Source organism: Callithrix jacchus, chromosome 7, assembly GCF_049354715.1.
Source record: "Callithrix jacchus isolate 240 chromosome 7, calJac240_pri, whole genome shotgun sequence".
Taxonomy (NCBI): Eukaryota; Metazoa; Chordata; class Mammalia; order Primates; family Cebidae; genus Callithrix; species Callithrix jacchus.
In genome coordinates, this window is record NC_133508.1 from 153,692,030 (window position 1) to 153,836,208 (window position 144,179).

Here is a 144,179-nt window from a genome sequence, read left to right on the forward strand (position 1 = left end):
CTTTAATTAAATGGCAAATTCCTCTGGGACCCTTAAGTTATGGTGTGATTAACCAAATTTGATTTCCAAGTCATTTACGAGCATAGAGTGTAGGATGCTACCAGAGATGAGGGCGGGGCAGATACTGGTTCAGTGATTTAACTCACATTATAGATGACCCCTTCCTCAGCAGAAATGCTACCAAGAGAACCAGAGAGGCCTGGGCCAAGCAGGTCTTCCTTGAGAGGAGATTATTTGTTAATTGATTTGGTTAGAAGGGCTTTACATTTCTGGGTTTCAAGTCCAGCACCAATTTAGAAAGTTCAGAGATGAAACCACCTGTCTTTATGTAATAGTCATAGCTGTTTGTGCAGCAATGTGGCCAGGGATCTTTTTTGTTCTTTCTGATTAGTTAATACTGTACTTTATAACCAGGAGGGACAGTTTTGCCAACCAGCCTCTGCTCAGGGTCACCATATGTATATGACAAGGCCTGAGTGAATTACTGCATAAACTGGGTGGTGAGCTCTTTTGAGACATTTGAAAGCATGTAAATGAATGAATGACTCTACCAGGAACCATCCGTACAAGTCCATTTGCTTACATTCGTAAGGTTTATTCTATGAAGCTGCTTCTCATTACGAGGTCAGTAACAGAGTTAGTGTCTCTAATGGAATACTGTACCTGTCATCCAAGTTATTTCGTTCCCTTTTGGGTCCTCCAGTATAACCCCCCATCCCAATGAACCGTAAAATGTTTTCTTTTACACATTACATTTTTTATACCGTAAACCTGGAAAATAAATTGAAATCTCAAATCGTATCTTATTTTTTTTCTTCATGTGATTATTTCAATCTAAAAAGTTGCTTACTTTTTCAGGGACATTTTTCACTCTTGCATAATTTTGAGACCTTCGAAATTTCAAGACAACCTGTCATGTTTCTATGGAAACCGAGACAATTATGATAGATTGGGAAAGTACAACTACCATCGTAACAAAAACTACTGGTTGTCAATCGTTCTAGCGTGAAGAAAATGTTTTAAATAACTGAAAATGAAATCCTTAGGATCTAAAACATGGAGGTCTTTTGAGTAAAATATCTCCATCTTTTGAGCAAAACATCAAAAGAGATCTTTTGAGTAAACCAGCAAGTGGAAAGGTAGTTGAGTCAAATAAGAAGGAAGAAAAGTAACAGGCCTTGGGTTGATGTGGGAGGTGAACATCGGATTGTTTTTCTAAGTGGCTTGGCAATTCAAGTTAAATTATCAACTGATTTTAGATAGGTCTATTTAAAGGAAACTTGATTATTTGGCAAAGAAATATGAAGCTTGTTTTCTGCTTAACGCAGCATAGAATTTTGACAGCACACAATCAAATGCTTACCTATTGCATGGACAGAGATTAGAGAAAGCAATTGACTAGAAGATATTCATTGAATAGATTACTGATAAGCTATTTCTTTGGGCCATTAAGCAAAATGTGCACAGTGTATATCTGCATAACTAAACCCTGGTAATACACCTTGTGTGCTATCGTTGGGATATTTGTTCCCATCAAATTCCATGTTGAAATTTAATGCCCAGCTCAGCAGTGTTGGGAGGTAGGGTCTAATGGGAGGTTTTTGGGTCATGGATGGATCCTTCATGAATAGATGAATGCCCTCTCTGGAGGAGGCGGGGTGTGAGTACTCGCTCTGTTAGTTCCCTGGAGAGCTGGTTGTTAGAAAGAGCCTGGCACCTCCTCTCTCTCTCTCATGCTTTCTCTCTCACCGTGTGATCTCTGGACACACTGGTTTCCCTTTACCTGCTGCCATGAGTGGAGGAAGGCCAGGCTTTCACCTGATGGCCACTCTTGCAGCCAGCAGCATTGTGAGCCAAGTGAATAGTTTTTCTTCATAAATAACCCAGTCTCAGTTATCCCTTTCTATCAATAAAAATAGACTAAACCACTCTGTAAGCTCTGTTACCCAATAGTGTTAGGGAATTATAAGTATTCTGGTTAATCAATTATTCATGCATCAACTCAATAAATGAGTATCTACTTTGTGATGGGCCAAGTTCTAAGTGCTAGGGATACCAAGATACATTTCTTGCCTCTAAGGAGCCTGCAATTTAGTGAAAATTGCAGGCTCCTTAAATAATAAGTGTCATGGTCCAGGGATGGACAAAGCGCAGAGGGGACGAGGCACCCTCAGGTCACCTAGACAATTGGATAAATGGTGCTATCACCCACCCAAACTAGGACTCCATGAAGAGGAGAAGGATATATTTAGGGAGAAGGCAATGAGTTCAGGTTTTGTTGTATTGAGTCTGAAGCGCTTTACAACATCAAGTCAAGATGTCCGGAGGCAGTTGAATGAATGGGTCTAAAAATGAGGTGAGGGGTCAAGGTTAGAGACTCGTATTTGGAGGTCATTAGCACATGGATAGTATTGATGGGCATGATGACATCACCTTGGAAGAGTGTGTAGAGTAGAGATGCTAGGAAACACCATCCTTTAAAGAGCAGGCAGAGGAAGCGGGGCTAGGAAGGAAGATATCAGGAGGTAGGACTGGAGCCAGATGAGAATGAGCAGAGTTAGAAACATCGAAATAGCATTTTCAACAATGTCTGAATGTTTTCAAAATATGAGTTTATTGACAGGATTAGGTAGTATCCCACAAAAGGATTGCTCTATTTTCAAAAAATTTGCACAGTGTCTTACGCATGTGCTAAAAGATTGAGAAAATAAATTAGAAAATCATACTGCACACTTAACACTAAAACTACCAAGCACAAGTTAACTTTTAGACAGCTCGGAAGGCACTTCGGGATTTCTTTCTCCGCGCCTCAGGGCATAATTACGAACTCCAATTATTGTTGCCCTGACCAACTGTGTGAGTCCTGATAAGTGGGCAGTTAATTGACTGCTGGATAAAGCAACCTTTCATCTAAATGGGAAGGCTCACTAGCAGCTACAGAGAAGGGGTATTCAGATCCCAGCGTAGGCTAGGAAGCCAGCTGACCCAATCAGAGACACGAACCCATCAGAAAAATGTGAAACCTTTCATCTTTCTAGTTTTCCCCCACCCTCCCCTCCTGCTGATGAATATGTGAGACTTGACAACTAGAAGGAAGTTGCACAGAGCAACTCAACCTCCCATTCCTGTTTCCTAACATACTAGAAATGACGGTGACCTGTATACGTTTCTGTATCCAAGTTCATAATGATATAAATGACCATCACTTGAAATAAGTTTAACAGAGCCACGAGAATATGATTTATAAGTTTGCTTCCAAGGCTGCGGCTTCCCTAAGAAGAACTGCCTTGGCTAGAGGAGGGGTCTCTCTGATTTTCCAGGTATGGAGGGAACGAAATCATCAATCATGTATCTTCCCTGGGCTCTGATTAGAAGGTCACTCGATGCTTGTGAGTTAGCAAGTTGTCAATTCTGTTACTGTCATAGTCAAAGACAAGTAAACCTGTGTTAGGGAATTATTCATCCCAGACTGCCATGTTCGGGCACTGCCATGACCCCTGATGGTCCAGCAAAGAACAAGATCTGCTCCATGACAGTCAAGACAGTCAACGTGGAGATCACTTCCCTCCTTTCCCTGCCAAGTGGGATTGCTGCATTTGAAAAGGCATTAGCTGAATGATACTGTTCCTGATGTGAAGGGAGAGGGAAAAGAGATGATGGAAAAGGGAAAGGAGCTGGCTGGGTGTGGGGCGGCTGCTTGCCGCCGCCCGTGCTGTCTGTGGTAGTGGGTAGCTGTGGCTTTGCTTCCATCAGAATTGTCTGGAGTTGGGCTACTCATCATTATCATCATCACTGTCATCCTCTTCATCAGAATTATCGTCATCATCATCGTCATCATCTTCACCCTCATCTTCATTGTCATCATCTTCAGTGTTGATCTTTCCGGAAAGCACATCTTCAATCCAGTCCTCCAGCTCCTCAGCAGTTGGAAGGTCGTCATCATCTGGAATCTCCATCCAGACACTGTCGGCCTGCGGTGAGGGACAAAATGAATGAGTGAGTGAATGCATGAAGGCTGAGCCAGACCAGGGGTATCTGTGCTGAGTAGCTATGCTGAGTGCCCCAGTGTCTCTTACACCTGTCAGGAATGTGCACATTGTTAAATGGAAATGCCAACCTGCAAGACGGAATGTGTAGTATACTGCTGTGTAGCATAAAAGGAAATGTGTATCCCCTTACCCAATGGAATATATATATATATATATATGAATGACACTAGGGATTGGGTCGGGGAGTAAGAAATACTTTTTATTTTCACCTTCTATTTTACTGTTCTGTTTTAAAATGTTTTCACTTGAGCATATTTTAAAAGTTATATATTATTCTTATTCATTTTAAAGTAGTTTACAAAATAAATGAATGTAGATTTTGTAAGCTAAATGAACATCTACCAACAGGGCAAAACGACATTGCTAACTGGCCTCCATTCTTAAGGATTCTACGTCAATTAATTATGGCTCTAATGATCTTCTGTGAGCATCCCTTTCTGTCCACTCTTTGCCTGCTTGTACCTGTCCCAGCTTCGGTTTTATGATGGTGGAGTTGAATCAGATGTCTGATTCATCTAAGACTTCTTCACGCTCTGCCAGTCCACCTCACGAGCCTGTCCCACCCTCAGCTCAGCAGCGCCTGAATCATGAGGAGAAGCCCCTTGCTGGTATATGCTTTTCTTCCTTCCCTTCTGCAGGCCTGGTCTCCTGGCTATGGTGTAGTTGCCTGCCTGGGATTCTGGGCCGCGATGGCCCCATCACCCATGGCGCAATGACGGCTTCTGGTGTGGGTTCCCTTCTGTAAAGAGACCTTGTCGTTTGTTGTTTGGCTTTGGGGGTAAATTCTGGAGAGTTTACTTGAGGGTAAAGTTCCAAATCGTGATTCAGGAAAGGCTGGCCGATAGACCAGCAATTTTCAAGAAAATTGCTCACGGAAGACAGCCATGGAACCACAGATTGAAACTGGCTCGGAGACCAGGCATGGAACACACTAGCAGGTTTCCTTGGGCAGGACCCCTGCCCTCTTCTGAAAAGTCTGGACTCCTATAGATGCTCCCACAATCTAGGCTGTGTAGCAGAAGACAGGGCAGGCCGGGGGTGCCTGGGCAGGCCTTCAGAGGGGGTACTTACATCTGTCACATTCACCACCCCAATCTGTGGCCTGAATAGGTCAATCTTGAAAGTCTTCTCCCAGTAGGCAACGAGCTGCAGCAACAAAAATCAGATAAGACAGCAGGCAGAGGGCGTTCTCCTCGAAGGCCGCTCTCTGTGGCTGGACCCACCCGCCGTCCCATTGCAGTAACTGGGTCACCATTTGTTAAAGGTCTTCAAAACAGCTGTGGGCACTTAGCAAATTGGAGACTTGGGCTCAGACTTCAAGCACTTCAAACAAGCATTAAATAAAAGATGACACAGCATAAATTATGCAACATGTACGTGTCTACAGCTGTAAGAAAGAATATTACACAGGTGGTCTAATGTTGCTTTCCAAATTACCTGTGGCTCTTTTATAGTTCATAGAGCCATTTCCTCCACCTCTTTTTTTAATGTCCCATTTTAAAAATCCCTTATCTTGTGCCACCGTGCTACATGAGATGGCTGGGAAAGCCGTGATGGGTCGTAAGTAAGAAGTCTTCTTCATTCAACCAGGCTTGGACTCCATGTGGATAAATCTCTGACTGGGGCAAAAATAAAGGAGCAAGGGGCCACAGTTTGTGTGTTTTTGTTTGTTTGTTTGTTTGTTTTTGAGACGGAGTTTTGCTCTTCTTACCCAGGCTGGAGTGCAATGGCGCCATCTCGGCTCACCGCAACCTCCGCCTCCTGGGTTCAGGCAATTCTCCTGCCTCAGCCTCCCGAGTAGCTGGGATTACAGGCACGCGCCACCATGCCCAGCTAATTTTTTTGTATTTTTAGTAGAGACGGGGTTTCACTACGTTGACCAGGATGGTCTCGATCTCTTGACCTTGTGATCCACCCTCCCCAGCCTCCCAAAGTGCTGGGATTACAGGCATGAGCCACCGCGCCTGGCCCCTGTTTTTTTTTTTTTTAATGGAGATGATTCAGTGGTAGAAAATCACCAAGCAAATATATGGCCTAACAGGGACTGGGCATATTCAAGAAACTGGAAATAAGAAGACTCTGAAGATTTCTTCTTTGCAAACACCAAGGCAAACATATAGAACTGGCCGGAAGAGAGGAAGAGAGGCCGGGCGCGGCTCATGCCTGTTGTCCCAGCACTTCGGGAGGCCAAAGTGGGCAAACTGCTGGAGCCCAGGAGTTTGCAGCCAGCCTGGGCAACATAGTGAGACCTTATCTCTATAGGAAAATTTAAAAATTAGTTGGACATGATGGTGTGCGCCTACAGTCCCAACTACTCAGGAGGCTGAAGCAGGAGGACTGCTTGAGCCTTGGAGGTTGAGGCTGCAGTAAGTTGAGACTATGCCACTGCACCCCAGCCTGGGTGACAGAGTAAGACCCTGTCAAAAAAAAAAAAGAACTAGCCAGGAGAACTGCAAACCGTCTGCAAGCTTGTGTAACAAAACGGGCAAAGTAGAAACGCAACCAGGCAGAAGCCGGATCCACAAAGCTGTACCGTATGCAGTCGTAAGTGGCCATTTACTCAGTGCTACGACATTGGTCTCAAGTATCATGGAGGCCTCTGCCTTTGATTCATCCCTCCTCTACATAGGACTGATTTTCAGGACTCTTGAGATCCCTCTCCGTTTTCTCTATTTAATCATAGTATCCGTCATTCGGCAGACAAAGTCATCATTCATAACCTCATGACCAACTTCTACTGATACCGCAGTAAGCTTTTACCTAAAGCAGTTGGTAGGCCAAGCTTTAGCATCGTGCAGACCTCGGCTGGAATAGCACATCTATCACTCTCTAGCGTTCCCCTCCCCAGCTATCACTCTCTCCACCTGGTGACAGGGATTATGACAGCACCTGCTTCACAGGGTGGTTGAGAGGATTCGCTGTGAAGAGGCATGTAAAGTATTACTATGGTTCCAGGCATACAGGAGCGTACACCAGCTATGCTCATCATCTGAGATTATTATGTATTCCATGATTGTGTTTAGCATCCGAGGGGATGAAATAGGCAGGAGCACTTGAAGAAACCCAGTGGCAGCCCCCATCCAGTGTGGGAGGGAGCAGTGGGTTCAATTCATGTACTGTACAAATTGTGCTCATTCTTTTTGAAAGCCAAGTATAATCAAAGCATCTGGGTGTCCACAAAGCTTTTGGGTGTTCGTTGATCACGGACACTGGCAAGAGTGTGGACTTGAAGTTTCCCGCATATTCATCGTGGGCTTACACACTACGCTAGGTCCTAGGAGAACGCAATGAACATGACACGCATGTTCTGTTTCTCTCCACCACGTTCCGAACTCGAGGCAAAATGTTCATCTCTGATTTTTATTACTTAGTCACTCAGGTGGCCTCAGAATGATGGTCCCACCCAGAAAATAAAAGTAGTTCTGGGGACAGGGAGCTCTGGAGCTGCTGAGGAAGAAGTTGACCCTGCTTCACTTGGGTGGGCCCCCAAGGGTCAAGGGTCTTCAACTCTTGGTCTCCAGGGAGTGAGAACACTAAGCCTAACCCTTTCAGTGTCAGCACCAGGCCCCAAGTTCAATACTGCCCCAAGGGCTAAGACCTCCCACACCGGATGGGGGTCGCCACTGGGTTTCTTCAAGTGTTCCTGCCTATTTCACCTCCTCGGATGCTAAATGCAATCATGAGGCTGTGACAGCGACAGCGGATGGGGTGCTGGCTGGAGCCACTCACCAGAGGAAAGTCGTCGGGGTCGATCCACAGGATGCTCAGGTCGGGGTTGTCAGTGTTGTCCCGGGCAACCTGTTTCAGGATCTCCAGGAATTCGTAGCCATCTGAAGCAGGATTCAAGAGAGTTGAGTAACCCCTGCACATACACAGCTTCTAACGTTGAGAGCAGAGAGTGCGGTTTTTCCACGAGGACTTCTTAGGCCATTAGCCGCTTACCCTCAATTACAGGATTACTCTATAGAGCGAGTCAGATGAGAGCTCCAGGCACAAAGCAGCTTATACAAAGGAAACAATAAAAAATTTGAACAAAGGATTAAAAGTTCACAGAGAACTGGCCGGTTTTTAACTGGAAGCCAAACTTCATTTGTGAAAACTGCCCAGCCTTGGGTCAGAAAGTCAGTCCCAGGACAGAGAAACTCCTGCCTGTCCTCACTGATCCTCTGCCACCTCTTGAAACAGATACTTTGCTGTCCCTCAGAGTCCCCAGTAACACTTGCTCTAGGGACCAAGAATGTTTAACCCTGGACCCTTAGTTATCTACCACCTGGAATTCCTAAAACCTTGCAACCAAGCGAGCTTCTGATTTACAGTTGGTTTCCCAGCTCTGAGAGAGTAGACAGGCTTCCCTCCCCACCTCCCTCCCCTTTTCCTTGTATGCTGTACCCTCCCACTGTTCAGTCAGCAGCAGTCATTGGCCCAGGGGCGGGATGATTCATAAGCAAAGCAGAGAGGAGCTTTATCAGCTTCAAGAGCACGAACTTTTTAGCTTTAAAAGTTTAAATCTTGAAGGACTGGGAGCTTACAGTTTTTGCCATAAACAAAAATTATAGGAGAATGTTTAGTAAGAGATAACAGCTTCTCAGCTGTTAGCACCACTCCCCAACCCCAACGAGAAACTGAAAAGATAGCTCAGATTTTGGAAGGTCCCTCAGAATAATAAAGTGTGCCCATGTGTGCACGTGTTTGCATTCGTGCGTGCGCATGTGCAGAAACACAAGCCATGTGTGCATGTGTGTCCATGTAAAGAATCTCCATTGTTTCAGGGAATCCCGAGAGTGTGGAAGACCCATGATGTGTTTCAGAATTAAACTCAGGCAAATGAAAAGATTCTAGAATCCCTTGGAGAACCCCCTAGTACAGGAGCACTAGGGCAGAAAGCCTGCCTGAAGGCCCCATGAAATTGTCATTCTAAGGAACTTGGACACGCCAGGAGGGAGGCAGATCAGAAACAGTCCTATAGTTGGGATGGAGGGGACCAGTGGTAACCTGCTTGGAGCAAGAGTCAGAGGTCAGGCAGAATGAGAGACTTCTTTGTAGATGCCAGCATGGACAGATGATGGTGACCCGTACCAGATGTACACCCTACTCAGCTATGCCTGGGAATCAGAAGCCCCTGGACCCCTCCGGATGGTGGGGTTGGGGTGGAGGGCCATTAATTCCCAGACCCAGCTTCTCCCATTCAGTGGTATACACTCAAAATTGAAATTTAGGTTCAGTTCTAAATAATAAAGTTACATTTCTTGCATAGCTGAATTTGTGGCTTGAAATTTATACCTTGAATACAAGCAACTCACCAGCTGCTTGGGAATTCTATGTGGTAACTGTGTTTGCTTTGCAAAGCTTTTCTGCTTTTGCCTGGAGTCTCAGCAAACTTGAGCTCCTCCCCATGGCCTCTGTTTAGCAAGCCTCTCCTCTCTCCAGGAATGCTAGCTTTTGTTTGGTTATTTTGGACTCTTGGTAAATTTTTTTCTACACTTCCTTATCTCTAATGCATTCCAGGCAAAATGCATACTATTCTTAGCAACTCTGCTTTGAGTTTTTGAGTTGGTGTAGTCACTGTTGCCAGCTCACACTGAAGATTCAGGCTGAGCCCCACCTTAGGCCTTATTGCCTGGGAAGCACAGCGACCTCTAGTGGAAAAGGAGTTTCTTTTTTCTTTTTCTTTTTTTTTTTTTTGAGGGTCTCTGTTGCCCAGGCTAGAGTGCGTGGTGGGATCATAGCAGCTCACTTCAGCCTCCACCTCCCAGGCTCAAGTGATCCTCCTGTGTCAGCCTCACCAGTGGCTAAAACTACAGGTGTATGCCACTATGCCCAGCTGTTTTTTAAAAAAATTTTTATTGTTTTATTTTTGTAGAGACAGAGGGCTCATATTTTTGCCCAGGTTGGTTTTGAACTCCTGGGCTCAAGAGATCCTCCTGCCTCAGCTTTCCAAGTGCAGGATTACAGGCATGAATCACTGTGCTAGGCCATAGAAGGGGTCTTTATGGCCGGTAGCCACTTCCTGCAGAGAGGCAGAGTGTACCTAGGTGATCTTTTCATCTACGCTCATAACCAGATTGCAAGTGAAAGTATGACAGACAGCGGAGACTGACAGGCCCTAAGCTTTAGACTTCATATCTGTCATTGCGGAGCTGGGGGTGGAGGTGGGGTGGGGGTTCTACCCCTGCTGCCTGTAGGTGGAACAGAAGGTCCTGCCCCTCCAGTGTCTCACTGGCTGCCGTGTGTGGACCATGTGTCCATCACAAGAGAGGGAAATACGGTGCCAGCTCGGTTATCTGTAGAGACAGGAATCATAATACACAGACCACAGGAGGAATTTCTCCAAAACAACTTCAGTTACTGTTTTTAGCTGCAGAACGTAAGGAAATAATAATCAGTGAGGTGACACTGCCAGTACTTTAAAAGATGAGAGAGAATCAAATGTAAAAGGGATGTGACAAATCTGAAATTCACAAAGAAGTTGAAATGCGGCAACACAGACCCAAATGAAAGCAGAAAGTAAGCTTGAGGTGCAAGAGACTGCTTCACATAAAGGAAAGCAGAGACCAGGCAGGCACAAGCGTTGGGCAGGGGCAGGTCTGTGACCCAGAACGACAAGCTGAATACACAACGGAGGCCTGTTGTTTTCTTATGGGAAAAACTCACTTAACATTGGATTCATCGAAAGGAATGTGGTACACAAGAACCTACATACTACATTCCTATTTGACATTCTAGTGCAGGTTAAGAGATGAAAACAAAAACTGAACTGTGCTAGAAAAATCAACTGGATTGTAGTTTTTACGTAACTACGTAATGTAATTGAACTCAGGTCTTAAGCCTGCACGTCTGGAGCCACTTCCACTGTCCCCTACCCTCTGAGTGAAGTCACAAGTGTGGCTCAACGCCCATTTTTAAGAAAATGAAAGGGTTTCGGTTTTTTTTGTTTTTCTTTTTGTTTGTTTTTTGAGACTGGGTCTCACTTTGTCACCCAGGCTACAGTGCAGTGGTGCAATCTAGGCTCACCGCAACCTCCACCTCCTGGGTTCAAGCAATTCTCCCCCTCAGCCTCCTGAGTAGCTGAGATTACAAGTGCCCACCACCACGCCCAGCTAATTTTTGTATTTTTAGTACAGACGGGGTTTCACCACCTCAGCCAGGCTGGTCTTGAACTCCTGATCTCATGATATACCTGCCTCGGCCTCCCAAAGTGCTGAGCTGCCTTGCCTGGCCAAAAGGTTTTAGGGAGGAGAATATTCTTTGTGTCTATGGAGAAGCAAAGCAATCTCAAAAACCATTCACAGAATAAATTAATAAATAAGGTTGACATTAAAGCTGAAAAAGTTTTCTCTAGATCCAAGGGCAGGTTTCTGATGTTCAGGGTGATGAATTCTGTAACCGGCAATGTCTATGTCCCTGAATATTTTCAATAACAGAACAGAGCCCATTCTTCAGGGGGTCAGCCCAGCATGACCCTTAAACACACAGGCTCTGGGGTCAAATGACCTCGGCCAACGTCCTGGTCGTACACTTAGAGTGTGACTTAGAGCAAGTTATTTAATGTCTGTCTCCTCATCTGTAAAACGGGGATGATGACAGTGACAGTATCTACGTCATCGGGTGGCTGTGACTTAAATGAATCAGTGTCTCTGAAGCACTTCGTGCCTGGAATATAGCAAGCTTTAGCCATTACTCTACTTAAATTACCTGCCCTTCTATGTTCGAAGGCAAGGAAGCTGGCCGGAGCCCCCTAAGCCTGGCCATTCCTCCGTTCATTTAGCACATCCGTATTAAGTTCAGTGATCTGGGACCCGGGAGTGGGTTAGAAGCAGTCTTGCATCCATGTGGTAGAGAACACGCTTGCAGAAAATCACATCACAAGACAGTATGACGTGGGGCAGATCCTATCGGGTCCTATTGCCGATTCTGTGACTAAAGACTTCAGGGATGGCTGTACCAGCTGGTGTGACCACAAGCACCCTCCCCTTAATAACTGGGTCAGGGAAAGTTCAATTCCTTTGCTTTTAAGGCATTAGCCTGTGTGGCTATTCCTGATAGGAGGCTTACAAGCCTTAACACGCTCTCCCCCTCAGACCCCAGACTTGAGCGCAGACCCGTTAGAATGGATTCTCATTGATCTGGGAAAGTGAGTTAAAGCAGCTAACCTAGTCTCACATGTATTCGGTAGCTAAAATTGTAAGTTACAATTCCGTTTTTTCCCAAGAGAGCTTCTGTTTTCTTTGTAAAACTGGCAGGTCCGCTTGAAAAGGGAAAAATTCCCTGGATCCTCCCTTTTTGACCAGGAAGGCAGATCTCACCTCAGCCTCCCAAAGTGCTGGGATGACAGGCATAAGCCACCGCGCCCAGCCACATTTCACTTTTGTAATTAGATGTTAAGCAAGAACGAGTCCACTGTTAAAATTATATGGATGAATGAGTTCGAAATGATTAAACGTTTCTTTTATCAGGGGTAGACACGGCTTGGAGGCCTTTCAAGATTGCGGTCATGTATGTTTCAGAAGGAATATAGCCTATACTTCAAAAGACTGTATAGAGAGAAAGGGGGAAATACTATTCAGAGATGTGTAGGCTAACAGTTACTAGACATAGCAAGCAGAAGACTGTTCCCTGCAGTTATCAGATAAGCGTCAGTCCTCAAAACCAGAAGACACCCCACCCCTGCAACACAGACATTCCAAATCTCCAGGTAGGTGAATAGCCCCCCGCCCACTCAGAACATTGGTCTCTTGAATATTTCCAGGACGGAGACCCTTTGAACTTGCTAAAGGCTGCTTGATCGTTCTAACAGCCGAGAAGCTTATCTTGGCATCCAACTGAAATCTCCCCTTTTTCACATGATGTTTACTCCATTTCTTCCTTTACGGACACACGACGTTGTTCCTTTTTGTTTAGTTTTGAGATGGGGCCTCACTCTGGGGCGCAGGCTGAAATGCAGTGGTATAATCATGGCTCACTGCAGCCTTGACTTCCCAGGCTCAAGTGATTCTCCCATCTCAGCCTCCTAAGTAGCTGGGACCAGAGGTGCATGCCACCATGCATTTAATTTTTTAAAGTATTATTTGTAAAGATGAGATCTCTCTGTGTTGTTCAGGCTGGTCTCGAACTCCTGGGTTCAAGCAGTCTTCCCACCTCAGCCTCCCAAAGTGCTGGGATTACAGGCGTGAGCCACCACTCCCAGCCAGGACACAGGACATTGTTCTTCATATGCAGAAAGTCTATAATCATGCTGCTCCAACCTTTATTTTATGAGTGTCTATTGAACACTTACTGGGTACTGAGTACTTTTGCATTTGATTTTTATGACTAGTCTTGATGGAGGTTAGGAAAATTTTATCATGTCCATTTTAAAGAGGATGGAATTAAGACCCCAGGAGAGCCAATGACTTCCCCAGCTTCACACATGAGCAAATGGTAGGGCTGGGAGTTGAACTCAGATCTTAAGTCTGCCCATCTAGAGCCAATTCCACTGTCTCCTATGCTCTGAGGTCTCCGCACTCCCACCAATGTTGCTGCCATCTTCCTTTCTTGAGTCTGTGCTTGAGATGTTTAAGTCCAGTGTGAAAGCTTCAACATCAGGGAAGCAGGGGCTGGGACACTAAGGAAACTGTCCATGGCGCAGCCCGGGGCTGGCTGGCTGGCCTCTGCCTACCCATGGAGGGGTCCCTTCCCCACCTTCAAACCATGTTGCCAAGCCCTCGCCTCCCAGCAGCTGCAGTGCAATGGGTTGGCTAACTCAGAGATGGCTCTGAGTGGGGTTGGCGTCCCAGAGATGGACGTAAATAAAGACACCTGGCACAGTGAGAACTGCAGTTCCTCTCCTGCCCTTCAGACTTTGAGTCCTGAGAGACCATGACACGTTGAGCCAAGAGGTTTCCCACGGCAAGCCAGCGGCCCCTGGGAATCACATCTTTGTGGGAGGAGAAACTGGTGATTATCCTCTCCTGTTTCCCTGGCGGAGACTGATGGGAATGAGCCTTCATCAAGCCCTAAGGGACCTGTCCCAGCCAAGCACAGCCATGTCAGGACACAAGGCCACATTCGGCAGAGCTCATGTGTCTCTGATCAAGCAGTGTCCCGGGAGTCAACAGGCTCACAGCACACAGCAACCGGGAGTGGACGGGCACGCAGCATGCAGCATCCAGGAGTGGACGGGCCCACAGCACGCAGCCTGCCCTGCCCTAGTCTCTGTCCTCATGGCCCCACTCCTGAAGGAGTTGGCTGTGCTCACTCCACAAAGGCACTGAAAGGAACCCTTCCGGACTCCATGCCATGGGAAGTTCTGGGCCTCAGGGTCTCTGCTCCTGGGAGGAGCAGCCTGGGCTTAGGAAGGCCAAGTCCTTCACGCGGGGTCCTGCCCTTGCTTGTGTGGCAGGTGGACAGATAAACAGCCAGGGCTGCAGCCATACAATCCAAAGGTTGTGTCTAAAGAGGGCACTGGGTCTGGAGTTTAAAGACCTTGCACAGGTCACTTAACCTCTCCCCTTTCATTTCCTCCTCTGAAAGTGAAGAGAACAGCTGCCACATGACCTCTCAGGCATGTTGAAAATAACAAGATGGTATCAGCATGTGGACTGGGTGAAGTGTATGGGGAGGCACATGCAGGAGGACCTCATAAAGACTCTCTGTCTCCTTCCTTCCCCTCCTCCACCCCCATCGAACTCTTACTCATTTTAAGTTTTTTTCTTTCCACTACTTTCATCCTTCATTGATGGGAAGGGTTTTTTTTCTTTTTTCCATCAGGTAGGTATAATCTGAGTGCCCATAACAGCTTAAGCCCAGAGCCAGCGACTGAGACACAAGGGTGTGTGTAGGACAGGTCATCTCTCAGAAAGGCTTGTTGGTTTCTAGGCCACGGCTCACTCAGTAAGTATAGAATTCTCAAAAAGCAGCCCAGCGTCTGAACTGGACCCTTTGGGAAACCTCAGAGGGACAGACAAGGCCAGGAGCTGTCTTCTGACAAGATGGAATTGCCAAGAAGACACGTGTGAGAGTCAGACATCCATGTAGGAAAGGGGACATTGTCCAGGCCCCGCAGCTGGGAGACGCACTTGAGGCATGTGAATATGCTACCACTCCTTACCTTAGCCCTCTTTCTCCGCCTGTCGCCCCAGGAGCCCAGAATTGGTGAACAAGTCAAATGATATGGCGTCATGATGAAGCTGAAGCTGGTGGTGACAGAGCCCAGACTTAGGGCTAGGATGCTGGGTTTGAATCCTAGTTCTATCACTGATTAGCCAATGAGCTGGGGAGATTATTTAATTTCATTGTCCCTGCATTTTCTCGTCTGTACACCAGGGAAGATGATGAAAACAGCACCTAACACTATGGGTTGTTGGGAAGGTTAAATGCATTGGTATTTGTTAAGTGCTTGGAATAATGTTCAACACATGCTAAGAACCAGGCCAGGTGCAGTGGCTCACGCCCATAATCCCAGCACTTTGGGAGGCCGAGGCAGGCAGATCACCTAAGATCAGAGTTCAAGACCAGCCTGGCGAACACAGTGAAATCCCTTCTCTACTAAAAATACAAAAATTAGCCAGGTGTGGGGGTGAGCGCCTATAATCCCAGCTGCTTGGGAGGCTGAGGCAGGAGAATCGCTTGAACCCAGGAGATGGAGGTTGCAGTGAGCCAAGATGGTGCCACTGCACTCCAACCTGGGCAACAGAGGGAGACTCTGTCTCAACAAAAAAAAAAGAAAGAAAAAAGAACGGAGTGTTAAATTTGATAAACCAAATTTAAAATCAAAAGCTCAAAGTAGCACTTAGTGGTCCTAGTTGAGACAATTAGTCTCAAAAAGATTTTTACAAGAACCTGAAGCAGTGGAAGCTTGGGTGGAACAGGGCTTGGAGACCTTCCTTCCGGGGCCCGTCACTAGTTCTGTTCCACCTGCGCAGACGGCAGCCTGTCCTTGCATTCCCAGCTTGTTAGCGCTAATATTCCAGTGCCCTTTGAGGCTATCCTTCCAGCACGCACTCATGTGGAAACGCCGCTGTGCAAACCTTTCCTCATACGTCATAGAGAAGATGTCAGCCTGACACAGACATATCTAGGGGTGGTGAGGAAGAGTGGTTCGTTTTCAGACCTGTCAGAAAAGCAGCTCTGGGGGGCACTTTGACTGCAGGAGCTGGAAGAAGACTAGCAGCACCACCAGGCAATGGACAAAAACACAGGGCTGGGAAATGTTGTTCCCAGCCAGGCCTGCCTGAGAGCATGGGATGAGTACAGCAGGAGAGATCAAGGGCTTAGGCTCTAGGATCAGGAGAGCAGACCCTGCCTCCTGGCAGGTGGGGGTGGGAGCAGGGCTTTGCTGCCTGCCCTCAGCTTTCTACACCGGGTGAACTCAAGCTCATGGCCGTGAAGGTCATGTCAGAAGTACTTGGAGAAGACAGTGGTTGGCGCATCTAGATCACTGGGATGTGTGGTTGTTGCTGCTGCATAATCTTAGATCCCAAACCCCGACAGACAGTGGGAGAAGGCTGGACTTTTCTTCCCTAACGAGGCTCTCAAGCTTCCAGGTGGTTTCACTGGAAAGGCTCTTCTCACCTCCCCCTGCTCACCTGCCTGCGTCCCCTTGTCCAGCACAGTGCAGCAGCATTGCACGTGCTCAGAGCCTGCGCTGGCTGGGGCATTGTTTGGAGCTGGTGTGACAGGGTGGACTGTGCACAGAGGAGGCCCTCAGGGAAATCTAAGCTTCATTTTCACTATGCCTATAGTCCTGTGATCTCAAGCATGCCACTGCACTGCCCTGGGTCTCTGTTTTCTTGTCTTTCAAATGTTGGAAGTGGAGAAAGTGGCGAAGGGCAATAGAGAGGTAGGAAGGGGAGCCGAATGCTCACTTAGCACAAAGCTCTGCTACAGACTTACATGCCACTCAGAGTTGCTACCCTGACAACTTCATATAACTCCATGGCAGGGCCTCGTGGTTAAGGGTGTGGGCTGGGAAGCCAGGCATCCTCAGCATCGTTCCAATTTTATGCTTCCCAGCGAGGTAAGCTCTCTCAGCCTCAGCTTCCTCAGTTGTAAAATGGGAATAAAATACTACCTTCCTTATGAAGTTCTTGTGTACATATAAGTACACATTAAGTGACAATGTGTACTTATATGTACACAACATCTTCCTCATAGTCACGATGTATTTAGACGTCAAGACAACCTGCTTGAATTTGAATCTCGGCTTAGATACAGTGAGTGATTTGGGCAAGTTATTTAACCTTTAAAGCTCTCGGTCTTCACCTGACACTACAATAATAATCATCGTGCACATATGACGGAGTGGCTTTAGGTGCTAAATGAGGTCATCTACATAAAGCTCCTAGCAAGGTTCCTCAACCTTGTTAGCTCCTTAAGAACTGGATTATTTCCCTGGATGTAGAATCTTCTTCTTTGGGGCGGTGGGGATAGGTGTTTGGTTGGGGCAAAAGGCCATGTCTAACTTGTTAGCAAGAGCAAAGGCATGCAGGGGGATTGTCTTTCAGGAATGAAATTCCTAGTCCCACAGTCAGGCCCTTCGCCCCAGGTTACACATCAGTATCTGTGAGTAAATCACTGATTAACTACAAATTCAGAGTCAGGGACTTTCGCAGACAAGCCTTTCCCTTTCCCAGCCCTGAGCGGCAAGGCCCTCGCTCACGGAAGATGCCTCTAGAGCTCCTACCCTTCCTCCCACCCTCGCCTCAGTGCATGCTTACAGCTTCCCAGTACAAGCCCCAGCTTGGGTTCTACCGGGGAAAGGCACAGCTTCGGGCCCAAGGATATTTGTGCAGGGAGGAGGTGGAAGCAGTTTCTGGAGCTTGATTCATTCAGCAGCAATCTCGGTCAAACAGGTTCCTGCAACTTCAGGGAGGCCTCTTTGTTCCATTGTTCCAAAGAGCCAGACAGGCTTCCCACAATCCTGGACAGGGGCAAGTGAGGCGAGGAAGGAGCCCCGGGAGTCTGGCCAGCAGGCTGCTGCCTATGGCAAATGCATCTCTGTTCACATAACACCAGGGATCCAATTCTGTTTGATTCTAGCTTGTAAACCTTAGGCAATCGGCTTCCTTTGCTATTTGCTCCTCTGGGGCAGAGTGGTGACCAGAACCTGTGGGAAACCCACTGAAACCACACTGGCTTTTCTTGAGCGGGTGGAGACAAGGGCTAGATCTTGTTGAAAAGTGGAAAAGCCAGGAGAGTGCTCAGATCATTTGTAACACAGATTCGGTTTTCATACAATGGAATATTACTCACCCCTTAAAAGGAATGATATGTGCCATATCATTGCTACACCATGAACACATCATGCTAAGTGAAAGACGCCACACACAAAAGGCTATAGGTTAAATGAATCCATTTATATGAAATGCAGGTAATTCCTGCTTGCAGAGGTGGGTAAGAGGGGAATGGGAATGACTGCTAATGGCCGTTTTCCAAAATGTTCCAGAATTAGATACTGATTATGTTTGTACAGCTTTGCGAATGTACTAAAAACCACTGAACTCTTCACTTTAAAAGGGCTACTATCATGGTATATGAATTATACCATGATTTTAAATATTATATGATTAAAAATGTGGGTTTCACACTGTAAGAAGCTATGGAGGCTATTAGTGTATTGCCAAAAAAGGGAAGGAAAAGCTGGTCTGAGAGTGAGGAGTCTGGGGCTCCGTCTTGGTTGGTCATCCAACTCTAATCATCTGCCAGACGAATGTTTATGGAGCACCTACCATGTGTCCAGACACCGTGCAGTAATAGCTATGCATTAACGAACAAGGACATCTGCTCTCCCTCACGATCTGCCACTCACCGAGTTCTCTTGGGCAGTTGCTTTAACTTCCCCAAGCCTCTGCTTCTTGAACATCCACCGGAAGTCATCCCTAGATCTCTCCCTATGAGTATACAAGAGACTGAGGTCCCCGGCAAACACCGTGGAAGTCTACATTCCCTTGTGTTCTCCCGTTACATTCTGGGTTCTCCCAGGGCTTCCGGGATGCACTTTAGAATGTCTGTTTCCACTTTCTCTTGGGGACACGGTCTCACAGAGCACTGCCATAGGGAACCAGCACTTTGCTAGCTGCAAGATTCATTTTCCTGCTCTTCACTCTCCACTAGGGCTGAGAAAAGTGAAACTTTCCTGTGCTTCACTCTCCTCTAGGGCTGAGAAAAGTGAAACCAGAGAAAAGTTGTCCAAGTTCCAAAAACAAAGTTACTCATCTATTTACAGGATCGTCTTGCACTTTTAAAGTACGCTGCTTATTTTCCCCAGTTCTCATTATTTTTAGGGGGTTATTTTCTATTTGATTTCCTAAGCACGGACAATATTTGATGGATCAAAGTATACATTTACCCTATTTTAAGGTAAAATTGTGATTGACATGGCAAAATTGGTAAATAAGCTTTTAATGTGGACAGAATTTTACACATGCACACACACACATGCACACCCCCTGCCCCCCATAAAGCTGGTATGTTTTAACATCCTCCCCAGTGCCCAGTGTACCTTCCTGTGTTTGGGCTGCAAAGCAGAATGTTTGAGAGCATCTCCAGACACATTTTATAAACACAACTGGGGAAATAAAATCCTGCTAGGCTTCCCACACAATCAGCAACAATCATGAAGCTGGCTTGTCCTCTGGCCCACTTCTAGTCACTGCTTACTACCCCAGGATAATGTGGCCCTTGTCATAACACTCATCCCTTTTCTGTCCTATAGCTAAAATTTAAGACATGGTGTGATGATAAATGACATGCTTTGGATCCGTGTCCCTCACCCAAATCTCCTGTTGAAATGTAATTCCCAGTGCTGGAGGTGGGTCTGGTGGTAGGTGATTGGCTGGTGGGGGCAGTCACTCGTGGTTCAACACCTGCCTCGCTTGGTGCTGCCATCACGATAGTGAGTTTTCACCAGATCTGATTATATAAAAGTATGTGGCACCTCCCCATCACCTTGGTCCTGTTCGTACTTTGCCTTTCACCTTGAGTAAAGACCTCCCCAGAAGCAGATGCTGCCCTGTTTTCTGTACAGCCTGAAGAACTGTGAGCCGATTAAGCTTCTTTTCTTTATAAATTATCCAGTCTCCAGTATTTCTTTATAGCAATGTGAGAATAGATTAATACAATAAGATTTTCATTTGAGTTTCTCTTTTAAGTTCTTCATACCAGTAAGACTGCTGATGCCAGCTGGTCTAAAAGGCCAAGCAAGGAGCTGACTTACGGAAGAATGGACTTTCCACATCCTCATGATTTCATCCCTCTTACCCTGATTAATCGATGACCACAGCTTTCCAGGCCCCCACCTTCCATGATCCTCTTAAAAATCCTTTGCCTAGAACCCCTCAGAGACTTGGATCTGAGGTTTGAGAATCCCCCCTTGGCAGCCTTGAGATTATTCAACTCTTTCTCTGCTGCAAATCCCACTGACTCAGTGTGTTGGTCCATTGCTGTGCAGCGGATGTAGGACTCTGGTAGTCTATAACATTCTGATTTGTTCACACCTTTTCTTCTCTTAGCTGTGAGCACAACTGAAAACAAACTCACACTTAATGAGTGACCACCAGGGGGTGCCCAATATCTTACAGTTGCATTGTGGATGGGAAGTGAGAGAAGAGAAAGGTGAGGGCTGACAAAGGTGAGAAATCAGTTCTTGCTAAACGTGTAAAAGGGCAAAGTGAAGGTTTCCTACCTGGGTCACTCTTCTCTGCAAAAGCCACAATGTGGATCCCATTCAAATCATCTTCCTGTAGGAGAAAAGAATCAAAAGTTACACTTCCAGCTGGAGGGATACAAAAGGCTGAGCCAGGGACAGGGACTCAGAAGCTGGAATGGAAATAGGAGAGGTGGCAAGAGGCGTGGAGGGGGAGACGAACACAGAGGCAAAGAGGAGTACAGTGGAGCTCACATTAAGGAAGGAATGCACAGGGTTTTGATCAAAGATTCAGATAAATGAGTTTGCCAGGCAGGAAAATACCAACCACACGCAAGACATTAGCACTAAATGAGTCTCACTCCTGTGGTCTGGTGGTTCCAGCAGAGCAGCAGTAAAAGGCAAAATGAGAAAGAACATGAGTCTGGTTTATCAGGAGATCTGAGGGCAACGGTGGCTCCAGAGGCAGCCCAGTAAATGCAGCCATCAGTCTCTGTTTTAATAATTTACCGCTGGCAGGTAGAGTCAGTGATGTACCAGGTTACGGAGGCGTTCTAATGCTGCAGACAGATACTGAAACTATTCCCAAATGGATGGCAGACAGGAATCACGGAGGTCAGTTAGGATGTGGGCTGGCGTTGTTCACACGAGAATTGCACACAAGGGTTGTGCTTCCCTGTTAGGGTCCTGCCTGCAGAACCCATGCGTGTGGGGAACACTTTGCTGACTGTGACCTCTAGGTGACTTCCTTGAAGTCCTTGCCAAGTCAGTATAGGCCTCCAGTGCATTGCTGACGCTGCAGGAAGAGTCTGGAATTTGAGTGTAGGGAAGGTTGAGGGCGTGTGGCTGTGGGGGCAGGGGCAGGAGAAGAACCTAGAGAGAGTATTTTAAGTCTATGGGGCAAACGAGGGGCATTTCATGATTCCACACCCAGGACAGCAAGGTCTTGTTTCTCCTTTGCGATGATTATTCCTGAAGGAAGAGGAGCTAGAGCTTGGAAGGGGCTCTGCTATCAGAAATGTGATTCTTAGGAGACTTGGAGAGGAGTACGTGTGAGAAAGAGGCACCTGTGGACGAAGCTGAGTGCATGCTGATGATGAGACACCGAGAGAGGTATGCTTTGGGTGCCCTGGATGTCACATCAGAATCACCCTATGGAAAAACCTCCAGGCGTCTCAACCTTCCCATGATCTCTGTTTCCATTTCAATTGATTTTAATGCTGGTGCAATCCTATCTAAATGCTAATTTTTTCCCTTTGAGTTTGGAATGGACAAAACCTCCACAAATTCTAAGAAAGATTAAATGGAAAATATTATTATTAAAAACAAGAGAGTGGGCACTGCCTTGGTCAGATTTCTCTGGGGAATTTAATTTTACAGACAAATGCATGTGTGTGCCCATGTGTGCCGGCTTATTACTCAAATCCGACAGCAACCAGAAGGGGAGTCTGAGGTTTCACTGTTTTACATTTGCTATTATCTCCAGACAGCATATCCCGATCAGTTCTCATTAGGCTAGCCTGTGTCTCTGTCTCCTGCCAGCAGAAGGAAATGAGTGCCGTTAACTCTGTGAAACTGACTCCATTTCTGTGTGCCCTTCTAGAACGCATTTGGAAATTGGCTTTAGAATTAAGAATCCATATTTGTTTTCTAGGAGGCTGTTCATAATACGGCTGTCACTCCCCAGATCCAAGGTGGTTCCTGGAGGGAGCACTGTCACCAAGGGAAAGAGTCTATCTCTTTGTGGATCACAAATATTCAGCGCACAGACCTGTGTATTCCACATCCACAAGGAATTAGGCCAGCGCTAGGTCCAGGCATTTTCAAGTACTAAAGTCACAGAGCAAGAATCCAAGGGCAACCTGGCAAGTCGGAGCTACTCAGTGAGAACTCAGCTTGCACAGGGGAGGGAGAGCGGCGCAGGCTTGAGGACTGAGAACGCCCCAGGGCCTCTCTGAATCCCACAGCCTCTGCTACTGAGATCTCTCATTTGGTCTTTAGGTCACATTGTCTTGGAAATTCTCTTTCTCACTGAAGAAAAGGATTACGGCTTAAAATAACAATGATGATTAAGATGACAACAGTGTCTGCCATTTGCCACTTTTTCTGTACTTAGTAAGTACATTATCTCAAAATCTCATAAGAAAGTCTTATTGATGCTTAAAGAATCAAAGTGACTTACCTCCGGCCACAGAACTAATAGTGACAGAAGGGGTATTCGAGCCAGTTCTGTCTGGCCCCACAGCCCACTGTCTAGGTCCATTCTGGCTGCTGTAACAACGTATCAAAAGCTGGGTAGCTTATAAACAACAGAAATGTATTTCTCACTGTTATGGAAGCTGAGAAATCAAGACACCGGCAGATTTGGTGTCTGGCGAGGGCTGCTTTCTGGCTCAGAAACGGTGCTTTCATGCTGTGTCCTCACGGTGGAAGGGACCAGCTAACTCTCCGGTCACTAATCTCAACATGAGGGTTGAGCCCTCAAGACCTAATTGCTTCCCAAAGGCCCACCTCCTGACACCATTACCTTGGAGACTATGATTCCCGTGTATGAATTTTGGGGGGACCACAGAAATTCAGACCATAGCACCTGTCCTCTTTTTGTCCCACCACCGCCAGCAGGACAGCCTCCATGAATTGACTGCCCCCTGCAGGATTTGCAGAAGACGTTGCAAACCTGAGTCAATGGCTCTTAAGTTGAAAGAGGCTGGGAAGAGACCTTCATATAAAAACTGGAGATTTGGGAACAACTTCGGTGAACCCCTTCCTGTGGATTCCCCAGCACTGTGTACACCCCTCTGTCACAGCAGTGAGCACACTGGACGGACTTTGTGTGTCTTGAGACTGTTCCATCTACTCAATCTGAGCTCCTAAGGACAGGACAGCGATGTTCATTTTCATGACCTCATTGCTTAGCACAGAGGTTCTTTTTAATACTTAGAGACTCAAAGGAGTATGGCAATAAAAACTTAACTCACGAAGAAAATTTGAAAATATTAGGTACACAGAGAAGAAACTATACTCATCAATTACCTACCAACCGCATATATTACCACTTAATATTTTACCCAGTTTCCTTCCAGGCTCTGTTGAATGTTTGTTCTCATGTTGAATGAAGAGATGCAAAGAAAAAAAATGCAGTTAAAATTAGCAGGCTCCCTATTTAAGGTGCAGTGGGGTGACCTAGATGCTAGTTTGGGGGTGTCTGACCCCATCTTGAAAGTACTTTGCTGTTGCAATAGAGGGAGGCTTTTTTTTTAATTGCATTTTAGGTTTTGGGGTACATGTGAAGAACATGCAAGATAGTTGCATAGGTACACACGTGGCAGTGTGATTTGCTGCCTTCCTGAGGGAGGCTTCTTTTAGAAGAAATTACTGACTCTCCTTCCCTGTGGGCAGTTCCCCAGGACTCTAGCTGGCTGGATGGAGGGTGGAGCCTCCAAGGTGAATGACAGATCAGCACTGGGTCTCTTTTTGCCCTGCCTCACCTTGACATTCTTCGAATATTTAAAATAAATAGCTTTCCAATGTACACAAAGCAAATGTTAGCAGGCACCAGTTTCTTTAGTAATCATATGTGATGGGTTTTCTATGGCCTGCATCTTTAAAACCCTGCCCAATTGGAGAGAGAGAAAGAACAAGAGTTGTTTTAGCTCTAGCTAGCTTTCCCATCTAATTTAAATATTTTGCAATGTCTGGGGAAGTGGATGTTGAAGGTACTTTTCTTTTTCTTTCTTTCTTTTTTTTTTTTTTTTTGAGACAGGGTTTTACTCTTTTGCCCAGATTGGAGTGCAGTGGCACATCTTAGCTCACTGTAGACTTTGCCTCCCAGACTCAAGGGATCCACCTGCCTCAGCCTCCCAAGGGGCTGGGGCTGTAGACACACACCACTACACCCAGCTAATTTTGCATTTTTTGCAGAGACAGGGTTTTCCTATGTTGCCCAGGCTGGTCCCAAATTCCTTGACTCAAGCGATTCACCCACCTCAGCCTCCCAAAGTGCTGAAACTACAGACACGAGCCACCTTGCCTGGCCAAAGAGAAAGACTTTAAAGTTCATTAACTGGTCACTTTCCACAACCACATCTGTGGTTTAAGTTGCTGTGGCCACGTGGCCCACAGAGATGCCACTTAGAGCAGTGCCCTGCTAGGGGGCACAGGTAGAAGAAGGGGTGTGGAAAGTGGCTCCTCAGAGGTCCCTTGGATGGACTGATTCCTGTCTCTCCCTTTCGAGGAAACAAAGATGACACTGGAAGGTCCTGTCCTGCCTTCCCTCTCTAGATGGAGACTTGAATGAGGGGCTGACTAGGTCCGGTTAGGGCTCCTGGGGTAAGTGATGGGGCTGTTCCAGAATGGGGAGGGAAGGGATAAACCATTTCAGTTGCCCTTCTCTCTACCTGGGTAAATTCATTGTGCTGCTTTTTCCCCCAAGTAGAGAACAATTCAATATACAATAATGTGGAGAATATGAGCCATCACCATTATTTTATATTATAGCAAAAGACTGTCATCTATCTTCTTCATTAAATGAAAAGAAAGCAGAGAATGAGTTGCAATGAAACCTAACAGTGAACTTCCGTTCCGAACACCTGCCTCTGATATGCCAAGAGGGAGTATTTCTGCAGCCGTGTGGGATGTGTGAGGACACAGGCTCACCATCTACAGAATACTGTGGTCTCAGGTGTGATACTGCTATTGCAGGAAGGAAAGTCCTGGGAGAAGGGTCCACAGTGTTATACTCCCTCCTTTCCTGGAACCTAGATAATGACACTTGCCCCTTAGGAATAAAGACAATATAAAGAAAAACACTGAAGATAAAGCCACAGCAGAAGATAGCATCAGTAATGACCTCAACTTGAAGTGGTAGTTTGTATCATGAAAGACAAATACCAGTACCCTGTTCCAGACTCAAGGTGATAGAAGTATGAGAGGCCAGGCGTGGCGGCTCATGCCTGTAATACCTCCTGCCTTTGGAGGCCGAGGCGGGAGGGTCACCTGAGGTCAGGAGTTCGAGACCGACCTGGTCAATGTGGTGAAACCCTGTCTCTACTAAAAACACAAAAATTAGCCAGGCGTGGTGGCTCATGCCTGTAATACCTCCTGCCTTTGGAGGCCGAGGCGGGAGGGTCACCTGAGGTCAGGAGTTCGAGACCAACCTGGTCAATGTGGTGAAACCCTGTCTCTACTAAAAACACAAAAATTAGCCAGGCGTGGTGGCTCATGCCTGTAATACCTCCTGCCTTTGGAGGCCGAGGCGGGAGGGTCACCTGAGGTCAGGAGTTCGAGACCGACCTGGTCAACGTGGTGAAACCCTGTCTCTACTAAAAACACAAAAATTAGCCAGGTGTGGTGGCTCGTGCCGGTAATACCTCCTGCCTTTGGAGGCCAAGGCGGGAGGGTCACCTGAGGTCAGGAGTTCGAGACCGACCTGGTCAATGTGGTGAAACCCTGTCTCTACTAAAAACACAAAAATTAGCCAGGCGTGGTGGCTCATGCCTGTAATACCTCCTGCCTTTGGAGGCCGAGGCGGGAGGGTCACCTGAGGTCAGGAGTTCGAGACCAACCTGGTCAATGTGGTGAAACCCTGTCTCTACTAAAAACACAAAAATTAGCCAGGCGTGGTGGCTCATGCCTGTAATACCTCCTGCCTTTGGAGGCCGAGGCGGGAGGGTCACCTGAGGTCAGGAGTTCGAGACCGACCTGGTCAATGTGGTGAAACCCTGTCTCTACTAAAAACACAAAAATTAGCCAGGTGTGGTGGCTCGTGCCGGTAATACCTCCTGCCTTTGGAGGCCGAGGTGGGAGGATCACCTGAGGTCAGGAGTTCGAGACCCACCTGGTCAATGTGGTGAAACCCTGTCTCTACTAAAAACACAAAAATTAGCCAGGCGTGGTGGCTCATGCCGGTAATACCTCCTGCCTTTGGAGACCGAGGCGGGAGGGTCACCTGAGGTCAGGAGTTCGAGACCGACCTGGTCAATGTGGTGAAACCCTGTCTCTACTAAAAACACAAAAATTAGCCAGGTGTGGTGGCTCGTGCCGGTAATACCTCCTGCCTTTGGAGGCCGAGGTGGGAGGATCACCTGAGGTCAGGAGTTTCAGATCAGCCCGGTCAACATGGTGAAATCCTCTCTACTAAAAACACAAAAATCAGCCAGGCGTGGTGGTGTGCACCTGTAATCCCAGCTACTTGGGAGGCTGAGGGAGGAGAATTGCTTGAACTTGGGAGGCAGAGGTTGCAATAAGCCAAGATGGTGCCATTGCACTCCAGCCTGGATGACAGAGGAAGAATCCGTCTCAAAAATAATAACATATAAAAGAAAAAGAGACATAAGGAAATTCACAAAAGTGTGAGATCCTGGATTGGATCCTGAGCCAAGAAGAAGAGAAGTTTTTGTTTTGCTGTAAAGGACCCCGGTGGGACAACCGGCCAACTTGAGTAATGGTAGTAAACTTATTGTGTCGGTGCAAATTTCCTGATTTTGATAATTCTCTCTGTCTATCTATATCTGTCTATCATCTATCTATCTATGTGTCTATGTAGATAGAGGGAATGCATGGTAAGATGTTAGCATTTGGTGAAAAGAGAATGAGGTTCTTTGCACTGTGTTTGTATGTCTGAAATTATTTAGAGTAAAAAGTAAAAACAATGTTTAAAAGAAATATTTTAAAGCACTATGATATCCTTTTGCTATTACTATTTTAAAATATATTATAAGAATCTCCTTTTTTTTTTGTTTTTTTGAGACAGGGTTTCACTCTGTTGCCCAGGCTGGAGTGCAGAGGGGCAATCACAGCTCACTGCATCCGCTGCCTCCTGAGTCAAAGTGATTCTCATGTCACCCTCCTCAGTCGCTGGGACTACAGGCGCCTGCCACCACACCCAGCTAATTTTTGTATTTTTTGGTAGGAATCGGGTTTCACCGTGTTGGCCAGGCTGGTCTCGAACTCCTAATGTCAAGTGATCTGCCCACCTTGGCCTCCCAAAGTACTGGGATTACAGGCATGAGTCACCATGTGAATCATGGGAGGCAGAGGTTGCAATAAGCCAAGATGGCGCCATTGCACTCCAGCCTGGAGTGCTGGTGACTCATGCCGCACAATAAGAACATTTTAATATATCTGAAAGGCTTAAATGTTAGGAAAGTTTGTTTCTATTGTGCTGAGTTGTTATTAAATAGTCCACTCCTCTGGACTGGGTTATTTACCCTACTGTATCTTGTGAAATGTTTGCTCTACCTTCAAACATCCAAGTAAGTTACAGACCAGTAAAATAGTGTCAAGTTACTCCCTAGTTTTGTTCATCCATCTCTTCAAAGAATTAAATAGACAAATACTTCGGTGTTAATTCCTTTCTCTTCCTCCCCATCCCTCACCCCAAATGGCCCCTTGTGGGCACATGGTCACCCTGGGGAGGCACTCTGCAGAGAACATGAGGTTTGGCTCCATATGGCCTACATTTAAGTTCCAAGAACTAATGCTTATTAGTTATGTGTCCTCTAGTGACTAATCTATATGAGCATCAGTTTCTCGATATGTAAAATGGGGCTAAAATAATACTTGGTTTTGTTTGTTTGTTTGTGGGACAGAGTCTTGCTGTGTTGCCCAGGCTGGAGTGCAGTGGCAATGATCATAGCTCAAGGAAGCCTCAAGCTCCTGGGCTCAAACAATCCTCCCACCTCAACTTCCCAAGTAGCTGGGATGACACGGGGGCTGCCCCACTCTGCCTGGCTGATGAATAATACTTGTTCTACATCACTTTCTAGAGCTATTGGAAAATCCAAGTAAAAGGACACATGAAATGCTTTGAAAAATGCTCCACAGCCTTTGTTACTTAAGAAATTCTGTACAAAGCTGAGGTGTGGGTGGGGGCTTTATCTCCATGGCCCTCTTTCTAACACTATTTGAGCTGCCTGACATATTGTCCGTGACACAGACCTAGAGGACAAGTTGGCTCAGCTGTTTGCCAGTGCCTTCAGCTGATATTTAAAAAAAAAAAAACAGCGACCGGGCTCGGTAGCTCAAGCCTGTAATCCCAGCACTTTGGGAGGCTGAGGCAGGTGGATCACGAGGTCAAGAGATCGAGACCATCCTGGTCAACATGGTGAAACCCCGTCTCTACTAAAAATACAAAAATTAGCTGGGCATGGTGGTGCGTGCCTGTAATCCCAGCTACTCAGGAGGCTGAGGCAGGAGAATTGCCTGAACCCAGGAGGCGGAGGTTGCAGTGAGCCGAGATCGCGCCATTGCACTCCAGCCTGGGTAACAAGAGCGAAACTCCGTCTCAAAACAAAAACAAAAACAGCTACCTTATTCTGAATTCTTCATATCATTCATCCTTATAAAAAGTCCCAATTGTAGATGAGGAAATTCAGACAGCTCAGAAAGGCCACATGACTTGATGTAGGACACAAAGCTACTAGTTGGCAGATTCTGGACTTGAACCCAAGTGTCTATGACTTTATAGCCTGAATTCCTTCCACTGTGTTACTCTGTGGTTCTGGTGGTCAATGAACAGACGTTATAGCACTTTGGAAAATAAACTCAGAGCAATTTTGCCTAGTGAGTAGTACCAAAGAGGCTTAGCTGATCCATGGAGAACTGTGTTTTAATTGAGCATGACATTGTCCTTGTTTTGTTTTGTATTATTTTTTGAAACAGGGTCTCACTGTGCTGCCCAGGCTGGAGTACAGCATCACAGTCATGGCTCACCGCAGCCTTGACCTCCTAGGTTCAAGCAATCCTCCTGCCTCGGCCTCCCAAGTAGCTAGAACTTCACGCACATGCCCTATGCTCGCCTATTTTTTGTAGAGACAGGGTTTTGCTATATTGCCCAGGCTGCTCTCAGACTCCTGAACTCAGGTGATCCCTGGCCTCAGCCTCCCAAAGTGCTGGGATTACAGGTGTGAGCCATCGTACCTGGACTATCCATGTTTCAGATACTCATCTAGAGATCCACCTCAGCCAAATAAAACTTGGTTTGTTTGGGGACTTAATCTAAGAAGCACTCCTCTTGGGGACTATACTCATCTCTACAAGGCAAAGAGAGTTTGCCACTTTCTTACCCATGTTTCAAACATTTCTTCTGGGCGCAGGCGACGTAGAGTGGGTCTGAAAAAAAATAAAAAGAAGGTGCTTCCTTGAGTAGGGATCCCTGTGGCAGATGCTGCAGCCACAGCATGGTGAAATGTAAAATGAGATGCTGGTTCTTTGGCAAGGCGTGGAGAGCCCTAAAAGCCCACTTGTCCCCTAAGGAAACAGATCTGCTCTGCTCTGCTGTGTCAGACAGTGATCTGGGCCAGAGCCACTCAGCGTTTTCATAGACCCACTGATCCAAGGACTATGAGGTCCGTTACAAACAGTGGGTCAGAGGGCACAGGGTCAGCTCATTCCCAGGGCAAGATGCCACAGATGGACACCACTCTGGAGAGCCCACAGCAGGCCAGAATAGGCAACCTGAGGGGAAAAACAGGAAATCTCGGATTTTGTAGGTCAAAACTGCCTTTTTTTAAATCATCTGGGGGATCCATCAAGAGTCCTTTAGGGATGTTTGGGGGAGCAGATAGGATCTACATTTTGCTCATAGTTTCGTTTCTTTCAAAATACTGGCAAATAGTGCTGGGCACATTAATATTTGTCCCTCCAAGTGCTGCCTTTCGAAGTAACTAGGACTGTCCGGGTGAGGGGAATCACAGTACTCCAGGTCTAGGGAACGCACTCGTGCACATGTTGGCGAGGGTGGACGGGCAAGCCAGTGAGCCTACCGCCATGTTCCATATTCCCATATCATTACTCCCTCAAGAGCAGGGGTCAAAAACCTGCAGCTGATGGGACAAATCCAGCTAGGGCCTCCTGTTTTCCTCAATAAACTTTTACTGGGATACGGCCACACCCAGCTGTTTATACATGATCCGTGCGCTTTCACGCCACAGCTGCAGAGTTAAGTAGTTGCAACAGACGCCATCTGGCTCACAGAACCTGAAATATTTACTGTTTTGTTCTTTACAGAAAAAGTTTGCTGATCCATGCTAGAGCTACCCTAAGTGGTAACAAGCATGCCTCTCCCAGAAGTTCTATGCGTAGAGCGCTCATCTTTGGCTACATTACTTAACGACTGAGTCCAATGCCTTGACCTGCAAAGTTGGGATAATAATAATTACTCCATAAGGTTGGAGATTAGATGAAATAGTTTCCCTAAAGCACTCTGCATGGTTATTGGTATATAGGAACTTTCACTAAATTGCTATCATTCCTAGCATAGAATTTTATTTATATCCTGCCCTGGCTTTGAGGGGATTTGCTGACTGAGGGATTTATCAAACCCTGCTTGCAGGTAGAGACTTACATTCAGAAGTAATAATGTCCCTGGTAGTCACCACTGATCAACAATGCCATACTACTGAGTTATGTCCTGCCGGGGTACTAACTAGGTTGTTGCTCTCGGTGGGTCGGAAATGTTAGCACAGAGAGGTTCTTCTCCATTCCCCAGCCCCCAGCCCCCCAGCCCCTGCATGCCATCTCAGGCACCTTTGGTGTTCCTTCACAAACTCCACAAGCTCCTCTTCCGTGTAAGGTTTGTTGGGGATGGCAATGGGCTCATCCATAAATGGCTCGTAGAAGTCAACCTCATTCATCTTCAAGGATAATTTCTTTGCAACCTGTAACCATTAGAAATAAGACAAAGTTTATGCGAATGCTAGTCTAGAATAGAAACGTGTTGTCCATCTAAGATAAGTGTGTATGTTCTCTGGCAAAGACATTTTAAAAAGATGTACAGTTTTAACTTCAACGTGGAAGTGTTACCAACTCCATCACCTAAGGCCTGGCTAGACTAATCTTCTTTTGTGATCAAATAAGGAAAGATAGGAAGGAAAAAGACTTACCTAGCAAATGAGGGTCAGGCGGGGGCAGGGAGCAGCTGGGATGAGAAGTGGGAAATTTAATTTTACAATCATCATCACTCCACTGCATTTGGCAGGGCTGGATGGGAGGAAAATGCCAATGGAGCATGTTCTCTATCCTGGGTTGTATGGATTGAATAGAACCAGCATTGATAGAACAGGCACTTGATGAAGATCCTTAAAGCATGTCAGTGCTCAGAATCAGAACCCAACCCATCAGCCTGCCCTTGATCTGCTCGTAACCGTAATTGGTATTTAGGTTGAAGTGCTGGCCCTAGAGTTAAATCTCTCAGTACCCAGCTTGCTTTGTGGTTTGTCAGCTGCTGCGAGCTGCCTAGTGTGTCAGAGGTCATGAGGTAACTGACCATCTTGCTTTGCTGTGGGTGGAAGGACTTGCTGGGAGGCAGGACTTTCAGTACTGAAACTTGGGAAGACCCCAGCAAGCCAGGATAATTTTGCTCATCCTACAACAGATAAAGAGCTCGGAGAGCCAGCCCATAGCCTGGAAGACATTTTCTCTCTGGATCAAAGCGGCCACATGCTCGGTGTGTTGTCAAGGCAGAATGGTTGCTGTTTGCCTGCACGGCTGCTGAACTCAGGACCTCTGTGAAATGATTTGAGAGGCCTGGAATGTGCAGCGCTCTATAGAAAACCACATGCCGTTCTTTTCTAGTTCAGAGCCATGGTTCAAGGAAGCACAGGGATGAACAGTGGTTCCTTTGAAGCTGAAGAGGAATTGCCTAAGAGCCGACGCTCTGTGGTGGTAACCCGTGGTGACGTGACCCGGGGTGGCTGCCACTAACTGGGGAAGGGGAGGAGCCAGGTATTGCATAAGCTCTTCCACAAGGAGGTCCATACTGAGGAAACACTGACATCCATATGGTTTTTGTCATCGGTTGCTCTTAATTCCGGGTCACTATATTCCAAAAGACATTTCATATAGTACTTATGAGGAAGAAATTCCAGCATCCTACTCAGAGATAAAGAAAACAGGTCATGTTGACAGCCATAGTCAGTCAAAGGAGATTTTATTGTCAGGTTGATTTAAAGAGAGGGAGACATGGAGGTTTTTTTTTAACTGTTTTTCCCTCTTCTCTAGGACAGGGGGTGATACAGATGATGTGGTGATGAGGCAGGGAGCCAAGGAGGGGGAAAGAGCAAACATACAACCAGTGTCTGAGTTCACACACAGTTCTTTGCAAAGCTGCACCTATGGAGGAATGGGCTAGAAAGTGAGGTTGAATTCTGGTTTTCTGAGTTCACTTACTAGATATTCTAGGAACCAGAAGACTGTTTCTATGAAAGGAGAAGCAATCAGAATGAAAACAGTAATAATGGCAAACACATGGAGTGCTGCTCATGCGCCGGGCACTGCTGCCAGGTGTTTTAGGTTTATTCTTTAATTCTCACTTTGATTGTATACGGCAGGAATGATTATCTCACTTATTTTACAAATGATGAAACGAAGGCACAATCTGGATAAGAAATGCGTCAGGATCATAGATCTGGAGGGAGCAGAGCCAGAAGTCAAACCCACCTGGTGGTGGGGGCAGTCTCTGGTCCCTGAATGCCAGTGTCTGGGTCCACGTTCTGACTGCAAGTGTAGAAATTGTTGTGTCCTTAATTTAAGTCTTGGAAATGTCGAGTAAAATTTCCAAGGGATCTCTTCACTTCTCTCTAACACCATCGTGGAGTGCTCTCATGTTGTATCTCTGAGAATCCCTTTCTTTCATTCTTTTTTTTATAACTTGATTTATTTTTATTTTTTTGAGACTGAGTTTTGCTCTTGTTGCTCAGGCTGGAACACAATGGCATGGTCTCGGCTCACTGCAACCTCCACCTCCCGGGTTCAAGCCTCCTGAGTAGCTGGGATTACAGGAGTGGGCCACCACGCCCGCCCTGCCCCCGCTGTCATTATTATTTCTGTCTTGGACAGTAAGGACTGAAGGGGATTTGATGAGTTGAAGCATTTATTCATTCATTTATTCAGTAAGTATTTACTGGGGCCTACTGAATCCAAGGCAGTATTTTAGGAGACCAGGGTCATGGGTATTAGCATTAATAAGAATAAATGATTCAATTAAGAACCAAACAGGTCCATAAAAATTAATTCTTTCATGCTTTTGTTAACTAGTTGGAAGAGATTTTGACAAAGATAAGGAAAGTACAGAGTACAATGCCGATTTTCTGACATTTGTGTGAATTTTGATACGGATCACTTTTCCTCAAGTTGGCAAGGCGTTTTAGCTGTCGCGAATGAAACCAACACAAACTGTTAGGTTCGTGCAAAAGCTATTGAGGTTTTTGCCAAAAGTAGTGGTTTTTGCCTTACTTTTGCATCAACCTAGTAAATTTAGGTCTTCCCAACATCTACCTGCTCCGCTAACTTTGTTTAGAGAGTCTCAGTTCCCTTTGGCTCCAGTGTGATTAAAAAAAGAGAGTGACTTTTTGTCTTATTGTTCTCTCAGACAGAGAGAGGAACAGGCCAGGGGGAGGCACGTGGGATAGTGAGAACTGATATTTTCAGGCTGTGAGGGACAGCAGAGTGGACGCCAACCTTGGCCCTCCGACACTTTCCTGCTCCAACTGCATCTTCAGAGAGATTGGACCTTCATGTGGCTTGAAGTAGGATTAGTATCAACAGATCATTGCTGGTCCCAAACCTGTACACCCTTTACAATTCCTTGGGAGGCTTTTGAAAATGCAGATTCCGAGACACCATCACAACCCTAAAAAAATTAAACTTTTCAGGGCTGGGGTCCAGAGATGAGTGGTTTTTAAAGCTTGTTCAAGGTTACTGCTATGGGCTAGTTGGGAACCGACTGTCAGATTTACATCAGCAGCTGTGACATGTCACTCGCTTCACAGTCCTGCAACCCATATGATGCGTCTATTGGTTTGTTTACTTATTTACTTTCTTTCTTTCTTTTCTTTCCCAGACTAAACTTTAAATTCTAAAGGGCAAGAATCTGCTTTACTTAAGATTGTGCCCCTGGCACTGAGAAGAGTGTCTGGCACATAAAGGGCACGCAAGAAATACTTGTTGAGTGAATGAATGACTGAATTAATTAACTAAAGACATTTCCAGTAGAATGTTTTCCCAGCTTTGAGAAAAGTGAACTCGTAACCCCATCTCATGTTCCTCAGTAGATTCTTCTCCTGGATTTCCTGGTGTTTTCAGTGGCTGCATGGTTTTTGCTGTCCTGAAGCCAAGACTTCCTATCTTAAGTTAGTTTGAAGCTTTCTGTCATCATCTCATCAATGGCCAGGTCTTCCTGTCACATCCACTTTGCTAGTGCCAGTTGTTTTTTGCATTTTTGTGACTTCATTAGTGCTTCCTTGTCCCCTGCCTTTCCTGGTTTCAGACCTCAACAAAGCACCTCCAGGTCCCTCTGAGATTCCCTGGAGTGTGTTGTTCAAACAGATCCTTTTAACCACTTCGTGACATTTATTGCTTTCCTCCTCTTCCGCTCCAGCATTCCCTGCTGGACACCACTGAGGCTCTACCAGGTGCAGTCATGGCTTCTGGACCCCCCCATCTCCCCTTGGACACCTCTTCCACCCCAGCTGATGGGTGCAAGTTCTTAAGCACCAAATGGCATCAGAGTCCTCTCGGTGCTCTCCCCTCCATGTGTCTTTGTCTTTTTAAATGTTCTGAAATCCCACAAGGGTACGTGAACACTGGCACTTATGACACAGTGTCTTACAGAGTTTTAGTAAAGCATCTTTCCGACTTTTTAATCATAGCTGACCTCACCTTCTTCATGGGCCACTGGCATGAAACTATACAGGTGTTCTAGGAGGCACTTCTAAAAACAGATAGCACCCTGAGCTCAGCGTTGAACCACCCCTCTAAAAACTAAGGCTTTGTTGCTTGGCCAAATTAATTGGCCTGCCTCTCTCTTCCTTTCAGCTGGATTCTTACCCAGGAGCCATTTAGCCACACCTAGTCCATCAGAACCAAATGTCAGTAATGGACTCAGTTTAGGCGTCTCTGTTCCTCCCTTTCTCTGCTAATAGTCTATCCGAGCCTCCCACCTCCTGGGCCTAGATGACTGACATCTTATAACAGTGGGGCTCATAGCTGGCTAACTGTTAACTGAATGCTTCCTGTGTGCCAAACACCAGCTAGGCAATTTGCATATATTGCTTCTTTCTCTGGAGTACAGTGGGATGGAGCATTGACTTGGAAGTCAGGCTGGTCTGAGATTATAGCAAGCTTCTCAATCCAGTTACTCCATGACCATGAATAAACCACTTACTCTCTCAGGGCCTCGGTTTTATCCTCTGTAGAATGAGAATACTAATTCCTCCCTCTAGGAGTGTTGAGAGGATGAAGTGAGAAAATCCATGTTAACTTCTTAGCACAGACTCTCGCACACGATTTTTAAAATGTATTATTTTTTATATTTTTATGTTTGTTTGTTTGTTTTTTGAGACGGAGTTTCGCTGTTGTTACCCGGGCTGGAGTGCAATGGCGCGATCTCGGCTCACCGCAACCTCCGCCTCCTGGGTTCAGGCAATTCTCCTGCCTTAGCCTCCTGAGTAGCTGGGATTATAGGCATGTGCCACCGTGCCCAGCTAATTTTTTGTATTTTTAGTAGAGACGGGGTTTCACCATGTTGACCAGGATGGTCTTGATCTCTTAACCTCATGATCCACCTGCCTCGGCCTCCCAAAGTGCTGGGATTACAAGCATGAGCCACCATGCCCGGCCAAAAAATTTATTATTTTTTATATTTTATTTTTTGAGAGAGGATCTCACTCCATTGCCCAGGATGGAGTGCAAAGGAATGATCATGGCTCACTGCAGCTTCAACCTCCTGGGCTCAGGTGATCCTCCCACCTCAGCCTCCCGAGTAGCTGGGACCTACAAGTGTGCACTACCACACCCAGCTAATTTTTGTATTTTTTGTAGAGATGGGTCTCACTGTGTTGCCCAGGCTGTTGTCCAACTCCAAGACTCAAGTAATCCACCCGCCTCCGCCTCCCAAAGTATTGGGGTTCCAGGCAGGAGCAATAATGCCTGGTTCATCATAGATACTTAATACATGATAGTTATTTTCTTTAAATACCCTTGCTCAAGATTCCTCCCAACTGTAATCCCACTAATTAGGATAAACATTCTTCAAGTTGAGATTATATTGCTTGTATTATAGACCTGTCTTCTGGATCCTAGGCTTAAAGACAGGGCCACATCCATAGAAGTGGTTCATCATAGGCACAAACTGAAAGCAGTCTCCTCCCACCATGCCCCTTCCCTGCTCCAGCTCACCGGCATCGTCCTGTTCTTCACAGGACACTTGCTTGACCTCATCACGGATGACTTCCCATCCTGCTCCCCATCCTGACCCAGTGGAAGGGGAAGTATGCAACCCCAGGAAGGGAGAGGATGCCCCATTAGGAAAAAGGAAGCATGGCTCAGTGGGCTGGCACGCTCTGTGCCCACACATTTCCCATCTCAGTGCATGAGAAGATGTGGGTGGGCCATCACTTCCATCACTTTTCCTTGGGAGGTTTTAGAAATACTCTTTCATCCTCTGAATTAGTCATCTTTCTACTCATCTTTCATCCAATAGTGATTTAGTGACATAATTCTTAACCCTTTAGAGAAAGAGGCAAGGGAGAAGGGTAAACATCGCTAAAAGAAAAAAAAGAGTGGTGGGAAGTTCAAACTTTAATCCTTCATTCCTACAACACTGTTCAAGTTGGGGTTTCGTAGGTACTCACCCCTTTGTCAAAGGTGGCAAAGAATTTGATGTAAGGCTGGAAGTGTTCAGCGGCTTCTTCAAAAGCCTTGTAGTCTGAGGGGAAAACAGAGGTGAAGAGAGAGACATTTTCAAGATGCACACTGAAGGGTCTTCTTTTTGAACGAGGCACAGAGTAGAAAGCCAATCGATCCTGACTGGATAATAATTTATTAGCTATTATTTAGAAAGGTAATGACTTAATACTATTTAAACCCATAGTTCCCCCCAAGGAGTTGGAATTGCCTGGCATTCAAATGCCCAAGAGAAGACCCACCCCTTCACCACACTTTTATGAAGTGCATAGATAGAAGGCAGGAAACAGGGAACCCACAGGACAAGAAACAGAAAAAGACACGTAAAACCCCAAACCAAAATAAAAAGGGCTTTCACTCTAACTCACTGCTACTTATAATCACGCCCTCTAGAGAGCATGCAGTTTGCCAGAATAAATGAGGCCTAAGCACGAAAGAAGTTTATCTCCCTGTAGAAAGTAACCTCCATCACAAATGACATTACAGGAGTCTTTTAAACTTCTTAGAGGAAGCACCCCTGTTGCTGAATTCTAGTTTTCTTTCCCTTTTTTCATTTTAAAGTTTTCTTCTTTATTCTCATGCCTCAAGAGGATTTCCTAAACTTAAGCCCTTGACTGACTACGGTCTCAAACTTGAGTCCATACCGGCCGAGGCAGGCATGGGATCAGGTGAGTGTGGAGTGCTGTACCTTGGCACACCTGGGGAGTTACGTAGGAAAGAGATTTGCACTCAAGCTTTAGATGTGAGGGTGGTGGCTGTTCTGAATCACTTCTATAATCCTGAGAGTCAACGAGCCTGTGATTTATTCTTAGCAAGATTCACTTCTTCCCTGGAATATTCCATTTCCCTTAACTAGCAGAAGTATAAGCCTTAGTTACAGTTCTGAGGCCGTGCAGAATGTATTAAGATTCTATCAATTATTTTTTAGAATAATGCGAGTTCAGGGGATACCAAAAGGAATAAGGAAAAGATACTGAACTTAAAAAGCTCTCAGCCTAGAGAGGGCTGTGGATCCTCAAACGGTCACAGTGCAGCGTGACAGTTGTGACAACAGAGGTGAGAGAGGTTGGAAAGTCATAAGAGCACTTGTCCATAATGATACACACTCACCCTAACTCATCCTCATAAAAGCAAGTGGGTAGTCAGAAATATCCTGTAACCTGATAGCTGGGGTCGAGAATTGCGTCCAGGTGAGAAGACGGCTGGGAGCATTTGAAGAATGAATGGAGAGAAGGTAGGGAAGTAGAATGGCTAAAGCAACACCTAAGCTGTCTGTGTCTAAAGCAGCAGTGGGCTCTATCGAAATCCTCTGTCCCCCTCTTTTCCAATCCCCATGTCCCTGATGAATTTCTCCTCCCTTCCGTGATCTCCCAGTCTGACGTGTCAGGGGCCTCCCTTCCTGTCTTGAAGAGCTGTTTTGCATCACTTTAAGGCAAGGAATGAAGCAAGGTGACCCCCAGATGGGTGATTCAAAATGTGGCTTGACCTTTAGCCTCAGCCAAACAGCAGCTGTTTTCTAGAAGGCTCCTCTTGTCTTCTGCTGTGTTGGAGCTCAGGTCATCTCTAGGCTTTCCCTGCCTCCCCGTCCTGTTTAGATGCTGGCCAGCCTGTTCCTGGTCCCTTCCAGTCAGACTCCCCTCCCACTTTCTGTGATGACTCTTGGCTTCTGGAATAGACTCCTGAACATTCAGTTCCTAGCCTCCAGCTTACTCAACATTTATCTTTGCATTTCCTCACCTCTCTTCCCCCTCTCTCTCAGGGTTGTCTATTCTGGGTATTAGTATAGCAAATTTTAGTAACAGCGTATGTTTGATGGCACCAGTTAGAAATCCTGATAGGACATGCTTGGAATAATATCATCTGTCTTACAAAGAAGAATCAAACCAAGGTGTTGGGATGAAACATTCAAAGAAGTAAATGAACATGCCAAAATATATTCTGAAAGCTCTGCCCAAGTTAAGTGCACGTAGTTAAGTGTATAAACTTTATAGTGTATGAACTCTGAAGTCAGATTTTCAAAGTACTGTCCCAGTTCATGTATTGATAGTGCAGCTACAATGACAAGAAAGTGTAAAGGCTTCACATCAAGTTCTTTCTGAAAATCCTGAGATTCAAATAATATTTATTCAGAGAAAAGCTCTGTCATATCAAGGTTCGCCTGTGAATCTGCATTCCACAAAAAGGGTGCTATTTTCAAAAGTGACTCTAATAACATCGAAACCTGCACAACTCCTTCTCTTTATGGCTTTTGGTGAAGAAATGAGTTCAGGAGACCTCTCCATGCTCTTTCACCCTGAAGTGGGTTCACTCAGCAACAAGTCTACAGACTTCATCAGCCAAAAAGTCGATTTTGAAATATGCTGTGAATTATACTTACTTTGAAAGTATTTCGAGAGATCATTAGTGGCTTCAAAAAAGGCTAGACCTTGCGAAACACCCACCTGAATGTACTTAATTGAAAATTACAAGGACCAGGTGAAATATATAATGTACTAACAAAGTTTACACATTTAAAAACAAAAATCCCACCTTAAAAAGAGGTTAAAGTGACTCACTTGCAATTTGATTATTTAAATTTTAAGAACAATTATTAAGATGAGTAGAGCAATATCTGTGTATTCCTAAGGAAAAGCTTCATTATTTTGAAATACTATGATATAAAAAAATTTAATTAGGATTTGTAACCCTTTCACATTCATTCAAATTATTATAAAGAATACAAACATTATATTTGTCAATGAAAGAAAAGGAATAGCTGTCAGATTGAATTAAGTGCCCTAAAGGACACTTTAGAGGTGGAATTCTCTGCATTATGTCCGATGGCAGAAAAAGAATGCTCGTCAGTCTAAGAAACAGCAGGCCAGACGTAGTGACTCACGCCCGTAATCCCAGTAGTTTGGCAGACTGAGGCGGGTGAATCATCTGAGGTCAGGAGATCGAGACCAGCCTGGCCAACATGGTAAAACCCCATCTCTACTAAAAATGCAAAAAAATTAGCTGGGCGTGGTGGCAGGTGACTGTAGTCCCAGCTACCCAGGAGGCTGAGGCAGGAAATTCACATTAACCAGGGAGGCAGAGGTTACAGTGAGCTGAGACTGCGCCACTGCACTACAGCGTTGGCAACAAGAGTGAAACTCAGTCTCAAAAAAAAAAAAAAAGAAATGAAAAGAAAAAGCAATGGATATTATCCTCCCTTTTGTCACCATCCACATATACAAGTGAAGTCTCTTGTCGATGGTGATCATTAAGAATTTGAAGAGATCGTCATTTAAAATCTGGATAAGGAATTTCATGTTGTTATTTAAACATAAAAGCTAATATCTAAAAGCTATATTCTAGGCTGGACATGGTGGCTAATGCCTGTAATCTCAGCACTTTCGGAGATTAAGGCGGGTGGATCACTTGAGGTCAGGAGTTCAAGTCCAAGCCTGACCAAGCTGGTGAAATTCCATCTCTACTAAAAATACTAAAATTAGCCAGGCGTTTTGGCGGGCACCTATAATCCTCAGGAAGCTGAGTCAGGAGAATAACTTAATCCCAGGAGGCACAGGTTGCAGTGAGCTGAGATCATGCCACTGCACTCTAGCCTGGGCAACAGAGAAAAACTAGATCTCAAAAAACAGCTATATTCTTGAAGTAAGCATAACATTCTCATTCAAATTTTTTTTTAATTGGAAAAATTTTACAATGCAATGTGTAATATATTTCATGATATTTTCTTATTGTACACTGCAAAGTTAATTTTTTCACGAAGCCCAATTCCTTCATGTTTACTTCCATTTTATACTCTACAAGCATTATCGCATTTTATATGTGCAATGACCTAAGTTTACAAAGTCTTGAAAATATAGCCCAGTAGTTAAGTGTATAAACCCTAAAGTCACATTCCGAGGATCTCAGTCTTGGCTCCACTATTTACTAGCTGTGTGATAATGGGCAGGTGAATTGCACCTTTCAGTTCCATCCTTCCATCATCAGTAACAAGCAGATGATAATGATAACCACCTCACAGGCTTGCTGTGAGAATGAAATTAAGGCATCCATAGAAGCTCCTAGCATAGGCCCTGGCATATGAAATGTGTTAATTAGTATTATTATGATTGTTCATCCAGGTGGGAAAGAAAGGTACTGGGAGGTGTGCTCTCTATCCTAACCTTGGCTTTGCCTCCCATTTATCTGCCATCCTGAGCTACATGGATGAAGAGGATAGAGAAATGTAAAGATGGAAACAAATTGAGGTGGAGGAACTGAAAAAGAAGGGGCAGGAGAAGCACCCCAGAGCAGTCAGCACTGATACGCAAATGTACAAACTAAAATAAAGTCGCTTGAAGACGAACTGGGGCAAATCTTCCTGGCTAGCTACCTCCCTCTAGCATATTCATTTTAAGCACTGTAAACGGAGGTTTGAAGGAAGCAAATGAGGACAGGGTTAAGTTGGGGCGTGGGAGACAGCAAAGGAATGGGTTGTTGAAGAGGTGACTAAGGATACTAGCAGGCAGACTGGTTAAAGAAATGGGCTTGGAAACAACTTCAGAATATTTTGGGGTTCCCAGAAATAGTCATAAGCAGCCCACGCTTGCACTTCCTACTTGTATGAATGCTACCAGAGTTCTGTTCACCCCCTCTAAGGCTTTTTCTCTCTCCAAGGCTGAGACACTGGAAAAAAAAAAAAAAAAGCCTACTTCATTGGACCCACGCTGCCAAAGCAGTTTTTAAATATGTACAGTACTTAAGTCTAACTCCTCCTGGTCCCTTCTTCCTGATCTTCCTGACTCACCCCCACCACCCTCTCATCTCTATATGGGCTGTGCTGTGCTGATGCTATCATAAGTCCTTGTGTCCACCCGAAACCTGGTCACAAAGCTTTCCAAGGGATATGCCCAAGGGTGTGGCTGCACTACGGCAGGCAGCCTTGGTGGTCAGCTACAGCCTTGGCCAGCGATTTTTCACACTCTGTAGCAGCTACTAAACCCATCCCTACCCCAATTTTCCACTCATGCTTTCCAATTGACTGCGAAGTTCTCCATCTGGTGACCAGAGGAGCTGCCAATGCCAGGGAGATAGCCCGTTGCTTGTCCCATTGTCGGGGAGAATCCGACTGAGGGGTGGGTGGGCAGGAAAAGTGAAGAAGGGCTTTTCTCCCTTCTGTAGACCACTCAGCCTGCTTTAAAGCCAGAGAACCTGGCCCCACCTTAATATTCTTTCAGCTTTCCTGACTGTTTTGTATAACTTTTGCACATGTGCTCCACAGTGTTAGGCTCAGGAGGGAATTCTACCCAGCAAAAGAGGTGCTGAAGACCCATCCCTTTTGAGGTACCTTATTGGAAATCTAGCCTTTAGACTGATAGGTTGGGGTTGGCAGACAACTTACATTCTGAGTCCTCACTCTTGAAAAAGCCAATGAGTTTGATCTGGTCCTCAATGCGTTCGAAGGCTTGGACTTCCAGTTTGCTGCTGATGATCTCCACTGGGTCTTCAATTAGCTGAAATGCCACACACACACACACACACACACACACACACACACAAAAATATGTTCAAACAAGAGATTTCCTTCTCCACTGGGAAAATAGAGTGTGTTGGAGGGAAGTCGTAGCAGACTTTGTGGGTGGTGCCTCAAATACCTATTCTGCTCTCCCCACAAACCCCCAGTGAGCATACGGCAGTACCTTCTGAGGACTAGACCTTAGCTCAAAGAATGAGATGATTGGTGGGGGCAACCTATTCCTTCTGCCAGTTTTAAAAACCAGTTTTTAATTGTAAATTGATAAATTATACTTGTATTTATTGGATATAAAGTGTTGCTATGATCTATAAATACAAGGTGAAATAATTAAATCAAGCTAATTAACTTATCCGTCATTTTTTGTGGTGAGAGCATTTGAAATTTACTCTTTTAGTAATTTTGAAATGTGTAATACATATTATTTGTTATATTCACCATGCTCTACAATATATCTCAAAGAATGAATCGTATTCCTCCTGTCTAACTGAGGCTTTGCACTCTTTTACCATCATCTCTCCATTTCCCAGCCCCCATCCAGTCTCTGCTTCTGTGATTCCACATATCATAGGTGAGAACATGTGCTATTAGTCTTTCCGTGCCTCGGTTATTTCAATTAGCATAATGTTCTCCAATTCCACCTGTATAGTTCCAAATGACATTTCTTCCTTTTTTTCAAGAAATGTCATTTGGAATATTATTCGTTTGTGTATATACTACACGTTCTTTATCCATTCATCTGCTGGATATTTAGGTGGATCTCATAACTTCCCTTGCCAGTTATTGATTGAGGAATAGGCAAGTAACTAGCCCAATAAGGACAGATTTGCTGAAGGCTTTGGGAGAAGCTCTTTACACTTAAAAGGGCAATGGGAAGCCAAATTTGTTTTTTCTGTCATGGAACATGAATGAGGAAATGTGATGTGCTGGTTCCTGCTCTGGCCATCTTATAGCTCACATTGAGAATCGTCAGCTTGAGGACACAGGCAACATACTGAAAACAGAGTTATCTGTGATTTACAGAGAAAAATGGAGCCAGTGTCTGGATTTGATGAAGGGTAAAGTCTGCCCTAATGGAGGCTTCTATTTATCTGAGTCAGTCGCCTTGTTTACTGTTTGACGTGGTCAGTCTTATTTCCAAAAGCCTCCTCCTAGCTGATCAGGCTGGGGCAGCACCATGTTGTCCCAGAGTTGTCACCCCCTCAACTGTTTTAGGGCTTGTGGGTGTGGGTCAATGAGATGGCCAAGCACAATGGGTCATGAGATGGCACGGTTTTGGTAAGACGTAGCTTCCAACTCACTTCTGACCTTCCCTCTGGTTTTTGACACTGTAGAGAAAGAACTATAGACCACCGAGTTCTAGCTGATAGATAAGGAATGGTCGGCACGGATGTTCAACAGCAGGTCCTTTATCTATGCAAGAACATGTGTTCAAAGCATTGGACTTCACAGCAGTTACTGAAAGTGTGAGTTTATCTATGGTTGAAATATTTTTATAATGCTTGTTCCTCTGTTTCTCTGAGCATATGGATATGAGTGTGTGGTAAGTTCATGGCTGAAAATGAGTGTGATATCGGGAGGCTCATTAGCTCTGCCACTTCTCTGTGTTGCTCTGAGGGTAGTTAACTCAGGGTGACCTGGCTGATTGATACTCCTGTCCCCCCTCTCTGGTTATCCCCCTCTCTCCCCACATTTCCCAGCTCCTCTTCAGCAGTAGTGGAGCAAAGCCAAGGAAATTTTAATATGTATCACTGGTAAGAGAATTAGCATATTACTACTATATGGTCCCCAGCAGTTTCTAGGGTGACTTAAAGATCAGCTTCCCAGTAGACAGTGCAATAATATAGGTGCTCCTTAGTTTTTTTGTGAATCCTGAAAATCCTGTCACAGACGAGGTCAGGTTCTCTGGCTTTTCTGTTCTTTGAGGTTCTATCTCCATATATTGGAGCAGAGACAGCTCCATGCAGGGTCACTGTGCATAAATGCTTACATCCAAGAGGAACTCCACCAAGACATCAGCTGCAAACTCGCCATCAAACTCTATTGTGCGATCACCCTTAAGAATATACAGGCTTCCTTCTTCGTCAAAACCTGTGAGAAACAAAGAGGCCCACAGAGAGGGTCATCCTGATGTAGGACGAGACATTGCATTGGCTGAGGTCTGGCTCAGGGTTTCTGGGTGACAGTGGGTTCAGGATTCGTGGAACCAGCATTAACCCAAGAATCAATTCCCCTAAAATAACACTTTTGAAGAGCTCCTGAAGTGGACATTTAATTGGAAATAGTCAAGAAAAATTCCACCTGGATTTCAACTTAAAAGTCTATTCTCCACCCCACCACTGCTTTAGTTTTCCAAAACTACAGCTGATCTCGTGTCATTCTCCTTATCAAAGAGTTTTAGTGGCCACCGCCCACCTGGCTCCTTAGCCTTGCATTAAAGTCCCTCCAAAATCTGGTTCCAATTCTGTCCCTTTCATTCTCCCTTGGGTAGACCCATGCTCCTTTGAGAACTGCTCTCTTGTCCCTTGTGCAACTCCCTGTGCTTCCTTCCCACTTGCTTATATGAAAGGGTGGGTGGCAGGAAAGTCACAGAGCATTATTCTCCAGACTTATGTTTTCCTTGTTCCCCAGCTTGGAATGACCTCCGTCTTGATTAGCTTCTTCAGGTCTCAGATTAGGATTCATTTTTCTTAAGAAAGGTCACCTCAGTCTCACTGAGCCCATACCGTTATTGATCTTTCCTTAACTCAATTTACAGGCCTTCACTATCACAGTGAGTTCTCTGAGGGTGGGATCATTGTCACTGGTATCTCAGTGCCTCGTACGGCGCCTGGGTGTATTAGCACCCTGCTAATGCGTGCGGCCAGGATGGACAGCTTGCTTCCCGTTCCGGTTGAATCCCACACATCTTCTTTACCCGGTTGGCTAGTAGGTATGACAAGGACAGGCTCAGCATCTTCTTATTTTTCTGCCTTGTGGCACACCCTTGGTCTGATGTTGTGTACCATAACAAATGCTTGTTGGAAAACTGTATTTTTCTCCCCAGGAATGTTAAATAGCCAAAGCTGGCGTTTGGTCCAACTGCATGGCATCCTTAATTCTTTAGACTGTTTTAAAACTATTAGCTGGAGAATGTTTTCTCCCAATGAACTCTTCTGCAGAACTTCCAGGGACAGGAAGGCTGGACTGCTGCCTGTTGCGTCCAAAGCCATAGATGATGTATAAGGAGCCCCTGGCACATGGGGGGAAATGGTGGGGGCACCATTTGTAAATCAAAAGGAGCAACATGCCAGGTATTCTTTTTTGTTTGTTTGGTTTTTGCTTTTTGAGACATGGTTTCCCTCTGTCACCCAGGTTGGATTGCTGGGCCATGATCACAGCTCCTGCCTCAGCCTCTTGAGGAGCTGAGACTACAGGCATGTGCTACCATGCTGGCTAATTTTTTTTTTTTTTTAAGAGACAAGGTCTGGCTATGTTGCCCAGGTTGGTCTCAACGCGCTGGGATTACAGGCATGGGACATCGTGTCCGGTTCTGCCAGATTTTCTTGATGTCAGTGATGGCTGATCTCAAAAGGTGCCCTAGGGAGCATTAGCCAGTATCCTGCTGTCAGATTTTGTCTTGGGCAAAACCACAGTTAGAAGGCTGCTGCAGTTGTTCAGGCACAATCTGACAGAGGCCAAAATAAGGCAAAGGGAAGAGGAATGAAGATGAAGAAGCAGGTTCACAAAATACCTCCGCTGTCCTGTAAACCAGGGACTAAACAGCAAGAAGGAACCTGCCCCAACTCTTTCAAGCTGAGCTTGGAGAAAAGTTTGTTTCAATGTATCAAGCCCCTCATATTCTTTGCCAGTCTATTTTTATGTATACTTGCTCAACTTGTCCACCCAAAATGTTTTGATCACTGGGACACTAGCTTTTTATGTAACTAAATTTGCTGGAAATTCTCCCAAACTTAGCTTCTCATGAAGCAATAGGAAGGCAGAAGAGGAATCAAGAGACTGTTGGGGGAGGAGGCAGAATTCATTAAATTGTTTTTAACTCTAGGGAAAGAATTTAACATATTTTGCTCCCATATTCGAGGGAGAAAAATATCCCTTAATATGTCTTTAGGGAAAGAGGCATCCCAGGCTTTATTTATTTATGTATTTATTTTGGGGCAGAGTCTCACTTTGTTGCCCAGGCTGGAGTGCAGTGGCAGAATCATGCAGGTGGAAGTGACTGCAATCTTGACCTCCCTGGCTCAAGCCATCCTCTCATCCCAAGTAGCTGACACTACAGGCACATGCCACGATGCCTGGTGAATTTTTAAATTTTTTGTAAAGATGAGGTTTCACTGAGTTGCCCAAGCTGGTCTCAAACTCCTGGGCTCAAGCAGTCCTCTGCCCTTGTCCTCCCAAAGTGCCCAGACATTCTTAATAACTCATTATAATTTTATAGTCATGAATTCTTTCTTACGTCTAACCTAAATAGTCTCCTATAATTTAAATCTTTTTTGAAAATGACTGGTCTTCTTGAAAATAAAACAGGAAACAGTTGTCTGTAATTTTGCAGGATAATGGACTTTCATGTACCTGAAGGCCTGTATTGGACCACCACTAACTTTTTTTTTTTCCTGTACTTACTACTCCAAATCTGATTAACCTTTCTTCAAAGGTCCTGTTTTATAACCTGCTGTTTTTTTTAAACAGCCATTCTTCACTGATCATGCAGAAAAAGCCAAATGGGCAGTACATGTGTGTCAGTGTGTGAAAATCAGGGGAACAGGCCAGGAGTGGTGGCTCACACCTGTAATCCCAGCATTTTGCGAGGCCAAGGCAGGCAGATCATTCAAGGTTAGGAGTTCAAGACCCACCTGGCCAACATGATGAAACCCTGTCTCTACTAAAAATACAAAAAAATGAGCCAAGTGTGGTGGCATGTGACTGTAATCTCAGCTACTTGAGAGGCTGAGGCACAAGAATCATTTGATTCCAGGAGGCAGAGGTTGCAATGAGCCAAGATCACACCACTGCACTCCAGCCTGGGTGACAGAGTAAGAAGAGACCCTGACTCAAAAAAAAAAAAAAAAAAAAAAAAGAAAAGAAAAGAAAAAGAAAGAAGGAAGGAAGGAAGGAAAAAAAGAAAAGAGAAAAGAAAGGAAAAGAAAACCGGAGGAGCTACCAACATTCTCTCTCTTTGAGATCGCGAGGCTGTGAATCTTGAAGTGCACTGCACTTAAGTGTGACGTATTGACACAGGAGAGCACAACTTCCATTATGTGGTCGCTTAACTAATCCTCACCTCTGTCCTCCCTCTCGTCCTCAGTGATAAAGCCCAGCTGGGCGTTAGCCTTACATTTAAAAAGCACCGTTACCCTGGCATTATTACCATGAATACTATGTTTTGTTGGCTGCTTCAGTCGCAAGGCAACGAAATAATCTGTGATGAAAGAAGAGGGTTTTTTAACTCTCTGAGAGAGATGACCACAGTGGTGAGACAAGAGAAGCTGGCCTTTCAGCTTGCTGTGGAAGCTGCAAGCAAAAGCTTGACTCTTGAGCGTGTTTCTCCAGGAAGAAGTCTTCTTCATTGTACTGATACAACAATCGCTTACATGACTCATGTGAAACCATGCAATTCAGGCCTGTGTTTACCTTTATAAAACCCTTCTCCGGCCAAAGACGAAGGCATGCAGGATCATGTAACATATCTTTAAAGACAGTTCGCTCATGCAAGAGTCATTGCAACTGCACTATTCTTTTTGCAAGACACATTCGTTTCTTTCCCACATAGTGTAAGAGATACTGTATCTGAAAAGTCACACTCACCCAGTTTCTTGGCAAGCTTGGCTTCTTTCTTGGCATCCACCATCACAAAGCCTATAGCTTTATGTTCAAGGACCTGGGCCACAAGCTGAAGGAACAAATGGAAAGATAAATGCGCTAAGGGCAGAAAGATGGTAGGAAATACTACAGGATTACTATCCTCATACATCAACGGAAGGGTTTTTCTCTATACTTTCTACTACTGTGTGACCAAGTCAACCGCAGCAAAGGAAATGTATTCGTGTCCCCTAAGGAGGATGATTTAGGAGAATGCTGAGAATCAAGAGGAAGCATCTGAGGAGCAGGCCTAAGACAGAACATTTGGAAGAATATATCCACTATTACACACCATTTTCTGCCCTCGGAGTAGAAAAAATCTGGATCAGGAGAGAGAAGAATCAGGAAGCATGGATGATTGATAAGAGACCCTGAGCCCTTCTCTAGCTGCCAAATGTACCTGGAATAGAGTGGGAACACAAGAGGACTTAAGAATAAAGGAGTCTTATGTCCTCAATATCCAAGCATCCCCTCACTTCCCCGACTCCTGGGCTTGTGAAGTAGGAATGCTCACTGGGTGAGTAGACCTGAGATGTCCTCTCAAGGTTTCCTGCAGCACAGTAAGACTGGTAGAGTATCGGGGGTCAGGGGTTCAGCTCCAAAGGCCAGGAGGATGCAGCACTGTCTTGGACGGACAGATAGATGAAAACTACTCTGGGTAGACACCAGCATAGATGGTGACACCCAGCACAAGGCTGGCATTATGTCAAGCTTCCTGAAACGTAGATATGAGCAAGTTGGGTGTACTTGCTACTTCAGGACTGATAGCTAATTCTTGCCATCTGTTTGAGCAGGGGCTTGAAACGGAAACAGAATGGAGATGCTACTAGACAGATCATGAAATATTAATATTGCTTTTTTTTTAAGTTAAACTTTAAAAAATGATAATTGCAGATTAATGTGTAATTGTGAGAAATGATACAGAGAGCTATCTTGCACATTGCATCTAGTTTCCCTCAATAGTAACATCTTGCAAAACAGAGGTACAACGTCACAAATTGGATATTGACATTGATACAGTTAAGATACAAAACATTTCCATCGCCACAAGGATCCCTCTGTTGTCCTTCATGGTCAGACCCACTGGTTTGTGTCCCCATCCCCTCTTTAACCCTGGGCAACCACTAATTTGTTCTCCATTCCTATAATTTTTGTCATTTCAAGAATGTTACATAAATGGAATCATAGAGTATGTAACCTTTTGAGACTGACTTTTTTCGCTCAGTTTAATTATGTAGAGATTCATCAGGTTGTTACATGTATCACTACATCATTTCTTTTTTATTGCTTTTTTATTTTATGGGATTCTATGGCATGAGTGTACCATAGTCGGTTGAATCATTCACTCATTGAAGGGTGTCTGGGTTGTTCCCAGTTATTGGTTAGTATGAATAGAGCTGCTATAAACCTTGTGTACAGGTTTTTGAGTCTTAGTTTCCCTGAGATAAATGTCTAGTAGTATAATTACTGGGTTGTATGGTAGTCACATGTTTAGTTTTTAAAGAAGCTGCAAAACTATTTTTCAGAGTAGCTGTATTATTTCACCTTCCCATGAGCAAGGTATGAATGATCTAGTTTTTCCACATCTTTATCAGGACTTGGTAACATAAGCATTTTTCATTTCAGTCATTCTGACAGGTATGTAGTACTATCTCATTGTGGTTTTAATTTGCATTTTCCTAATGGCTAACAATGTTGAGCATTTTTAAATGTGCGTATTTGCCATATGTATGTTCTCTTCTATGAAATGCCTGTTCACATCTTTTGCTCATTTTTTAACTGGATTGCTTTTTGGTTGTTGAATTTTGAGAGTTTTTTTTTTAATAGCAGTCCTTTTTCAGATATATGGTTTATAAGTATTTTCTTTCACTCCATAGTTGTGTCATTTCATCTTCTTTTTTTATTTGACAAGTAACAATTGTACATATTCATAGGGTACAGAGTGATGTTGTGATCCATGTAATGTATAGTGATCAGATCAGGTTAATTAGCATGCCTATCACCTCAAACATTTATCATTTTTCGTGTGTTGCAAACATTCAATATCATAATCTTTTCATCTTTTTTTAAACATTTGAAAAATTATTTTATTACTTTTCTTGGCTGATAAAATTAATACACATTCATAACATATCATTTTTTTCTTTATTTATTTTTTTAATTGTATTTAGGCTCTGGGGTACATGTGCACATCCTGCATCCTGCAGGATTGTTGCATAGGTAGATACATGCCATGGTGGATTGCTGTCTCCATCCACCCCCGCCACCTGTCACCTGCAACAGGCATTTCTCCCGGTGTTATCCCTCCCCATCCTCCCAGTCCCCTTCACTCTCCCTCCACATCCCCTGCCCTCCCCTCCATTTCCTAACCTAGCCCTGTGAGTGTTGTTCCCTTCCCCGTGCCCAAGTGTTCTCATTGTTCATCACCCGCCTACAAGTGAAGACATTTAGTATCTGCTTTTCTGTTCTTGTGTCAGTTTGCTGAGAATGATAGTTTCTAGATTCATCCATGTCTCTACAAAGGACACAAACTCGTCGTTTTTTTATGGCTGCATAGTATTCCATGGTGCATATGTACCACATTTTCCTTGTCCAGTCTATCATCGATGGGCATTGGGGTTGCTTCCAGGTCTTTGCTATCATAAACAGCATCACAATGACCATAAATGTGCATGTGTCCTTATAGTAGAATGATTTATAATCCTTTGGGTATATACCCAGTAATGGGATTGCTAGGTCAAATGGAATTTCTATTTTTAGGTCCTTTAGACAGGAATTGCCACACTGTCTTCCACAATGGTTGAACTAATTTACACTCCCACCAACAGCGTAAAAGTGTTCCTATTTCTCCACATCCTCTCCAGCATCTGTTGTCTCCAGATTTTTTAATGATCGCCATTCTAACTGGCATGAGATGGTATCTCGATGTGGTTTTGATTTTCATTTCTGTAATGATCAGTGTTGATGAGCATCTTTACATATGTTTGTTGGCCGCATATTTGTCTTCTTTTGAAAAGTGTCTGTTCATGTCCTTCACCCACTTTTGAATGGGCTTGTTTGGTTTTTTTTTTTGTAAATCTGCTTTAGTTCTTTGTATATTCTGGATGTTAGCCCTTTGTCTGATGGGTAGATTGCAAAATTTTTTTCCCATTCTGTTGGTTGCCAGTTTACTCTAATGATTGTTTCTTTTGCTGTGCAGAACCTTAAGTTTAACTAGATTGCACTTGTCTATTTTGGATTTTGTTGCCATTGCTTTTGGTGGTTTAGTCATAAAGTCCTTGTCTGTACTTATGTCCTGAATGGTGTAGCCTAGGTTTTCTTCTAGGGTTTTTATGGTGTTAGTTCTTATGTTTAAATCTTATAATCCATTTAGAGTTAATTTTTGTATAAGATGTAAGGAAGGGGTCCAGTTTCAGCTTCCTGCATATGGCTAGCCAGTTTTCCCAACATTTATTCAACAGGGAATCCTTTCCCCATTGCTTGTTTTTGTCAGGTTTGTCAATGATCAAATGGTTGTAGATGTATGGCTTTGCTTTTGAAGCCTCTGTTCTGTTCCATTGGTCTGTATCTCTGTTGTGGTACCAGTACCATGCTGTTTTGATTACTGTAGCCTTGTAGTATAGTTTGAAGTCAGGTAACATGATGCCTCCAGCTTTGTTCTTTTTGCTTAGGATTGTCTTGGCTATGTGGGCTCTTTTTTGGTTCCATATGAAGTTTAAGATGGGTTTTTCCAGTTCTGTGAAGAAGGTCAATGGTAGCTTGATGGGAACAGCATCGAATCTATAAATTACTTTGGGTAGTATGGCCATTTTCACAATATTGATTCTTCCTAACCATGAGCATGGAATGTTTTTCCATCTGTTTGTGTCCTCTCTTATTTCCTTGATCAGTGGTTTGTAGCTCTCCTTGAAGAGGTCCTTTACATCCTTTGTTAGTTGCATTCCTAGGTATTTTATTCTCTTTGTAGCAATTGTAAATGGGAGTTTGCTAATGATTTGGCTCTCTGTTTGTCTGTTATTGATGTATAGGAATGCTTGTCATTTCTGCACATTGATTTTGTATCCTGAGACTTTGCTAAAGTTGCTTATCAGATTAAGGAAGTTTTGGGCTGGGACGATGGGGTCTTCTAAATATATGATATTGTCATCTGCAAATAGGGACAATTTGACTTCTTTACCTAATTGAATGTGTTTTATTTCTTCTTCTTGCCTGATTGCTCTGGCTAGAACTTCCAGTACCATATTGAATAGGAGTGGTGAGAGTCTACTGCCAGTTTTTAAAGGGAATGCTTCTAGTCTTTTCCCATTCAGTATGATATTGACTGTGGGTTTCTTGTAAATAGCTTTTATTGTTTTGAGATACGTTCCATCAATACCTAGTTTACTGAGAGATTTTAGCATAAAGAGCTGTTGAATTTTGTCAAAAGCCTTCTCTGCATCTATTGAGATAATCAAGTGGTTTTTGCCTTTGCTTCTGTTTATGTGGTGAATTACGTTTATAGACTTGCATATGTTGAACCAGCCTTGCATTCCTGGGATGAAGCCTACTTGATCATGGTGGATAAGCTTTTTGATGTGCTGTTGGATTTGGTTTGCCAGTATTTTACTGAAGATTTTTGCATCAATGTTCATCATAGATATCGGCCTGTAGTTTTCTTTCTCAGTTGTGTCTCTGCCGGATTTTGTATCAGGATGATGTTGGTCTCATAGAAAGAGTTAGGGAGGATTCCCTTTTTTTGTATTGTTTGGAATAGTTTCAACAGGAATGGTACCAGCTCCTCTATGTATGGCTGGTAGTTAGCTGTGAACCCATCTGGGCCTGGACTTTTTTTTGGTTGGTAGGCTATTAATTGCTGCCTTGACTTCAGACCTTGTTATTGGTCTATTCAGGGTTTCAACTTCTTCTTGGCTTAGTCTTGGGAGTGTGCACATGTCCAGGAATTATCATTTCTTCCACATTTACTGGTTCATGCTCATAGAGTTGTTTGTAGTAATCTCTGATGGTAGTTTGTATTTCCAAGGAATTGGTGGTGATCTCCCCTTTATTGTTTTTTATTGCATCTATTCAATTATTCCCTCTTTTCATTAGTCTAGCTAGCAGTCTATTTTGTTGATCTTTTAAAAAATATGGATTTATTAATTTTTTGAAGGTTTTTTTTGTGTGTGTCTATCTCCTTCAGTTCTGCTCTGATCTTAGTTATTTCTTGTTTTCTGCTTGCTTTTGAGTTTTTTTGATCTTGCTCCTCTAGATCTTTCCATTTTCACGATAGGATGTCGATTTCAGATCTTTCCTTGTTTCTCACGTGGGCATTTATTGCTATACATTTCCCTCTAGACACTGCTTTAAATGTGTCCCATAGGAGCTGGTACGTCCTCTCTCCATTCTCACTGGTTTTGAAGAACAGTTTTATTTCTGCCTCTATTTCATTGTGTATCCACTCGTCATTTAGGAGCAAGTTGTTCAGTTTCCATGTGATCGTGCGGTTTTGAGTGCTTTTCTTAATCCTGAGTTCTAATTTGATTGTGCTGTGGTCTGAGAGACTGTTATAATTTCTGTTCTTTTGCATTTGCTGTGAAGTGATTTACTTCCAATTATGTGGTCAATTTTGGAGTAAATGCAACGTGGTGCTGAGAAGACTGTGTATTCTGTGCATTTGGGGTGGAGTGTCCTGTAAATGTCTATTAGGTTCACTTTGTCTAAATCTGCATTCAAGTCCTGGATATCCTTGTTGACTTTCTGTCTCATTGATCTGTCCAATATTGTCAGTGGAGTGTTAAAGTCTCCCCTATTATTGTGCAGGAGTCTAAGTCTCTTTGTAAGTCATTAAGAACTTGCTTTATGTATCTGGGTGCTCCTGCACTGGGTGCATTAGGATCGTTAGCTCTTCTTGTTGCATTGATCCTTTTACCATTATGTAATGTCCCTTTGTCTCTTTTGATCTTTGTTGGTTTAAAGTCCATTTTATCAGAGACCAGGATTGATATCCCTGCTTTTTTTTCTCTCCATTTGCTTGGTAAATCTTCTTCCATCCCTTTATTTTGAGTCGATGTGAGTCTTTGTATGTGAGATGGGTCTCCTGAATACAGCACACTGATGACTTTATATCCAGTGTGCCAATCCGTCTTTTGATTGGAACATTTAGGCCATTTACATTCAAGGTTAATATTGTTATGTTTGAATTTGATCCAGTCATTTTGTTACTGGCTGGTTGTTTTGCCTGTTAGTTGATGTGGCTTCTTCATCGCGTCGTTGTTCTTTACCACTTGGTACATTTCTGCAGTGGCTGGTACTGGTTGTTCCTTTTCCTGTTTAGTACTTCCTTCAGTAGCTCTTGTAAGGCAGGCTTTGCAGCAACGAAATCTCTTCGCAACTGGCTGTCCATAAAGGATTTTATTTCTCCTTCACTTATGCAGCTTAGTTTGGCCAGATATGAAATTCTGGGTTGAAAGTTCTTTCCTGTAAGGATGTTGAATATTGGCCCCCACTCCCTTCTAGCTTGCAGGGTTTCTGCAGAGAGATCCGCTGTGAGTCTGATGGCCTTTCCCTTGTGGGTGACTTGACCTTTCTCTCCAGCTGCCCTTAGGATTCTTTCCTTCATTTCAATGCTGGTGAATCTGACCATTATGTGCCCTGGGGCTGCTCTTCTTGAGGAATATCTTTGTGGTGTTCTCTGTATTTCCTGGATTTGAATGTTGGCCTGCCTTGTTAGGTTGGGAATGTTCTCTTGGATGATATCTTGAAGAGTGTTTTCCAGCTTGGATTCATTCTCCCCATCACATTGAGGTATGCTGATCAAGCGTAGATTAGGTCTTTTCACATAATCCCATAGTTCCTGGAAGCTTTGTTCATCTGTTTTCACTCTTTTTTCTCTAATCTTGCCTTCTCATTTTATTTCATTGATTTGATCTTCTATCTCTGATATCCTTTCTTCCACTTGATCGATTCAGCTGTTGAAACTTGTGTATGCCTCGTGCTGTGTTTTTCAGCCCCATCAAGTCGTTTATGTTCTTCTCTAAGCTGGTTATTCTAGTTAGCATTTCGTCTAACCTTTTTTCAAGGTTCTTAGTTTCTTTGCATTGGGTTAGAACGTGGTCTTTTAACTCAGAGAAGTTTGTCATTACCCACCTTCTGAAGCCTACTTCTGTCAATTCGTCAAATTCATTCTCTGTCTTTATTTGTTCCCTTGATGGTGAGGAGTTGTGATCCCTGGGAGAAGAAGAAGTGTTCTGTTCTTTGATGGTTTCATCCTTTTTGCGCTGTTCTTTTTCCCATCTTCGTGGATTTATCTCCCTTTGATCTTTGAAGTTGGTGATTTCAGGAGGAGTTTCCGAGTGGATGTTTTTTTGTTGAGGTTGGAGCTGTATCTTTTTTGGCCTGTAGAGGGCATTGCTGGGCTCTCTCCAGTTCATTCAGGTTGTTGGGTGGGTGGTCCTTCCCTGGAGTTTGTTTGCAGGTGCGATTGGCCCCGCCTTTTCTATGGCATGTCTCCCAGAGCTCGATCTTCCTGGTTGGGGTCAAACTGGTGTATTTGCTGCCAAGCTCTCTAGCGAGGCCTTCAGTTTAAGTTCTGTGGAGGTGGGGCCTGCCAGGCCTTATGGTCTGTTCCCCTGCTTTCAACTCTGCCTCTTTCTGTGGGATGGTCTGTCCTGCTGGCGTTGGTCCAAATTTCCACCCAGGTCCATAGGACAACTTGCTGTGCCCGGCCAGAGCTGCTGCTGAGATTTGCATCGACAACCCATGATGCCCCATGGTCTGGCAGGGCTCTCGTGGACCGTGGTTTGTAGGAGGGATGGTAGGCACAGGATCCAAATCAGAGCACCAAGGGGGTGAAGTCCCCTGACCTTCTAAGCTGGCTGTACATTTCAGGTGGGCATGCACCACCCCCCATCTTGATTTGCCCCCTTGGGCAGCTCTCCCCCTGTGGCTTCTTCCCTAGGCTATTTTCAGTGCCCTATCAGTCCCATCAAAATGAACCCGGCACCTCATTTGGAATCATGGAGTCCTCTAGCCCTGTGCATCTCATTTGCTGGGAGCTGCATTCTGGTGTTGCCTTCTTGAGGCCATCTTGGTGCCCTCTCCTCTTTTCATCTTCTTAATAGGATCTTTCAAAGAACAAAAGTTTTCAATTTCGATGAAGTCCAGTTGATCATATTTTTTGTTCATGAATTATACTTTTGATGTTAAGTCCAAGAACTCTTTGCCTAGCCTCAGATCCGAATTCTTCTCCTGTTTTTTCTAAAAGTTTTATAGGTTTTCATTTTACATTCAAGTTCCTGATTCACTTTGAGTGAATCCAATTTAAGACAGGCTGAGGTTCCTTTTTCTATCTTTGCCAACAGATGCTCAATTGTTCTGATTTTTTTTGTAAAAAGGCTCTCTTTCATCCACTCGATTGGTTTTGTACCTTTGTCAAAAATCGGTTGACATATTCATGTGGTTCTATTTGTGGTTTCTCAATTCTGTTCCATTGCTCTGTGTGTCTGTCCCTGTGCCAACACCACAAAGTCTTGATTGCAGTAGCAAGGATCAAGTATACTGAGAGCAGGTAGACTATCTCTTTTCACTTTCTTCTTCTTTTTTGAAATTGCTTTAACTCTAATAGCCCTTTAGCATTTTTGTATAAACTTCAGAATAATTGCGTTTATACATACAAAAAATCTTACTAGAATTTTGGTAGGAATTGCATTAAATCTGTATATCAACTAGGGGAGACTGACATATTTACTATGTTGAGCCTTCCAATTCATGAATATGGTATGTCTCTCCATTTATTTGATCTTCTTTGGTTTCTTTCATCAGCACTGCATAGTTTTCAGCCTACAAGTCTTGCACACGTTTTGTTAGATTTATATCTAATCAGTCAAATTATTTCAGCTACTGTAAATGGTATTTTTTCGTTTTCATGTCCATGTGTTTGTTTCAAGTACATAAACAATTAATTTGTTAATGCTTGCTAATGTTACTGCTAAACTCACTTACTATTTCTAAGAGGTTTTTGTTTTGTTTTCTAGATTCCTTGGGGTTTTTCCAGGTAGAGAATTTCATCATCTGCAAATAATTTCTTCGTTTTAAATCTGCATGCCGTTTTCTTTCCTTATGTTTCCTTACTGCACTGATGAGAACTTCTAGCACTATTTTGAATAAGAGTGGTAAGAATGTCTTGTTTTCTTAAATTTTGTGTTTGTTTGTTTCCCAATCTTAGAGATTTGTTCATTTTTCCTCTCAGTTCTATCAGTTTTTGTTTGCATATTTCACAGTTCTACTGTTTGGTCCAGACCCATTAGGATTTATTGTCTTCTTGATGGTTTGACCCTGGTCCTGTTTGTCTCTACAACTCATGCTATAAATCCCTCTACTTTCTGTTCTATGTTTGTTTCTTTCGTATCTTCTTCATTTCTATGTCTTCCTTTCGTTTCTCCCATGTGTGTGTCTTCGCCTTTGGAGTTCCTCTTCTGAACATCTTGAGGGTTTCCTTTGCATATTCATTCTTCCCTCCAAGACCTTTTCATCTGTTCCCAGCCACTTTCTTTCTCTCTGGCTCCTAACCATGCCCCTTTCTCTAAGAGCAAGGATTGTGAGCAAAAGCACAGAGAGCAGCTCCGAGGAGCACCTCTGGTGGCTGGGGACCGGAAGGAAGGAGTGGAATGGCAGGTAACAAATGAACCAAACCCCCCACCACCCCCAGCAACCCTCACGCAGTTCTCCCTCCCTCTCTCTCTCTCTCTCTCTCTCTCTCTTTTTAATTTTGGCTGGAACTTGGCAAAACTTAGGATTACAGACATCGTCAATATGTATGTATGACTCATCTTGAGATTTCCTGCAGTGCCTGAACAGACCAATCTTTCTGCAAGTCACTTGGCTTCACTCTATTGCATTCAATCTATTAGGCAAGGCCATTTTTGAATGACTTTTTTGGTTTCCAACATAAGCCCCTGTGTTCTATTTACTGCTGTTAAACCTTAAGTTAAATGTCCCCTTGTATAACATTCAAAGTCAGTAATGATGAGACCTAATGGCTTTGTGGTATAGTAAGTTTCCTTACTCCTTGAACATGAGCCTCTGACAGTGGTTCTTAACCTTCACCCAGGGAGTTAAGTGGGGCTTCCTGGACCTCAGCACAAGTGAGCAGAAAATAGAGCTGGGTGCGGTCAGGAATCTACATTTCTATAAACCATACTATCACACCCCATTATTCTTACACAGCCGATCTCAAACCACACTCTGAAAAACACTGCTATAAATGGGTGAATAATCAATGAGATAAAATAAGAAATTAACTCTGAGAATTAATCAGGGAATTGAACTCTGATCTCTCCTAAATATGCACTACCATGTTTTACTTGGTTGTAGGTAGATGCAAATGTGTGCCTCTTGTAGGCATGTAAAGCATGGCCTTCTGGTTATCTTATGGATATTTATATGTGGTTTTTGAAGATATATGAGTGGGAGGTGCTGTCTCAAATGAACCCGATTCTGTTTTCCAGATTTCCTCGTTAACTAAACACAGCCAGTCACTGTCCTATAGATGGAGGGACAGAGCAGGCAATCACAGATGGGGCAGTATCCATGCCTAGCTGAGACCTGCCCACCTCCTCTTTGGCACCCCGAGTCAAAGTCCCTGCAGAACTCCCATCACTCTTGCCTCCCCCTGATAAGGCCCAGACCTGCCCACCTTAGTTCTGTCATCACTGCTGTCAGTCCTAGCAAGTCTCCATGGGAGCCAAGGGTGCCAGGGCTGGCAGCACCTGAGAGCAGTGAGACTGGGTTGGGGAGAACGGCTGTGGTAACAGCCTGGGGCCTTCTAGGCAACTCCTGACATAGCGGCCAGGAGCCTCTGCCGGGCCAGTGGGGCAGGCAGGAGTCTGTCTCCTCTCGCATTTGGCTTGCCCTTGCCTCTGCCTTTCCTTTGGCCCCAACTCTCCAGCTCACATGCTCCCTTCGCTCCTGCAGCCTAGTCTCATTCCAGGTCACTGCCAGCCCTGGCCACCCTTGGCTGCAGAGCCCAGCTCCGGGTTCATCTTTCACCCCATTCTCCTTTCCGGAATTCCAAAAGCGCCTCACAAGGGCACAGTACTCTGGCAGTTACTTTGTAATCATTGGAGTTTGTCTCTGTGTTGTGACTCTTTCCTCCCTAAGAAGGGCTCTGTTTGTGCTTCCTTTGTATCTTGGACACACTCAGCACACTTGTGGATAAATGGGTGGATTGGTCCAAAGACTTCACAAGTTCAAGAGCCTTTTGGGCCCTTGGGTAAGAGGCAATTGTCATCAAATTCGGTGACAAAGAGTTACATACATGAAAAAAAAAGGTAGAGCCAATATATATCTCCTAAATTCCTAGAAACGAGTACACCGTTTTCAGACAGAATTGCAGTTTCCTCCGGCTGATGTACAACTGTCTCTGCTGGTTTTGTTTGGTTAGTTCCTCCTCAGATAGTCCGTCCTGGAGAGCGCGGCCGTCTCTCCTCGGTTGGTCATATGCCGCCTCTGGGCATTGGTCAGTGCTCATTCTTCCCGGAAACATTAGGATTTGCTTTAACCATTGCTGATTCTTTTGAGTACAAAAAACTTTTTTTAAAGTTCTTTTAAGGTTGTGTGTGTGTGTGTGAGAGATAGAGAAAGAGAGAGAGAGAGAGAGAGAGAGAGAGAGAGAGAGAGAGGAGAGAGAGAGGAACGTGGTCTCACTCCTTTGTCCAGGCTGGAGTGCAGTGGTGCAATCACAGCTCACTGAAGCCTTGACCTCCCAGGTTCAAGCAATCCTCCCACCTCAGCCCCCCAAGTAGCTGAGACTACAGGCCTGCACCACCGCTAATTTGCTGATTTTTGTCGAGACAGGGTCTTCCTTTGCCGCCAGGGCTGGTCTTGAGCTCCTGGGCTCAAATGATCCTCCCATTTTGGCCTCCCAAAATGCTGGGATTACAGGCATGAGCCACCATGCCCAGACTAAGAAGTCCCATGTAAATCATATGCATAATTCAATAGGAAAGAAGTGGGTGTTAGAGTATAGCCTTACTCTTGTTACAACATTGTGTCCTGTAGGTATTTATTGCACCACTGTTACTTCCGTGATGACAGCGTGGGTCCAAGTAGATCTCATCTTCCAGTGAATCAATGACTCATGGATACTATGTCCCAGCTGTTAAGAGCTCAGGGCTTGGAATCAGAGACCTGGAGTTTTGACTTGTCCATAATCCTGTGCTGTGACTCCAGTGAAAAGATGGACAATATCAGTATCTATTTCATGGAATTTTTAACTTGTCCAAAAGCCTGTGCTGTGACTCCAATGCAAAAGGTGGACAATACCAACGTCTATTTGATGGGACTGTTTTGATGATTGACTGAAATAATGCATGTAAAGTGCTTGGCACAGTTCTTGGCATGCAGTAAGTGCTTAGTAAACATTAGATTTTCTTCTTACTTTTATGAGAGTTGGCTAGGGCTCTGGATCTTGGGCCAATTCAACATTACCATAGTGTAAAGTATTGAATGGAAAGGGAACAATCATTAATTGAGAACCTACTGTGTTAACAAAAATGTGTAAGACACATGTCAGCTTCAAGGACCTTGAGATTTAATGATGGAGGAAACTTATTTAAAAATAGCTCTATGAGCTATAGGAGTAGGACAGAAAAATAAGAGCTATGGAGACTTAGTGCAGGCTGGGAGGTCAAACCCTGCAGAGCCTAGTGGGCTGTGATAAGCACTGTGGATTAAATTTCCATGTACTCAGGATGAATCTAAATCCCTAACATGGCCAACCATGTCCTGCACTCTTTGTCCTACCTATCTTTCAAGACTCATTCGGGGTCACTCTATTTCTTACTTAATACAGTCGTCTTCGGCTCCTCAAAACATCACACCTGTTCCTGGCTCAGGTCTCTGCACAGGAGCACCTCCTTCAACTGTGCTCTTAAACCCGAGGCCAGCGGAAGCTTCAGCTGCCTGCGGGGATGGCTTGTTCTAATTCACGCAAAGGCACCAACACATACTCTGCTTTTACACACACCCTTCACTCCAAATAGAATTCCCTTTCCCCAGCTATTTGCTGCTTTCTACTTTTATGAAGGCTACATTTAAATGTCAGTTCCTTAAAAGGCATTCCCTGACTCCCAATCTTAATTTTTCCCTTTTGACCCTTCATCGTAGCACCCTGCGCTTTTCCTTTGCGGCCATTTCACAGTTGCAAGTGCACATGAATTTATGTGATTCTTTGTCTAGCAATCGTCCATGTTGTAGCCTGTAAGCTCCACATCCATGTCTGTTTTTCTCCCATGCTATCTCTAGCACCTAGCATAACACCTGAAAAGAGGAAATCTAAAAAGAAAACAAACAGTAGTTTCTTCAGTAAATGAATGAATGAAGAGGGAGGCTGCTTAGAAAAGGAGAGGCCAGCTAGACCTTGGAAGAGGAGTGCTGGGTAGGCGGAGGGGAGCTGCAAGGGCATCCCAAGAGGAGGAAATGCTGTAAGCAAAGGCTTGCAGGTGGGAATGTGCGGGGGGTGTGCAGGAGAAGAAGCTGACCTACCTGAGCAGTGGGCTTATTTGGGGAGCTGAAAGAAATCCTGCATTAAAATCGAATTAGAAAAAATGTGTGAAGGACTTGAATACTAGGACTGGAAGCCCTGGCCCAGAGCTTCCAGATTTGGGGGTTGTCTGGGTAGGAGAGTAACATGACTAAGTTGAGTTTGGCAAGAGTGGATCTGAGTGCACAGAGCAGACAGAAAGGAGAGTGGAAGGGAAAGGCCAGCAGCTGGGAGGCTGATGTCACAGTGGGAGATGCCTCTGATCTCAGACTAACAGTGTCAGTGGGAGAAGAAGGGGCTTGTGCAAGTTCAGAATCAGTGAGACCTGGTAACTCTTCCTTGGCTTTGGAGAGAGAAGGAGAGAGACCAGAGAAGAGGGAGGAGGCAAGATGGTTTGTCTCCCATGAGGAAATGAAGTGGAGGACACAGTGACGGCAAAAGGGCATGACAGAGCTGGGGAAGCTTCTCAGCATGGATTCAGACCCAGAGAGTTCACGGTCATGGCCGTCCAGCCCAGAGCCAGAGGTGCTGATCTAGGGCTCAGGGGAGAGGTCCTGTGTGAGAGGTGAGGGCTTGAGGACAGGTGACATCTTTGGGAGGCGAGTGTGAGAGAAAGCCACAGGGTCAAGGGAAGACCTTGGTCACGGGTCTGTCTGTGTCAGAGGGAAGAGCCAGAAGCCTGCCCTGGAGGCAAAGCAGAGCTGTGGGAGAACTGGGGGCAGAGAAAAGATCCTGCTGTCACGACTGCAGAGTCACAAAGAAACAGGCGGTCATACCAAATGTTGCAGGGAGTCAAGGGGGGTGGGACCCCCATCTCAGGACTGGGAAGTCATGGGTGACCTTTTAGAGAAGAGCTGGGACAGAAGCCAAAGCTGGGAGTTAAACCGCTGGGTGGGTGGCAAGGACATGTTACAGCAGGTGTGACTCACTTATTCAAGGAGACACAGCGATGGGGGCACCCTGTGCTGCGGGACTGCCCCTGGGACTCCCAGGGCACCACGTTCAATACTTCTGTGGAGACCCCACCCAACCCAGTCTCTTCATAGGGCTTACCAGCTCTAATCCAGAGGAAGAAAGTTACACTTGTACCATTTCCCAAGAATTGCCTTTGTAGAGGAGAAAGAGTAATTTACTACACAGTCAGAGGGAAGGTGGGGAGGTGGATGGTCATAAAGAAAAAGGAGGTGGTTACTTGTTGAAGGGAAGTGGGTGACGATTAGTTTCTGCAGGGCCAGAAATCTAAAAAAAAAAAAAAAAAAAAAAGTTGAGCCGGGGGGAAAATGTCACAGATCTCTGCTCTGAGTGAATGTCCCTCAGGCTAGTCATTAAAAGCACCCTGGCTGCAACCCTGCTCTTTTCATGTAAGCCAAGAGCCAAATGGCTGTTTGTACCCACTGTCCTTCATGCCATCTGGCGACATGACAAGCAATTCAACAACTGTGTGTCCTCCACTGAAACCAGAGAGCTGACGTTTCTCTCCGGTAATCTCCTGTCACTTTCTGCCACCCTCAAAGTAGGCCTGAGCTATGTATAGCTGGGCAGTCGGCATGTGACGTGCTCATGGAGGAGGCTGGCTCAGTGAAAGGACAGCTACTTTATGGGATTCAAGTGAGAAACGGGGGCCTCTTGGGTCTGGAACGGGCGGCCTCTGAAAGGGCTTTCAGGGAGAGGGAGGCTGTTGATGGTCTTTATCGGCATTTTGGACTATCACATTGGTGAATGCCAAGGACGCGACCCAAGGGAAGATGCCCACCCCACATTCAGAGAGGCTATATAACAACTACAGTAAAAAAACAGCCCTTACTGAGTGTTTCCTCTATGCCAGCTGCTGCTCCAACTGCCTTACAAGAACTATCATATTGAAGTTCTACAAAACCCTCATGAGGTAGAGGCTTGCAGGAGAAAATTGAGGCACAGAGTGGTTAGCCAACTTGCCTGGGGACACACAGCGCTTAAGCTACTCAGCTAGGATTTCGACCCTGACACTCTGGCTCCAGAGCCCAAACTTTCATCCATTATATTTCTTTCCTACACCTGGGCCTCAGAGGGACCTGGGCACAAATCCTGGCGTTGCAGCTTACCAGCTGTGAGACTCTGGACAAGTCACAACTTACCTATCTTCCATTTCCTTATCTAAAAAAATGACATCCAATCTCACAGGAGTGACAAGTGTACAGGTACGTGGTGAAAGTTCCCCACCAACTAACTACAGGACAAACCCCGTTCCCCACCAACTAACTACAGGACAAACCCCGTTCCCCACCAACTAACTAACTACAGGGCAAACCCCAGCACACCGTGTCAGTGCTTTCAGAGCCTGAGTGCACAGCAGCACTCCCTGGAGGGGGAGCTGGTGAAAAGAGATCGCGGAGCCCACCCCAGAGTTTCTGATTCAGCAGGTCTTGGATACGACCCAAGCCTTTGCCTTTCTGCCCGGGTCCCAGGTGCTGCTGGGGCTGCCGGTCTTGGGCCCACACAGAGAGCCATTGCTCTCCCACGGTCTCTGACATAAAATCACAATCTTACTGCACAGCGTTTTGCCATGTCCAAACTGACAGAATGAGGGAGGCTGTCCCTGAAGGCCAGGTTTGTTTTGTTTTATCCAAAAATATTATTGCAATGGAATTTTTAAAAAGCGAATTTGACATGTGGCAAGGCCATGCCCTTTTCCAATTTTTCTCAGCAGAATTCTGTGCCCAAGAGCCTGTGAAAAGGCAGTCTGGAAGCCCAGGCCTTGACCTCCTCTGATAGCCCCTCCCTCCCACTCTCCTTGGGAAAAAGTTCCACATGATACTCAGTGCTTTCTGGGACCAGAGAGATCATCCCTTTTTATACTAACCTTCAGTGAAGGTTGATGAACCTCATTTTAAAAAGCGGGTGGGGTGGTTCCTGTCATGGAGAGGCCTCATCAATGTAAAATAATGATTGAATGAAGAAATCTTTGACTTCCTGCTTCCACAGTGCACATCGAAAAATGTGGCACATGTACACCATGGAATATTATGCGGCAATCAAAAACGACAAGTTCGTGTCCTTTGCAGGGACATGGATGAATCTGGAGAACATCATTCTCAGCAAACTGACACAAGAACAGAAAATGAAATACCGCATGTTCTCACTCATAGGTGGGTGATGAACAATGAGAACACATGGACACTGGGAGGGGAGCACTACACACTGGGGTCTATTGGGGGGAAGAGGGGAGGGACAGTGGTGGGTGGGAGCTGGGGAGGGATAGCATGGGGAGAAATGCCAGATGTGGGTGAAGTGAAGGGGAGGAAGGCAGCAAATCACACTGCTACGTGTGTACCTATGTAACTATCTTGCATGTTCTGCACATGTACCCCAAAACCTAAAATGCAATAAAAAACATAATAAATAAATAAATAAGAAAAACAGAAGAGGAAGCTGTTCCTGCTTGGCTGAAGTTTCTGAAACGTCTGACTCATGTTTACTTCGATAGCATCTGCTAATGACAGCAAATACCACAGATAACTAACTCCGGTGAAGAGCGGGAGCTTTCAATGCGCTTTCACATACACAACGGTTTCAGGAGCAGCCCTTCACTGAGTGCCAAGCGTGTGCCCATCACTTCACACATGTGACCTATGAGGAGGCTACTGTGGCTTATATTTTATAAAGGAAGCACTCAGCCTTGCGGAGCTAAGTGACTGCCTCCAGTCACATAGCGAGTGCAGGGACTCAAGCCCAGGTGGCCCTCACTCCAAAGCCTGCACATCTCGCACTGCTAGGCGCTACTGCCAATAGTCATCTGTGTGTTGCGTTCACTTCTTCTGTGTCTGGAGGATGCTTCACTCCCTTCACAAATCGGCGGCGTGTGGTCAGGCTAACAGATATCCAGGGCCAGAGTAATTCTGTGCGTTGTGTAGGGAGAAGCAGGTGAGCATGGGAGGGAGTACCTGTTGGCCCTCCTGGCCACCCAGTTCACAGCAGATGGTGAGGAGAGGCCCCTGTCTGGCTTGGGGCACCTGGGCAGCAGGTGGGAGCTCCTGGAACCAGCACTCTGGGCACACAGAAGCGGCTCTGGCCTGCCCAGCCCATCACATTGCAAGATGCTGCACTGGCCCCTTTCCTGAGTGGCTGTCCAAACAGAAACAGCTTATCTGGATAATTCTGGCTTACCACATCCAGTTTATAAAACAGGGAAGCCTTAGGGGCTTCTTTGAACAGGCTCAGTTCTTCAGGGGGCTGGCTTTCTGGGTGGAGCAAGTCATTTTGAATGCAGGCTAAGGCTAAGCTGAAAATTATGCGAAAATACTCCACACCGACCTGTGAAGCTCAAACTATCAGACAGTAGGGCTGCTGAGTACAGAAAAATCTTGTGATTTGGAATCAGATTTTATTTCTTACATTTAATTTTACTGCCTTATATCATAATAACACTTATAATATTTCTGCAGTGGTGACATTCATGGTATCTCAGGTCCCCACTTTAAAATCTGTGACTCTTGGGGCCAGGTGTGGTAGCTCCTGCCTGTAATCCCAGCACTTTGGGAGGCTGAGGCCGGATGATCACCTCAGATCAAGAGTTCGAGACCAGTCCAGTCAACATGACGAACTCTGTATCTGCTAAAAATAGAAAAATTAGCCAGGCATGGTGGCACATGCCTGTAGTTGCAGCTACTCAGGAGGCTAAGGCAGGAGAATCACTTTAACTCAAGAGACAGAGGTTGCAGTGAGTCAAGATCACCCCGCTGCACTCCAGCCTAGGAGCCTGGGTAACAGAGTGAGACTCCACCTCAAATAAATAAATATAAAAATGTATATTTGGGGGAGGAGGTCTACTTCAGGAAGGTGATGAATAGGTGTCTTATTTGGCTTGCACAATACTGGGGGCTTTGGAGGTGGGAGTAGTGAGAGGAGGTCCCAAGGGTCTAAAAACTTCTGAATCAACAGTGTATTTTCCAGTTCGTGAAACCTCTATGTCCTTATTAATTCTGTAGGTGGAAGGAAACATTTAACTATTATCAACTCAATCCATGCTTTTACAACCAGCGTTTCTGTTCTTTAGCCGTCTCGCGCCATAGCAACACCTGTATTACCCACAGGTGCCCAGCGACCCTCCACACTGAATCCAGCAGCACGTGGGCTTCATAGAGAGCTGCAGTTTCCAAGTGAGCACGTCCTGAGACAGTGTGGACTCTGCGTGAGGCTTCATTCTCCAAGTCAAACCAAAATAAGCCTGACCTCATCTCATTTTTCAGAGGGGAGCAGGTGTGAATTTGGAGACTGCCATCTTTGGGCAGTGAACAGTTGGAAAAAATACCTGAAGCCTGTGTGTGGTGCTACTCCCTGCCCAGCGTCTCCACACGGCTCCATCTGCAGATTCACTCAACTCCAGCAACTTCATTTTGCCTTCCTCTCTTGGGGTTTGGAAATGCAACCACTGGGATATTTGCCAGTGCTAAATAGGTTTAGAACAAGGGTCAGCCTTATAAAGCTTGGAGGTTTCTGCCCACCTGTATGTATGTTTTGGGCTGAGAGTCCCATGGTTAAAAAAAAAAATCAATTTTACCCATATTTTGCTGGGATTAAGCAAATGTAACAAACAGGTTCCTGAATCTGGCAAATTCAACCTCTTTACAATTCAACTCAATACTTTAAAATTTTTAACTTAATTTAAAAAAGAGATCAAGGAGAAATATATTTTCAGCATAAGCAATTAATTTCTAATTCTTGACCTTTTCCTTCTTTCCCTCTCCAGCCATCCATCCAGCAAACATTTATTAAATTCCAAGTGCCACACGACAGCCCATTGGCTCCCACTAGTCATTTAGGTTCAACACGTAGTCCGGTCGTACAGTTTAATGCTGCTCAAGTGAGAGTGAAAATCCAGACTACAAACCAAAGACATCTGTCCCTTTATAAGTTGGCACACTGCTTACAAACACGAAGCAATCCCTTTCAGCTGCTCCTCGGCATAGTGGAAGGAACATGTCATTTGAAACCAAATAGACTTGGGTTCAAACCCTGTTTCATGATCTAATGTTTTACAGCTTTGTGATTTTGGGCAATTTTTACGTAGCTCTCTAGCCCATCTCTCTGTCTGTAATGTGAGAATATGTTTGCCATTTTTGTGCCAAGGCTCCAGATTCCTTGCCTGCTCAAGGGACCTATTTCACTCTAAATGAATGAACCAAGTTTTACTGTTCACAATCTGAAAAGTATTGCTTGTTCCTTATCTGTACCATCACTGATTCATTGACTCATGCAAAGATTATTGAGTGTCTGTTAATAGCAATGACTATTTGATGAATGAATGAATATTTCTATTTAGGGATCTTTAATACTTGTTTTCATGTTCTGAAACACTCACTAACTGCCTGAAAAAAATCCCCCATAGCTTTCCTTAATCCAATAAATGCATATTCGTTACAGCTTAGTCTATTTAGTTGCTATTCACCCCCCTCTACCCTGCCACCCAAAATACATATGCATGACTAACAGCATCGACCTATGAAACGTGAATATGAAGGAAAAGTGGCCAGAGGTCCGAAACTGAGCTCCGAGGTCCCCGGATGTCTTTTTTCTCCCTTCCTTCTACAGGTGATTTCAGTGGCCATGAAATTGGTTCTAGGTAAGTGTGAAGCTCACCGGGAAAAAGCTTTCATCCTTTTCTTTTTTTCTTTCCTTCTTTTTCAGGTTGGAATGCTGGATTCCTAGCACCGAAGTGGTGTAGAGGAAAAGATAAAGGTCTTGGAGTTAGGGATAAGATCTGTGTTAAGGCAGAAGGGAAAGAGGAAGGAGTCAATGATTCCTCCTCCCAGGCTGGGTGCTGGGCAGAACGGTAATGCTATGTGTAGAGGGCTCAGGAACTCACAATGTGGAGGCCATATTGCTGATGCCTGGCCAGCTGGGGCTCCACTTGTCACGTTGTCATGTGACAAGTCCATTCATTTAGTTGTGTTTTTGAGTCACAAGGAGTTTCTTGATCCTTGTCCAATGTGAGCTTGACTCAGTCTGCTGTTGTTTTGCTTTTCTTTTCTTTTTGCTTCCCTGTTACCAAGTCTGCCTTTAGTTCAGACCACCTCTCATGAGGCTTCTCATCTAAAGGGGAAAATACAACCCATGTCTCCATAGGGAAAAAGAGTAAAGTGGAAGGGATTAGAAGGAAACTGGAAGTACCTCTCAAAGTGGGTGAGCCTGAACCATGACTGAAAATGGGGCAAGGCCTAACGTGACAAATGGCATCGAAGAGGTGGTTGAGCCGACACAGGCTGAGCCAAGCCTTGCAGAACAGAGAGAATGCCAAACAGGGACACATCGAGAGAGACCTGTGACCACCCGCAAGTCACTCCTCCCCAGCCCCAGAGAGGAGGAGTGAATAAACGATAAGAGGAGGAACGAATAAAGCTGGCTGTGAATAGGCAAGATGGCAATGCATTTCCAGTCCCGAGCTCCCAAGCCCCGGTTTCCTCAGTTTGTAAACATGGGGTTCGCTGCATTGTGTTTAGAATCCTGACAAAATGCAGCATGCGGGCTGAAAGAAGCCAGCATCTGTTAAGCATCTTCTGCGTGCCAGAGCTGTGCTCTTGCTGGGCAGCCTCATTCAATCCTCACAACAGCACTGTCATCTCCACCTTGCAAATACGGAACCCAGGTCTATCTGATCTGGAAGCCCGTGTTAGAACATGCCATCTGTCAAGCACTTCAACCTCAGGGAAACGGTGATGTTGAAGGACTTTCTCTGGCCATATTTTAGGATATGATAGGAGCAGTAGCTTGCACAGCAGTTTCAAGGGGAAAGAGGAAGCAGGAAGCAAAGCAGCAAGGAGAAACTGAATTCCCTGCCCACATCCTCTCTCTGAGTCCTGCAATGCTAATGGAAGTTGGCCGCTGTGGTGTGACTAAATTTACTATTTTGGCGGAAGGAAGCTTCGAGAGACAGCATGCAAAATCGCAACTCCCTTTCTAATTCGTGTTGACACCCCCAGAGAAAAATGAGAAAAGGCATAGAAAAATAATTTATGGAAGAAAAAAATATATAAATGGCAAAATAATTTTATGGAAGACTTCAACCAGAAATCAAAGAAATGTTCATTAAAACAACAATGAAAAGATAGATAAAGACTTTTAAAACTGTAAAAGTTGTGTCAGGATGCAAACATAGGGAAATTATTTTGAAAATATGTATAATAATAGAGTGGAATACTATGCTGGTATCAACGTTGCTGATTAATACAGAAATACAATATATGGAAGTAAAACAAGTTGGAAATGAAATTGTATAAATGGCATAATTCTCAATTAAAAAATGTATATTTATGTATGGAAAAAATACTGGAAAGAAATCTACCAAAACATTATCTATGCTTATTTTGATGTGGTTATTTTTATTGCCTTTTCATTCTTTTTCACATACTCTGAAATGTCTAAATGAGTATATGCTAATTTGTTGATGAAGAATACCCAACCAGGAATCAGAATTACCAGCTGTTTAAGTCAGGATTAGAGCTATCAAATGAGGAGTTCAGATCAGCCCAGATGACTCTCATGAACAAGTATGTGTAGAGTATCTGCATGGAACTATGGACCATGCACTGACCCTTGGGCCCTCCAGAGCTGGACTCTGGCCAGATTGGAAAGCACAGTTTGAGTCTGGTGCCTCCTGTGTCCTATTGCTTGCCTTTTTCCTGCTAAGCTTTACAGACCTCATCTTCTCCCCCTTCTCCTCTTCCCCTCCTCAAGCCCTGTTCTCAAGACAGAATTCAGACTCAGGGGATGTGAGCAGTTGGCAACATCTCAAAGGCCAACCTCTCCCACAGGAACTTGACTAAGTAGGGACAAAAATCTTACCCTAAAGAAATGAGGCTCTCTTTGCCAAATTTTAGAAAAAAGCTACCAGGTGGAAAAATACTTGAGAGCCATCAGAATCTTTTTTTTTTTTTTAGACTGAGTTTCACTCTTGTTGTTCAGACTGGAGTGCAGTGGCACGATCTCCGCTTACTGCATCCTCCACCTCCCAGGTTCAAGAGATTCTCCTAACTCAGCCTCTCAAGTAGTTGCGACTATAGACATGTGCCACCACACCCAGCTAATTTTTGTGGTATTAGTAGAGAAGGGGATTCACCATGGTGTCCAGGATGGTCTCGATCTCTTGACCTTGTGATCAGCCCACCTCAGCCTCCCAAAGTGCTGGGATTATAGGCGTGAGCCACCATACCTGGTGAATCTTTGCTATTTTGCCAATAAATTCCTATGCATTTCACAAACCAGTTCTGGCTCTTCCTCTTTCCTCTACTCTCCCTGAGAAACTTATAAGTTGTTCTGTTGTTATGGCAACCTCCCTGCACTGTAGCTTCTTGTTCGCACATCTTCTGTGTTCAGCTGTGTGCCTCTTGAGGGTCTCGTTTTCCTGTATCCACAGCATCTACCCCAGGGCCCGCATAAAGTAAGTAGCAGATGCATGACTAATTGAATGGCATTTCAGGTGCCCCTCATCAGGCAATGACCTCGCTCTGTGGATGAAGCTGTTTCAGGCTCTTTTCATTGACATCCCTTAGAGATGCAGACAAAATACACGTGACTGACTACAGTGTCCTTGGAGTTTCTTAGAATGGGGTGGCCTTAGTGTGAGGAGCTGTGAGTTTCTAATTTCTAGAAATTCTTCAGGTGTTTCAACCTGGGGATGGCAACTCCTCAGTGGCGAGCAAAATCAACTTCATAGGTTGAATCAGTTTTTCAAGTGAAATAGAAGAGAGCAGAATAAAAATAGAAAAAATATTTTTTAAATTACCCAAGTAATAAGTATTGTTTTATAAAAATTTTGTTTCTGGTGTGTGTGTGCATCTGTGTGTGTGTCTGTGTATACTAGGTCATAGTGGGTTACGATAAAAAGTGTCGGAAGCCACCTTCCTAGGCTGCAAGGGGGAAGAGAGCCACCTCCCTTGCAGTCACTTGCCCATAGCTGAGACCACACTGCCTTGATGGACGTACACTAGAAACTGCCTCCTCTTTTTCCCCCCACCCTCTAACAGCCACAGCCCCGGAAGTGAGCAGACTATTTTTCTTAGTGCAAGTGTGGGGTCTAGAGGATTAAGAGAACAAAATAGTTGTTTTGACCACGAAGAAAGTTTAAAGGCATATTCACTCTTTCTACTCATGGACTTCCTGGACCCATCTTTTTCCTTGATGCTGCACTGGACAAATCTCTCAACAAAGGTCTGCCCCTTCCCTACCTTCACTAATGGATCCCAGACTTCCTCCTCAGTTTGGGCTTTGGCATGAGCAGTGCCTCCAGGTCATGTGCTTCTCGGCCCTGCTGGTGGGACAGCTGGCGTCATCAGACCCGGGCCCAGAGGCTGAGCAACTCTGTTTAAGGAAGACTCTTGAAATCATCTTAACCAGGCTACCCAGAAGCCCCTTGGGCATTTTCCCACTGATTTCAGGAGCAGTGCAGCGGAGGTATTAAGTACAACAGCCTTCACCTGCAGTAGCTGTGTGACCTTGAACAACTTAGCCGCTCTGCTTCAGTTTCCCCATCTATAAAATGCGATTGGTAACTGCACCTACTTCACAGAGTTATCGAAAGGATTAAACAAGCTAATACCAAGTGCTTAGACCAATCCTGCACTTAGTAAGCATTTAATAAACATTATTATCATTTAATGATTTCTTAAGCCTGCATGATAGTTATTTTTCCATATTTATAGATAAAGAAATGAGGCTCTGAGAAATTACATAATTTGCCCTGCGTCCTGTGCCTAGTAGAGACAAAGTCAGAATTTAAATCCAGATATCCTGACTTCATGTTCTGTCCTCTTTTTTTCCTAATGATGCCTCACTCCAGCTTCAGCAGCCTGAGGGGCATCAAATTAACTCCTGTGGTGAATTTACCCCGACAGTCTCTGCTGGGCCCAGCACCCACCCACGTGTGAAAAGGGCACTCTTGGATCAAAGGTGTCTGGAGGGATGGTAAGCCCAGGGGAAGTTCCTGCTCATGATTTTGCATAGTCTTTGGGGACAGACATACCTGGGGTGGGGGGTGGGGGGAGAGAGAGAGAGAGAGAGAGAGAGAGAGAGAGAGAGAGAGAGAGAGGATACAAAGAGATTTCTTTAAAAAAAAATTAGAATCAGAAATGAATGTCCTTGCCTGTGCTGGCCACCCACAGGCATTCTTTTAGGTTCTAGGCTAACTGGACAGTGATGAGCATATAGGGGAGAACCCTTGTGCTTCAGCTACACTTCATAACCACGTCTCTCAATGACTGAGTTTGGCAGTTGGAGATGGAGATATAATGTAAGTGTTGCTGTCGTGGGCTAAGCACCAGCCAGGTTCTGTGTCCTGCTCTTTCCCAGCCTGCGATGTGCTCTCTTCTATAGTATAAAGGCTTAATAACTATCCCTGCTTTCTCTTTTCTTGCAACCCACAGAGAGAACTGAACTTCCATATTCAGCACTCGAGGTTGGAGATGTATTTTTTATGTATTTGGAATAGTTTTGCTGGATTTTATTACAGTCTATTTTTTTAATCAAATCCACCTGGTTTTATATGATAATTCTGTTAATCAAACTATTTCATCAGCCTGAGTTCTCTGATTGTGCTGGATAATACACTGTAATGCTCAAACATCCCTTTCACAGGATTGCACCTGGGCTAGGCATGGGGGCTGATGAGGCATCAAGAATGCCCACTAGCATTCTTGGCACTCTCAGTCACCCTTAAAGTGTAAGCCATCTTAAGCTGTCCAGGAGGAGCTGCAGAAATAGTTTCTGGAGCACTCACAAATGATTAGAAAATGGGCCTCAGTGCCAGGCTGCAAACAGGCAGGCCATGTAATACAGATAAAATAAGCAGTGACTTCAGCTCTGCCCTAAAGTCCCACCAAGAACTTTCTGAGAAAAACAAATCATAGAAATGAATACGCCGCTCGGAAGATCTGCACATAACTACGTTCTGTAATGCTGACTGACAGCAAATCATGAGAGAGGAAAGTCATGGAGTGATATTCTCCATCTGACCCACGGAGAGGGGCACGGTCAGGTAACTCTGGTCTCTCCAGGATCGTGGGGAGATTCGAGGGAGCAGAGTGGGCACGCTGAGTGAAATCCACAAGTAGTCCCTGGATTTCATTTCAGCCTGACAGTTTTAACAACAGTTTCTACATTCTATCTGGGAAACACTAGCTGGGACAAGGGCCCTTGAAAAGTCAAGGGGACCATAATGTGAATGAAAGACTTTACATCAGACCCGTCGTAGCGCAGCGCCTTTGATCCTCTTCATACGAAGAATTTGGACCCACCCCTCATTGTTCACACATCCCAGCTTTGTGACAAGAGCATCTGATTCATGTGAGGCCAAAATGAAGCAGACTTCAGTCTATATTCTCTGCACTCTCATTCCCACATCCCGACCACTGGCCAAAGGCATTCCCTCAGCACCCATCCCCAGTGGGGCAGCGCGGACGGCATGCCCTTTGGTTACTCACCTCAAGCACGATTTCCTTCAGTTGAAACTGTTTCTGCGCCACCTTATCTGAAGACACCGGCTCATGGTAGTAGAGGCAGAGCAAATCATATTTCTTTAAAACCTGCTTAAAGTTCTTCTCGGAGAGACTTACCACTCGGTCCTTCCCATCATATGTGGGGAAATTAAGCCCCTCTTCTGCCCTGCAAGAGGACAGCAAATAAACCCCCACAATAAACAAGTGAGTTCTCTTCATTTGGGAAAAGTTTTGTTTCTCGTTCCCAAATATGCTGTGTGCAGGAGAGAGGACGGAAGACTGCTAGAGGCCTTGTTGAGACAAGCAGGGAGCAGACAGACTGATTTCGTATCTCTTCTTTGCCCTTCCTGGGGCCGAGAAGTGACTCTTCACCTCCTTGGGTCCAGCCAGCTCTGGAATCGTGGGCTCAGGACAAAGAGCAGACACACACATATACACACACACACCACACACACACACACGCACGCACGCACGCACGCGCGAGAGTAGAAAAAGAGCCAGGCTAGGGAGGCTGGGAGGCCAAGCCCCAGATACCTTACATAGCTCTGCTCAGCCTCTGTCTCATTAGGAACTCCATTTTTAGGATGCAGTTGTTTCAGGCTAAAAATAAATCATGCAGTGAATAAAAAAGTTAGATACGACACCGTAGAGGGACTCGCTGATACAGTCTGTCAGAGTGGTAAAGAGGGAAGAGGCAGAAGAAAAAGACAAGAATGTGCACGCATGAAATAAAGAGGCTAGAAAGGCCAAAGAGGGAAAAACTTGAGAGGGAGAGAGATAAGGGGCTATGGCCCCAATAGGCAAATGGAGACTTGGAACACTCACGCATTACTGAATCGTTAAGTCACACCAGGGAGGGAACTCAGCCTGTCCTCTCAGGCGGTTGCTCATCCCCTGCCCTTCACTGCAACATGGAACAAAACAGAGCCCCGAGGTAGACCTATTCATGTTCTACTCCTATCTTTTATGCCTTCCATCCTCTCTTCTTAGAAATCCTCTGCCAGCCGCTGGGTGAGGGGTTCAGGGGCATCCTGCTGAACCCAGCTGACACCAGAAGAATCTGTCCTCATTCAAATAAAGTGAAACAAGCTTCAGAGTTCAAATCCTCCTCTGTCTTTCAACAGCTGATGAACTTTGGAGGGTCACTTGCCCTCTCTGATCTCAGTTCCTCTCTATGTAAAGTGGGGCTGAATATAACCATAACGTTTAAAACACATAGATGGAAGAGCGTGGCACAACGTAGGTGCTCAAAAGCGGCAGCTAGTCTACTTACTTCTCACTGGAGCTGGTGGAACATTAGTTAGATAATGGACATTCTTCTGCTTCTAACATGAATGGTTTGTGAACCATTTCTTGTCCATTTCTTCCTTGAATCCAGTAGGCAATTGGGGCAGAAGTGATCAGGCTCATCCTGCAGTTGAGCTAACAGGTTCAGAGAGATGCACAACTTATCTAAGTTTGCCACATTTCTAACCGCTGGAGCAAGAATTCACCCTGCCTCAAAGCTGCTGCTTCCGGTTGCTTTGCTTCTGACTGGGCAATTCCCTTGCAGACACCCCTTTGCTTAAGTAGCTTCTTGACCATCTCTTCCAGTCCAACCGTGTCCAGTTGTGTCTCTCCACTCTTCAAAGGCATCTATGGCACTCATGGTTCTGATCAAGTTTTGGTTTTGCTTTAGTTTAAATCAGCTTTGGAAAGACAGAGAACTCTGTCACGCACAGCTTTCACGGGGCTAGAAGAAAAAGAGAAGGCCCGTGGCCTCTCTGAGTAAAGTGAGGCTCCCCTGCAGTCAGGGGGCCTTATACCGACAGTCGGACTGATGTTACACTTCATGTGCAGGAGGTTGGGGCCTTGAAGAACCCATCGCAAAAACCCTTGACAGCATTCTGTCCTTTCTAATGATATAGTCTCTATGTTTTCAAAAGATGGAGCGGAGAATATCCATTCTAAGTGCACTTAGCTTTCCAAGTCAATGGCAAGCATGGGAGATCTCTGCTTTCTTCGGGAAATGCAAGGGGGAAAAGATTTCTGAGTGAGACAGCGTGTGTCTCGTGTTTTTGAGGTCAGCTTCCCAAAACTGTTCCCAGTTGTCTGCATCTTACTGGGTTACCTTTATTTAGAATTTGCTCCACTTTCCTCAATATCTAAGTAGGATTTTTTAACTGTTACTGAAAAATCAGGATATATTTAGAGTCAGAGTCTTTGAGTTTCATTCTGACTTACAATTGACAAAACTGTAAGGAAAGGAAATAATTTTCTTAAAATTTAGTTTAGCCTTCAAGTCTGGTTTACTACGAAAAGCAAAGCCTGCGCTGTGGGAAGTTCCTGCCCCAAGATCACAGACTCATTTGGGCCGGGCAGCTCAGCCCTGAGGACACAGGACACGCGACCACTGACATAGGCTGTGGCGATCAGGTTTCCCCCGAGCATGCACGGGAGATGGGAGGTCTACACTCATGCCTCCCTCTCAGAAAGAGGTCGGTTTTCATAGTTTACATTCAATGTACCAGGCTTATTTTCTGCCTGCCTTTCATTTTCCTATTTTTGTTTTTCCTCTGCCTCACTGCTCACCAATTTTAACTCATTTATTTTTTAAACAAGGAATGCTTCACACATTTCTGAGTCAGTCTTACATCCTGCAAAGCAGCTGTTTTTTCCGGTTTTAGCTGCAGCCCAGAGCCAATGTGTCATGCGCTCCTAATGTCTGTGGTCGTGCTGAAATGTGTGTATTTTTATGTGCCATTAGTAGGTACTTTTCGTTTTGTTTCAAACAAGAAGGGGTAGAACAAAATACACAAATGAATACAAATAAATGTTCAGTGTTGTCACAGTACGCGCCGTAGGCCCCTTTCCCAGCCCTTCACTGTGAGTGGCCGCCGCCTAGAGTTCCTTCATCTAACCTAGCTCATTTCATTTGTTTATTCTCTTTTTTTTTTTTTTGAGACGGAGTTTCGCTCTTGTTACCCAGGCTGGAGTGCAATGGCGCGATCTCAGCTCACCGCAACCTCCGCCTCCTGGGTTCAAGTAACTCTCCTGCCTCAGCCTCCTGAGTAGCTGGGATTACAGGCACGTGCCACCACGCCCAGCTGCTTTTTTTGTATTTTTAGTAGAGACGGGGTTTCACCATGTTGACCAGGATGGTCTCGATCTCTTGACCTCGTGATCCACCCGCCTCGGCCTCCCAAAGTGCTGGGATTACAGGCTTGAGCCACCGCGCCCGGCTTGTTTATTCTTGACAGGTGGCAGAACGATTTTCTCTCAGACCATTTCACCTACAAAGAGAAACGTGCGGGCTCACGCCTGCCTTCGAAGGTCTGCAGGGCTCCATCTGGGCGCCTGGAGAGCGAAAGAACCGCCCCCTGGTTCCCCGCACCCCGCCAGGTCAGGAGCCCTCAGGCGGGGGCCTCGCGTTTCCAATCTGCGAAAGAGGGACAGTCACCAAGCTCCTAAGTCCCCTTTCTGGCTCTAAAATGTTAAAATCTGTTACAATATTTCCTTTTACCTGGACGGGCCTGAACCCGAGCCGCAGGTGTGCGAAGTTCGGGGACCGTTCGCGGAGGGAGGGTCTGGTGGCCGTGGCTCCGGAAGAGACCACCTTCTCCGAGGCGAAGATCGCCGGCGAAGTCCCGGCTGCCCAAGTCCCCTTCTTTGGCTAAAATACTCCACCCAGTGGGCAAAAGAGAAAACGGCCTCTCGCTCCTGGAGGAAGCACAGCCTATGGCCTGGTAGAAAGAGTGCAGAAATGCCCGGGTCTGGAGCCCTGTGCTCCATGGGCTCCCGGCGTCCTCGGGCCAGGTCTAATCAAGCCCGTTAGCAACCCCAGGGCCCTCCTGCTCAACTTCACCAGGTGGTCCCTGGAGACTTCCTGCCTCCTCTGCACCAGGAAACTCAACAGAACCAGGCAGAAAGAGATCAATGCTAACCTGAAAAAGAGCTCCAAAGCTCCACCCATATGATTCTAGGTTTTGACAAATGTCACTTCCTCAGGGAGGCCCTCAGTGTAGACCAGGAGCTGACACTCACTCCCCTTACACACTGTACTTCTTAGAAACACTCCTCTCACGGGGAGCCTTCTGCCTCTCCCAGCTGAACCTCATTGGGGCATGGGCAGCATCTGTTCACAGTATCCTCATAGCAAGCCTGCTGCCTGTAGTAGCTCTCATGAACTGTTAATTAAATAAATCTGTAGCATTACTTTGTGGCCGGGCCAGGTGGCTCACACCTGTAATCCCAGAACTTTGGGAGGCCAAAGCGAAACCAGCCTGGCCAACATGGCAAAAACCCATCTCTACTAAAATATAAAAATTAGATGGGCATGGTGGCGCCTTCTTGTAATCCCAGATACTCAGGAGGCTGAGGCAGGAGACTCACTTGAGCTGGGGAGGCAGAGGCTGTAGTGAGCTGATATTGTACCACTACACTCCAGCCTGGGTGATAGAGCGAGACTCCATCTCAAAAAAACAAAAACAAAAACAAAACAGGTATTTTAACAGCAGAAACAAGAGGAACAGAGAAAGAAGAAAGAGAGAAAGAAAGAGAAGGAAGAAAGAAAGAAAAGAAAGAAAAAAAATTTAACTCAGAAGAAAAGGTAGACAAGAACAGATAAATGGAAAGCTTAGGGCTAATTTGTCCTGGAACTAGGGGGAAAATATAGGCTTCTTGGGGGTAGTAGTAAAAGAACAGAAAAAACATGAATATGGAGGTCATATCAAAGGGTCCAAATAGAGGGTATGATGAGCAGAATAGTCCCTCCACCCCACTCCCACACACACAGGATGCCCAGGTCTAATCCTCAGAACGTGTGTGTGTGTGTGTGTGTGTGTGTGTGTGTGTTGCCTAATATGGCCGAGGAGTCTTTGCAGACGTGATTAAGGATCTTGAGATGGAGAGATTAACCTGGATTATCCTGGTGGATCCTTGTGAAAGAGAGGCAGGAGGGTCAGAGTGAGAGAAGGAGAATGAGGATGGAAGCAGAGGCTGGAATGACACAGGCCAGCAGCCAAGGCATGCAGGCAGCCTCTATCTAAGAGGCGGAAAAGACCAGGAGAGGATTTTCCCTGAAAGCCTCCAGGAGGAATGCAGCCCCGCAACCCATTTAAGACTTTTAACCTCCATAAGTGTAAGACAATACCTTTGTGTTGTTTGAACCACTGAGTGTGTGGTAATTTGTTACAGCAGCAATAGGGGACAGTGAAAACCAACTCCTAAAACGACAAAAGGCTGCCTATCCTATGGCCTCCGCTGTTTTACCTGTAAAATAACCTGTACTTTCACCTAGCTCCATTGCCTGTACCAGACAGATGAGAAAACAGGTCAGCTCAGCACAGCTGATCAGGTCATTCGCATTTATGATTCCTTTGATCCTTACTCCATGAGGGGACTGGGACATATGTCTCTTGGAGCAAGTCCCTTCATACCTCTCAAGACCTCTTCAATAATCTAGATCCACATTCTCGTAGCTTTTTGACTTTTCTTTATATATATATGTATATATATATATATATATTTTTTTTTTTTATTGCATTTTAGGTTTTGGGGTACATGTGACGAACATACAGGATTGTTGCATAGGTACGTACATACATGGCAATGTGGGTTGCTGCCTTCCTCCCTCTCACTTATATCTGGCATTTCTCCCCATGCTATCTCTCCCCAACTCCCTACCCCCCACTGTCCCTCCCCTAGTTCCTCCCAACACACCTCAGTGTGTGATGCTCCCCTCCCTGTGTCCATGTGTTCTCATTGTTCAACACCCACCTACGAGTGAGAACATGCAGTGTTTGATTTTCTGTTCTTGTGTCAGTTTGCTGAGAATGATGGTTTCCAGGTTCATCCATGTCCCTACAAAGGACATGAACTCATCGTTTTTTATGGCTGCGTAGTATTCCATGGTGTATATGTGCCACAGTTTCCCGGTCCAGTCTATCATCTCTGGGCATTTGGGTTGGTTCCAGGTCTTTGCTATTGTAAACAGTGCTGCAGTGAACCTTCGTGTGCATGTGGCCTTTGACTTTTCCTTTTTATGGTAATATACAGTCTCTCAATACCTCTCCTTAGGAATTTTTTAAAGTTGCCGTTTTTGTGTAATCTATTTTTTAAAAATCATTTTCAAATATGTCTATGTTGAGACTCTGTTATGAAGTTCATTTTACTATCATTCATAATAATCATTATATACAGAATAAAGATACATTATAATTTGCCAGTTCATAAATGACTCATTGTATAATTTAAAATAGACAACGGAAAGGTTGATTTGTTAGCAAATGTTTCAATGGCATATTGATTTAGGAAACATATGAGAAATAAAGATTTAAGTTTTTTCTTTTTTAAATTTATTTTTTAAGTTGAGATGTAACTGATATACCAGAAATTGCACATATTTAAAGTGTGACATTTGATACATTTTGGCATATCCATACACGCATGAAACGATCACCACAATCAAGATACTGAACGTATGTATCCACTGCCTGCAAGTTTCTTGAGCCCTTTTATAATCCATCCTTCTCCCCTCCTGCTTCTCCTAGTCCTTAGGTAACCAATCTTTCTTGTCACTATAGGTTAGTTTTTACTTTCCATAGTTTTATGTAAATGGAATAAGACATTTTTTTTTGATGTGGCTTATTTCAGTCAGCATAGCTATTTTAAGATTCTTTAATGTTACATATATTAATTATCGATTCTTTTTTTTTTTTTTTTTTGAGACGGAGTTTCGCTCTTGTTGCCCAGGCTGGAGTGCAATGGCGCGATCTCGGCTCACTGCAACCTCCGCCTCCTGGGTTCAGGCAATTCTCCTGCCTCAGCCTCCTGAGTAGCTGGGATTACAGGCGTGCACCACCATGCCCAGCTAATTTTTTGTATTTTTAGTAGAGATGGGGTTTCACCATGTTGACCAGGATGGTCTCGTTCTCTTGACCTCGTGATCCACCCGCCTCGGCCTCCCAAAGTGCTGGGATTATAGGCTTGAGCCACCGCGCCCGGCCTCGATTCATTTTTATCACTAACTAGAATTACATTGTATCAACATATACAATTTGTTTATTCTTTTTCCATTAATGGAAATTCATGTTGTTTTCACACATAAAACTACTATGAACATTAAAATCTGTGATTCAATCTAGTTAATATAGTGTGAATAAGTATGCATCAAAGTAGGGTTTTTCTGGCATATTCCATTGTTCTGTATTATACTATTTCTTGAAAAGACTCCAATTCTACTGAATTGCCTTAACATGTTTGTTAAAAATTGGTCATCTGGCCAGGAGTGGTGGCTCACGCCTGTAATCCTAGCACTTTGGGAGGCTGAGGTGGGCGGATCATTTGCGCTCAGGACTTCAAGATCAGCCTGGCCAACATGGTGAAACCCATCTCTACTAAAAATACAAAAATTAGCTGGGTGCAGTGGTGCACTCCTATAATCCCAGCTACTCAGGAAGCTGTGAGGCAGGAAAATCGCTTGAACCTGGGAGGCAGAGGTTGCAGTGAGCTGAGATCATGCCACTGCATTCCAGCCTGGGGGTTAAGATTGAAACTATGTGTCCAAAAAAAAAAAAAAAAGTGGCCATCCATATATGAGTTGGTCTATTTCTGAGCTCTCTGTTTTGTTCCTTTTATTTATATTTTAAAAATATTCAGACTGTGTGTTAGTTTTGATTACTGTAGCTCTGAGTCTTGAAATCAGGTACTGTTAGCTTTCCAGCTTTCTTCTTCTTTTTCAAGTTATTTTGGGTAGTCTAGGTCCCCTACATTTCCATATGAACTTTCAAATCAGTTAAACAAGTTCTAAAACAAAAATCAGTTGGGATTTTTATTGGAGAGGATTCATATCCTTACAACACTGAGTCTTCTGAAACATGAACAAGATGTATATATCTCTATAAATTTGTCTTTCAGCAATGTCATAGTTTTCTCTAGGTACTAGATCTTTCATCAGATTTAATCTTTATGTATTTCATAGTTTGGTGTTTTAAAAATAATAAAGTTTTAAAATTTTGATTTCCATTTGTTTGTTGATGGTAAATATAAATGTAATTGATTCTTGTGTGTTGGCGTTGTCGCCTGTAAACTAGCTACATTTATTACTTTTAGAAGCTATTTTGTAGATTCCACTGGATCTTCTTCATAGATGTTATGTCACCTGCAGATAAAGACCTATTTATTTATTCAGTTGAAATCTGGATGCCTTTTGTCTCTTTGGCTTGTTTGATTGCACTGACTAGAACCTCTAATACAATATCAAACAGACCTGGTAACCGTAGACATCCTTGTCTTGCCCTGATCTTAGGAGAAAAGAGTTCAGTTCACTTACTGGCATGATGTAGCTACAGTTTTTGTGTTTGTTTTTTACAGATACCCTTTACTAGCTTTAGGAAACTGACTTCTTTCCTAGATGATAGAGACTTTTTCTCAAGAATGAATATCGCATTTTGTCAAATACTTTTTCTACATCCATAGAGATGATCATATTTTTTTTTACTATGTTGATTTGGTAAATTACCAAATTGATTTTTTTTAAGTTAAATCAGCCTTAGATTTCTAGTATAAACCCCATTTGGTCATGATGTATTATCATTTTTATAAATTTTTCAATTTCATTTATGAGAATTTTGTTTAAAATGTTTGTACCTTTGTTCATGATGGATATTGATCGTAGTGCTTTGTGCAGGTCCAGATTGCCATTTGGTGTCATTTTCCTTCTGCCAGAAAAACTCCCTTTAACATTCTTGTGGTGCAGGCCTGCTGCCAATTCTTTTAGCTTTTGGTTGTTTGAAAGTGCTTTTATCTTGCTTTTTGCTGACATATATTTTACCAGGTAGAAGTTTTAGGTTGACATTCTTTTTCCTTCCGTACTGCAGAGTTGCTCCACTGTTGTCCTGCTTGTATTCTTTCCTATAAGCAAGTACTGCCATCCTTATATTTCTTCCACTGTATATCACTCCTTTCTTCCTCTCGCTGCTTTTGAGACGTTGTTTTTATCAGTTGTTTTGAGTAATTTGGTTATGGTGTGCCTTGCTTTGGTGATTTAGGGTTATTTCTTTTTTTATGTTTCCTGTGCTTCTTGGATCTGTGTGTTCATGATTTTCCTCAGATTTGTTAAATATTTAGCCATTATCCCTTCACATGGCTTTTCTGTCTCCTCCCCATTCTTAAGGGATTCTCATGATGTATATTAAGCCACTTTGGGTTGCCTCATTTATGTTCTTTTTATTTTCTAAAATTATTATTATTACTTGTACTTCATTTTGTATGGTTTCCAAAGCTATGTCTTCAAATTCACTAAGCTTTTCTTCTTTAACATGTATTCTTTTGTTAATACCAGCTAGTGTTGTTTCGTCTTGGAAATTACGGTTTCCACCTCCAAAAGCCTGATTTGGGTCTTTTAAATATTTATTGTCTTGAATTAAATTTTTAAAGATAGGAAATACAATTACAAAAACCATTTTAATGTTGTGGGCTGCTAATTCTAATATCTGTGTCAGTTCTGAGTCTGTTTCAATTATTATTCTTCTCATCGTTATGAGTCATATTTTTCTGCTTCTTTGAGTACCTGATAATATCTAACTGGATGCCAGACCTTGTAAATTTTACTTCATTAGTTACTGATTTAAAAAATATTTTTAAAATCTTTTCTACTTTTGTTCTGAAATGCAGTTATTTGGAAACACTTTGTTCCATTCAGGTCTTCACAGTACAGTTTTGGTTTTTTGTTTTTTGCGGGACCAAAGCAGCAACGAGGCTAAGACTATTTATTCTCCACTATTGAGGCAAGACTCTTTTGAAAGCTCAACCGATGTCCTGTGTATTCTGAGGTTTTCCAGCCTGGTTGGTTGCACTGGGTACTGTTCTCTCTAGCTGAATCCTGTAAATTTTTCTTTTCCCCAGTCTCACGTAGTTTCCTTAAAACACATGCATTGATGAGTACTCTGCTCAAGAACATGAGGGCAGCCCCTGCCTCTCTTCCAGATTGTCTCTCTGGGTAGCTTTCAGCCTCCTTTGTCTCCTGGGATCCTCAGCTCTAACTTCTCAACACAGGATTCCACCTTGGTTACTCCTCACTGTGCCACTGCCTAAAAGCTCTCCAGGTACTACATTGGGGCAATTGTAGGCTTTACATCATTTGCTTCCTACCTCTCAGAGATTACACTGTCTCATTGCCTAATGTGCAGTGTCTTAAAAGCTGTTGCTTCAGAGGTTTTTTTATTCTTTAGTAGTTTCAGATGGGAGGGGAAATTGGTCCCTGTTACTCCATTTTGGCAGGAAGCAGAAGCCTTAGAAAATTGAAAGTTTGTGTCTTGGTCAATTTGGACTGCTATAGCAGAATACCATAGACAGGGTGGCTTATAAACAACAGAGATTTGTTTTGTACAGTTCTGGATGTTGGGACATTCGAGATGAAGCTGCCAGCAGATCTGGTGTCCAGTTGAGGGCCTCCTATCTGGTTCATAGATGACTGTCTTCTCTTTGTGTCTTCACAGAGCAGCAGGGCTGAGGAATCTTACTGGGTCCCTTTCATAAAGGCACTAATCTCATTCATGAGGGCTACTCCTCATTACCTAATCACCTCTCAAGGTTCCCCCCTCCAAATATCATCACATTGAGGTTTAGGACTTCAACTTATGAATGATGTAGGGGACATAACATTTCAGTCCACTGCATTTATCTATGTATTATGCAAGTAAAAATAGACAAAAATTGCTTTTATGAGGTGGAATTTACAGAATCACTCAGACGCTTGTGGGGTCAGCTCCCTGAAGGTGGTTCTTCTTGCAGATTGCTTATTTCAGATAGTTTACTTTTTATGAATTTTTATTTCCAAATAATTAGAAAAGCTAATGGTAGGCCCAGCACAGTGGCTCATGCCTATAATCCCAACACTTTGGTAGGCTGAGGTAGGTGGATAACCGGAGATCAGGAGTTTAAGACCAGCCTGGCCAACATGGCAAAACCCCATCTCTACTAAAAAATACAAAAAAAAAAAAAAATTATCTGGGTGTGGTGGTGTGCACCTGTAATCCCAGCAAAACTCCATCTCAAAAAAAATAAAAAAGCTAATGTCGTATCAGTAAGATTATGCTAGAATGCAAGTAACAAAAATCCAAAAATCCAATGCCAGCTCAGCTTGTGTAACGAGAGGTGGGGAGGGCTGGAGGGTCGGTGTGATTTGTCTGTTCAACAACACCTTCAGATTGGTTCTGTTTTCATTCTCTGCTCTGCCTTTTCTTGTCTTAAACCCTCATTATATTAGTGACTAAGCCTGGTTGTTGAAAGATGACCAACTCCTGGGCTCCGTAATTTTTCCTCTAGAAAGAGAGTGTGGGCTGGGCACAGTGGCTCACGCCTGTAATCCCAGCACTTCAGGAGGCTGAGGCAGGCAGATCATGAGGTCAGGAGATCGAGACCATCCTGGCCAACAAGATGAAACCCTGTCTCTACTAAAAATACAAAAATTAGCTGGGCTTGGTGGCATGTGCCTGTAGTCCCAGCTACTCAAAAGGCTGAGGCAGGAGAATCGCTTGAACCTGGGAGGTGGAGGTTGCAGTGAGCTGAGATTGTGCCACTGCACTCCAGCAAGAATCCATCTCAAAAAAAAAAAAAAAAAGAAGAGGATGTGAAGATTTTTTTCCCTCAGAAACCAACCCAACCGTCTTCTCAGATCTCATAAACTAAAATTGAATCATGTGCCCACCACGGAAAAATAGAGTCCAGGCAGTGGAATTTACAGAATCACTCAGACTCTTGTGGGGTCAGCTCCCTGAAAGCTGGGCTACTAGAGAAGGGTGGAATAGCCAAACAATACTCAGGTCATTGTCAAAAGTCAGAGGACTGAGGGGACTGAGGACGTTGCAATCACAGCGTCCTCGTAGGTGGATGTCAGACCGTTTGTAAAACGCTTTCAGACAAATAACGTAAGTGTGAGTAATCTCTTCCTTCCTAATAAATGAAAAGCTAAATTTGTTGTAATTATGATAGTATCTTTTGCACTCTGAGTTTAGACATTTTTGGAGACATCTGGATGTGATACTGGGCTTTTGGTCAGATAAATTAAACTAATGAAGTGATGAAGGTCACTTTGAGATGAACTTGCAGAGTTAATAATATTGGCATGTTCTCCTCTTAACTTGTGTTTCGGTACCAATGTTTCTTGTATGTTCTTGTCTTTATGTGTTACAGGCACAAATGAGACAACATGATGACTAACGGCAAAGATAATCGAATGCCCTGCTAGAGTCAAAACCACTGTGGCAGCTGAGTGACCCTCTGAGAGCCTGAGTCAGGAGCTGGCCCACCTGAGCCTACTAAGGGCCATGTAGACCGAAATATTTAATCCGATCACTCAGCAGCTTTATTTAAAGTGGCAAGATATTTGGGTTAGTGTTTTAGATACTTATAAAAAATAAAATTGAACAAGATGCCTTAGTGCCATGAATGTCATGAACCCTGGGAACACTGTCACAACCCCCAGCTGAGAAGTGCCATGAATGTCATGAACCCTGGGAACACTGTCACAACCCCCAGCTGAGAAGTGCCATGAAAACAGACCATTCGTAGGACTCACCATGTCCCAAGTGCTATACCGAGCACTTTACATGCCACAAAGAATATATATCCTCACGGATACATTGTGAGGTAGTGACTGGCATTGTCTACTTTCTACAGATAAATGAAAAGGTGAAAAGAGGTGGCATTCTCTTGTCCTTGATGATCCGATAATAGGCAATAAAGTTGTGTTCCAAGCAGCTGGGATTCTGGCACCAGAGTATGTGTGATTAACCACTACACTGTACGCCTCTGTTAAGTGCTTGGGGCAAATTTGTTAGATAAATAATGGCTTTGGTTAACAGATATGAATAAATCCACATAAGTGTTGGATTTGTAGCAGAGGCCTCTGAATTTCACACCAAGCTCTAGTCTCAGGAAATATTATTGCAAGTGCCTTTACTTCTTTTGTGGCTTAAGACTAGAAGTCTAGATTAGTGCTTCTCCATCAGAGGTGATTTTGATTTGGCAGTGTCTGGAAACATTTTTGATAGCCACAACTTAGATATCCGGTGGCTGGGGTGTTCCTGGTCCCCTAGTGAACAGAGCTCAGTGACGTACTAAATATTCCACAATGCACAAGACAGCTCTCTACCACCAAGAACTGTCCAACCCAAAATGTCCCTAGTGCTAAGGTTGAAAAACGCAAAGTTAAACTGAAACAGGGCTTGCAACGTGCGCATTGAGACCCTCTCTCTGTGGACACTATCCAGAGTTTTGTCCTTTTGACTTGGGTGGCAGTCATCGTACCACGGCACATTTCATTCCTTGTTTGGTGTGTGAGCACTGGTTCAGCCTGTGTGCTCTTTATAGCCCTGTCTCCTTGCCCCACAAGCTATGGGATAAGTTTAGAGTGGGAAGATACTTTCTCCTTAACTATTCTGGGACAAGCATTCTCAGTGTGTCTGGCTCTTTTATGTTTCCTGAGTCATGCTTTAATATAGTCCTTTGATTCCTCTTTCTGCCTGTCCTGTTTGCTAGGTTCTTGCGGTAGCAGCCACCCAGTCTCTGAAATCCCCTATCATCTTCAGCACACAACCAGCCTGATGGAGCTGAGGTGCTCAAGCTTCTGTGAGATTTTGTCCCCTGGTCAGAGCTCTCAAGGGCTTTGGAGTGCACAGACACGTGGCTGAGGTGAAACCTGAGGCAGGCCCTTGTAGTATTGGTACAGTGGCACCTCGAGGCCTGTGGGCTCATATGAGCAGGAGCGACATCCTCTAGGTTGGCATCTCAGCACTGCTTCAGGAACAACTGCTGGATCTTGCAACATGTGGTCTGCATTTGTGGCATCCAGAAACATTCCATTGCCACTCCTTCCTAGAGCAAAGGAACTGCTCATCCTCCCTCTGACTCATAACTAAGCCAGCTTCCAAAGTGGTGAGTTGCACAGCTTGAGGGGGGGGCCTCATGGCCCCAGATACTCCATTTGTTTGCTGCTCCAACGAATTCTTATACAGTCAGTTCATATTATTACCACTCACTCCAATTTTATAGATGAGAATCCTTAAACTTGGAGAAGTTAAGTGACTTTTCTGAGGTGAGACAACACAAATAATAAGCTAGGTGATCCATGTCTATATATTTCAAATTTGCTACTCTTTGCTGATTATTGCCAAGAAATTTCTTGGCCTTATTTAACACTGGGTGAAACTAATTAAATTATCCAAGTATCCAAGCAACAAGATCATGCCCCACTAACAAACCTGAATGGAACTTCTAGATCAGAAAAATAAAATATAGATGGTCTCCAGCTTATGATGGTTCAACTTAGCAACCTTTCAACTATACCATAGCACAAAGGCAATATGCACTCAGTAGAAGCCATACTTTGAGTACCCATACAGTTGTTCTGTTTTTCACTCTCAATGTAATATTCAATAAATTACATAGAATAATCAAGTCGGTCTTATAAAATACGCTTGGTGTCAGATGATTTTGCCCAACTATAGGCTAATATAAGTGCTCTGAGCTTGTCTAAGTTAGGCTAGGCTAAGCTACGATGTTCAGTAGGCTAGGTATATGAAATACATTTTCAACTTAGAGTGGATATATTGGGACATAATTCCATCACAAATTAAGGAGAAAATGTATCTGAAATAAAAAATATACTAATAAAATTTTAAAAACCAGATTAGATATTGGGGAAAAAAATAGACCAGTGAACCAGAATAAATAACAATGGAAACTATGTAAAGCATAGACAAATAAATTTGAAAAAAAATCGAGTCTCAGTGACCTGTGAGACAATAATAAATAGCTTATTATACATATAATTGGAGGCCCCGAAGGAGCAGAGAGAGGAGGGATTAGAAAATTTTTTTCAAGAAATAAATGGCTAAAAGCTTTCCACACTTGATGAAAACTATAAACCTACACATTCAAAAAGTTTAAAAAACCCCACCAGAGAAAGACTGGAAGAAAAACGATTAAGGCAAATTATAATGAAATTTCTGGAGAGAGGGGATAACAAGAATTATTAAAAGCAACCAGAGAAAATACTTTATCTATGGAGGAACAAGTATAAGAATGACAGCATACTTTTTTCCAGAAACTATGCAGGCCAAAACAGTATAGAGAAAAATGAAAGAAAAAAACAACTGTCAACCTAGAGTGTTTTGCTAACAGAAAGTATCTTTCAGAAGTAACAAGTAAGAATGGATTTTAAAGGGACATAAAGAGACTTGTGAGGATAGAAAAGTTTAACATCTTGATTTTGGTTATGTATACATGCACACCAATGCATACACACAAAATTGTATGTTAAATAGTGCAACTTACTATAGGTAGATTATATGTCAATAATGCTATATAAATTATTGATAAAACTGGGCACAGTGGCTCACACTTGTAATCCCAGCACTTTGGGAGGCCGAGGCAGGGAGACTGTGAGGTCAGGAGTTCAAGAGCAGCCTGGCCAACACAGTGAAACCCTGTCTCTACTAAAAATACAAAAATTAGCCGGGCATGGTGGTGTGCACCTGTAGTCCCAGCTACTCAGGAGGCTGAGGCAGGAGAATTGCTTGAACCTCAGCAGAGGAGGTTGCAGTGAGCCAAGATCATACCACTGCACTCCGGCCTGGGTAATAGAGAGAGACTCTGTCTCACAAATAAAAAAAATTATTGGTAAAAAGGAGAAATTAAGACTTTTTCAGATAAATAAAGGCTGACAAATTCATGATCCACAGACCTTCACTACAAGAAATGTTAAAGGATTTTCCCCAGGAAAAAGGAATATGATGTCAGATGAGAATTTGGAACTCAGCAGCAGAAAGAGTAGCTCCAGAAGAATCTGGTATGACTGTTTAAAGCAAAAATAATACAAACATATCATGGGATATATAGCATACATAAAAGTGAAAAGACCTTCACCCTTGTTTTAAAAAGTAAAGTGTATTATAACAATAGAGTAAGAATAGAATGGGAGAGATGGAGATTTACTGTTGTAGGGTTGTTATTTTATATATAAAGTAATTTTATACATTTAGTATATAAAATACAGATATGTTAAAGATAAAGGATAGAAAAAGAAATATCAAGTAAATATTAATACTAACCAAAGGAAGGTTGGAATGGCTATATTAATTCTGAAACTAGGAATTTATTAGAGATATTGAGGAACATTTCATAAGGATAAATGTGTCAATGCACCAATATACCTAAAATCTGTAAGTGTGTATGCACCTAATAATATGGTTTCAAAATGAGACAAACCTGATAGAACTGAAGGGAGAAATAGACAATACACTACTATAGTCAGAAATTTTAATTTTTCTCTCTCAATGGCTGATTTTAATATTTCTCTTTCTGTAGCCAGATATTTTAGTATTTCTCAGCGACAAGTAGCCTGAAAATTAAGGTATAGACATCTTGAATAGCATGATTAATCAATTTGATCTAATTGATATTTATAGAATACTTGACTTTTTAATGTGGCAAAATGCACATACTTTTCAAGTGCACATGGATCAAGAAGGTAGACCATATTCTAAGCTATGTAACAATTGTCAATGGATATAAATGTTGAAATCATCTGATCACAGTAGAATTAAATTAGAAATAAATAACAAAAATATGAAAACAATCATCAAATATTTTGAAATTAATAAGACACTTCCAAATAGTCCATGGGTCAAAGGTAAAACCACAAGAAAAATTCAAAGAAATCAACTTTATTTCTATATACTAGTAACTTAAAATTTGAAAGTAATTTAAAAATACTATTTACCATAGCAACATGTACAGGGATAAATTTAATAACAGATATATAAAACCTTTATACCAAAAACTATAAAATATTGCTAACAGAAATGAAAAAAAAAAAACCCTTAACAAATGAAGTAATACATGTGCTTAGTGAATTACACATATAGTATATAGTCTTTTGAATCTGGGTTCTTTTCATATGCTTCGTACATGTAGTATGTAGTCTTTTAAATCTACATAATAAAGATTTGAAAATAATACACTATGTTGAGGACTTTTAACATGCTTATGGATTGGAAAATTTCATTTTGTTAAGACTTTCATTCTCAACAAATTGAGCTATAGATTCAATTTACTCCTAATGAAAATCTTAGAAATCATTTTTATAGAAATTGGCAAGCTGACTTTAAAAGTTATATGGAAATGCAAAGGATCACCACTAGTCAGAAGAATTTTGAAATAGAAAGCTTGAGGACTTACCCTACTTGATTTCAAGACTTACTGCAAAGCTACATTAAAGAAGGTAGTATTATATTGGCATAAGCCTAGACACAATGTAACAAAACAAAGGGCTGAGAACAGACTCAAATGAATATGATAAATTGATTTTTCAACATTGTTGTCAACATAATTTAATGGGGAAAGGATAGTTTTCAAAAATTAGCCTTGGAAAAATTGGATATCCTTCTGCAAAATAATCAAAATCAAACCTTGCTTCATGTTATACAAAAAAATAAATTTAAAATGCCTTACAGTCTTAGTTAGAGCTAAGAAAAAATGATATTTTTAGTTATGTGACAGAAAATATTTGTGACTGTGAATTGGGCAAAATCTTCTTTGGTAGAACACAAAAATAAAGAACCATTAAAAAGTAATAAATTGGACCTCATTAAATTTAAAAACCTTTGATCTTTAAAGGACACTGTTGAGAAAATGAAAGCATGAACATATTTGCAAAATATACATCTGATCAATAACTTGTATCCAGAATACACAAACAACTTTTGTAATAATAAGACAAGTAACCCAATTAATAATTGAGCAAAATATTTGAATGAACACTTCACCAAAGAAGATACATGAATAGTGAATAAACGTGAAACAATGCTTAGCATCACTAATCATTAGAGAAATGTATATAAAAATCAAAGTAAGAAACCACTGCATTACTCACTGAAATGGCTAAAATTAAAAAGATTGACCACATTAAGTGTTAGCATGTGGTACAACTGGAGCTCTCAGACATTTCTGGTAGAAATACAAAATAGTACATGCTCTTTGGAAAACATTTTGGTGGTTTCTTTTAGAGTTAATCCCTTACCGTACAACTCAATGATCCTCTAGATATTCATCCAAAACAAGTGAAAGCTCATGACAAAAGACCTGTAAACAAATGAATGAATGTTTCTAGCAGATTTATGAATAGTAGCCAAAAACTGGAACGAAATCAAATGATGAATGGATAAGACTCTGTGGAGTGTCTATATAATAGACTACTCCTCATCAGTAAAAAGTACAAACTGCTGATATACACAGCACCACAAGTTGTCATGCTTAGTGAAAGAACCCAGATTCAAAAGTCTACATACTATATGATTCTGTATAAATGAAACTGTAGACAAAACAAACTATAACTATTAATTTTTCAAGAGTTTTATGAGGTGATTATTAAATATGACCAATATTAAAAATTAAATTATATAAACAAGATTAAATAAATTATATTAAAACAAAGTTAATAAATACCCCAAACTCATACACTTCCTGCTTATCTTACTACACTTTCCTAATAGATATGCTCTTGAGATTATTTAAATCTATTATGTCCGTATTGTGGAAATTCTGTATAATGGTGCGCTATCGCACACCTCTTACCGACTCTGCATTCAGTGATATCATGTTGGTAACATGAAATTGATTATGATAAGAATATTTACACCACGGAAACTGGCAAATAATAAATTAGGGTTTTGTCTGTTTTCCAGGCGCACTCTTAAAGGTTTCCCAGTACACCACTTAATATATGTATAGAAGATTGTATCTCAGGAAAAGGAGGGGATATATGGGATGAATGATAAGCTCTTTCCGGAGGAGGCTGGATTTGAACTGACCCTTGGAAAATATACAATATTTAGCCTGATAGAGAAGGAAGAAAGGGACATGCCAGGCACAAGAAACAAAAGCAAAAACCAAGGGACAGTCTGGCTGGCGTGAAGGCTGTGGACAGCCTTAATGAGCAATAATGCTGTGAATGTGTGCTGGACCCCAACTGAAGGAAACCTAGAATGACAGCCGTAATGAATTTCTGTTATGTCTTTCTTCTTACTTTCCCCCTCCTTCTCATAATAGCCTTCTACCCATAGCCATGCTGTACCAGCAGACTCTGTGCCACACATAACATACCCCACCCTCTGTCCATAGTTATAGGTCCTAGGAGAGACACACAGCCCAGGATGGTCCAAGCAGAGTCCCCCAAGCAGATGTTTCTTAACTGGTTATGGTATGCCAAACGATATTTTTCCATTCTCTAGTTACCAAGCTTGAAGAATGGCAGTCCAGAGCTGACTCAAGATACATCAAGAGGAGATAAGAAAATCAACACATACTAGAAGCAGAGATAAGAGAAGAGAGAGAGGTTTTGAATCTTTCATTTCCATTGTCTTCAGATCAGCTCTCCCTGATCTTTCAGAAGTTGTGCAAGCCAGTAAATTCTCTCCATTTTGTTTAACCTGGATCAAGTTTTTTTTTTTTTTCCTGTCCTTTGCAACTGAAGATTTGAAAATAGTACACTATGCTCAGGATTTTTAACATATATTCTTCATCCCTGAAAACCTGAATTTGTGTGTGCAAGGGCAAAGGGAAGGGACCCAAGTCTTTTATAGCCAGGTGTGCCACTGTTGGGAGGGCTTTAGCTCCAATCTTCGGCCTGTCTTAGAGGGCACTATAGCAGATGAGGTGAGCCCTGGGCCTTGGAACAGGAAGGACCTTTGGGCCACGTAGCCCCGTAATTTGTTGTGGTTTGCAAAATAAATTCTTGGAGCTGTTGGCTTCCATGGAAATGCCCCAGGATGTGTTAAGTGGGCCTACAGGGAAGTTCTCAGCCCCCCTGCTCTAGTGATAGCAACGCCGCTATGGATGGCAAGGCAACCAGAAGCACGCCGGCATAGTGCAGATAGCACATTGCATTTATTTATTCTGTAGTCCAGCACGTCGTGCACACTGCAAAGAAACCGTTTTCTTCTGAAATCAAACCCCAGTATTCTCCAAGGAGTGAGCAGAGAAGAATGCTGGAAGAAGAATCCACCCAAGGAGGAGGGACGATGGAACAAGAATTTTTAGAAACCATTCCCCTGAGTTTTCACCTGCCACTTGAGATTCTCATCCCAGGGCACATCAGTTTTCATTTAACAGTCAAGTTCAGCGGTGGTTCTTCATAGCACAACTGAGACAACCTGACATTTTAAAAATGAATTTAAATACTAAGGCAGAACAAAAATGAAATTATAGCAGTCAGTCCAAATAGCGACTTTCCACAGTACTGGTTTCTGATCCTAAGGTAACCATGGGGTGGTCTTAAGGATAGCTGTGATAATTTAGATTATTGTTCAGCAAATATTCATTCCTATCCCTTCCCACTGTGGATGGAATATACATCCTTTTCTCATTGATGCTGAGCTTGACCTGACTTTCTTTGACCAATGGAATGTTGATGGACATGACATGGACAGAGGCCTTAGATGTGTGTGTATGGTTTGGCTTTTGTGTCCAGTGACCTTCCATGAGAAGATAAGCCTTCAGTAGCACTTCCTCTTCAGCCTAGACGCTAGAATGACATGTGGACCAGACCTAAACCCAACCTGAAGCCAAGAGCGCCACATAGGCAACCCACGGCCTGAAGCAGAGACTCCTGGGCGGCTCAGCTGCAAACCGTAAGCACGAGTGTAAAGGCCGGTTGTGGTGACCACCGGGTGCTGGGCCAGATTGCTTCTCAGCATTCTAATAAAAACAGTTGATTAATACAGATGATGTAGCATCACAAGTCTTATCTAAAATGCCTTCCTTGGAGGAAGTCCTGCCCATCTTATTGCTTGCTACCCAGGTGCTGTATCGGGACATCTTGACCTCGTGCTTACTGGCCAGTGAAACTGAGGAAAACATTATACCTGCCTCCATCTGCTGCTGAAGGGTTAAGTTTATCATCTTGCCCAGGAAGAACCACTGCCTCATTGCACATACCCACCCCCACAGTGGAAAGCAGTCTTGTTCTAAAGAGTATTATGGTATAGTAAGGTATTGTATAAAATGTGTCTGAACCAGACAATAATTGCAGTGAATAAGAAGACCTGGCACACCGGCAACTGCCATGCTCTTCCAGCAGCTTGGAATACTCATCCTTGTCTTCTTTGTGGAGTGAACTACACGTACCCTTCAGCCTTCAGTGCAGTTAACACCTTCTCAGTGGCCTCCCCTGAGGAGATAAAGTCCCCCATTAGCCACTCCCATAACTTCCTGCTTCTTCATGCCACTTACAGGTGCCATTTCACGTTCACTGGCAGGAAGATTTCTTTACTGTCCATTTGTACCAATCTGTGAACTCCATGGAGGCAGGTTGCTTTTGCCATATCTGTCACATGGAGCATTTAGTATTTGCTGAATAGACCAGGGTCCTAGAGCTGCCCCTTTTCTAGGTAATCATTTCCTTACCTGGATTTTCTTTCCTTTCTATAACATGTTATATCCCACAGCTCATGAACTCATACACTTCTGATCACAATTGCAAGGTTTCTCCCAGCCCTTCGAGGTCATAAAGACAGAAACAAAGAGAGTACACAAAAAGTTCTTACCATCTTCATCTTGGATGTGAGGGTACAATCTCTTCAATTAACAAAGGGAGAAACTGAGGCATCTTCTCTCATCCACATTTACTGGGCCAGCCATTGGCAAATGTTAGAGCTGTTGGCAGGAAATTGGTTCTGCCCCTTATGTTGTCACTGTGGGCATAAATTGTTTTTCTCCTGTAACGGTAACTTTGGCACCAAATTCCATGGTCTGAAATGCCCATTCCTTATTAAGCAGCCCTGGCTTCGGGGTCTGCGAGTGAATAAGGACGGATTGGGAGCTGTCCACTGGCCAGGTGTTTGGTAGCAGCTGCCACTTTCCTTCCTTTGTTTTTTCTACCATCACTGGTTTTAACCCTCATCTAGAAGGCCACTTTGTCTGGGACAGGGAGATAATTTAGTCTCGCGTCTGTTTGGCAGCTTTCTGATTACCAGCTGAGCCTGATTACACAGTCTGTGTGCCTGTCCCAGGACAGACATGCTGCTGCATGCTGGAGGAGGGAGGCGGCTTCCATAGTGGAATTGCATTTGGGGTCTTACTTCCAGCACCTCTCAGTGGCTAACCCAGACCCAGTCCCACAGGTGATGGGGGCCCAGTTCCACTGTTAATTTCAAAACCACTTTCTCTCTCCAGCAGGGGTCCTAGTAAATAGACCGGGCTTTTGTCTCTCTCCACACCTCAGATCTGCTCCTTTCCTAGGAGATCCTTGGTTTTCTGTCCATTCTCTAGCAAGAATAACTTTCATTTATGAATTCAACAAGTTTAACCAAAACACTTAGCAAACATTTATTGAGAACTTTTGTGCCGGGAATTTGAGACATGGGTTGAGATGCGGGTTGACAGTTGTGACCCTAGGAGCTGTCAGAATAGAGATACAGACAGATATGCAGGAGTTCCAATAGTGGGAACCCATAGGAAGACTAGTTTTCTCAGAGAAGGGATGGCAGGGAGTAGTTCTGGAAGGCTTCACAGAAGAGGTGTCACCTGGAGGGTCTTAAAGAGAATAACTAGGTTGGCTACTATGTGTAACTGAGTAACACAGAGGCATGGAAATCCAAGGCAAGTGAGGTAGGGGAACAGCATCGGTAACCATGTCCATGGTGGGTCAAAGAAGGTGAGTAATCAGATATGCCTGGAAGATACCGGGGAAAGGGTGGCTGAGGCTGAAGAGTTGGGCTGAGGATAGAGGATGAAGGATGCTATCTGACATGCTATGAGGCAGGCAGAGTTACAAGCAGCAGTCACAAACATTAGCACTTGTGTGAACATGAAGCTTCTACTTCTTATAAAAATATTACTTTTATATAGGTTAAATATTTTTCCTGGAAAATAAAACACATATCACAAGTAAACCAAGGAAGATTACTTCTAAAAGATTTTTTTCATAAAGTGATATTAGGACTAGATTGTGGATAATTGTCAGAGGAAAACCTTGACATCCGTTGAGCTTGCAGTGTACGAGACACTGTATAAGCACTTGATATATATTCACCTCCCTTGGCCTTTATAGCTATGCTAGGCAGCAGGTATTATTTTCATCATTCCCGTTTGGTAGTTGAAGAAAGTGCCTAGCTGTGGGCCTTTGGTGAGGAATACAATTTGAAGTCAGTCAATCTGATTTCAGGGACTATGCCATACCCTTTATGTTCTTTGGGAGATAGAATCCTAAACAAAAGAATGCTTAGGATTTTCTAATTTCTCCGTGCAGTGGGGAGCCACAGAGGATTGCTGAGCACAGGGGAGATTGAATCGGTTGATGATGAGCTCTCTCTGTTGAGCAAATGGGGATGAGAGAAGAAATACTTGCAGAACTTTCAGGGGTAGCGCTTCAAACGATGAGACCACTGGGAATGTTCAGTCCTAGGGAGGCTGGGCAGGTGGGGAGGGCTCTCCTAGAGAAAGGCTTTGTGCTAACTGTGTGTCTTTGGTGCCAACTGCATGGAGTGACAGGCTCTGAGGATGGGGGCTGCCTGTGCACATCAAAGAATGGCCTTCCTAGGTCCCCATGGCACAGACCATGCTGGTATTTCAGCCTTCCATATCCCTTAAATCACTCCTCAGCAGCAGCACCTGAAATTATGAAGTCAGATATTCTCACTTGATTCCCTTTCTATTCATCTAACCAAATTCAGCCATCTAAGGACAGTCTCGTAAATGTGAGGTAGAAAAGAGCTTTATCTTGCCAGTCCAAGCACCTAAAATACCGTGTGTGTAGGGTATTTTACAGAGGCAAAACTTGCTTGTATTCACGGCCTCTGCCAGGGCCCTCCTGCAGCGTGAGATGCCTTTCACCCAGCACACTGGAGTTACTTCCCTCAGAGTCACCACTGCATGGCTTTCCAGTCTGTATTGTCTTTGTTCTTCTCTGACCATCTTTCCAAACTAACCTCAGGATTTTGTTCCTGCTTTTCCTGGGGTCTGCAAATCCTCTGTAATGAGCAGCCATCTGCAGATTCATTTTTATGCAGTTTCCCTTCCCCCTTCAGACTAGTAATAAAAATATTAAACAGGACTAAACCCAGGGCTGACCCCTGCCGCACCCTGCTAGACAGCCCCCCTTGGGATTGGCTGCCTTTTATCATTGGCCTTTTTTTCTTGCAATTTTTTGTCCAATTTATAGTCATCTCCCCCTGTCCTCAGCCTAGTGAATTAGAGCCGAATGTGAGAGTAAAAACGTTGAGAGATATCCCAGGCTTTTCCAGTTAAAGTCCAAATCTATGTCTGTTTCTATGCATCAGGAAACAATTTTGGGTAAAAACTGAATAACACTACATTAAATACCAACATATTTTATGTTAACCATAATCTGGACTGTTGACTTAATATTTCATTTTCAACAAGTTCTTTGGGATCCTGTCTTCATGAGTTAACACTTGCTAATAAGAAGTAAAAATGTCACTCAGTTTCTCTTTTTGATTGTAAACTCAGACTTGGGGCATTTTGTACTTCAGTTTCTTCAGATGCAAATAAAATGAACTAATTTGTATTTCCAACAAACTTTGAGAAATGTTTGTTAGGACTACAAAGGATTATCCTTCAGAAACGCTTTGTCTTTTGACACAAATATTTGCCCCCATTTGGGGATCTTACCAAGAGAGATGCTGGGTGGATCCGTTTCATTTTTATTCTGTATATTCCACACATCTAGAAGTCCTAGAAGAAGAAGAGGAGCATATGGCTCCTGGGACTGCATTCTGAATGCATGGATGTGCTATGAAATATAAATGTATCTCTTCCTGGACAGAGTTTTCTTTTTTCCCTTGCTCTCCTGAGACACAGGGCTCCTGGCGTCAAAAGCTCAGGTGCATCTAGCCATGAGAAGACATCTTTTCAGGTCTCTTTATCTTTGCCTCAGTACCCTCATCATAGTAATGAGGATGGACAGAGATTTAAAAGCAAATATGAGCTAACAAATAGGCCAGACCCCTTTCTAATCCACATTCAGAACAAAGGGATAGCACTTCCTGGAATTAACTCCCTGGGAGGGAAACACTCTCATCTAGTTGTGGAAAACCTTTTCTGTTCTCTCAAAATATTCAAAAAGTCTTATACTTTTAAAAGGACTGTAATGACAAAGGCTTCAATATTTGGCCTATAGTTTGAAATTTTGTATGACTTTTTCTGGGTCAGAAATGTTTAAACAAACAAGACCATCCACACTAGAAACCTTAATAATAATTTTTATATTACAACTGCACAAAAGTGCATGAAATGAGAGAAACCTCACCATTCTTCATATATTTTGACTCTATTATATACAGAAAAAATATAATAAAAAGGATTGTGTAGTTCACGAAACATGCTTAAGATATTACTCTCCATTATGAATGAATTTCTAAAAATAATGTATATTAAATACAGTGTATATGGCAGATTGATTTATTCTATATTCATAATGTTTGTGTTGTATATTATTCAGGTGCCATTTCAAATGTGTTTCTAAAAACATCTATAAATGTGACTTCACTGGTTAGGGGTCTTATTGATATGGTGATGTGGGTCTTCAGCCTGGCTTTCTTTGTATCTGGGTGCATCAGGTCTCAATGGCAATGGAGTGGGAGCTGTCCCGTTTCTGAGTCCCTGAAGCCCAGGTTGTGTTTGTGTATGGGAGAGTTAATGAGAACAGAATGGCTTTCTTCCCCTGGCTTCCCCAATCCCATCTGTTCAAACAAAAGGCTGAAAGGGAAAGAGAACTGAGACCCTGCTGGTCAAGGGGGGAGGAATAATAACACATATCCTTGGGCAACATTTCAGCACATGCAGCCCTTTTATACTGTGCTCAAGCTTTTATTCAGACAAAAGAAAGTCGGGCCAGGGTAGGTTCCATTTAAAACTAAAATTAAAAAAAATACATTAGGCCCAAAGACTAGTTTTTTAAAAAAATAACTACATTTGTAAGTCTAGACTGAAAACTGAGAACCATGAAAGGAAAGGAAAAATGCAATTTGTTTGTGCAGAAATCTGCTGAGTAATCTACCTTTGTAGGCAGTTGTAGAAGACCAATTTCGCGTACTTTGCAAGGTACAAGTAATGAGAATTATAATAAAAGGAGAAAAAAAAACAGGCACTTCCCTCACTTCCCTAAGAGTCCATGAAAACACCATGATTTCCAGAGGAGGACAAGAAAACCAGCAGCCTTCGTTTCCTAGGTTAGCAGCTTGCCCACAGAAGCATGGCAAGCAACTCTGGAAGGTCAGAGCAACTCTCCCTGGAGCAGTTCATTGAGGCTGACTGGCTCCTGCTAAAATCCCATGGGCCACCCTCAAGAGATTATTTCACAAAACTTGCCTATGCCCTGATACACGCTGCTGTTCATCAGGGCAGGAGAAGAAAAGATTTCCTGGGTATTTACTCTAACAATTTAAGCCAGAGGTATTGGGCAGTCTTACCATTCATGGGAAGGTGAATTGGCCATCGGTTTTCTTTTATCTTTATTATCTGAGTTAAACCTTGTATTTTAAGTCAGTCAGCCCAATACCTGCATTACTGTCACATACATACAGGCTTATCTTTTCTTTTTTGAAAGTGTGTAAAATAAATTCTACCCTCTTGAGTTAACTTTGATGCTATCACTTCTGTGGAAAGGAAAAAAAGAAAGGGATGAAGAGATTCACAAACAGACTGCCAAGAAGTTAAGATGTTTAGGTCAGTATATATTTTGAAAAGGAAAAAATCCATATCTTCAGGATATTTCCCAAGTGACAAAAAAAAAAAAAAAAGAGAGAGAGAGAGATAAAAGAAGGGGAAAATAAAAAGTAAATGTAAGCATTAAGAAACCATCTTAGGATCTCCTGGGAATTGTGAAAGCCTGAGAAAATCGCATAAGGAAATGCAATTAGAACACCTAGGATACGCCAAGGCACAGAGCTCCTTCCATAGAAGGGTCATCAGCTACTTAAGGAAGGCAAACCAAGCCTAAAATCTAAGGGAAATAAAGGAAATTTCCTGAACGAGGCGGGTGGCCTCTGAAGGGCAAGCAATCTTGTGTAAAGCACAAGTTTAGCAAATCTTGATTATCTTGGTGAACATTTTCTCATAAATGTTCATTTTTATTGTGTTGCCAACATTCAATTGTGCATGCAAATGGAAGAAAAAGCAGGGAAAAGGCAATCCAAAGTGGTGACTGAGCAAAACCATATTATCTGGCTTTCACCTGCATCATACTATTCTTTTTTTACAAAGCGTTTTCTTTCCTCGTTATTTATTTTTGCTTGGGCTAATTTTAAAATGAGGTTTTATTCCCTTGATACAACAGTCAGTGTTGGCCTGGAATGAAAAAAACACCCCTGATAATCCACAGAGAATGTAATCCGCAACAGTAATAACTGGCGGCTGAAAGAATTTGCCTATTCCATTTTCCTCCCTTATTCCTAAAGGAAAATAAGAAGATAAATATGCCTACTTTATAGAAGATCTGAGTCCTTAAAGGGTTGGCCTCAAAAAAAAATATTTTTTGATTAACAAAATTAGATTTTGCCATGAATGTCCATCTCAAAACTAAAGTTGTATACTATGTAAAAATTTGTTCTTGGAGATAATAGGAGCCATATTTCAAAAATAATATAGCTCTAAATGAAACTGCTTTTGCAAAATTATGACAGTAAGAGAAACCTGGCGTAGTTAATGCCATCTTGCTTCTAACCTCCAAGCTGTCCTTGGTCATTGCTGGGTGTAGGCCAAACTAACTTTGGGAGAAATATGGTTTATAGTTTAATCTTAAAGCAAGAATGATAATAGCCCTTCCCAAAACTAAATAGCCTTTGTAAAACTGATGAAAACCTACAAGACTAGGGTTATGCTGCTAAGGCATAGTTAAATGATAACTAGCCATCGTTCCCGAGGTCACAAGATTTGTCACTTCCCCAATTACTCCTTTAAATAATATCACTGTTGTAGAACCTATAATTGGCCTTTCAAAATGTTTTTCAGACTTTTGCATTGCTGATGAGGGCTGTCCCAACTTAGACCCCCAACTCATGTCTCAACTGGTCCTGTGGCCCCCATCTAGAGACTGACTCAACACAGGAGGATCTCTTTCCACACTATGATTTCATACCCAACCAAGCAACATTCTTCATCCCCTAGTCTTCTGCCCACCAAACTATCCTTCAAAACCCCCTGATCTCTTAGCTTTCAGGAAGACTGATTTGAGGAAAAAGTTCAATTCCTCCTCATGGGCTGGCCTCACATCAATTAAACTCTTTCTCTACTCCAGTGCTGTGGTCTCAATGCATTGATTTTGTCTGTGCAGTGGGCAAGAAGAATCCATTGGAAAATCACATAAAGGTACATTTAAAGTTGAGAAAATGATCAAGGCTAACTATTGGATGACCTCCATCAGAGGATTTTCATTATGCTGTCCAAAGTAGTCACAAGAGACAAACTTGCCATGGTTGGGACAGACTCCTTAGGTACAACAAGGACTCCCCCAGCCCATGCTCCTAGCACTGGTTGCTAGTTTCGGGCAACTTAAAAACAAATTTTGTTCTGTAGTTTTTGCCGCCATTTCATAAAAGTTCATCATACAAGTAAATGGCACTCCTTCTGTCTGTTATCATCAATGAGGTATATATACATTTGAAAGAGGCAATTCATTCTTTTTATTTAACTTAAATTTAGATGTATCAATTTATTCTATAACCACTCATTGTGAGACACTAAAAACGCTTGTGTCCAGGTATATGTGAGGGAGTGGAGAATATGATCTGCCAGATTTGGGGCTTGGATATTTATCCAGAGGATGACGCGGAGGCATTAGAGGTGGAAAACAGAGAAGGTGTGAGCAGATCACTGAGAAACAAGCATACCTCAGATACTGCAGGTTCAGCTACAGGTCGTCACAACGAAGTGAGTATCACGCAAATTTTCTGGTTTCCCAGTACATAAAAACGTTCTATTTACATCATACTAAAGTCTGTTAAGCGTGCAATAGCATTGTCTTTAAAAAAAAAAGTGCACGTGCCTTAATTTAAGAGTACTTTATTGCTAAAAAGTGTAATTATCTAAGCCTTCAGTGAGTCCTGACTGTTTTGCTGGTGGAGAGTCTTGCCCCAGTGTGGATGGCTGCTGACCAGTTGCTGAAGGCTGGAGAGGCTACAGCAATCTCTTCCAATCAGATGATGAAATTTGCCCCATCAAGCGACTCTTTTTTCCGTGAAGGATTTCTCTGTAGCATGCAGTGCCGTTTGATAGCATTTGCCCATAGGAGAACTTTCTTCAAAATTAAAGTTAGTTCTGTCAAACTCTGCCGGTGCTTTGTCAAGTAAGTTTACGCGATATTCTAAATCCTTAGTTGTCATTTCAACAATGTTCCCAGCACCTTTACCAGGAGCCGATTCCATCTCAAGAAACCATTTTCTTTGCTCATCCAGAAGAAACAGCTCCTCATCCGTTCAGGTTTTATCATGATAGATAAATAAGACATCAATTTAGCATTGAGATCATCAATGCGAAGTAGCTGCAATGTGGTGGGAAAGCAGAAGCACTAGAATTAGAAGTGGAGCCTGAAGATAGGACTGAATTGCTCAGTCAGTTCAGCTGACGCTTTTAGCATTGACTTCTCCTCTCTAGCTATAGAAGTCCTACTCGGCATCTAATTCCAATGCAAGGCGATTTCATCTACTTGGAAAATCTGGGGAGTAGTGCAGCTGCCTTGATCAATAATCTTAGCTAAATCTCCTGGATAACTTGCTGCTGCTTCGGCGCCAACACTTGCTGTTTCGTCTTGGGCTTATCTGTTTTGGAGAGGGTTTTTTTCTTAAACTTCATGAATCCACATCTGTTACCTTCCAACTTTTCTTCTGCATCTTCCTCCCCTCTCAGCCTTCAGAGAATTGAAGAGCTCTGGGCCTTGCTCTGAAGTGGGCTTTGGCTTAAGGGGATGTGGTGGGCCTTGCTCTGAAGTGGGCTTTGGCTTAGGGGATGTGGTGGGCCTTGCTCTGAAGTGGGCTTTGGCTTAGGGGATGTGGTGGGCCTTGCTCTGAAGTGGGCTTTGGCTTAAGGGATGTGGTGGGCCTTGCTCTGAAGTGTGTTTTGGCTTAAGGGATGTGGTGGGCCTTGCTCTGAAGTGGGCTTTGGCTTAGGGGATGTGGTGGGCCTTGCTCTGAAGTGGGCTTTGGCTTAAGGGATGTGGTGGGCCTTGCTCTGAAGTGGGCTTTGGCTTAGGGGATGTGGTGGGCCTTGCTCTGAAGTGGGCTTTGGCTTAGGGGATGTGGTGGGCCTTGCTCTGAAGTGGGCTTTGGCTTAAGGGATGTGGTGGGCCTTGCTCTGAAGTGGGCTTTGGCTTAGGGGATGTGGTGGGCCTTGCTCTGAAGTGGGCTTTGGCTTAAGGGATGTGGTGGGCCTTGCTCTGAAGTGGGCTTTGGCTTAAGGGATGTGGTGGGCCTTGCTCTGAAGTGGGCTTTGGCTTAAGGGATGTGGTGGGCCTTGCTCTGAAGTGGGCTTTGGCTTAAGGGATGTGGTGGGCCTTGCTCTGAAGTGGGCTTTGGCTTAAGGGATGTGGTGGGCCTTGCTCTGAAGTGGGCTTTGGCTTAGGGGATGTGGTGGGCCTTGCTCTGAAGTGGGCTTTGGCTTAGGGGATGTGGTGGGCCTTGCTCTGAAGTGGGCTTTGGCTTAGGGGATGTGGTGGGCCTTGCTCTGAAGTGGGCTTTGGCTTAGGGGATGTGGTGGGCCTTGCTCTGAAGTGGGCTTTGGCTTAGGGGATGTGGTGGGCCTTGCTCTGAAGTGGGCTTTGGCTTAGGGGATGTGGTGGGCCTTGCTCTGAAGTGGGCTTTGGCTTAGGGGATGTGGTGGGCCTTGCTCTGAAGTGGGCTTTGGCTTAGGGGATGTGGTGGGCCTTGCTCTGAAGTGGGCTTTGGCTTAAGGGATGTGGTGGGCCTTGCTCTGAAGTGGGCTTTGGCTTAGGGGATGTGGTGGGCCTTGCTCTGAAGTGGGCTTTGGCTTAGGGGATGTGGTGGGCCTTGCTCTGAAGTGGGCTTTGGCTTAGGGGATGTGGTGGGCCTTGCTCTGAAGTGGGCTTTGGCTTAAGGGATGTGGTGGGCCTTGCTCTGAAGTGGGCTTTGGCTTAGGGGATGTGGTGGGCCTTGCTCTGAAGTGGGCTTTGGCTTAGGGGATGTGGTGGGCCTTGCTCTGAAGTGGGCTTTGGCTTAGGGGATGTGGTGGGCCTTGCTCTGAAGTGGGCTTTGGCTTAAGGGATGTGGTGGGCCTTGCTCTGAAGTGGGCTTTGGCTTAGGGGATGTGGTGGGCCTTGCTCTGAAGTGGGCTTTGGCTTAGGGGATGTGGTGGGCCTTGCTCTGAAGTGGGCTTTGGCTTAGGGGATGTGGTGGGCCTTGCTCTGAAGTGGGCTTTGGCTTAGGGGATGTGGTGGGCCTTGCTCTGAAGTGGGCTTTGGCTTAGGGGATGTGGTGGGCCTTGCTCTGAAGTGGGCTTTGGCTTAAGGGATGTGGTGGGCCTTGCTCTGAAGTGGGCTTTGGCTTAGGGGATGTGGTGGGCCTTGCTCTGAAGTGGGCTTTGGCTTAGGGGATGTGGTGGGCCTTGCTCTGAAGTGGGCTTTGGCTTAGGGGATGTGGTGGGCCTTGCTCTGAAGTGGGCTTTGGCTTAGGGGATGTGGTGGGCCTTGCTCTGAAGTGGGCTTTGGCTTAGGGGATGTGGTGGGCCTTGCTCTGAAGTGGGCTTTGGCTTAGGGGATGTGGTGGGCCTTGCTCTGAAGTGGGCTTTGGCTTAGGGGATGTGGTGGGCCTTGCTCTGAAGTGGGCTTTGGCTTAGGGGATGTGGTGGGCCTTGCTCTGAAGTGGGCTTTGGCTTAGGGGATGTGGTGGGCCTTGCTCTGAAGTGGGCTTTGGCTTAGGGGATGTGGTGGGCCTTGCTCTGAAGTGGGCTTTGGCTTAGGGGATGTGGTGGGCCTTGCTCTGAAGTGGGCTTTGGCTTAGGGGATGTGGTGGGCCTTGCTCTGAAGTGGGCTTTGGCTTAAGGGATGTGGTGGGCCTTGCTCTGAAGTGGGCTTTGGCTTAGGGGATGTGGTGGGCCTTGCTCTGAAGTGGGCTTTGGCTTAGGGGATGTGGTGGGCCTTGCTCTGAAGTGGGCTTTGGCTTAGGGGATGTGGTGGGCCTTGCTCTGAAGTGGGCTTTGGCTTAGGAGATGTGGTGGGCCTTGCTCTGAAGTGGGCTTTGGCTTAGGGATGTGGTGGTTGATTTGATCTTCCATCCAGACCATTAACACTTGCTCTGCATCAGCAATAAGGCTGTTTCATTTTCTTAGCATTTGCATTTTCTTTTCACTTTCTTCAAGAGTTTCAAGAACTGCTCCTTCAAGAACATTTTCTTGGCATTCGCAGCTTGGTTAACTGTCTGGTACACGAGGCCTAGTCTGTGGCCTATCTCAGCTTTCAACACGGCTTCCTCCCCATTTAATCATTTCTAGCTTTCAATTTAAAGCAATGTGTGACACTTCCATTCACTTGAACACTTAGTGCGATTGTAGAGTTATTAATTAGCCTAATTTCAATATTGTTGTGTCTCAGGAAATAGGGAGACCTGAGAAGACAGAAAAGGACATGAAATGGCTGGTTGTTCAAGCAGTCAGATCACATACAACATTTATCGATTAAGTTTACTGTCTCATGCGGGTACGGTTTTTGGCATCCCACAACAATTACAATAGTAACATCAAAGATCACTAATCACAGATCACTTTAACCAATATAATAATAGTGAAAACTTTGAAATATTGTGAGAATTAACAAAATGAGACAGAGGCATCAAGTGAGCACGTGCTATTGGAAAAATGGAGCTGACAAGTGTGTTTGACACAGATTGCCACAAACCTTCAATTTGTTAAAAAGAGCAAAAAAGGACTGTCTGTGAAGTGCAAAAAAGTGAGGCACAAAAGAGTGAGATATGCCTGTATTTGCAATTACAGTTGACCCTTGAACAACAGGAGTTTAAACTGCGCAGGTGCACTTATACTTGGATTTTCTTCCACCTCTGTCACCTCTGAGACAGCAAAACCAACTCCCCTTTTCTGTTCTTCCTCAGCCTGCTCAACTTAAGGACAGCAAGGATCAAGATGTTTATGATGATCCACTTCTACTTAATGAATAGTAAATGCATTTTCTCTTCCTTATGATTTTCTGAATGATATTTTCTTCTCTCTAGCTTACTTTAAGTATACAGTATATTTTAAGAACACATTATGTAATACCTGTAACATGTAAAATATGTTTAACTGACTACTTGTTATTAGTAACACTATGGTCAACAGTAGGATATTAATACTTTAGTTTTGGGGATAGTCAAAGTTATACGTAAATTTTCAACTGTGCAGCTTGCTGGGGTGGGGGTTCCCTAACCCCTGGGTTGTTCCAGAATCAACTATCCATTCTTTAGTTTAACAAAACTCTTTTTCACTAAATGAATGAGTGGTATCGAGAGATTCCTGCAAACACCGCAGACTAAAGCAAAGACGATATAATAAACCCCAACAAAAAGTCAGCCAAAAAAGTTAAAACTTAGCAAGAGTTTTTGAAATATAGCTTTGTATCATTAACTATGGGGTATGATCTATATGGTGTGTATTAGGTTTTCATGAAGAGAGTTTTTTTGGCCATGTCTGCCATGAAAATTTAATGGATAAATAAACTGGGCTTAGAATCACAACTTTGAAATACTGCATTGTAAAACATTAAACTAAATCTGATTTTAAAAAATAAAGTGTATCTAACTACATTACTCTCACTAAAAATTTTATTGTGAATTACAGTTCTAAAAGAGTATAAAACGTTTTCATACCATTAATAAAAAATAATTTTAGAAATGTTAATTTTATCTTTCTTATTTTTCCAATTGCTATGCTACAGAACAAATCATCCCCAAACTTAGTGGCTTAGAACAGCAACAATATTGGTTTTGCTCACTATTTTGCAAGTTGGGCAAAGCTCTCAGGGATAGCTTGTCTCTCCTCCATGTGGTGTTCCTTTGGTTGGCTTGAAGGCTGGGAGCTAATGCTGACTATCCGCTCCTTTCCATGTGGGCCATCTTTTCATATGTGGGCTCAGGGCTCCCAAGGCATGTGTCCCGAGAGAAAAAGAGCTAGGCAGAGGCAGTGTCTTCTTTACCATCTAGTCTAGTTAGCCGGCACGGTTATAAAGTTCTGCCAGGTTCAAGGGGAAGGAACACAGCCTTTCAGTCAAGTAGTGTCAAGGTCACACTGCAAGATGAAAAGCCAGGAGCAGATTATGTTGATATGGCCATCTTTGAAAAATGCAATTTCACAAAATTGTCACTTGCATTATCATACAACATTTTGGGTTTTACACAACGTATCAGTACATCTTCACATTTTATACATAACTAAAAACGTTATGTATATGTTACGTAATTTATGACATTGTCAGAATGCTTTATTGATTGGAGTGCGTAATCAAAATTGTTTGAAAACTTTTCTCATTTAGAAAATTGAAAGAAATTAAAATACAATGTATCTTTGTATAGCATAGGAGATACTAAACATATGTTTTCATCCTTCCTCATTGGCCTTTAGACTAACAGAGGAGTCAGTACCTTGTAAAGTAGTGTTTCATTAGGACTCTTCATCATAATTAATCTCCTTTTCCCTATATTCTAATAGCAGATTATGCCTTTGGTACCACAATGCTCACGCTACGCTTTACACTGAAGTTATGTACATATATATTATATAAGACAAAGTCTCATTCAGCTCTGTGTGCTCAACAGTTTGTAGAATGCTTTTGACACAGTAGGTGCCCCCAAAAATATTGAGTAGAATGGACTGGCTAAAGTTTTGGGGTCTTTACTCCAGGAGTGAAAGTTGGTGGTGGAAGAGCTGATTTACTCAGAAGAGAGAGAAAGGAAGGTGCCATGGCAGACTATTTTCCAGACCACAGCTCTCCCTAGCGTGTACTATACATCGTCCAAGCCAACTCTGAGAGCCACAATAATAAGTAGGTAGAGGAAGATGAGTAGGTCCTTAATCCAAAGGATTGTAAATATCTACTGCCCTCTTTTGTCACAGATGCTGATGTTTCTGGTCCCACGATCATGGTGTAGAGGCAATAGCTCCAGATTGGCAGCCGTGACATTTGTCACTGACTAGGGATAACCTTTTGGCAGTTAACTTTTGGTTTCTCCATCTGTGAAGGAGTGGATTTGTGTTAATAAATTCTTAGGTGCCCTGCAGCTTGAAAATGTTCTGATTCTCAAAACCGCTGTGATGCGGTTCTGTATGAGTCGTTATGAAGGCGAAGCAAGATTGGTGATCCCAATTTATGATCTGAATATGGCACTGTCTTCTGGGCCTATGATTTAAAGAAAACGATTGAAAAAATATATTCTTATTCTTATATACCCAATGCCTAGAATAGTACCTAGCTCAAGATAAATGTTCAGAATATTTATAGAGTGTGATATAATAAAGAGTATAGTCGATTTTTGCCCATGGTTCCTGACTCAAAGTTTCAGAAACTCTTGGAGTTTTGTCAGTAATAAGAGTGTCTTTTGTTTTCATAGGAGCCCCTTTTGATCATATCCAAGTTTATGCTAATGAGGTAACTCATGGTAAAACCTTAGATAGTTTTAAGCAGAGGTTGGCCATGACAGAAACACCAAGCATGTAATGGGAACGTTGGAATTTTCAGCCTTACCTCCTGAGCTCCAAAGAGGGCTGAGGAGCTAGAGATTGAGTTCAGTCACTTGGCCAATCATTTAATTAATCATACCTATGTAATGAGACCCTTTATAAAAACTCTAAACACCATAGTTCAGGGGAGCTTCCTTGTTGGTGAAGAGGCTGATGTGTTAGGAGGCTGACACTCCCCGAGAGGGCAAGAAAGCTCCAAGCTTTTCTCTCAGACTTTGCTTTATGTTTCTCTTCCATTTGGGTGTTCACCAATTGTATTCTTTATTTAAAAAAAACACCTTAATTTTAGTGTGCTTTCAGTGAATTCTGTGACATTTTAGTAAATGACTAGAATGGGGTCATGGGAACGCCTAAATTTGAAGCCAACTCAGACAGAATTGCAGGTATCCAAGGTCACTATTTTCAGCTGATGTCTGGAGTAAGGGCAGTCTTATCGGGGACCTTGCCCTCTAACTTGTGGCATCTAATGTTAACTGCGAGTAGTTAGTGTCAAAATCAAATAACTTTGCCTTAACATGTAGAGTCTACTCTAACTGTGGGTACTTAGTGTCAAAGCTGAATTGAATTTTAAGATATCCACTTGATATTGGAGAATTGGCATTAGGAAGTAGAAAGTGTTTTCACAGGTCATAATAAATCACATTAATGAGTACCCGTCCTATGCCAGGCACTGGTCTGGATGCTTGATATGTGTCACTTCATCTAATCCGCACAACAAAACAATGAGGTAGATGTCATTATCATCCCCATTTGACATGTAGGAAACTGAGGCATAAAGGGAGTAATTTAAGTGTCACACAGCTGACAAAACCGGATTTAAACCCATGTCCTAAACCACTATCCACACACGATCCTACTACTCAGCCCTGTCTTCTTGACCCTCAGGAAGCTGAAGCAACACTGAAAAAATCAGACTTGAAAATTCTGGGCATACTAATGGCAAATGTTCAGAAATATGAAAGAGATTGCTTCTGAGACACTCCATAAAGCAGGCGGTGATGTGGTCACCAGTTCCCTGAGAACTGAAATATGCCACATGCCTCATCTCCACTCAGATATTGTGTGAAATACCTCAGACCTTATTAATCAGAGCCATCACTGGAATCAATATTCATTAAACAGCCATGTGCATGAACAAAAGCTAATCACAAAGAAGACATCGATGCTACTCCCATGTTGGCTCTGCCCAAAAGGAAAGATAACACTAATGGAGACAAACCTTCCTTCCTGAAGAGGAAGGGCAGAAGAAAGTCTCGCTGATCTGAGTGGATTGAAAGCACTCCACAGCTGCCCCTATGCCCTCCTCATACCTCTTCATATGTAAAGTATTTTCTATTTGGAGGACAGAGCAAGACTAGATTAATGGCGGGTCTAGTGACCCCTATCTGTAAAGGGCCTTAACCTCTCATAAAAATACTTAATAGAGTTCTTTCCCTTTAATTGCATGCCACAGTCTTTGGGGCCCCATCCATCTCTATGGATGCTCCAGGCACTAGCCTCCCTTTGTATTGTGGTTCTGCCTGAGTGTGGAATCAGCTGATGAGGCCAGGGGTCCCAAGGCAGTACACCATCTGGCCAAGGTCATGGGTGGCAGATTACCAATTAGAAAGCATGGCAGGGAGGATGTTGCATGGCTGGGGGCCAGGAATAGATGGTGGATCAGCCATTAGTAAGGGAACCGGTATAGATGTTGCAGCAGATTAGTACACAAATCTTCGCTCTCAGGGGATCCTGCATGAAATCTTAGATTTGGTCACTAAGAGCTTTCAGGGGCAGAAAATGGAGCAACTTTATTATAACATGAGCATGCACTTAGAACACTGTTTCTCAAACTTTAATGTGCATGTGAATCACCTAGAGATCTTGTTAAAATGGCTTTGGATTCAGCGGGTCTGAATATAATAACCCAGGAGACGTCAGTGCTGCTGGATCATGAACCACGTTTAGATGCAAGGGCTTAGAACACATCCCACCTGCTTCCCTGCTTCCCTCTTGAAGGTCTCACCTGTTGGAACCTGATTTCTATAGCCCTGCCTTCCACTCCAATTCCATAGATTAAATGAGGTCCCTCTGGTGTGCTAATATATGTTAGTCAAGAGTAAGAAAGCCCAGGTACCTTTTTTTCTCCTTTGTTTTTAACTTATTTTTTAATTGCACCAGTAATACATGAATATATCTGGAATATTTTGGCCAACCCGAACATCATATCATTTAATCTGTGAACTCATTCTTATCTATCTTTAACATGAAGACTCTAAAAACCACCCACAATACCACTATTATTCTCAACGAAGCTAATAATCATTCCTTTATGTTGTTTAACATCTAGTCTATATTCAATTTTAAATTATTGTCCCCAAATTGTCTTTTTATAGTTGATTTGTTTGAATCAAGAACCAAATCACAGCTACACCTTGCATTTGATTGATTTGGCTCTTAAATCTCTTTTAATCTCTAACAATTTCTCTTCTTTCTTTCTTTCTTTTGTTATTTGATTCAATTTATTTGTTGAAAAAACTAGGTTTTTAGCCATGTAGAATTTCTCTCGTTCTGAATTTCCCTGATTGTGTCCACATGGTGTCATTTAACACGTTCCTTTATTCCCTGTATTTCCTGTAAATGAGTAGTTACATTCAGAGACAACTAGATTCTGCTTCTTTTTTTTTACATTAATACTGTAAATGGTGCTGTGTGCTTTGTGTCTCCATCACATTGCAGGGAACCTTATGACTACTTGTTTCACTTTTAGAGATACTGGAATTGATCACTGGATTCTGATACCGTTTAGCTGAACCATCCATTATAAAGTCTTCCATCAGCCTCTCACTTAGTGGTTTTAGATGTCATGGATAACCCTTGTTTGCACTCTTGAAAGTGTTTCTCTGGCATGCTGTGCTTCCCTAGTACAACAGTTTATTCTTCAGTTTTCTCTGCATGATGTTAAATCCCCTCAAGGCAGGGTCATGTCTCTTCCAGTCTTCAGCACCTAACCCGATATCTGGCATACAGCTTGTATTTGATATTTACTGAATGAATGAATTCTGCCTCTAACATCTCCTGAAACCAGTGGATGCATGCCATAAATCGGTTCTTAGGTTACATATGTCTAGGGTGTTTCAGCGGCTTTTAAAGCCCTGCTAGTCTCTAGAGGAAAATACACAGCAGTAAGCGCCCACATGAGAAGAGCGGAGAGATCCAAAACTGACACCCTATCGTCAAAATTGAAAGAGCTAGAGGAGCAAGATAAAAAAAACTCAAAACCTAGCAGAAGACAAGAAATAACTAAGATCAGAGCAGAACTGAAGGAGATAGAGACACGAAAAACCCTTAAAAAATCAATAAATCCAAGAGCTGGTTTTTTGAAAAGATCAACAAAATAGACAGACCACTAGCCAGATTGATCAAAAAGAAAGGAGAGAACAACCAAATAGATGCAATATAAAATGATAAAGGGGAAATCACCACAGATTCCACAGAAATTCAAACCATCATCAGAGATTATTACAAACAACTCTATGCACATAAACTGGTAAACCTGGAAAAAATAGATAAATTCCTGGACACTTGCGTCCTCCCAAGCCTAAACCAGGAGGAAGCCGAAACTATGAACAGACCAATAATAAGGTCTGAAGTTGAGGCAGCAATTAAGGGCCTACCACACAAAAAAAGCCCAGGTCCAGATGGGTTCACAGCCGAATTCTACCAGACACACAAAGAGGAGCTGGTACCATTCCTTCTGAAACTATTCCAAATAATCCAAAAAGAGGGAATCCTTCCCAAATCATTTTATGAGATCAACATCATCCTGATACCAAAACCTGGTAGAGACTCAACAAGAAAAAAAAACTTCAGGCCAATATCCATGATGAACATAGATGCAAAAATTTTAAATAAAGTACTGGCAAGCCGATTGCAACAGCACATCAAAAAGCGTATCCATCATGATCAAGTAGGATTCATCCCGGGGATGCAAGGCTGGTTCAACATACGCAAGTCTATCAACGTAATTCACCACATAAACAGAACCAAAAACAAAAACCACATGATTATCTTAATTGATGCAGAGAAGGCCTTTGAGAAAATTCAACAGCCCTTTATGCTAAAAACCCTCAATAAACTCGGTATTGATGGAACATATCTCAAAATAATAAAAGCTATTTACAACAAACCAACAGCCAATATCATACTGAATGGGCAAAAACTGGAAGCATTCCCTTTGAAATCTGGCACTAGACAAAGATGCCCTCTTTCACCACTCCTATTCAATATAGTACTGGAAGTTCTAGCCAGAGGAATCAGGCAAGAAAAAGAAATAAAGGGTATTCAAATAGGAAAGATGGAAGCCAAATTGTCTCTATTGGCAGACAACATGATAGTATAACTAGAAGACTCCATCGTCTCAGCCCAAAAACTCCTGAAACTGATAAGCAACTTCATCAAAGTCTCAGGATATAAAATCAATGTGAAAAAATCACAAGCATTCGTCTACACCAATAACAGACTTAAAGAAAGCCAAATCAAGAATGAACTGCCATTCACAATTGCTACAAAAAGAATAAAATACCTTGGAATACAACTTACAAGGAATGTAAGGGACCTCTTCAAGGAGAACTACAAACCACTGCTCAATGAAATAAGAGAGGACACAAACAGATGGAGAAACATTCCATGTTCATGGTTAGGAAGAATCAATATCGTGAAAATGGCCATACTGCCCAAAGTAATTTACAGACTCAACGCTATCCCATCAAGCTACCATTGACTTTCTTCACAGAACTGGAAAAAACCACCATGAACTTCATATGGAACCAAAAGAGAGCCCGCATAGCCAAGTCAATTCTAAGCAAAAAGAACACAGCAGGAGGCATCACACTACCGGACTTCAAACTATACTGCAAGGCTACAGTAATCAAAACAGCATGGTACTGGTACCAAAACAGAGATATAGACCAATGGAACAGAACAGAGGCATCGGAGGCAACACAACATATATACAACCATACAATCTTTGATAAACCTGACAAAAACAAGCAATGGGGAAAGGATTCCCTGTTTAACAAATGGTGTTGGGAAAACTGGCTAGCCATGTGCAGAAAGCAGAAACTGGACCCCTTCCTGACACCTTACACTAAAATTAACTCCAGATGGATTAAAGACTTAAACGTAAGACCCGGCACCATAAAAACCCTAGAAGAAAATCTAGGCAAAACCATTCAGGACATAGGAGTAGGCAAGGACTTCATGACCAAAACACCAAAAGCATTGGCAACAAAAGCCAAAATAGACAAATGGGACCTAATCAAACTCCACAGCTTCTGCACGGCAAAAGAAACAGTCACTAGAGTGGATTGGCAACCAACAGAATGGGAAAAAATGTTTGCAGTTTACCCATCTGACAAAGGGCTGATATCCAGAATTTACAAAGAACCCAAACAGATTTACAAGAAAAAAACAAATAAGCCCATTCAAAAATGGGCAAAGGATATGAATAGGCACTTTACAGAAGAAGACATACATAAGGCCAACAAACATATGAAAAAATGCTCATCATCACTGGTCATTAGAGAGATGCAAATCAAAACCACATTGAGATACCATCTCACACGAGTTAGATTGGCAATCATTAAAAAATCTGGAGACAACAGATGCTGGAGAGGATGTGGAGAAATAGGAACACTTTTACACTGCTGGTGGGAGTGTAAATTAGTTCAACCATTGTGGAAGACAGTGTGGAAATTCCTCAAGGACCTAGAAATAGAAATTCCATTTGACCCAGCAATCCCATTACTGGGTATATATCCAAAGGACTATAAACCGGTCTACCATAAAGACACATGCACACGAATGTTCATTGCAGCACTGTTTACAATAGCAAAGACCTGGAACCAACCCAAATGCCCATCGATGATAGACTGGACTGGGAAAATGTAGCACATATACACCATGGAATATCATGCAGCAATCAAAAACGATGAGTTCATGTCCTTTGTAAGGACATGGATGAATCTGGAGAACATCATTCTCAGCAAACTGACACAAGAACAGAAAATGAAATACCACATATTCTCACTCATAGGCGGGTGATGAACAATGAGAACACATGGACACAGGGAAGGGAGCACTACACACTGGGATCTATTGGGGGGAATAGGGGAGGGACAGCGGCGGGGGGAGCTGGGGAGGGATAGGATGGGGAGAAATGCCAAATGTGGGTGAAGGGGAGGAAGGCAGCAAAACACACTGCCACATGTGTACCTATGCAACTATCTTGCATGTTCTGCACATGTACCCCAAAACCTAAAATGCAATCAAATAAATAAATTAATTAATAATAAAGCCCTGCTAATATCAATGGCATTCCTTCTAGAAATTCTGCCACCCTATTGGCCTCAGTGTGGGCCTCAGACACGAGGAAGTATTTTAGCCATGACTTGGTTTCCCAAGTCCATGGTGCCACAGAGGAGATAAGGAGAGAAAAGGAAGAGATGCTTTTATAGAGCCTTTTCCAGATGTTGAATTAAGGAAACACCTAAGGGCCAGACACATGCTCACAGGCAGAGACTCACTGAGAACACAGATAAGTACATGCTTTGGGAATGAAGCAAAGAGACACTCCAGATAACAATGTTTTGTATGACAGTTAGCTGACTTGAATCCTGATGTCTCATTTCAGAGTAGAGGGGTCACTGATGCTTGCACTGAACTTTGTCCTCTTTTCCAGGAAGACTTTGAATCTAACTAGGGCTTTGAAAGCCCCTTATGTGGAACTGTTCCTCTAGTGGGATAATAGATGGTCTCCGAACTTCTTTAGTACATTAGTGACAGGGGAGAAAGGGAGTGGTTGCTGGAATAGCCTAAGATCGTAGCCTTTGAAAACTGAAGGTTTAAGCACAGCATGCCCGGTAGGGGGAGCCCTTATCAATGACGATGATGTTGGAATGAACAGGAAATGCTAGGAGGAAGTGTTTGCTGAGGTCCTGAAGACACCCTTAAAACAAATATGTAAGATTGAAAGGAAACTACTAAAATTAGGTTCCAAATTCTAGCAACTTCATTCTCTTCCCTATGATTCCTATTGCCAGTATGAGTCTACACACCACTGCCCAAGCCTAAACTGTAAAACAGTGGTTCTTACCTGTAGACAATTTTGCTCTCAACTACCACCTACCTCCAACCCTCATTCTCAGGACACATTAATCAGTTCCTGGAGACATTGTTGCTGATCGGAGAACTGCACAACAAAGAATTATCTGGCCCAAAATGTCAATACTGCTGAGGTTAATAAATCCTGCCTTAAAACAATCTTTTGTTCCTTTGCAAGTTATAATGATTATCTCCAACTCTTAGTTTCTCATCATTCTTCTGTCTTTCATCTGAATTCCTAAAATCACACTCTCAAGTTTCTTGAACTCTTCATTCAGAGTTATCCTGTAAACAGTTCTGTTATATCCTTCAAAATCACATGTCCCAGATGTATTTCTCTCACAAGTCTCCATCCCATCATCCCCCATCCCAAGTACCCTCTTTGTTTCTTCCTTCTTTCTTTCCTTCCACCCTCCCTCCTCCCTTTCTTCCTTCCTTCCTTCCTTCTTCTCTTTCTTTCGTTCTTTCCTTTCTTTCCTTCAGGTTGTTTTTTAAACTCTGCTTTTCATACCTCGCATTATTTCTTGAAAGAGAAAACAGAAATATAGAGACCAACTAATGAAACAAATGAAAATATCTATGACTAAAAGTGTTTATTCTCTGTGAATACTCCTTATATTCTTTATTTCAGAATTACGGAATATAATTCCCTAATTGGATCCCTAGGTCCAATTAACTAGGGCACTTTTTGGGGCCACCTGCATTAGAAATTGAGGGATTTGTACTTGACAGAAAAGTCTAGGAGCTATGACATCTTTGTCATAGCTTTCCATTTTCAAATCCAGCAAAGTTAAAACCTCTTAAACAATTGGATGAAGGTTGTAGAAAAACCAAGTGAAAGAGTTAGACAGTTACTGGAACCCTCAAGCCCTAGCTCTTTCCCCATAAAATAAAGGGGTTGTCACAGGATCTCTTCCAGCTTCGGAGTCAGGGCCCCCTCTCAAGGGGCTGAACTGAAAGATTCTTTTTGAAAGTAATCAGAAAACCTGCATGCTCAGCATCAAGACAAGTGGGCTGAATACAGGAAAAGGCTTAGTAGTTTTGCCACATCCCTCATGCCTTTTCCTAGGAGTGTTATGGTCTCCTGAAGTCATCACCACCACCATGGGTAAAGGCTAATGCTTTATCTACTAATTCGCAATCTTCAAAATAATTTTTGAAGTGCCATAGAATGTAAACAATTTCCTCAAGTGTAGGTAGAAGAGAAATGACATATATATATGAGAAAGTCTGGGATAGGAATAAAAAGGAAAGGAGAGAACTTCTGAAATAGCCAAACCTGATCTCAGGTCCTTGAGTGCCCAGGGAGACAGATCCACATCACCCACAGAAGGCTGACAAGCTTAGCCTCACTGGTCAGTGAGATTCATAATAGTAATCCCACATGGTGAGCTCCCTATCTTTCATATTTCTTTCCTGTCACCTCTTAGATTTATATACCATCTAAATTTTCTGCTGTCTCAGTCTGTGGATATAAATGCAATTATATTACTATCAATCAACAAAGTTTCTATCTTTGCTCCCACCTGTGCCTACCTGCCTCGACTCTTCAAGTTTTCCCTTCTCCACCCCAATAGTTTTGATAGTCACCAAACAGGGGCCCTGCATATACTCAAAAAACACTCTGCCCACTCTGATCACTACCTGCCATCTGTCACTTTTTTCTTCTTGTCCTCCCCCTCTAACTAATGTCTGCTCAACAGGAAGCCTCTGAAAGGAATGGCAGTATTGCCACTTTAGATGGTGCACTCCTCCCTGCCCCCAGGAAGCCATGATTCATTCCACATGCTCCCAGTAACCACCAGGTTTTAAAATGCCAGAGTTGTGCTGAATTTCATGGCAAAGTGGGAAAGTATCTTTTCCTCATCTCCATAAATTTGCAACTGTCCCTCAAAGATTTGCTTAGAGTTGAATAAAGACTTTCAAAATAACAGTGCTTGCTCCTGATGCAGCTAACTGGCCAAGAAAACACACACACACACACACACACACACAGATAGAAAGGTTCATATAAACAAGCATCAGCAGAGCCTAAATCTCTTTTTAGAAAATGAACATTTTGCCCCAGATAAGTAGGATCTACAGAGACACAGCTCTGCCTAAAACCTAGATAACTTTTTTTCTGTTTTTCACATTTCTCTTCTTCCAGGTAAGGGGTCTCAAAGATCTCACTTTCCAGTTATAAACCATACTTTCTACTTACATATCTAAATTTTGTTGTATATTCACCTCCGCCTCTTACAAGATATGAAACACCTCACAAGTTTGAAATCATAGTCTTAAAAAGCCATGTACTCTTCCCATGAAAGTCTCCAAACTTTTTTTTTTTTTTTTTTTTTTGAGGCAGAGTTTTGCTCTTGTTACTCAGGCTGGAGTGCAATGGGGTGATCTCGGCTCACCGCAACCTCTGCCTCCTGGGTTCAGGCAATTCTCCTGCCTCAGCCTCCCGAGTAGCTGGGATTACAGGCACGCGCTACCATGCCCAGCTAATTTTTGTATTTTTAGTAGAGATGGGGTTTCACCATTTTGGCCAGGATGGTCTTGATCTCTTGACCTAGTGATCCACCTGCCTTGGCCTCCCAAAGTGCTGGGACTATAGGCGTGAGCCACCGCGCTGGCCCAAAAGCCTCCAAACTATTAAGGCAAAGTTTCAGATTCAAGTTTCTTTTGGTTTCTCTTCACTCCAGCATGTGATCTGGAAATTACTTCTTCCTAGAGATGGTAGTGGAAGGCATGCTTCCTCCTCTATATCATTTCCTTAAAATCACTGCTTTTTCTTCTTCAGGATCCTGGTCGGACATGGAATGTTAGACCTCGAGGGGACCTTACCAGCTTGTGGTGAATACAGCAAACTGCTTGACTCAACCTGCATCCTCTCACCTCCTAGTATGTTTCCTGTACCGTGAGTGCTGAAAAGTTCAACATTTCATTTCTGAAGCTTTCCCTGTGAGCAGAGTCTTACATACAACTTAGGTTCTGACACTTAATACACAGGCAAGATTTGAACAGCGGAAGCAAGGCCGAGGCTGCCTTCCTATCTCATTTGCTGTTGTTGGTAAGCGAGGTTGAGGGCACAGGGCATGTCCTGCGGTGGGGTCCATCACTGGCTTCCTGACATCAAGAGGTGGTGAAGGCAGCAGAGGGTGTGGATTCTTGGGTGGCAGGCATGGTGGTGTGTCTTGGAACTCAGCAGTTTGAGTGGTGACTTTCTGGAGGCCATCCCAGAACCCCCTCCTCCATCCCTTTCAATCACTTTGTATTACTTCATTTTCTGTATTGCATTTCTGTGTGCTTATAATAACCAAATTTTTGTATTCTGCATAGAATTCTGCCTCCACAAGGTCATAAACAATGGAGAAATTCCTATCTTGCTTGCCACTGACCTAGGTGCAGAACCGAGGGCCCCGAGAGCAGTGGAGAGTGGGAGATAAGGAAAGGAAAAGCCGAGCCAGGGCATGGTGGTGCATGCCTGTAGTCCCAGCTACTCGGGAGGCTGAGGCAGGAGAATTGCTTGAACCCAGGAGGCAGGGCCGGGGAGGGGGTGGGCTGTTACATGTGCTGTTACTCTTGGTTATGGGGAGACCTTGGAGAGACTTTCCAAATATATGCGAGGATGTCTTCAGGTTAACCGAAATGTAAAATGTTCATAGTGCCTGGGCTTGTCATTAAAAACGAGAATGAGCTTGGACTATAGTGAGCAGAAATGCCTGTTATTCTAAGTCCTCGTCTGGATACAGTGTAGAGGTGTGTCTCGTGTTTTATAAACAAGCTGACAAAGTGATAGAAGTAAGGTGTAAGATTGTGCACAAAAAGCTTATGTTTGCATAAAATCAAACCTCAGGTTTTCTGGCTATGGATTAACCCATTGCCGAGAAGTTCAATTTACCAGTTGTATCCCAGCATGTTATTCAAATAACCTGTAAGTTGCTGGCATAGCAAGGCACACTGTAGGTTCTTGCAACTGTTCTTCAGGGTAACTTCTGCTTTAGGGTGTCTGAACATTGTCTACAGTTCTGAGCCCAATCTGGACACAGCTATCTGGCAAAAGAAATAAGCTGGGGGGTTGAAAGGAGAACAATTAGACTTTTGGAAAGGCTGAAAATTAAAAGGTGAAGTGCTGTGTTGGATAAAAGGTCAGAAACGAAGCAAGACCCCCTAGGCCACTTGGAGAAGAGCGGAGTGGCCTTGGACTCTGGATAAGCTGGCAAACATCCTCCCAGTATTCTCTGCGAGTGTTCATTTATGCCCATCTGTTCTGTGCAGTACACAAGTGCCCCACTTATGTTGTTTGCACAGAACCTACTCTGTGGTGAAACGCCAGGTTCTGGCTGCATGCTTTCCCAACAGTCCCTTCTTTTGTCACTCCAGAGTTGAGTGTGTGTCAGGGACTCCCAAGCACTCAGGCTTCATTGATGATTCATTAGAGAGATTCGCAGGACTCAGAAAAGCTGTTGTGCTGATGGTTGCAGCTTATTTCAGCAAAAGGCTGTAGATTAAAATCAGCAAAGGGAAAAGACACGTGGGGCAAAGTCCAGGAGAAACCAGGTGCTTCCAGGTGTTCCCTCCCGACAGAGTTGCACAGGGTGTGTTGAATTCTCTCAGCCTGTGTGTGATAACACATATAAAGCATTGCCAGCCATAGAAGCTCAGAGTTTTCACTGAGGATCTGTCATGTAGGCACACGGTACCTGTGTGACTGGTTTCAGCTACTCAGACTCCAGGACTGCTACACCAAAGGCAGGTGTTTGTCACTCATCACATTGTTAGCATAATATAATCCAACTGGTAACATGTGACCCAAGGCCTCAAGCAAACAAAACGCCCCTTATCAGGCAGAATATTCCAGGGTCCCAGAGCTCATCTCCCAGAAACTGGCCAACGGCCCATTGTGGAAATCAGGCCTTTCTTGGGAATGTATAGAGTTTGAGCAACTCAGACCTCCTGAGCCAGCAAGAAGAGGACGTTTGGAGGGGGAGGGACACTTCCTGGCCAGTGGCCACAGGACTGAAGCCTTGCTGCCTAGAGACTCGGCATCCCACAATAGCAGTGTCACGGCAACCACGCGTATTTGGTCAGGCCATCACTGCTGGGCATAAGGCTTGATAGTTCTGGGCTGTTTGGACACAACTATCTGGCAAAATAAATAAGCTGGAGGGTTGAGGGGTCCTCCAGCAGGTTTCTGACTCTCAGCAGCTATGGTTGATAACTATGGTATCTATGTTATCTATGTTATTCATAGATACCCATGGTAGCCGCTGAGAGGGAGAAACCTGCTGGAGGACGCCTCCGAGGATGAGTCATCCTCAAGGGGACCTCAGCCCTTTGTCCCCACCCAGTAGCACTCCTAAGTGCTGCCCATTTCTCCCTTAAACATTTCTCAGACCTGCCACTCCTCTGACCCTCGGCCACCATTCCCCAGTCCAGATCAACGTCATCCCTCACTCATTTCATTGCAGCAGGCTCCTCCCAGGCCTCTTGGCCCACTGTCATTCCACTACAGCCAGAGTGAGCTTCAGCGAAGCTAAGTCTGCCCTTCAGTGGCTCCTCATGGCCTGCAGAATAAAAATCCAAGCTCCATGAATCTGAATGGAACATTTTCTTGACCCCACTCCAGCTAATCCAAATTGCTTGTAGTTCTCAGTATAGAGCTCGTTGTTTCTGTTTTTTCTTTGCACCAGGTGCCAGTCATAATTCCAATAGACACAATCTCAAATGCCAAAATCCCACATGTTGAAATCCCCAAAAAGTAAAATTACAAAAATACAATTCTGGGAAAAGTAATTTTAAAATTAGTTTAAAGATACCTTATCTGAGAAACATAAAAAATGACAGAACATTCATAGGCCATTTTATGCAATAAAATAGATAAAAGTAATACACCGACAGGCACATAGTGATGAGCAGACAATTGTGTTCATAAAGAAATAGGTCTATAAGGGAAATGTAATATGAATATCACTGTAGTCGGTAATTGTGTACATCCAGCCTTACAACTGCAGACATCTGAAATACTGTGATGAACAACCTAAGTCTTTTGATGAAATGAATCAAAGAAACGCAACAGGTCACCAACTTATCATATGCGGTTGCTCGAAGAGCTGAGATCTCAAGAAACTTTATCTTTCACAAATGCAGGTACACAAAAATGACATCTTTTTGTTTATCGAGGAGGTTTCTGTGGTTTTCGATGTCCAAGGCAGCAGAAGAAAAGTCTGCTCCAGCTCTCAGAGATCAACAGCCTTCTGTACTTGTTCTCTCCAGGACCCTAGTCGATTGGATGGTATCTGCCAACACTGAAGAAAGATCTTCCCCAGCTAATCTACTCAGTCTCAGGCACTAATCTCCTCTGGCAACACCTTCGCGAACACACCCGAAATAATGCTTTACTAGAGTTCTAGGTATTCTTTCATCCAGTCAAGTCATCCACTTAAAGTTAAGTCCACAGGTTTACCCCTTGTCAACCTGGCACTCACACACATCTCCTTAAACCATACTTCATTTCCAGTAAGGACAATAGCAAGGCAATAGTTCTGCCGAAAATAACATGTCTATACTGTGATGGTAATTTTGGGGATTTTAGACTTCAGGGATTGAGGGCTTTTGAGATTTCAATATTCAGGATTATGACCCAAATCCCTTCCCACCAGTCCTACTGTCTGGATCAGTACTCTCTTCTTACTTCCTCGCCTTAGCCTAGCCACCCTCTGCTCCTGGACTGAGCCCAGGTACCACCTCAGAAAGTCTTCTCCAACTCCCTCCTCAGCCCCACAATCCACCTTAGCTGCTTTCCTTCTCTGCGCATTATAATTTTCTGTTCACTTGCCTGCCTTCACTTCTAGAATATTCTCCTTGAGGACAGACAGGATGTCTTGTTGTTTTTTTTTAATCCCAGATACAATGCCTGCACATAGTAGGTGCTCAGCAATTGCTTAGTGTCTGAATAAATGAATGGGTAAATTAATAAATGTATTAGTAGACATGAGAATGAATCCAATTTGAGCCAGACTTGTCTGGCCTGGTTTTGAGAAGTCTGTCTTCCTCTTAGGCGGTTTCTTGCCATCATAAGCATCGACTCTGGGCGTCTATCTCAGTTCTGCTGCTTAGTAGCTCTGTGAGCCAGGCTATTACCTAATCTGTCTGAATCTCGGTTACCTTAGAGTTCAGCAGGGACCATAATCATGAGGTTATTGTTAACATTCAATGAGGTGAGGTCTATGAAGTGCCTAGTGCAGTGCCTACCACATGGTTAGTACTTCATATAAGGAAGTGTTTTTACTGCCCCTCATTGATTTGCTTCTACATCTTGTTTGGTCTCCCACCTGGACCAACTGGAAAAGCCTTTATTGCTATAATCTCCTGAATCTTCAAGTGTCATATTCAGTGGATAGCAAAATGCCCCTTTCTCCCAAGACGGGGATTCTGGTGGAAGGCAGAAGAGCTAAGGTCCTGAGACTAGGGTTTGCTGGCATTGTTTCCTTGGAGTCTTTCCTTCTAGATCTCCTAATCACTTGCTTCCTTTGAGCCCAGAAACTAACTGGCCACCAGGTTTTCTGATTCTGCCACCTCAGATTTCTAACTCCAGTTCTCATTGTCATTGCTAGTAAACTCTACAATTTAGGGACAAGGGACTAAATCACTGAGATCATGGCATCTCCAACTGTCTCATCCGTAACCATTCATTCTGCTTCTAGTCCATTCTCAAACTACTGTCCAAGCCCACCAGCCTCCTGGGATGATTATAAAGGCCAGCTGAATGTTTAGCCTGACGCCTGCAACATAGCTAGTACTCAATAAATGGTCACTATTGTCAGATCTGATACCATTCCTCTGCTTAGAAGCTTCCACTGGTGCACGACTGTCTATGGAATAAAGTTCAAATTCCAGAGCACAGCACTGAAGGCCCTTGATGATCAGAACTCCGCCTACACTGAACTTCTCCAGCTCTGTCCCTGTCTTACATTGTTCTTACTTGGAATGCCTTTTTCCCACCTTGCCTGTTGAGACCTGTCCACCGAGGCCCAGTGTCAACACCATTTCCATGAAGCAATTCTTGATCCTCTCAGTTGTAATTAATCACCTTTTCTCTTGGGATCCCATAGAGTTTGATTTGTATATCCACCCTACCTCTTTTTGTCCTTTTTGTGTATTAACTCTGCTATTGAACTTCTTATCCCTCATGCAAGTAGAGAGTAAATTCATGGTGCAAATAAATGTTGGCTGAATTGTTGAATACAGACATCTTGGCAATCAGCAATAGAAAATATGTGGGCGGGACAGACCAAGCCTGCAAAATAGAGCTGCGAGAAAGGCTGCTGGAGTAGACTTAGAGTGTGTGAGGCTCGTATGCCAAGGAGAAGCTGATCAGAATCAGCGTGATCAAGCCTACGTTTCTAAGGGCTGGAGATGTCTGGTAGTCAGCAGTCTTGCAAATGTCTGCTTTCCAAAGAGAATGTGGACTTTATCTGAATGGAAACTGACCTAAGATTAACTGGCACCATCTCTTTATGGGTCATATTGTCTCAGGGACACAGGAAAAGAAAGGCAGTTCATGCCTGTGCTTGTGCCCTCCTCTCACAAGTAGTTAACAGACTGAGCACAGGCTCCAACTCTTGGCATTATCTCACATCAGGTGAAAAAGAGGGTTAGAGAGAGGCGAGACCCTTATGTACCCAGAAACTTAGCATGGGAGGGAAGGAGATTCTTCTGCAGGTGGCTCTGAGGGTAGTCTGGTCTTCTGGCCTGTGAAGGGCAAGGGAGGGTAGAACTTGAGGCAAAGGCAAACTTGTCCCCCAACTTGTATTCTGTCTTAATTTTTTCTCAGACACAAAATTCTCTAGTTTTCCATCATTGCTGCTGGCCTTTCCCCTCCCTTTTCTTGTTATTCTTTTTCTCCTCTTTTTCTTCTCCTCCTTTCCCATATCTGGGTCACATTAGATCATCTTATCCTTAGTAACTCTTCCAACGCCCAGACTGACAGCCTCTTAGTTCCAAGCTAATGTTTACAACCATGATTCATTTTCCCCGAATAAACATGCAGTAATTCTCAATGACAAATATCAGGAAAGTCAAGTGGGGTGTGGTGTTTTTCAAAGCACAGCACTCAGGAATGAAGGCTTTGGGGCCTTGTGCTAACTGCCTCCACACTCACCATCATGGGTGGAACAGAAATAGGAAACTGTGCCATTTCAGTAGTTTGGCTTTGAGTAATCGCGAAAAGAAAGTAGCACTCTAGCGGTGGCTCAAGCCTGTAATCCCAGCACTTTGGGAGCCCGAGGCGGGTGGATCACGAGGTCATGAGATCGAGACCATCCTGGTCAACATGGTGAAACCCCGTCTCTACTAAAAATACAAAAACTTAGCTGGGCATGGTGGCGCATGCCTGTAATCCCAGCTGCTTGGGAGGCTGAGGCAGGAGAATTGCCTGAACCTGGGAGGCGGAGGTTGCGGTGAGCTGAGATTGCGCCATTGCACTCCAGCCTGGGTAACAAGTATGAAAACTCGGTCTAAAAAAGAAAGAAAGAAAGAAAGAAAGAAAGAAAGAAAGAAAGAAAGAAAGAAAGAAAGAAAGAAAGAAAGAAAGAAAGAAAGAAAGAAAGAAAGAAAGAGGGAAAGAAAGCAAGCAAGCAGCACTCTATGTAGCCTTTGGTGAACACTTTCCTGGAAAGCTAATACCTAAGATACTCCATGAGGGCCAGGGGTGAGAGGCTGGGAGATATGAGGGTGCTTATCATATTGTGATTTTTCTTTATTCATGGGAAAGGCTGCCCTTCTGCCCTCTCCAGCTCTTTTTGCTTTTATTTCATGATCACCATAATCACCAAGCACTCTTCAAATTACAATTCACTTGTAGGCTCACCAAAGAAAGAAGATATGCAGGCCAGCAAAGTTGAGAATCCAGTCTACTCAATAATCTTCTTTTTTTTTTTTGAGATAGAGTCTTGCTCTGTTGCCCAGGCTGGAGTACAGTGGCATGATGTCAGCTCACTGCAGCCTTAACATCTCAGGCTCAAGCAATCCTCCCATCCGAGCCTCCCAAGTACCTGGGACTATAGGTGCACACCACCATACCCAGCTAATTTTTAAATTTTTTTTAAAGACAGAGTTTCATCATGTTGCTCAGGCTCGTCTTGAACTCCTGGGCTCAAGCAATTCACTGAACTCAGACTCCCAAAGTGCTGGGGTTATAGGCATGAGCCTTCATGCCCACCCTTAATAATCATCTTTTTTGTGGTGAGTTTAAAACTTGGAAAGTAAGTTGAGAGAAACAAAGGGAACATGATTAAAAAAAAAAAAAAAAAAACTAGAGATCACTCTGTATACTCTTTTACTCTTTCCCCAAAGCCCACCCTCTATTCACCACCCCACATATTTTTATCTAAATAAATACATGAACAGCTCTAAAGGATAAAAAATAAAAGGCGTAAAAGGGTAACCTGTGGCCAGAAGGAAGCAGGTGGAAGTTGGAAGAGGCTGTGCTGGGAGGTTATGGAAGGATTTAGGGGCTGGCTGTGTAGTGGAGCCTGGGGCCTTCTCTAAACAATGACTGAGGGAGCTTCCTCCTTTTACACCATCTATTAAATAGTTCTCCAAATCACCGTCTGTGATTGTAGACTGAATTCAGTAAACTCACTTCAGAATTTTACAACCTACTTATTTTTCCCTAGTATGCATGAGCAATCCAATTAACTCCTGGAACTTAATAAAAAGGAAAAAAAGACCTCTTGGAGTACAAGGATAAGATGAAAAAGACAGAACGACACTCGTGATCTAGTGCTTGTTTCTCCACCCTCAATCCGTCTTGTTCCCCTTAGGGTGGGGAATTATTGCACATTAATTGGTGTACAACTCCTGTCTATTGTTCAGGGGAAGAAAACCTCCAAAACAAGGTTGGGTTTAAAGGTGTTGGTCCAGTGAAGGCAATTTAAGTGGCAGCAGCCCAACTCTGAGAACAGGGCTGAGATCTCTCTCTTTTTTTTTTTTTAAGATGGGGTTTCACCATGATGGTCAGGCTGGTCTTGAACTCCTGACCTCAGGTGATCCCCCCACGTCAGCCTCCCAAAGTGCTAGAATTACAGGTGTGAGCCACCACGCCCGGCCCAGGGCTGAGATCTTTAAGGGTGCCTGCTTTCCACAGCCGTCCATTAAATAATCATATTACTGTGGTCTGGTTTCCCCAATGTTATTAAATCAGAAGTAGGAGGCTGATCTTTAATTGTATGACATCTTCTAATATCCAGGCAGAAGAAATGTCTAATTCCACTCAATTACTCTCTCCTACTTAAGGAAATAAGTTAATAAATAAAATATTTATCTTGAAGTTGAGCAATATACTATCTTAATTTATGAGACACTGTAATTACTTAAAATATTTTTACCTGGGTGTTATATGCAAATAGCTAAGAAATCAGATAGTACAAAAGGGTGTTTATAATAAAGATATATGTTTATAATAAAATATCACAAGCTCTTACCTGGCTACCCAAGTCTGCTCTCTGAGAGGTAACTCCTTTTGTTTCTGTATTGAATTTTTAGAGTGGTTACTTCCACATTTCTAAATTGTAGGACTATCACATTAGACATTACCTGTTAACTTCTGTTAAGATGGACAGTGCTTTATAGCTCTGTACACCTTCCTGGTCTTTCTTCCTTCCTACAGTGTAGTTACATAACTATTTTTTATTTCTCTAGCTTTAGTAAAAATACATAAACTCCTCTTTTTTGTTTCATCAGCTCTAATTTCTTACTTTGTAAGTTGAGGATATTAAAATCCCTATACTTCTTTCCACGCCTTCTCCTCTCCTTCTTCAACTACAATCAGTTATACTTTTATTTAACCTTAATAAAATTGATAACATTCTGTCTTGTATCTACTATATTATTAAGTGTGCTATTTGTCTATAGCTTTATTCTAAAAGTTGAAAACTAATAAACAAAACAGATGAATAAATGAAGAATATACGTGTTCTTGAAAAGGAAGACCAAAACACCTTTTTTTCCTAAATTTGTAAACTTAATGTAATACAATAAAAAAATACCACCAGGATTTTTTTTCTTTTTCTGTATCTACACAAGTTTATTATAAAGTCCATTTGGAAGGGGAAGAAACAATAACTGATAGAAAACCTCTGAGAACAGTAGTGGGGCCAGGGTCTAGACCTACCAGATATTAAAGCACATTACAAAGCTTCTCTGAGCCATAATGAAAACAGGATGGCATTTGCCCATGATGAGACAGACAGAACAATGTAACAAAATTTCTAAAAATGTAGAACTACTCAATTGCATATGAAAATTTAGTATATGATTAAGGGAAAAGTTCTGTTATTAGGTGCATGCACAGTCAAGATTGTTATGTCTTCTTGAGAAATTGATCTTATAACTATTATAAAATGTTCCTCTGTCTCTGGCATGACTTATTGCCTTCAAGTCTACTTTGTCTGATATTAATTCAGCCACATCAGATTTTTTATAATTACTGTGTGCATAATATATCTTTTTTCATCCTTTTACTTTTAGCCTATTGGGCCTTTGAATTCAAAGTGCATCTGGCTTTGATTTTCTCATTATTTGGGTTAAGAGAGAGTTGAATACAATTTCAGATATTTTTGGTTCAACTTCAAATTTGACTCTGATAAGTGTACAGAATCCATTCATTATGACAAAACATGGAACTGCATGATTTCTGTGCTCATTAGTCCCTCCTCTATTGCTATTTTCTCAGAAAAACTTGGGGTTTCCTACTTCTAGTAATTTGCGCTACACGTATACTGACAAAAATACCAGAAGATATATTTAAAAATTTTTTACTGCAGTACTATTTATGATAGTAAAAGACTTATAACACCCTAAACTTCCATCCTTAGGGAACTTGTCTTATAAACTCTGATATATATACACAACAGAGTACTATGCAGCTACAAAAAAGTAATTACCTAGGAATGGAATGATTGACTTGTGTGGTGCATATATATTTAACTTTTAAATAAAAGAATATGTACACACAAGTACTGGCACATGAATGTTCATAGCAGCTTTATGTGTGACGAAAAGCTGGAGCCAATCCAAATATCCCAAAAATGGTGATCGAGTAAATAATTGTGATACATCCATTCAATACAATGCTACTCAGGAATAAAATGAAACAAACTGCTAATACATAGATAAATCTTAAAATCATTGTGCTTAGTGAAAGAAGCCAGAAATAAAAGAACATATTCTATATTCCATTTACATAAAATTCTAGATTGTGAAATTTAATCTATGGTGAAGCTGATCAGAGATTGGAAATGGATAGATGGAAAAATAGAAAGAAGTGCAAGGAAATTTCTGAAAATAATAGAAATATTTGTCATCTTAGTTGGTGTATGCACATGTCAAAAGAATCAAATTGTATACTTTAAATACCTGCAGTTTATTATTGTCTTTCAGTTATACCTCATTAGACTTGGGTAAAAAGTATTTTTTAAAGGAATCTGAATATTTCTACATGTTGTTATAGAGTTATTTTCAGGATATACTAAATGAAAACACAACATGAAGTATGGTATACATATAGTATGCCACCATTTATCTAAGAAAGTAAGAGATAATATACAAAAGTTTGTGGGGAGGTGTGTGTATATATCTGTATATATACACACACATATGTACATATGCACATACATGTATATGTGTAGATATGTGTGTGTATACATATACACACACTTGTTTGCAGAATAAAGAAAGAACAAACCATAAAAACAAGTTTCTATAGAGAGAGAAGAAATAGAGTTGAGGGGGTCATGGGAATATAAATTCTTAAAATATATGAAATTCTATAGATATGGCCTTTGAACTATATATAAATAGGCTACATAATTCAAAAATAAAACTAAATTTAAAAAGCAAAATGAAACAAACGATCCAAACTATTAGTCCAGTTGGTAGCCTTATCACATGGAGAGAAACTACTTCAAGTAACTGTAAAATACAATAGGCTGGGTACAGTGACTGTAACCCCAGAACTCTGGGAGGCTGAGGCAGGTGGAACGCTTGAGCCTTGAAGTTAAAGACCAGCCTACCCAACATGGTGAAACTTCATCCTTATCAAATCCAGGAAAAATTAGCTGGGTGTGGTGGCATGTGTCTGTAGTCCCAGCCACTCAGGAGGCTGAGATGAGAAGATCATTTGAGTCCAGGGCGGTCGAAGCTGCAGTAAGCTGTGATGGTGCCACCGCACTCCAGCCTGGGCTACAGAGCAGGGACCTGTCTCCTAAATTAATTAATTAATTAATATGACCACTTTACCGAGTAGTATACACTCTAAGACAAAAAGGACTGTCAGAAAAAAAAGTCTTGGAAGGTTTCAGTTGTCATAGTTTTCGCAGTAATATTGGTTTTGTTATTTTTAAGACTATGTTTTTATGTAGAATAAGGCAAATAGAAAAGGAATTATGTTGGTGTCATGGAGAACTGATATATTCAGCATGAAAGAAAGGATATAGAGATATAAAATAAAACGAAGGCAACTAAAAGCCTTGTAGTCCTGAATTTGAATTGAAAGGTATAATTTATCCTAAAGCAAAACAAGCAAACAAAATATTTCCTAGCTCTTTACATTAAAAAAAGTTTGGTAGCAACAGCCAAGATGGTAGCAGTGAGATCCCCTATTCACAAATTGTGGTTTATAAGCACCACTGTGCACTAAAAATGACTAGAGTACCATGGAAAAATGGCTGATTCACAATCTGAGGAAGGAAATGTATAAGACAATCTTGGAACATCTTGTCATATCAAAAACAAGAATATTATGAAACTCTACTGAGATCATGTTGAAAAGATCTAGAAGCCAACCTGAAAAGGCTCTCATTGGCCAAGAATGGGGCAATTTAAGTATGAATAAAGATAATAACTGCAATGGATGGGAACACATCATCTACTTTAAAACCATGATTTTATAACACAGGAAACAGGCCGGGCGCGGTGGCTCACACCTGTAATCCCAGCCCTTTGGGAGGCTGAGGCAGGTGGATCACAAGGTCAAGAGATTGAGACCATCCTGGTCAACATGGTGAAACCCCTTCTCTACTAAAAATACAAAAATTAGCTGAGCATTGTGGCGCATGCCTGTAATTCTAGCTACTCAGGAGGCTGAGGCAGGAGAATTGCCTGAACCCAGGAGGCGGAGGTTGCGGTGAGCCGAGATCGCGCCATTGCACTCCAGCCTGGGTAACAAGAGTGAAACTCCATCTCAAATACACACACACACACACACACACACACACACACACACACACACATAGGACAGATATTTTAAAAGCTTATTAATCACTTTTGGAAGATGCTGGAGAATCAACTCATTAACAAAAACTGGTAAATTAAGGTAAAGAAACAATTGATCCTGTCTCTCCTATTTAATGAGCTGTACCTAAGGTTAACCAAATGGTTGATTACAGGACGTTTATCTTCATAGAAGTGTCCCAAATAATAGATGAAGAAAGAATGATAGAATTAGAGAACCAATTTACAGTTGCTAATGAATTAATGAACCTAAGCCATGGTCATCAGTGGCAGCTAATATGAGAAAAAGAGAACCAATTAGAAATCATGAGCCTTCTGATAGAAAAATATACTACTGCCTAGGAAGCAGATTTGCCAACAACTGAAAACTGAATCTGGTCAACCTTCTAGATCTCTTTATCAATTTATAGAACATGCAAAATCCCCACAATAGGGATTTATCCAGATTGTGAGAAACTCAATAGAGAAAATCATTTGGTTTCTACAAAAAAAAAATACATAAATAAAGGTAAATGCAAGGAAGAAAAAACATCCTACAGATTAAAAGAGACTTATGGAGCATATCAAGCAATGTACAGAGTTTGTCTGAAAAACTATCATTTAGAGCTAAATATTAAACTATTTGTGGATTTAATGATATAATGACTTAGAATATATTTCCAAACAATACAGGGAGTGGGGAGTACAAATGAAAGAAAATTGACCATGAGATGGATCATCATTGAGGCTGGGTAATAGACATAAGAAGTTCATTGTACTGTACAATATGTTTGTATGTGTTCCAAATTTTTCATAATAAAAAGTGAAAAGCAAACTGCAAACCACATTTACATTTTATGACCATGCAAATATTCAAAGCAAAGTGGCATAGTGTACTATGGTCCCAAAGTCCCAATCTCTGTGCCTCTCAAAAGACATGTTACTAACATCAAAACTAACAATATCCTAATTGCTAAATATTTTGTTACATTTTAGTGTTTCATATCTGGACCATGCCTTTCTAATACATTTCACCTTTGAGAATAGAGTCCAATTTCCTACTTGAAGCCCACTATCTTCTCATATTTGGACTGGCTGCTTTATATTTTTAACTTTAACATCTGTATGAAGCTTAGTATTTTTCCTGATGTTTCTAGTGAGCTTTCCAATTTCTTTTGCATACCCTCAAGTTTGTTTTTCCACAGATCTCAGGTATATAGAATCCCTTTGATAATGAGGGACCTCCATCCTGATACCTTCTCTCTTTGCTCCAAACAGACTATTTTCTTTCTAGGTTAATTGTACCATTGCCATCCTGGGACTTTGCTTCATTGTTCTCTCTAAACAGCGTCCACTCTGTTTTGGCTTTCATATTATCTTGGTTTTGCTGTTCTTGTTTAAGTCCTTATTTTTCCTGCAGTCTGTATTCAAGTAATTTACTAAGAAAGGGCATGTGAAAGGCAAATTTCTTGAGGCTTTGCATGTTTAAAAAAGGTTTTACTTTTGTCTTCACAATTGAGTGATAACTTTGCTGGGTATAAAATTCCAATTTCAAAATATTTTTTCTCTCAATCCTTTGAAGGTACTGCTGCATTTTCTTTTGGCATAATATGTTGCTGATAGCACTACAAGTCATGTTCTTTTATAGGATACCTTCTTTTTCCCTCATGAAAACTCTTAGAAATTTATGTGCATCTTTGAAGATCTAAAATTTCTTAATAATGTGCACACCATGTATCCTTTTCTTTACAGAAATTTTTATTTTGTTACTTCTTTATAATATTCTCCTCTCCATTGATTTTATTTTCTCTTTCTTTTTGTGTCTGAGCCAGTCTCACTCTGTCACCCAGGCTGGAGTGCAGTGGCCAGTGGTGTGATCTCAGCTCACTGCAACCTCTGCCTTCCCAGTTCAAGCAATTCTCCTGCCTCAGCCTCTCGAGTGGCTGAGACTACAGGCATGTGCCACCATGCCAGACTAGTTTTTTGTATTTTTAGTAGAGACACTGTTTCACCATGTTAGCCATGATGGTCTTGATCTCTTGACTTTGTGATCCACCTGCCTCAGCCTCCCAAAGTGCTGGGATTACAGGTGAGCCACCTCACCTGGCCTCATTTTCTCTTCCTAGATTTAGTATTTTTAATCTTCAGGTGTTAATATCCTTATGATTTATGTTTTCTCTTATATTTTTCATATTTTTGTTCAATGTTGTGATTTTCCTGTTTTTATTTTTTAACTCTTCTATTTTTTTCTGCATGAATTATATTGTTTTACTCTAAAAAGTTATATTGATCTCTGATTTTACTTTCTCTTATCTTGTTAAGAATATAATATCTTTACTAACATCATCTCCTGAGGATACTACTCAGTTATTTTAATAGTTTTCTATTTTCTGAATTATCTTTCTTAATTCCAGTGTCAAATTTACTTATCATGAGACTGGCATCAGCAAGACGGCATAATAGGACTTTATAGCGCTCATTCTCTCGGAAAAACATCAATTTGAACAACTATTCATACACAAAAATACCTTCATAAGATGTAAGGAAGCCAGGTAAGTAACTATAGCACCTGAGTAAGCACAAAGTGAAGACTCATTGTCAAATTATTTTTCAAAATAGCTGGATCATTTTACATTCCCACCAGCAATGTCTGAGAGTTCCAGTTGTTCAACATCTTTCCCAGACCTTGGTATCTTAAGTTTTTTTAAGTTAATCTAATAGTAGTGTGGTGATACCTCATTATGGATTTAATTTGCATTTCCCTATTGCTAATAATACTGAGCAACTCTGCATGTGTTATTTGCCATTTATATCTTTTCTTTGGTGAAGTGGCTGTTTAAATCTTATGCCTAGTTTTTAATTGGATTGTGTATTATCTTATTGTTGAGTTTTGAGGACTTTTTATGTTTTCTAGATACACTCTAAACACCATTTTAAACACTTTTTTTCCTTCGAGAATCTCTTGAAGAAGTTATTATTATTATACCCATTTTATAAATGATTAAATCAAAGAACAGAAAAGTAACTTACTCAAATCTTGTGACTAGCAAGTAGTGGCAGCTCTGGGATTTGAAACCAGGCATTCTAATTCTAGGGCTCTTTCTCTGCACCAGGATTTGGCAAACTTTCTCTAAGGGACCAATAGTAATATATTTTGTGGACCATACAGTCTCTGTTACAACTACTCAACTCTGCCATTAGAGCTCAAAAGCAGTCATAAACAACACACAAATAAGTGTTGCTATGTTCCAATAAAACTTTATTTACTTACCTACATTGAAATTTGGATTCATGCTGTTTTCATATTGTGAGTTTTGTCAACCCTCAATTTAAACCAGAATGCTATACCGCTTTCCACATGGACTACTGATATTTTCTAATCATGTGTCCTCAAACACCAAAATGTTAAGTACTTTCTATAAAATATTTATCTTCTTGCTGTAAAATTGCATATTCCTTTTACATTATTCATACCATCTATGACACACATGGCATGTAAGTACTCAGTAAGTATCTGTTGAATCGAATTGAAATAACTGAATTAAATTGTTGACATACGGTTGAGACAACACATTTCATTCCTGATCCTCTTCTATTTTCTATTAATAAATACTGGGTACCTTCTCCACTGTTGTTCTTTATATGTCATAGTTATTATCCTCCATAATAATAGGTTTAATGGTTTCATGACATTTGTCTCCCTTCCTGTGAGATTTCCTTGTTAACTCCTCTTAGTTTGCAAAGCTTGCTATGATGTTCTTCTAGTTTATATTAAAATATTGAGCTCATGTTATATAACAGGCACATCACAGGTGCTGATGATTCAATGGCCAATAAGTCAGATCGCCTGCCTTTGAAAAGCTCATAACCTAGGAGAGAAGTGAGAGAAATAAATATGTCAGTCTAGTGCAGTGATATCAGGGTTATGATGGAGCCCAGTATAAGGGGTTATAGGAGCATTTAGAAGGCTTCTAGCTTGGGGGAATCATACATAAATTGACCCTTGCCAAAAGCCTTGCATTTTGGTATTGTAAGCCACAACCTAAGGAGGACATTGTCAAAACTCTCTTTGGATGTTTGTATTCACTTTCCAAATCCTCCTTGCTTTACCAATTTAATAACTTTGAAATATAAGAAGCTAAAAAGCATTACCTGTGCCCCTGGTCCCTTTAATTTCGTGCAAGAATCCGCATATATCAGAGGAACATTTTTGTTTATTTTGGCTGCATCATTCATTGTCACCTGATTCGGAAAGATAGGCAGCTGGTTTGGAGCCCCCTGTGAGTTCCCAGTCGAATAATGAGTACCTGCTCTGGGAAGAGGGCAGAACTCCCGGTGGCATTGTCAGGTCTACAGCCCAGATCGGCATACGTGGCCTCTGTGAATCTTTCCCAATTTGAGTCCTAATTTGTGGCTTCCTCCTTTTTTTTTTTTTTAATGGTATGATGTTGGCTAGGCTGCATTTCTCCTCATGTAGACCATTATTTTAAATCAACGGCTGATAATACTGTTACCTGTGGTTTTATAGCTGACAGCAGCATTAAGGACCAAGGCGCCTGTACTGGTGTTTATATTGCAGAGGTGGAGAGGGAACAATACCACGAAAAGCAACAAGTTCCTGTGTGCTGCTGGGTTGGGATAAGAGAGGAAGAATGAGACGCAGGGACTTGTGACACACACTATCCCGAGATAATTTCCCTTTTGAATAGTCATAATTATTGTAGGAATGTTTCGGATATTGACTGTGCCTTTCCTCAGAGAAGCTGGAGAACGTAGCACCTTCTACAATCCCCCCTGTGCTTTGATTCTGGAGGCCATCTCTTAGTGTCACCATCTCTTTGAGGGGCAAACCTCTAAAAGATAGACTGTCCAATAAAAGAGGAAACCTGATAAAAATTCTCTTGTTCTTTGTACTAGAAAATAATTTTAGCATCACACTCTGTCCATCTGGACATCATTAATATTGTCAACCACTCCCTCCAATAGCCTTTAATGTCTAAATAATTACTCCCTGTGGACAATCCGACATGATGTCACTCCCCTCATGATTTGCATTTCATAGATAACAGACAGCTTGGGAATTACAGGAGCCTTTGTGAGCTGTGCTGAAAGCCTCACTCCCACCATCACCTCAATCACATGATGTCCCCCCCTCTTAATCTGTCACCAAACCGCACAACCTTCCCCCCCTCAATTACCCTTTTCCTTCTGTTACACTCTCATTGGCTCTGTCTATACGAAGCTCAGTTTCCTGACTGATAACCGGAAACAAGGTTGACTAATCAAGACATTTTAGTGCTTTGCTTAATGTGAATATCTTTGGATTTTGACTTTTCATTTCTGAGTGTGACAGTCAGTCCCCACCCCCACCCCCACCCCAGGATATTAATCACTTTTCCATTTTGTAGCCTCCCTGGGTAAGGCCAATGCCCAGGCGTCAGGGCCACTGCTGCTCGCCTAGGTCTCCTCATGCTTTCTCTTCCCAGTTATATTTAACCCTTCCCGCATATAACCCAGACCTGGACAAGCAGAAATGCTTTTTATGGAGCCAGGTAAGAAGGAGGCCAAGGTGTGGGCTATGAAGACACAGAATGCGGTTCTTAAAAACAACGAAAGCAAAAAGCAAACTTGTTTTCATTTTTTGCCTTTTCCCACATTTTTCCTCTTTAATGTCTGCCTATCTCCCCCACCGCCACTCGATTTCCCTCCCTGCTGTCCTCTCAGCCAGCCCTCGGCTTCCTTCTTCCCAGCTGGTGATTTTTCCTTTCCGTGTTTGGGTTTGGTCTTTGTCTACACGGCAGCAAACATCTGGATCTACAGTCAAAACGTGCTGTCAAATACTGGGATCTTTGGAAACATCTGGGCTATTTCGGCACCGAGCGGCAGCAACAGCCGGATAACGGGACTAATTGTTCACTTCTCGGCCGTCTCCTGACGTGGGGTGGACAGTCTTATCGCGCGCAATCTACACGGGCCACTATCCGCCGCACTTCTTCCACGCTCGCACTCGGGAACCGCTGTCAATCACGTGACTGTCAAGGGGACGCGATGTGCATCTTCCCGGCCCGCGGTCACCCGCCCTCCCCGCTCAGCTCTCCTCGCACTGACGGGGCTCGCAGGGGCCGACACTTTAGCCTTTCCCACCCCGGAGGAAGGAGAGCGGGGCGAATGGGGCGAGAACTTGTTTATGAGAAACGCTGTCTGCTTTGAGGCCTCGTTTCCCCTCATTCTCTCTTTGCGGCTCTAGTTATCAGAGCAAACAAAATGCCGGCGGTTTATTATTCCCGTCCACTGCTGTCCACAAAGGGCCGGCGGCATCTGCGTTTTTCTCCTGGCGTCGGGCGGAGAGACGCTCTCTGGAGGCCGCCTCGGACCGCGAGATGTCCCTGCTACGGCCGGTTACGCGCCGCAGCCTCCGAGTGACGTGCAACGTCCCGACGCAGCGACCCCTCCCGGGCGGCGTCCGCGTGCACCAGCCCTCCCTGAGGGCCGCGCCCTGAGAGGAGCTGCGCGCGCGCCCACCCAGGCCGGGGACCCCTGTGTCCACAGACGCCCAGCGGCGCGGCGTCCTGAGCGCGCGTGCGTGCGCGAGCGAGCCGCTTCCCCGAGACTGAAGGGCCGGGGAAAGGGATCTGTGTGGAGGATGTTTCTGTTCCCCGCAGAACGGACGCAGCCCCCGAGTCAGTGCCGTCAGACGACACGTCAGTCAAGTCAGCAGAAACCACTTCCCGCTTGAGGCGTTCGCCGGCGCCGCTTAGACGCGGCCGGGTCTGAGGCGCCTCCCGCGCGGGGCTGCGGTGCCCGGGAGCGGCCATCGGAGCCCCCTGGGCCTGGCGGACAGGCGGCGCGGACGGCGGGCGGGGCTCTGTGCTCTCCCGGGCGCGCCCGCCTCGCCCCTCCCCCGCCGGCCCCGCGCCCGCCCCGCCTCCCCCACCCTCTCCCAGAGGAGGTGACAGACGGGCCTGTAATTTGGTTCCATTCGCTCGACTGGAGCAACACCTGCCCCCCTCCCCTGGGACGCGAGGGTCTCATCCCAAACCAGACAAGGAGCCAAAGACAAATCCAGGCCCACATGCAGATCCGACGCGGGGAGGAGCGGGGAGGAGCGGGGAGGAGAGGGGAGGAGCGGGGAGGAGAGAGGAGGAGCGGGTAGGAGCGGGGAGGAGAGAGGAGGAGCGGGGAGGAGAGGGGAGGAGCGGGGAGGAGAGGGGAGGAGAGAGGAGGAGCGGGGAGGAGAGGGGAGGAGCGGGGAGGAGAGGGGAGGAGCGGGGCGGAGAGGGGAGGAGCCGGGCGGAGGGGGGGGGGAGGAGCCGGGCGGAGGGGGGGGGAGGAGCCGGGCGGAGAGGGGAGGAGCGGGGCGGAGAGGGGAGGAGCCGGGCGGAGAGGGGAGGAGCCGGGCGGAGGGGGGGGGGGGGAGGAGCCGGGCGGAGAGGGGAGGAGCGGGGCGGAGAGGGGAGGAGCCGGGCGGAGCCGGGCGGAGAGGGGAGGAGCCGGGCGGAGAGGGGAGGAGCCGGGCGGAGAGGGGAGGAGCCGGGCGGAGAGGGGAGGAGAGGGGCGGAGAGGGGAGGAGAGGGGCGGAGAGGGGAGGAGAGGGGCGGAGAGGGGCGGAGAGGGGAGGAGCCGGGCGGAGAGGGGAGGAGAGGGGCGGAGAGGGGAGGAGAGGGGCGGAGAGGGGAGGAGAGGGGCGGAGAGGGGAGGAGAGGGGCGGAGAGGGGAGGAGAGGGGCGGAGAGGGGCGGAGAGGGGAGGAGCCGGGCGGAGAGGGGAGGAGCCGGGTGGAGAGGGGAGGAGAGGGGAGGAGAGGGGCGGAGAGGGGAGGAGAGGGGCGGAGAGGGGAGGAGAGGGGCGGAGAGGGGCGGAGAGGGGAGGAGCCGGGCGGAGAGGGGAGGAGCCGGGTGGAGAGGGGAGGAGAGGGGAGGAGCCGGGCGGAGAGGGGAGGAGCCGGGCGGAGAGGGGAGGAGCCGGGCGGAGAGGGGAGGAGCCGGGCGGAGAGGGGAGGAGCCGGGCGGAGAGGGGAGGAGCCGGGCGGAGAGGGGAGGAGAGGGGAGGAGCCGGGCGGAGAGGGGAGGAGCCGGGCGGAGAGGGGAGGAGAGGGGAGGAGCCGGGCGGAGAGGGGAGGAGCCGGGCGGAGAGGGGAGGAGCTGGGAGGAGCGGGGAGGAGAGGGGAGGAGCCGGGAGGAGAGGGGAGGAGCCGGGAGGAGAGGGGAGGAGCCAGGCCCGCGAGGCCGGGGCTGCCCACCACGCAGCGAGCCCACCCAGCGGCGCCCAAACTTCCCCTTAAACACCCGCAACTTTCAGTCTCAGGTTTCCACGTTTTTTTAAAAATCAAGAGCGGCCATTGCAGCCAGTGATAGCTCCTTCCGCTCACACCACCCCACAGTCACACCAAGTGCCTGGCGTCAGGCTGTGTGGACCGCGAGGTTCGGAAGCAGAGCCGGCTGGAAAGGACAGGGAGGCACGCGGCTGTGCGGACGGCTGCCGGCCCGACGGCAGATGTGCGATCCCGGAGGGGATCACTCTCTCTGTGTAAAGCGCTTGGTACCCATGTCTGACCTAAACCCAGAAGGACACCCACTTCTTTCTCCATTTAGTTGGAATTGTACAGGGGCACTAACCACTAAGCCTTCCTGAACATGGGCAAGGTCTAAGCATCCTCGGCAGGTCCGCCGGGGAGACTGACTCATCCGGATCTCCTCCCCCAGGCTTGATCCGGAGCTTATGGAAGGCATGATGTCAGCACGGAGCCTTCTCCGGCCACACGCAGAACCGGCCCAAACCGAGGCCTCCTTCACCTACCTGCTCCTCGGAAGTCCCTGGGAAGTTTCGGGCTCTCCAGTGGCACCAGAGGACAAGTCCTCTGAGCAGGGCTAATATCTCGTCCAGGGTCCATGCCGCTTAAGAGAGCTGTTCTCACTTTCAATCACCAATAGTTCATTTTTCTTTTCACGACAAAGGAAACTTGCATATTTTTCCTTTTATCAAAGGATTTGCTTTTGAATTGTATTACCCTAAAGACTCATTTTCCCATTTCAGTCCTTTCTAGCGGTGTGACCGAGGGCATATCACATACCTTCTCCCTGTCTCAGTGTCCTCATCTATAATGTAGGAAAAATAATACCTTCTACCTCACAGAATGTTTAGAGGGTTGAATGAGTCCGTAATGGACAGTGCCTCACACAGGGTACATGCCTGTGCAGTTTTTGCTGATGTTATGAGGTAGACAGTGCGGGTCTACCCGTGGAAGGAGCACAGGATTGGTGTGAAAGGCTCTGCCCTGAAGGGTTTTGAGACTGTGGGCAAGTCACTTAACTTCTCAAGTCAGCTAAGCCCTCTCTGCCAGGGGCTGGGGGGCCTCACAGACACAGCACACGCAGCAGACCTCAAAGAGGGGCACTGGCTTGTTTTTAATGTCCCTTAGGCCTCCAGACTTCTGCTGCCAGGGCGGTCTAGTAGGTCCTCACTCCAAAGTTCCCTCCTGACTTTAGTGCCTGACCAGTGGCTAAAAGAGTCCACCAGATTTTTATTTAATCTTTAAAATCTACTTAAATTGGGCTCTAGCAGCATATTCTTTCTAACATGTTCCAGAGGTCCCTTATGGCTTCCCCGTTACCTGTGGCTGTAGTTAGCCAGCCCCTGGCTGCCAGCTACCCCAGCACACTCTGCGCACCCCGCACACCCCAGTACACCCAGCACACCCACAGGGCAGCTTTGGGCTATGGATGGGCCAGTTTCCAGGCCTGCTCACCCATGATAGGTCAGGCGGAGGGGGACAAGGGAAACTCACATCACACGTGTGTAGGAGCAATTGCCGAAGTTAAGGAGGGCAAGGGGTAAAATTTACGCTAGAAGAAAAAGGGTCATCAGAAAAGGTGGGTTAGACCAGCTGTGAAATTTCTCTCACATATGCAAGTGCTCACAGATGATTTTCAGGAAATACTGTTCATTTGTTTTCCTGTGATAATAGTATATTTACTGTTAAAAGAAAAAAAAGAGTACTTACCTTTTAAGAGATACTGATATCTTTATGGATGAAATGATGTGATGTTTGGGATTTGCTTCAAAAATCTTAAGGGGTAGTGAGAAAGACAGGATAAGAGAATACGTGAAATGTGCTATTGGTATTGTGTATATTTGAATCCATTTCACTATTCTCTTGGCTTTTGGAGATGTTTTAACATTTTTCCATAAGAGTGTTTTTTAGGCCGGGCGCGGTGGCTCAGGCCTGTAATCCCAGCACTTTGGGAGGCCGAGGCGGGTGGATCACGAAGTCAAGAGATGGAGACCATCCTGGTCAACATGATGAAACCCTGTCTCTACTAAAAATACAAAAAATTAGCTGGGCATGGTGGTGCGTGCCTGTAATCCCAGCTACTCAGGAGGCTGAGGCAGGAGAATTGCCTGAAACCAGGAGGCGGAGGTTGCGGTGAGCTGAGATCGCGCCATTGCACTCCAGCCTGGGTAACAAGAGCGAAACTCCGTCTCAAAAAAAAAAAAAAAAAAAAAAAAAGTTTTTTAAAATGTAGTTGCTCAAAAAATTCATGCCAGTTGATTTTTATTCACCAGGAAGTCAACTCCCACCAGAACTAAGGCCTCCACTCACTTTTGCAGAGCTCCACCCTCTAGCACAAGTCACCTCCTGCTGCTCAGGGGCCACCTCCAGACCTGGTTACTTTTTGTCAATGCACCGGGTATTGCTCCACAGAGTCATCTCTGGAGAAAGTTTCTTTCATTGTCTTTGGTCAATGATCCTCTGTCCCTCTCTAGCAGACTGACTCCAGTGGCCTTTGATTTTCAGTTTTTCCATCCTAACTCCAGGGGATGCTAAGAGGATCCACCCCCATATACACATCTACCAATCACAACACCTTTCTCCTGTTTCAAGAAGCTTCCCTTTTTCTGATATCTTTCTAGAATGATCGGCAAGGAGATGAAGAACTCCCTCCTGACCTGGAAATACTGAAATGGAACAGGAAATTCCAACAATTTCTGTCTCCATTATCTCAAGAATAATTAAACTGTTTAATTCATTGTTAAAAAGGTTGCCTGCCATAAATGCTAATATAGTGAGTGCTATTGAGCTCTTAACAAGCACCAGACATGTTTTAAGTACTTTACATGAATTAACTTAATTAATTCTCCTAACAATGCTACTGGCTAGGTACTATATTTTCCCTATTTTACAGGTGGAGAAACTGAGGCACAGAATTAAGTAATTGGTTCAAGGCCACAGCCAGTTAGTAGGAGAGTAGAGGATTGAACAAAGGGCATGCTTTGCCAGAGTCTGTGCTCCTGACCAGTGTGCTATAGTGCTTATCACAGCATTCAGTGCTATGGGAAAAACCAAGGTG

General features: G+C 43.6%; 1 protein-coding gene across 1 annotated transcript; it reads right to left on the reverse strand.

Moving 5' to 3' along the window:
* Positions 1-2,597: 2,597 nt before the first annotated feature.
* Positions 2,598-75,092, reverse strand: CASQ2 (calsequestrin 2). The gene is made up of 11 exons (XM_035252561.3): positions 74,684-75,092; positions 48,662-48,746; positions 44,847-44,947; positions 42,725-42,836; positions 37,302-37,375; positions 31,198-31,328; positions 29,736-29,781; positions 20,710-20,764; positions 7,779-7,879; positions 5,121-5,195; positions 2,598-3,971 (listed from the first exon to the last, which is right to left on the reverse strand). Exons 1-11 carry the CDS (start codon positions 74,915-74,917, stop codon positions 3,771-3,773), a joined length of 1,215 nt encoding a protein of 404 aa, XP_035108452.1. The 5' UTR covers positions 74,918-75,092; the 3' UTR covers positions 2,598-3,770.
* Positions 75,093-144,179: the final 69,087 nt, after the last annotated feature.

What these genes read in the sequence shown, in the direction of transcription:
- CASQ2 (XM_035252561.3), bottom strand. Translation starts at nt 74,917, where the DNA reads ATGAAGAGAACTCACTTGTTTATTGTGGGGGTTTATTTGCTGTCCTCT. An exon ending in TGAAGGAAATCGTGCTTGAG is followed by an intron (nt 48,747 to 74,683) that starts GTGAGTAACCAA and finishes TTGTTCCTTCAG; the next exon opens with CTTGTGGCCCAGGTCCTTGA. An exon ending in CAAGAGTGAGGACTCAGAAT is followed by an intron (nt 37,376 to 42,724) that starts GTAAGTTGTCTG and finishes TTTTCCCCTCAG; the next exon opens with ACTACAAGGCTTTTGAAGAA.